This window comes from Nuphar pumila, chromosome 15, assembly GCF_984573655.1.
Source record: "Nuphar pumila chromosome 15, dmNupPumi1.hap1.1, whole genome shotgun sequence".
Taxonomy (NCBI): Eukaryota; Viridiplantae; Streptophyta; class Magnoliopsida; order Nymphaeales; family Nymphaeaceae; genus Nuphar; species Nuphar pumila.
In genome coordinates, this window is record NC_143263.1 from 41,006,249 (window position 1) to 41,150,427 (window position 144,179).

At 38.5% G+C, this 144,179-nt stretch overlaps 4 protein-coding genes and 1 pseudogene across 6 annotated transcripts in view; 4 read left to right on the plus strand and 1 right to left on the minus strand.

Annotated features, from left to right (window-relative positions):
• The first annotated feature begins 4,008 nt into the window (after positions 1 to 4,008).
• Positions 4,009 to 70,022, plus strand: LOC149815228 (protein PHOSPHATE STARVATION RESPONSE 1-like). Its single transcript, XM_089990054.1, has 8 exons — positions 4,009 to 4,160; positions 54,910 to 55,695; positions 55,812 to 56,019; positions 56,098 to 56,174; positions 56,256 to 56,299; positions 56,555 to 56,605; positions 63,994 to 64,063; positions 69,185 to 70,022. Exons 2-8 carry the CDS (start codon positions 55,066 to 55,068, stop codon positions 69,527 to 69,529), a joined length of 1,425 nt encoding a protein of 474 aa, XP_089846180.1. The 5' UTR covers positions 4,009 to 4,160; positions 54,910 to 55,065; the 3' UTR covers positions 69,530 to 70,022.
• Positions 70,023 to 73,209: 3,187 nt separating this feature from the next.
• LOC149815229 (trihelix transcription factor ENAP2-like) lies at positions 73,210 to 88,873 on the minus strand. 2 transcript variants are annotated; one of them, XR_016427989.1, is made up of 2 exons: positions 87,459 to 88,873; positions 73,210 to 73,577 (listed from the first exon to the last, which is right to left on the minus strand). XR_016427989.1 is itself a non-coding variant. In XM_089989604.1 (2 exons), exon 1 carries the CDS (start codon positions 88,711 to 88,713, stop codon positions 87,529 to 87,531), a length of 1,185 nt encoding a protein of 394 aa, XP_089845730.1. In that variant the 5' UTR covers positions 88,714 to 88,873; the 3' UTR covers positions 73,210 to 73,577; positions 87,516 to 87,528. The 2 variants fall into 2 exon arrangements, 1 of the variants encoding a protein (XP_089845730.1); XM_089989604.1 differs by having other exon boundaries at positions 87,516 to 88,873.
• A 20,705-nt stretch (positions 88,874 to 109,578) lies between these two features.
• Positions 109,579 to 122,588, plus strand: LOC149815230 (pentatricopeptide repeat-containing protein At1g11290, chloroplastic pseudogene; annotated as a pseudogene).
• A 718-nt stretch (positions 122,589 to 123,306) lies between these two features.
• Positions 123,307 to 141,292, plus strand: LOC149815231 (uncharacterized). The gene is made up of 6 exons (XM_089990501.1): positions 123,307 to 123,369; positions 124,256 to 124,331; positions 129,052 to 129,821; positions 132,906 to 132,969; positions 140,476 to 140,531; positions 141,076 to 141,292. Exons 1-5 carry the CDS (start codon positions 123,307 to 123,309, stop codon positions 140,508 to 140,510), a joined length of 1,008 nt encoding a protein of 335 aa, XP_089846627.1. The 3' UTR covers positions 140,511 to 140,531; positions 141,076 to 141,292.
• The window catches only part of PYRB (PYRIMIDINE B), a 24,735-nt gene continuing 21,420 nt past the window's right edge, over positions 140,865 to 144,179 (plus strand). For both annotated transcript variants that reach the window (XM_089989222.1, XM_089989221.1), the window contains exon 1: positions 140,865 to 141,398. The gene's annotated coding sequence lies outside the window, so the exon portion shown is untranslated. The remainder of the gene's footprint in view (positions 141,399 to 144,179) is intronic.

Sequence of the window (144,179 nt, forward strand, 5' to 3'; positions counted from 1 at the left end):
TCCTCCAGGGGAGATTTCTTTCTCGGATAATCCTGCAGTGCAGAGACTTGGTCTTAAATAATCATCTTCGGGGCACTTAAGTCTTTACAACCACTCCTTTTCAAGAACCGTCATTTTTTTTTGCACCAATGGAGGAGAGGGTACTTAAGTCTTTGCAATCGCATCAAACTCCAACGCTAATTAATGCTGACAAACATGAGGATACGAGACGCACATGGTTACATACGTGGTGCTCTTTGGGACCCCCGATCATGAGATGTAGCTAACTGCCCTGTTCGGGGGGGGGGGGAACATATAACCTGCTTCACTGCCTAACCCCAGAAAAAAGACCAGGTTTTTATGAATGAAATTGTGTTGAAAAGTTCAGGTGAATGATAATTGTTATTTATTTATTTTTTTGAAAAAAAATGGGGTTAGGCAGACCCTAGCTACTAGATATCTCTTAAGCCCTCCAGGGTCTGGTAACTAGGCAAACCCTAGAGGGATTCGAACCTGAGCCTTCAGCTTGTCACAGGACTCTGCTTACCACATGGGATACCACCTAGGTGATACTTGTCATATTGATGATGACCATAATATCATGAGAAAAATGGTGAGTTCCTTTTTATGAGAAGGAAGTTGCATCAAAATACTCAACCTTTTTTATTAGGGTCAACCATGATTTGTCACCTGACGCAGGACCACAGTTCAAAACCAATGTTGTCAGTATCGGGTAGGGCTGATTCAAAGTTGGATTGTTTTGAATCACTCAATTTTTAACCGCAGAAAGCCACGTGTCAAAATAATATTAAAAAATATTAAAAAAAAACTATTTTTAACTATTTTCAGGCCCCAAAAGATTTGGCGTAGTTGAATGAGACCTGAGCTGCTAATAATGGTGTGAACGGGTCGAGTTTGGTTTGGACTCAGGTATGGATCAGATTTTTGGGTATGGTATAGGGTCCAGACCCGAGTCTAATCAGGTGATACCTGGATTCATGTATTAACCGGACCTTTGAATTCGGACTCAGGTCTTAATCGAATCTTCTTATTTATCACCATACTTGAACCCTATAAGATTTGGTCCAAGTCAGGTCTGGGTAAACCCGACCCGTTGACACGCCTAGGCAGGTTTAACTTTAAACCCTTTTATTAATGATAGCAGTGATTTCAACTCGAACTCAAGATAGGAAAAAACAAGCCAAGTTTAAGTCTTTGATGAGTCAAAATAGCTCAAGATGAGGTGAGCTTGGGCTAATACGAAGTCCAAATAGTACAATTTCAATTCATCCAACTCGTTTATCAGCCTTCTTTTGCCACAAAGGAAGATGGTCAAATGGTCATTTTCAACTTGTTTTAATCAAGAGATTCTCACGTACTTTTCAATGCATAGCAATTTGAAAACAACTTTTTCTTACTCGTGTGATAAAAGCAAGAAGATCTGCTTTCATGCAAACCTTCTCGTATGATTTCGTTTTCAGTTGAAATCACAACCTCATGAAGGAATCATTTTTCATACAGCAAAAGCGGTCCTTTAGTCATGTAACTTTTCTTTAGACTCTCTTTGAGCCATATTTTCCTTTCAATATTTTCACATCACAAGCTAAAGGATAATTCATAGGGATGGCAGTGGACAGGAGTGTGGAGGCCAGGGTCAAGGTCTCCACTCCCACCCCCATCTCAAAATTTTGCTCTCCATCCTTGCCTTTATTCTTGCACGGGTTTTGATTTTAACCTTCATCCCTGTTTTATGTCCTTTATCCCATGTTCAAACTGGGCGAGGCCGGTGGGGCTCTGTTTCTCCTCGATCCACTACCATTCTTAAAGGTATTTTAGTTATTTTACTAAGGGGATCAAAGACAGGATGAGAGAAAGCTTAAGTCCATCCTCATACGGGTTTTGATTTTAATCTTCATCCCCGCCTCCATCTTTGTTTCATGTCCTCCATCCTTGGTCCAAAAGAAGCCAGGCAGGTGGGGTTCCGTTTTCTCCCAGTCCACTGCCATCCCAAATAATTCAAGTCCAATGGGATAGCTGGATGGTTAGGTTGTACTATTATAATTGAGGTTTTTTTTATTTAGAATCTGAAAGTGGTTACCCTGAGCTTGCCTAATAAAAAAGAAAGAAAGGAAGCCTATTGATCTAATCAATCACATATGAAACACCCGCTAAACCATATAAATCACACAGTTTTTTTTTTTTTTTAAAGGCAAGCTGAGTTTAGTCTGACCTCACCAGTTATTCAACATAACACTGGGTTTTGAACCTGCAACGTCCCACCAGAAGAACACTTGCACTGACAGCTCCTACCAACTACGGTTTATAATGTTTGTAGTAGGAAAAGAGGTCCCTTCTATGACATGATTTCAAGGGTGAACAACTGGCCCGGCTGATTCCTTTAGCATCTAACCTAATGGTGGCTCAAAAGTTGCCCCATCGCATCATATGGCATATGATGGACCCTTATAATCAATCGAAACCGTGCCATGTAGCCTCATACCTGAAAATTTTTAATAAGACAAAACCCATTAACTAGGGTGGACACGTGGCACAATTTGAGCTTTGATGCAAACTATTGGGGCTAGTCATCGTCCAAGTGGCAGTGTGGACTAATTCTAGACGTTGATTGAACAGCAAAATATTGGAATGAGAGGAATCCTGAGGGGGTGGGTTGTCTTACTGTCATATGAGGTATGACCTAATCTGTGTTCCATCCTCGATGGGTCTCTTTTATTTTTTTGACTTTACAAAAATCACAATAACACCCTTCATTTCTATCCTAAATACCAAGTTGCCTTTTAATCCACGTGGACACCACCAGTGAAGTGGGACTTCGCAAAAAAAAATTTTTTTAAAGGCAATCTAGGGTTAGGCGAACCCCTACAAGAACAACAGCCGCCTCATGTGGCAGAGGGATTCGATCCTGAGCCTTCAACTTGACATACACAGGACCCCGCTTACCACATGGGATGTGGCACTTTGCAATTTATCACATCTAGCTTTTTCTAGTTCCCCAAGCTCCACTATAATGACTCGGAGCTTATAGGAATCGGTTTTTTTCGGATTCGATATGATATGGGGCTCTGGTCACTTGCTGGGACATGGCTTCCGAGTCTGTCCGGATTCATGAATGGCTCGACTGATCGACTCACCGGTTCTTTGGGCGACTTAGCCATGCTAGGACTTGAGAATTGATAGGCTCGGACCGGGTTCATTGTCTTAGCTGCCATGAAACTGATTCATAATTCCAACAAGACTGAATCGTGATCGAGTCAGTCTTCTTTTGCCTGAGACGCAGTGTGTCTCGCAGCAGCCCCGCTTTTTTCTGATACGTTCGTGCAGTGTCCGGTTCGTCCCTTTGGTGCTTCAAAGAACCATTGTTGGCAATCCTCAAGAATTGGCGGGACCCACTAAATGGGATTCGGGCTAGTATACGAAATTATTGGAAATATACTAAGAAAGAAAATCAAAAGGACCTGCTTCTCCTTGGTAATATCAATTATGACATTCATATCCCCCACAAATTCTAAATGACGTGATCATCCCTAGATGCCGAAAATAACTGCTATGATTGAGGTGACCCGATTGAAGGGACTTGGCAAAATGACCCGGACAGGTTTGAGTTCGAGTTCATTCCCCCCCAACTAGGCTCAAAAACTAACCATAACTTGTCAAGCACAGTAGTTAAGACGACAATAGACAAGGCTAGCTTGGTCTTCACTATTCAAAGCGGCTTTGAACTTCAAAGTTGATCTGGTCTACAATGGCTTATTCTGGTCATAGTTACCTTTGTAGGCTCGGTCCAATCTATCTAGTGCTCATCAAACACGGAACAGGTCCGAGTAGGCTCAAGAGAATCCGGACCCGAGCTGACCCAACGGAGCTTGATCCAACCCAAGAGCCCTAAACCAAAAGCACACTAGGGATGCAAGAGTCATTTGATGAATTGTCAAGGCTAAATATGTCATGGATCAATGGAAGAACCAAAAGAAGCTGAAAATAACAACAAATTTGCGACCATATCAAATTGTCTCTCTTCCGTTCGACGCTGAGATGGAATTCCAAGTAGACCATGGAGGAATATTTTCTCCTTTTTTCTCCAATTTTCTCTTTTCGATCACGAATTTAATCGGTTGAGGAAATTTTGAACGAGGCATCTTCTTCTTCTCATAAAAAACGCGGTATGTCTTTCGATATATTTTTTTCTCTTTTTTTGGTGGTTGATTGTGCGGGAATGATTAGAACGAGTGTTTTTTCTCTTTTTTTTCGGGGTTCTTCTTGATGTATTGATGATTTTTTGTAGTTGGTGTTCGTTAATTTTCTTTTTTGTATGATTGGTGTTTGAGATGTTTTTGGTTTCTGTATATGTTTTATGAGGTGAGAGAACTTACGTCTTTAGCTTGATTTTTTGGGTTTTTTTGTTGGGAGGTTGGAAATCAGGTAGAAGTTTGTTGGTTGTTCTTGTTTTTGATGGAGGGGAATTGTGTTCTTCTGGAGAAGGGGTGCATGCTAGTTTTGTAGGATAGAATTACGTTTACGGGAGATCTAGGGCATGAGATAGACTTATTTCTTCATCATTTTGTGATTTTGGTGCGAAATTTTTCGTTTTCTGCCTACCAATATATTTGCGGTTTGGATCTTTTAGGCTTTTTCAAACTCTTGTAATCTTATGCGTGAGGAGTTGAGAGATTTCAGGGTTTGTAGCTATTTATTCTTTTTTGAATTTTCATGTTCTTTTAGATTTTGGTTATGCTCTTTAACCATGAATGATTGAATTTTTCTGTTCGGTTTGCATGAAGTGTTTTGATTCATTACTGGTTGACATTTTTTTTGTACGTTTAGTTTTGTTAAATTGAACTGTTTGTTTTTCTTAGTCTTATTCTTTGCTAGTATGGCATGCATCCAAACTGGTATTTTTTTGTTTATTGGTACTTTTGTTCTAGAAAGTGGGTTACAAGTCCTGGCTGTCGCGGACATTTGATTGATCGGATAAGTGAACTGGTTGTGGTACTTTACTCTGTGGGACTAAATAAAGTCCACTTTTAGAATTCATTACAGTCTACTTCTCTTTCACACATAATTATTACTGATCTTGTTGATAACAGGCTTATAGTTATGTTACAGACTTTTTTTTTTTTTGATAGAGAAAGGCAAATCAAACTTTTATTCATAGAAACCTTGCTAATAACATGAGCAGGCAGTACAGTGTAAATATTCCAGGCCATAAAGTGGGTGATGAGAGATCACTCGGGGCACACGGCCCAAAAAGCCATGCAGCCTCCTAAATCTGCAATACCCGTGATGAGCTGTTTTGATTAGGTTCAGCTTTGAGCATCTTCCATTCTCTATACTCTCGGCTGACCCTCAGTTGGACTAGCTTTATATTCATGACTGCACCTCAAGGCGAGGGGCTTTATGCCTTGAGGCGCAAGGGTAAAGCGCAAAACCCCCGAGGCGTGCGCCTCATAGGCCTTGAGGCGCACACCTTGAGGCAAGGCGCGCCTCAGGAAGAGGCGTATATGCCTCAATGCATTTGGTCAAATGAGGGTCAAAACCCTCATTTGACCAAAAGTTAGGGCTTAAATAAACCGCCCCGACTCTAATGAGGGTGAAAACCCTCATTTTTTTCTTACGCCTCTTTCTGTCTGGTTTTTTTATTTTTCACAACAGTCACACTCTCTCGGCTCTCACAGCGTTGTCTCTCTTGTGGTGGAGCCCCAAAACAGGTACGCTCTCTCTCATCTCTAGTTTTTTTTCTTTCTCTCTCATTTTTTCTCACACAGCCTCATTTTTTCTTCTCACGCAGCCTTTCTCTCATTTTTTTTCTCACACGCAGTCTCCTTCTCTCTCATTTTTTTAACACGCCTGTGTAACTGTGCATGTGTGTGTGTAACATTTATATCTAAAGTTGTACATAGGAAGGAATGGAGTCTCACTGTTATGCTCGGTTTTAATGCAGATCACTTGTTTAAATGGATTTGTCAGACCTTATAAGTATACAAAAAGAATGTAGCACATCCCAAATTACCTTGTCTACCCCATGCTATAAGTTGCCTTAAGTTTTAAATATTTAAGATGAACACCCCATCTTTTCAAGGGAAAATTTCTCCAGAAACTATGGGTACTATAGACCACGTAAAGTTGATGAGGTCCATAGCTTAATTTGTACTGATAAGTTCGAAAACCAACATCGTGTATTTTTTGGAGCACAGATTGGTTATATCATACTCAAGGATCAGTGAATTCTGGTGTTGAGCTGAATTTGAAACAGCGTACACATACTACCAATGAATTTATAGTGTCCCCATTGACCACTCTGGCATCAACCCAGGAAGAATGAATTTAATCACCAAGTTAGTCTTTATCAGCTGGTAATGGCAAGACGTTCTAATGTGTTTAAGATACAGCTCACCTTAACAAAATTCCTTGCATCGAAAAAGTGAAATCAGAAAGGCCATTTGCAAATGCCCTCAGATACCTGAAAATTTCGTTAATAAAAGTTGATGTACCCTATCCAGGCCAATTGGGTAGACTGTTGTTAAACCTGTTTGCAAACCCAGTGTAGGGAATGCTAGAAACTTACTGGAGGTAATTGCTACAACTTGAGGGGCTTAAGTCCACCCATGCAACACACAAAGCTCCAGTTGAGTGCTACCGGAAGAATTTCAAGGATGACAAAAAACATGAAAGACACATTTGGGTATAATATCTGAGATTAGAGAACTTAGCGACTTTGAAATGATATTCACACAATTGATCACAAATATATTTACACAAACACCACATCTACTTCACTGTCTTGCTCATCTAAGTAATCGAACTTTCTTGAAGTACAACCAACATCAGTTTTGCATCAACAAGAATACACGACCCTGACCCTTTCCCTTTACCCACTCAGGGTCCAAAGAAACAACAAAAATAAAAAGGAAAGAATTAGTAAACTTGGACAAAAAAACAGCAGTTGTTGCTTCATCAATAAAGCATTTCTTATTTATTTATAATTTTAGATAATTTTTATAAGTTGTAATAAAAAAAAATTTGAGGCTTACACTTTGCGCCTCGAGGCTTACGCCTCGCCTCAAATTTTGGTGGAGCGCCTCCGTACGCCTCAACGCTTTTCACAACACTGGTGGCAACCTAGCACCTCCAATCTAAGTTGTTTACCCCTGTAGGGAACAATGAAGGAACAAGTCACGTGGGCTATGAATATACGCATGCAGACAGTGATTCCAAATAGCCTATGCAATTCCCTAACCCACTCACATTCAATGAAGAGATGTGTTATAGTCTCAATAGCATGTTGACACAGTCGATACTTGCTAGCCAAGCAGGTTCCACGCCATTGTAGGTTGGAGTTAGTAGTCACTCTTTCGTGCAACACCACCCATCCTAAAAATGCCGACCTTAGAGGCAGGCCGCCCCCAAAAGACTGTGAGTGAGCAACCAAGTAACCGAGCAAGGTCTCTGCACACGATAACAGGATGCCACCGTGAAGACCCCATCCTTTTTGTGCTCTCACCATAGGTGATCCTCCCTTTCCAACAGTCATACACCCTCTAATTCATCCATAAGCAACTGAAACTATTGTTTGGACCCACTGTTGTGGCGGCGTCCCACATGAAGCTGCCAATGTTGCTCCCTCGACCAGATCTCCCCTATTCCCCTTCCTCCCCCTCCCCCCCCCCCGTGCCTCTACATATTCGAAAAATGTCTGAGTACTTCTGTTGTAAAGGGAACTCAATGAGCCATATATCCATCCTAAAAGAGGTCTTGCACCCATTTCCAACCTTTACCTTAATGTTGGATATAAAGATCTCAAAAACCTTCAGTAGCCCCTTTCAAAAACCCGACCCATTCTTCCATTTCGAATTTTCATCCAAACTCCAAAGTCAATCATGTAGTCTGGAGTTGGCCCTCATAAAACCTCTCACCCCCCTCTTCATTTGCTATCATCACCTACCACCAGTGTTGTGAAAAGCGTTGAGGCGTACCGAGGCGCTCCACCAAAATTTGAGGCGAGGCGTAAGCCTCGAGGCGCAAAGCGTAAGCCTCAAATTTTTTTTTTATTAAAACTTAAAAAAATTTATAAAAATTATCTAAAATTATAAATAAATAAGAAATGCTTTATTGATGAAGCAACAACTGCTGTTTTTTTGTCCAAGTTTACTAATTCTTTCCTTTTTATTTTTGTTGTTTCTTTGGACCCTGAGTGGGTAAAGGGAAAGGGTCAGGGTCGTGTATTCTTGTTGATGCAAAACTGATGTTGGTTGTACTTCAAGAAAGTTCGATTACTTAGATGAGCAAGACAGTGAAGTAGATGTGGTGTTTGTGTAAATATATTTGTGATCAATTGTGTGAATATCATTTCAAAGTCGCTAAGTTCTCTAATCTCAGATATTATACCCAAATGTGTCTTTCATGTTTTTTGTCATCCTTGAAATTCTTCCGGTAGCACTCAACTGGAGCTTTGTGTGTTGCATGGGTGGACTTAAGCCCCTCAAGTTGTAGCAATTACCTCCGGTAAGTTTCTAGCATTCCCTACACTGGGTTTGCAAACAGGTTTAACAACAGTCTACCCAATTGGCCTGGATAGGGTACATCAACTTTTATTAACGGGATTTTCAGGTATCTGAGGACATTTGCAAATGGCCTTTCTGATTTCACTTTTTCGATGCAAGGAATTTTGTTAAGGTGAGCTGTATCTTAAACACATTAGAACGTCTTGCCATTACCAGCTGATAAAGACTAACTTGGTGATTAAATTGATTCTTCCTGGGTTGATGCCAGAGCGGTCAATGGGGACATTGTAAATTCATTGGCAGTATGTGTACGCTGTTTCAAATTCAGCTCAACACCAGAATTCACTGATCCTTGAGTATGATATAACCAATCTGTGCTCAAAAAAATACACGACGTTGGTTTTCGAACTTATCAGTACAAATTAAGCTATGGACCTCATCAACTTTACCTGGTCTATAGTACCCATAGTTTCTGGAGAAATTTGCCCTTGAAAAGATGGGGTGTTCATCTTAAATATTTAAAACTTAAGGCAACTTATAGCATGGGGTAGACAAGGTAATTTGGGATGTGCTACATTCTTTTTGTATACTTATAAGGTCTGACAAATCCATTTAAAAAAGTGATCTGCATTAAAACCGAGCATAACAGTGAGACTCCATTCCTTCCTATGTACAACTTTAGATATAAATGTTACACACACACATGCACAGTTACACAGGCGTGTTAAAAAAATGAGAGAGAAGGAGACTGCGTGTGAGAAAAAAAATGAGAGAAAGGCTGCGTGAGAAGAAAAAACGAGGCTGTGTGAGAAAAAATGAGAGAGAAAGAAAAAAAAACTAGAGATGAGAGAGAGCGTACCTGTTTGGGGGCTCCACCACAAGAGAGACAACGCTGTGAGAGCCGAGAGAGTGTGACTGTTGTGAAAAATAAAAAAACCAGACAGAAAGAGGCGTAAGAAAAAAATGAGGGTTATCACCCTCATTAAAGTCGGGGCGGTTTATTTAAGCCCTAACTTTTGGTCAAATGAGGGTTTTGACCCTCATTTGACCAAATGCATTGAGGCGTATACACCTCTTCCTGAGGCGCGCCTCGCCTCAAGGCGTGCGCCTCAAGGCCTATGAGGCGCACGCCTCGGGGGTTTTGCGCTTTACCCTTGCGCCTCAAGGCATAAAGCCCCTCGCCTTGAGGCGAGGCGCACTTTTTGCGCCTTGAGGCGCGTTTTTAATAACACTGCCTACCACCAACAATACATTATTAAAGTGCCTTAGGTCCCTAATCCCCAAGCCACCTTGCGAGAAAGGTAGTGTGACAACCTCCCAACTTAGGGGTGCCAAGGGCTTATTGTTTCCATGGCCCCCCATAGGAACCTTCTAAGGACCTTGTTGATCTTCTTAAAAACCGCCTTAGGCATAGAAAAGAAAACCCATAAAGTGTTGGGCAATAGAGGTACAGACATACTTAACCAAGATATATCTACTAGCTTTTGATAAAACCCTCGCCTTTTAGGACTCCATCTTAATATGGATTCTTTCTTTTACTGTTGTCCAAAAACTTGCTTTTGTCACCCCTCCATGTAAAGGTATCCCCAAGTATTGTATAGGTAACTCCCTCATCTAACACTGAAAGACCTTTCGAGTTGTGGCCTCCATACTCCTGCCCTCATCATTGAATGGAACGAAACTACTTTTTTCCGAATTCACTGTTAACCCATAAATTCCAAAGAAGAATTTGAAAATAAGACTTAAATATTGCATATTTCCTTCAGAAGCTTCACTAAAGATTAAAACGTCATCTGGGAATAGAATGTGAGAGAAGGATTCCATGTTTGATAAGTTCACCCTTTTGAACTTTCCAAAGGTGTTGGCTTGCTTCAGAAGGTAAATGAGCACCTTCATAGCTATAATGAAGAGAAGAGGAGAGATCATGTCCTCTCGCCTTAGCCCCTTCTTGGGCTTAAAGAAAGGCCCCTACTGGCCATTAATGCAAACTGAAACTGAAGAGGACCCTAATATTGCTCTTATTTGTTAAGATAAGGAAGCTGTATACGACAAGTACAAGATTTTGATGATGAACAATTGAAACAACTGAATTTCAGCTAAGGCAATGAAGAAAGATGAAAAGAATTGAAGAATCTGTGAAGACAAGTGTGCAAATGTAAATCTCTTTAAAAGCATTAGATTCTTGTAAGAGCCTTACTTTGATTGCATATCTTACTTGCATTTAACCTAAAAATACTTAAGAAAAACTTTTCTAAAAGAACCCTTGGCGAAAGTCATTTTAGAAAGCTCTTTACCCACATTTTCAGGTTTATCAGTCGACCAATTTTTTGCGCCAATTTTTCAAAGCAAAACGTCAACTTTCTAATTAGTCGACTAATCGACTCTTAGTCGACCAACCAGAATGTTCGATTTTTGAAAAATTTAGCAGGAGCCGACTGAAAGTTTTTTCAGTCAACTGATTTTTGAACAACAAAAAATGTTTGAAAAATGAAAAGACGTACCTTTTAAAAGTTTCAGAATACGGCTATATTAGTCGACCAAAATAGTTATTAGTTGACTGAAATCAAATATTAGCAGACTGACAGTTAAAGTCAGTCGACTAACTTTTCTTTAGTCGACTAAGTTTCAAAAACCAGATTTTAAATCTGTTCGGCTAGACACGGTAGTCGGCCGACTTTAACTGTCAGTCTGCTAATATTTGATTTTAGTTGACTAATAACTATTCAAGTCAACTAATATAGTCGTATTTTAAAACTTTTAAAAGGTGCGTCTTTTCATTTTTCAAACGTTTTTGACTGTTCAAAAACATCTGTTTGACACCCCTTCATACTACCAACGTCTTGAATTCTTTAACTATAAATAAGAATGAGATCTACACTCAAAATCATCAAGAGAAATATCAAATTCTTTGTTTTCCACTCCTATTTATTTAAGTATTCATTTTCTCAGTCACTGAGTATTTTCACTTTAGTTTTTCACTCTAATTCTTTTTGTGAGTTAGTAAAATCGTGAGTTGAGTGTTTTAGCAGCCTATTTCACTCCATTTGCATTCATAAGAAAGACTCGTAGATTGATTGTAAGTTGGTTATTTTCATTTTTATGTAAAATGACAGTCTCCTTGGTTTAAAGGAAAAGTTTGCTTTCAGCAGGGTTGTTGATGAAAGTGAGACCAGTTTTGGTCTGTTTGATCTTGTGGTGACACAAGTGTGATAGTGAAAATCTCGAGCGTGTTTTGCTTGGGGACTGGATGTAGGTCTGTAAGACCGAACCAGAATAAAATTCTTGTGTTCTTTGTGTGTGATTGCTTTGCAGTATTCAAATTCCTTCAAATTTCAAAGACAAAGATTAAAAGCACTATTCACCCCTCTCTAGTGCTCGTTGCATCGATCCTACAACACTTTCATTTGGTATCAGAGCAAGGTTTGCTATCTTTTGATCTTACCATCATCTAGCATGACAACATCGTCTTCTCAGCATAAAGAAGGATGCTCTTCAGTTCGTCCTCATCTCTTTGACGGAACAAACTATGACTATTGGAAAGTAAGAATGATAATATTCCTACAATCCATGAATCTTGAAATTTGGAGAGTCGTTTCAGAAAAGTATCAAGCACCATCAACTGATTTCAGCCTATTGACCGATGAAGCAAAGAAGACTGCTTCACTCAACGCCAAAGCTATGAATGTGCTATATTGTGTCGTTGACAAAGTAGAGTTCAATTGTATCTCTCAATGTTTTATTGCAAATGAAATTTGACATACTCTTCTCGTGGCTCATGAAGGTACGTCAAAGGTAAATAAATCTAAAATTGCTTCTTTAATTCATAAGTTTGAGTTATTTAAAATGAAGCAAAATGAATCAATTTCTGACATGATAACTAGAATGATCGATATTACTAATACTCTCAAATCCCTTGGAAAAGAATATTCGCAAGTGAATTAAGTTAGAAAAGTCATGAGATGTTTAACTCCTGAATGGGAGAGAAAGACCACAGCAATAGAGGAAGCCAATGATTTAAACACCCTTTCTCTTGAAAATTTAGTTGGTAATTTGATGACATATGAAGTTCAACTTCAAGATAGACAAGAAATAAAGATGAAGATATTGCCCTTATCACTAGGCAATTCAAAAGATTCATAAAAAATGAGAGATTCCAAAGAAAGGTGAAGAAAATTGAACCATTAAATCCTGATGAAGTCAAGTGTTTCAACTGCAAAAAGGCTAGACATATCAAAAGAGATTGTCCCCTTCTCAAAATCAAGCCTAAGGACCAATTCAAGAAGAAAAAAACATTTCAAGCAAGTTGGAATGAAAGTGATTCTTCTTTCGATGAAGAATCAAATGAAGAAGGCACCAACATGTGCTTTGTAGCACAAGAAGACTCGGTAAGTCAATTTGATTATGATGACTTATTAGAAGCTTTTAATGATTTATATGCTAAATTTAAGAAACTAAGTTCTAAAAACAAAGAGTTGAAAACAGAAAATTTGACCCTTGACTCTAAGAACAATTTTAAGTTTACTAAAGGTCAAGAAAATCTAGAAAAACTTTTTGGTTCTCAAAGATGTCTGGTTAACAAAACTGGATTGGGATATAGTTTCTTTGATGTTCAAAATATACCAAACTATGTGGTAAAAAATCAAAGTCAAAATTCTCAATCATTGGTTCAAAGAACTCACTTTTCTAGACATGTATATCATGGTAGAAACGTATCACATCATGATACTTCCAATGCATATAAGCCTAGACATGTTTATCCATCTTTTCATGCTTCCTTCTATAATTCTAGAAATGCTAAAACATTTTATGTTAGAAAGAGTGATTATTTTCAAAGGAAACCAATATCCAAATGGATTTGGGTTCCTAAGACTAACTCTCATGAACCCGAAAATAAAAAAGAGTCAAATGCTTTGTCTTCCAATTTTGTTGTAGGTACACCAAATAAGGAACAAGTGGATCTTGGACAACGGTTGTTCCAAACATATGACTGGAAGGCCGAAGTTATTTTCCGCCCTTCAAAGTAAGGATGGAGGAACCGTCACCTTTGGTGACAATAGTAAGGGAAAGATAATCGGTATTGGTAATCCAAAATTTCCCTTGATAGAAAATGTTCTTTTAGTAGATGGATTAATGCATAATTTGTTATCTATTAGTCAATTATATGATAAAGGTTTTCTCGTTTCTTTTGAACTTGATTTTTGCTTAATTTCTGATTCTTGTTCGAAAAAGATCATCTTTAAAGAAAAAAGAAAGAATAATGTATATGAACTTTATCTTAATGAGTTACCCACCTTCAATGAAAAATGTCTTATTGCTTCAAATGAAATTCAATGGTTATGGCACAAGAGACTTGGACATGTTAACTTCAAATTAATTTTTAAGTTATCCAAGAATGATCTTGTTAGAGGCCTACCTAGAATATCATATAAAAAGAAACATTTATGTGATGCTTGCCAAATGGGCAAACAAATCAAGAATTTTTTCAAAGCAAAAGATATAGTTTCAACAAATCGTCCTCTCAAACTTTTACATTTAGATCTATTTGGACCATCTAGAATTCAAAGTTTGAATGGTAGTAAATATGCTTTTGTTATAGTAGATGATTATTCTCGTTTTACTTGGGTGTTTTTCTGAAAAGCAAAAATGATGCTTTTTCTGAATTTCCTAAACTCTGTAGAAGAATTACAAATGAAAAATTTACCTCTATTATTACTATTCATAGTGATCATGGAGGAGAATTTTAAAATGAATCTTTTCTAAAGTTCTGTGATTTACATGGAATATCTCAAAACTTTTATTTTCCTAGAGCAGCTCCCCAAAATGGAGTTGTTGAAAGAAAGAATAGAACATTGCAAGAATGTGCTAGAACCATGCTTCAAGATAAAAATTTACCAAAATACTTTTGGGTGAAACAGTAAATACATGTTATGTTTTAAACCACGTTCTTGTAAAAGTTGTAATAAAATGGTGGTCTTCCACGAACGCCCTTGGAATGATCGAACGAAGTGTCTAAAAGACACTTTAAGCAAAGCCCTTAAAAAGGGTAAAATAGGAACAACACACACATAAATAAATAATTTTATTTATGTAAAAAGGATGCTTGAAAGGCATTACAAGAAGTGAAGTTTACAAGGGGGCTGCACCCCTATTTATACAAGAGCTAATGGGAGAGCTCTCCCTTCTAGCTGTTGGACTAGTTCAACGGCTAGAAATCTAGCTGTTGGACTAGTTCTAACAGCTAGTATTTGGTTAAGTTTTAAGTGGAACTTAACCAAACTAGATATTATCTAGTTCGATACGAACTAGATAATATTTATTATACAATAAATTAAAAGAAAATAATAAATATATAATAATAATATATTATTATATATATTTATATTACGTTTTAACACTCCCCCTCAAACTTACGGTACAATGAGCGAAACTTTGTCTAAGAGGAAGTGAAATTTGGGAGCCGCAAGAGGTTTGGTGAAGAAATCTGCTAGTTGGTACTCAGATGTAACATATGGCAGATCAATGGTGCCATGTAGGTACTCCTCTCGAACATAGTGACAATCCATCTCTATGTGTTTGGTGCGTTCATGAAAGGTCCGGTTGCTTGCGATGTAGATTGTACTCTTATTGTTATAGCACATGTGCGGGGCCTGTGTTGTTTCAGCTCCCATGTCAGCTAACAGTCTTCTGAGCCAAACAACTTTCATTGTGGTGGTTGCCATGGCTCTATATTCGACTTCAGTGGAAGAAAGAGAGACCTTCTGCTGCTTCTTGCACCTCCACGATATGAGAGATTCACCTAAGAACACATAAAAACCAGTGGTTGAGTGCCTATCGTTAGGATCACCTCCCCAGTCAGCATTAGTATAAGCAATTAAATCTAAAGAACATGTGCAGACAAGAAAAGTCCTCGTGAAAGAGAACTCTTCAAATATCTAATAATGCGTAAGATTGCTCCCATGTGAACAGAGGTGCGAGCATGTTGAAATTGACTAGCTGTGTGGACAGCATGTGCAATGTCTGGCCGAGTGATAGAAAGGTAGGAAAGAGCTCCAACAAGTTGTGTAAATGGAATAGGATCTTCAAGTCGTTCTCCATCATCAATTTTCATCTTAACATTAACTACTTCTGGAGTATCTACTTTCTTTTCATCTAAGATGTCAGACCTGCAGACAATGTCAAAAGCAAATTTAGTTTGAGAAATCAAATACCCTCTAGGGGAATAAGTAACTTCTATGCCGAAGAAATATCATAATAGTCCTAGGTCAGACATCTCAAAATGAGTTTTAAGAGGAGTTTTGATATTAGCAAGTCCCTGTTTGTCACCTCCAGTGATGTTCATATCATTCACATAAAAAAGAAGGATAATGATAACTGCATCAAAGATCTTTGATTTTCTCTTCTTCTGATAGAGGAACCTCTTTATCTCCCTCTTTTTTGGTAAGAGATAGTTTAGGTTCCGAATCGGAACCATCCACAATCCCCCATAAACCTTTTCCCCATATATGGTGCTTCATGATAGAAGCCCATGTTACATAATTCGTATCACTTAAATGATGGTGATTTTATCATTGTCATCCATCGATTACAAGGGAAGAGAAAGAATAGGGATAGAAGAGAAGAACAATAAAAGAATGAAAAAGGAAAGGGATACAAGATGTGGGAGCTCTTCAAATGAAGTGATAAAACACTTCCCTTCAAACGGCGAAACACTTTTGTAAAGGGCACGGAAACCAAGGCAGCTTTTCTCCAAGATCTAATATTCTCGTAGCTCTGATACCATGTAAAAGTTGTAATGAAATGGTGGTCTTCCACGAATGCCCTTGGAATGATCGAACGAAGTGTCTAAAAGACACTTTAAGCAAAGCCCTTAAAAAGGGTAAAATAGGAACAACACACACATAAATAAATAATTTTATTTATGTAAAAAGGATGTTTGAAAGGCATTATAAGAAGTGAAGTTTACAAGGGGGCTGCACCCCTGTTTATACAAGAGCTAATGAGCTCTCCCTTCTAGCTGTTAGACTAGTCCAACGGCTAGAAATCTAGCTGTTGGACTAGTTCCAACAGCTAGTAAGTGGAACTTAACCAAACTAGATATTATCTAGTTCGATACGAACTAGATAATATTTATTGTACAATAAATTAAAAGAAAATAAAAAATAAAAAATAAATATATATAATAATAATATATTATTATTATTATATATATCTATATTACATTTTAACAGTTCTTATTCGACCATTTTTACATAAAACATGTTTTGAATTGTATTATGATCGTATACTAAAGATTTCATATTTCAAAAATTTTGGTAGTAAATGCTTTTTGTTAAATACCAAAGATAATTTTGATTCAAAATCAGACGAAGCAATTTTTCTTGGATATTCTTCTAGAAGCAAAACTTGTCGTGTTTTTAATAAAAGAACTTCTTGTATTGAAGAGTCTTTACATATTGTATTTGATGAGAATTGTGAGCAGGTTATACCTCTAAGCGAAGGAGAAAAAATCATATCTCAAGGAGAACCTTTAATAGAAAGCGCTTCACAAGAAAACATTTCTCAAAATCTTCCACCAGTTTGGAAAGAACTTCGTAATTATCCACATGAACAAATTATTGGAGAAATAAAGAGTGGTGTCCAAACTAGAAGGCAATTGGAAGAATATATCAAGGTTTTAAAACCCGTGACTCGGGATTCGACTCGTTCTTTATTGACTCGTGACTCGGACCAGGTTTTGTTAACTTTTGATTTTAAAAGAAAAACAATTTATAATTTGTCTCAAACCATGTTTTTCAGTAAACAAGAGATCCTTGGGTTGTGTTAAGGCATGTAATCACTTTAGGTTGTTTTTGAACTGATAACAATTGGCATCAACTAAATTAGCTTGGTTTTTGCTTGTATTACTTCCTGGGTTTGTCATTTTCTAGTTAAACCATTCATAGAGAGTAGTAGCATTGAAAAATGCATAGGCTGATCTCTGCCAGACTATCTCACAGGAATATTCCCAACTTACCAGTTACCCTTGTGTCATGCCCCCTTATACAATATTCTTAATGAAAAATTGAACAACAATGGCATGCCATGTGTCTTTTTTGTTGTCCATGTGACCATATATAAATGTAGATCCTTGACAAATGAACAAAGGTCATTAAAAGCAACTAATGCTGTAGCAAAAAACTCTAGGATAGCCTGCTAAATAGCCTTCAAATTTCTTTTTTAGACAAGGGACTATGGAGTAAGTTGAAGAATAACTATGGTGTAAGTTGAAAAATATGAAATTAAGTGGCATGACAAAAATTCTCGAAAGAGATGCAGCATATAAAATCCTGGTTGTTCACTCCCAAACAGAGCTAAAACTCTTTTCCCTATGAACACTGGCTCCTAATGTTGTTTCTTATGAATTATCGGGTTTTTTGTATTTTGATGGTTTTGTGCATTGTCAAGCAATCAAGAACTTATGTGAAGCTCTGTTGACATTTGTCTTATTGGTAGAAATTTATGGAAACGTTATGAATCCTCTTTTGAGTGACTTCTATCTACTGGCTACCACAAGGCCAATTACCAATTTCCAACATATACTTAGTTCCTTAATTTTATGCTTCTGATAATACATGATGAATATTATAGTTGATTATGCTATGATAGTGATACCTAGTACCTGTTACGAAGTTAACACACACACAGGGAAGATCCAAGATCACACATACCACACATACCATCAGTCCACCAAATCAGCCAACACAAGGACCACTAAGGACACACTCACAAGAGACCCTAAGGGTCTGTCTGATTGCTTGTCCAAGATTGGACAAACCCTTTGAACATAACAGACAAAACATATGTTCTGTCTGTAACAATCGTACTTCGTCCCATGTTTGTTTCAACTCAAATAAAAAATCAAATTTCAAACATCCCAGAACTCGCCCGAGTCTGGCTTGAGTCTTGGCAAGCCGAGTTTGCCTTGCCGAGTTGATTCGTTGGAGGGCCGAGCCGAGTCAACAAGTTGACTCGGCGAGTTTTAAACCATAGAATATATTGCAAATTTTGCTTTCATATCAAAAATAGAACCAAAGAATATCAATGAAGCTTGTGATGATGAATTTCACTCTCAACTACTGAAGCAGAATATATAGCGGCTAGTTTAGCATGTTCACAAGTACTATGGATGAAGCAAACCTTAAGAGATTTTGGTTTGAATTACTCCAGAACAATAATTTATTGTGATAACACTAGTGCTATAAATCTTTCGAAAAATCCTATTCAACACTCAAGAACTAAGCATATTGAAGTGAAACATCATTTTTTACGAGATCATGTTTTGAAATGTGATATTTCTTTAAATTTTATACCTACAAATGCACAACATGCCTACATCTTTACTAAACCGCTCAAAAACAAAGATTTTACGAGAATTAGAAGAGAACTAGGCATTTGCTCATTATTAGACTTATAATTTGTTTTTGAAATCTTTGTTTTACTTGAAAATTTTAAAAACTAAACTTTTTAGTCGACTGACATTTGACGATTAGTCGACCGATAGTTGGTTATTTTTAAAAAGGGAGGGACCCGATAACTTATATGTTTAAAAAAAAAGGGAGTCGTTGACTTATGTTCCCAGAAACCCGCCCGTGTGTTTCTTTCTCCTCTGCAGCAGCCGAACCCTCTTTCCCTTTTCTCTACCGCCTCTTCCCCTCTTCTAAAAACCATCGGTGAATCGGTGCCTCTTTTCTCTTTCACTCGTCGGGCGACGACAACCTCTGTAGCGCCTGACAATCCCTCTTCCACTTGCTAGACATCGTTACTGCATCGTCGGACGCCGACATCCATTCCGTTCCTCACAACGTCCCGTCACTCCCTGCGACAACACCATCTTCGACAGGTTCCAGTTTCTTTGCCCGTTTCTTGACGACGATGCCTCGTCAGAAAACCGCCTTCGGACATGCTTCCCCTTCCTCATCCACACCCAGAGCCAAGGCTCAACATGGATTCTCTCTTAGCCTTCTTCGAAATCCTCTTTTGTATGATAGATTTGGATCTATATCTGTCCTTCTGATTTTACCCGGTCGAAACGTTCTTTTTTATGTCTATGAAAGATATGATCTCGAAGCATTGTTTACAGGGATTTCACATTTTTTTATGCTTTTTCCGATCGTGATTATTATTCTTTATTGATCCATTTGTTTTACACAAATTTGCAAATAGATCACGATACTGGTTTTCTTTCCTCTCTCATTAGAGATGTTGAAATCGAATTTGATTACAAACTTCTTGGAAAGATTCTTAATGTTTCATCTTTTGGCACTCATTTTAATTCCATTGAACTTGAGGATGAAAAGATTTTCAACCAAATACTACTTCCAGGCACTCCTCATTGTCCTCCTTTTCAAAATACTAATCTTCAACCTCACGCACGAATTACAGGAAGAATTCTTGCTCACAATGTTCTTCCAAAGACAGGATCTTTTGATTATTTTTTCACTGATCTTTCTACTGCTCTATATGTCTTTGGAAATATATATGCAAACTGGTCACATGTCTTCTTTACTACTTTATGGAAGCAAAAACCTTTTCTTCCATATGGCTTAATCCTTGAATCTTTAAATATTTCAAAGTGTTTCTGGATACTGAAAAGTCTGTAACTCAAAAAGAAATATTTGATGAAACTGTTCTTAAACGCATGAAACTTTTCTATCTAGTACCTTCATCCTCTGGATCTCCTATTATCTCCTGAACCATCACCAATCTCCTATATCGCCTCCATCTCAAGGCAAAGGGAAGAAATTCTCTACTAGAAAAGATGATGAAATTTTGAAACGCATTGAAGCTTTGGAACTTCAACAACATACATTTCGTGAGGATGTTACTCAACAACTTTCATCTATCCAGTCTGATATAGCTGAAATCAAGGAGATGCTCAAGCTACACTTTTCTTGAACTTTAAAATATTACAACCCAAACAAAATGTTATCAAAACAATATCAGTAAATAAACTTGTATCTGTATTTTTTTTATACTCTGACTCTACCTACTCCTTTTGATCATGACAAAGGAGGAGAAGAAAAAGAAAACCAATATGCATGAGAAGAAAAACAATATGTGTTAACAATGTTGATATTATGCTAACTTCTTATGTTTTGACAACATATTGATAGGGGGAGTAAGTTTTCTATTTGTTTATCTATGCTCTATTGTCATCATCAAAAAATGGGGAGATTGTTAAGACAAGGAAGCTGTATACGACAATTCAAGTACAAGATTTTGATGATGAACAACTGGAACAACTGAATTTCAGTTAAGGCAATAAAGAAAGATGAAAAGAATTGAAGAATTCGTTGAAAAATCTATGAAGACAAGTGTGCAAATGTAAATCTCTTTAAAAGTCTTAGATTCTTGTAAGAGCCTTACTTTGATTGCATATATTACTTGCATTTCACCTAAAAATACTTAAGAAAAACTTTTTTAAAAGAACCCTTGGCGAAAATCATTTTAGAAAGCTCTTTACCCACATTTTCAGGTTTATCAGTCGACCAATAGACTCATCAGTTGACCAATTTTTTGCGCCAGTTTTTCAAAGCAAAACGTCAACTTTCTGATTAGTCGACTAATCGACTCTTAGTCGACCGACCAAAATGTTCGATTTCTGGAAAATTTAGCAGGAGTCGACTGAAAGTTTTTTCAGTCTACTGATGATTTTCATCAATCGACTAACTTTTCTTGAGTCGACTAAGTTTCAAAAACCAGAATTTAAATTTGTTTAGTTAGACACAGTAGTCGACTGACTTTAACTGTCAGTCTGCTAATATTTGATTTCAGTCAACTAATAACAATTCTGGTCAACTAATATAGTTGTTTTCTGAAACTTTTAAAAGGTGTGTATTTTCATTTTTCAAACATTTTTTACTGTTCAAAAACCTCTCTGACACCCCTTCGTACCACCAATGTCTTAATTCTTTAACTATAAATAAGAATGAGATCTACACTCAAAATCATCAAGAGAAATATCAAATTCTTTGTTTTTCACTCTTATTCATTCAAGTATTCATTTTCTCACTCACTGAATATTTTCACTTTAGTTTTTCACTCCAATTCTTTTTATGAGTTAGTGAAATCGTGAGTTTAGTATTTCAGCAGCCTTAGAAGTCTATTTCACTCCATTTGTATTCATAAGAAAGGCTCGTAGGTTGATTGTAAGTTGGTTATTTCAATTTTTCTGTAAAAGGATAGAGTCTCCTTGGTTTAAAGGAGAAGTTTGTTTTTAGCAGGGTTGTTGCTGAAAGTGAGACTGGTTTTGGTCTGTTTGATCTTGTGATGACACAAGTGTGATAATGGAAATCTCAAGCGGGTTTCGTTTGGGGACTGAATGTAGGTCTGGAAGACTGAACCATGATAAAATTCTTGTGTTCTTTGTGTGTGATTGCTTTGCAGTATCCAAATTCCTTTAAATTTCAAAGACGAAGATTAAAAACACTATTCACCCCACCCCCTTCTAGTGCTCGTTGCATCGATCCTACAACACTTTCATTATTCACCTCACCCATCTATCTTTCACCCCCATTTTATGCAAAACTTTGAGAAAAAAGTCCCAACTTAACGAGTTAAATGCCTTTTGGAGATCCAACTTTAGCAAAAAAAAATTATTTTTTTAATTGTGCATAGATTGCAGCACTTTATGAGCTAGAAGACACCCTTCATGAATTCTTCAACCTGGCACTGAAGCACATTGTGATGGTCTCACTACTTGATGAACTACTTGTTTTAGGATCATGGCAAATACCCATGTAATCACCTTTAAAGGTGTCCCTAACAATGAAATGGGTTTGAATTTTGTTAAAATATATATATATATATATACTTATATATATATACATCCGTATATATATATAAGTATATATATACATATATGTATATATATACTATTTCTCATTTAGATAAATACCCGATAGGGGTATTCTTGTAAAACCACATATGTATCTTTTTTCTTTTTTTATTTTTCTTTTTTCCCCTTTTTTCCTTTTTCTTTTTTCTTTATTTTTCCTTTTTGTAATGACCACAAGGGGGCCCCACACTTGTAGTCGTTGGGGCTCCAACGGTCAGATTTCTGACCGTTGGGGCTCCCAACGACTACAAGGGAGCCCCCCTTGTGGTTCCTTTTAGTGCTTCCCTCCTCTATAAATAGAGGAGGTCTTCCCCTCTTGCAAGTATGGGTTTTTACACCCTTCTCTTCTTTTCTTCAATAAATCCAACTTATGACTTTTAGTCATTTTCTATATTTGAGAGTTTTGTGTGTGCACATTCGGTGTTTGTGTTCTTGGCTCTAGTAGTCACTCTTAAAGAGTGACCCTTTTGCTCTATTGGTGCTTCCGCCTCTTTTCATTACATGGTATCAAAGCTCGGTTGGTGATTGGGCTATTCTTTTGTCATCTTGGAAAGCGTGCCTCTCAAAGTTTTGAAGAAAAGAAGAATATTTGGTGCCGATGGAACGTGACTCTAAAGTGGAGCTTTCTTTCAAGCTAAATGGGTCCAATTATCTCATGTGGGCCTCCGCTATGGAAAATCATCTAAGAGGTAAGAAACTTTGGGGTTTTGTTATGGGAACTACTCCTGAACCCTCTCTTGTTCTTACCAAAATTGAAAATGAAGTTGAAAAGGCTTTAGATGGCGATGAGCGCATCAAAGCCATTAATGAACATCAATCCAAAATCGAGGATTGGGAAAGTAACCATGCCAAAATTTTGGCATGGTTTATGAACAATGTAGATCTCAAAAATTGTGCTAATATTGCCAAGTTTAGAAGGGCCAACGAGGCTTGGTTTTTTCTTAAGGGTATGTATACCCAAAAGGATCTTGCTCGACAATTCTTTTGTCAAGAAAAAATTCGTTCCACTAAACAAATGGATATGAGTGTTCGAGACTATTTTAGCTCTCTAACCCCTCTTTGGGATGAGCTTGCCCTTCTTGAGCCCAAATGGGTTGCTCCACAAGATATTGAACTAAGAAGGGAACAAATTGAAAATGAGCACTTTTTTCAATTCCTTCATGGACTTTGCCCGGAATTTGAACAAGTTAGGGCATCTCTTCTCCATAGAAGCAAAGCCCTACCTATTGAAGATGCTCTTGCCGAAGTATGTCAAGAAGAAACTCGACTTGGCTTGAGCATTAGGAATGATGAGGTTTTGGCCGTTAATAGGCCCGGATCAAATGTTAAAGCATATAGACCTCCCCACTTTAACAAAAATATCAATGGGCCTAGAAGGGGAATAATATGTCATTATTGTAATGAACCGGGTCACATTAGACCGGCTTGTCCAAAACTCAAAGGAAAAGTTGCCGTGGTTGGGGAAACTTCTCCAAAGAAGGAAGAAAGTACCAAAGAAGGAGATATCAAAGAAACTCTAAATCACATCTCTAAAGTTCTCCAACATCTTCTCAAGACTTCTCCTTCAACATCCGAGGCCGCCATTGCCTACTCTTCATCTCCTCCAGGTATGTGGATACTAGACTCCGGTGCTTCTTTTCATATGACATCTCATAAAAATTCTCTTTCAAATATTTTTTCCGAACCTATATCTTGTGTTTCAACGGCCGATGGTACATCACTAAAAATTGAAAGTATTGGATCTCTTGATTTCAAAAACTTCTTTGTTCCTAAAGTAAGAATCGTTCCTAAAATAAATTGAAATCTTTTTTCCGTATCTCAAATCACCGATCATGGATGCCAAGTCTCTTTCTCACCTAAGGATTGCACCGTGCAGGATCTCCAGTTAGGGAAGCTGATTGGGCAAGGCCATAGAAGGGGTGACCTCTACTTTATGGATTTTTTGACTCTCCCATCTAAGGCATCATGCAATCTTGTAAAAGACAAAAGTATTGGAATATGGCATGAGAGACTTGGCCATCCAAATTTTGTAAAAATGTCTCTTTTTTCGTTTTTGAGCAATACTTGTAAAGACAATCACATGACTTGTAAAGATTGCATTTTTGGGAAATCTAAAGCTATTCCATTTCCACAAAGAAGTTACTTTACCACTCGGCCATTTGAACTTATTCATTCCGATGTGTGGGGACCTTCCCCTATTTTGTCTAAAGGAGGTTTTTCGTATTATGTGGTATTTATTGATGATTTTACTCGATTCACGTGGATTTACTTCCTAAGTCGCAAATCCGAAGTTTTCTCCTTCTTTAAAGAATTTCATGCAATGGTCAAAAACCAATTTTTGGGAAATTTATCTATTCTTAGATCCGATTCGGGAGGCGAATATATGTCCAATGATTTTCAAAACTATTTGAAAGAAAATAGAATTTTCCACCAACGTTCTTGTCCCAACACTCCGCAACAAAATGGACTTGCGGAAAGAAAGCATAGGCACATAATAGAGACTACAAGAACGTTATTAATCTCAAGAAACATTCCAAAATCCTTTTGGGCCGAAGCGGTTCTAACCTCTACATATCTTATCAATAGAACCCCTTCGTCCTCTTTGAAAAATCTTTCTCCATTTGAAAAACTTTACAATATGTCTCCCGATTACAAAAGACTAAGAATTTTTTGATGTAAATGTTTTGTTTTAACTCACAAGAATGATAAACTTTCCCCTAGGGCTATTGAATGTATTTTTTTGGGATATGGCGAAAAACAAAAAGGGTATCGATGTTTTGACATACTTAAAACAAGCTTTATATCTCTAAAGATGTCACATTCCTTGAAGAGGAAAGTGGTTTTTCGCACCAACCGAATGAAAATATTGATTATTCATTCTTATTTGATTTATTGCCTAAAGAAAACATCATAGATGATCATATTGATCCTAATGAATCTCTTAGTGAAGATCTTGTTGAACATCCAAACGATGATCAAAACTTAGAAGAAAATGTTTCAAGACAAATTCAAGTCTACTCTAGAAGGAATGAAAGGAATCCTCCTTGTGCCCTTGAAAAATTTTCCCAAAATGAGTTCACCGAAGAGACTTCTCAAAGAAGATCAAATCGGATTTCCAAAATACCAAATAGATTTGTTTCTTATTGTAAGAACCACAAATTTCACACTAAACTTAAAGAATAATGTGGATTTGGGCCTGGGATCCGTTATTGGATCCAAAAAGAAAATGTGCATATTTGAGTATTTTAGTAATACTATATAAATAAATAAGTAATAATAATAATTTAAAAAAAAAAAACCATTGTTGGACTCAAGTGGATCCACTGCTATTCACGTGACCCGGATCCAAACTGCAATCGGATCCGGCATCGCAGGTCGTGGGTCGGACCCGGATACGACCCACACCCTGTTAAGTTAAAAGAGGGGCTAATAGGGGGGGGGGCAACCCGATATGGGTTGCCCGATAAAAAAAAAAAATTTGTGAGAGGAAAACCCTCTCCCCTGTGATAGCGGGTGTTAGGGTTCAGCCGAACCCTAACACATAAGGAGATGGGAGGTGGGGGAGCACACCGCAGCCGCCGGGAGGAGGAGGAGCTCCTTCCTTTTCGGGAGACCACCCACCTACAAAGGAGGGACCCTCAAATGCGCCATCAGACGGAGTTAGCCGCAGCCATAAGTGAAAGGCATAATACGAACACAATCACCTATGAGAAGTTCTTGAAGTTGAACCCGCCTACCTTCTCAGGCAAGGCTGATCCTGAATTAGCTGAGAGTTGGATTGCCGAGACAGAACGAGCTTTTCGGGTTCTGTCTGTTCCTGATGATAAGCAAACGGACTTCGGCACCTACCGCTTGACGGAAGATGCACAGAAATGGTGGGACACAACCCGAACCATCCACTTTGCTGTAGTGGATACTATTCCATGGGAAGATTTTAAACGAACATTTCTCGAGACATATTTCCCCCAGTACGCTCGTGATCAGAAGCATCAGGAGTTCTTGGAGCTTACTCAAGGAAATATGAATTTGGTGGAATACACTACCAAATTTCGGACCTTGGAGCGTTATAGCCCAAATTTGTTTGCTAATGATAAAGCCAGAGCAACTAGGTATGTCCGCGGACTCAAGGACGGATTGCGACCACGAGTGATGATAAATCTACCGTCCACCCTCGCACAAGCCATTGAAGTGGCTACTATGCTGAATGAAGAATGTGAGCGATCAAGGAAGAGTCAAAAGGACACACTGGGAAAACGGGGAGCCGGTCCGCCGCAGCACCACGGAGGCAAGAAGTACCAGTCACCTTACAAGAAGCAAAAGTACAATGGTGGAAATCGTTCTCTGCAACAACAAGGACAAAATCGGGTGTGCCAGAAGTGCAACCGCTCCCACTATGGACAACCTTGCCCTAGAGACACAGGAGCATGTCTTTACTGTGGAAAGATGGGTCACTATGCCCGTCAGTGCCACAAGAAGATGGCGGATATGCAGAAACGTAATGCCGGGGGAGGACAGCAACACCAACCATCTCAGCCGCAGCAAACACCGCAGCAAAATGCACAGAAGAGGGTGCCAGGACGAGTATATGCCACCACTGCGGAAGAATTGGAGAAAGGAAATCTGGTACAAGGTACTGTATTTGTCAATGGCTGTGTTGCACTTGTTCTATTTGACTGTGGTGCCACACATTCGTTCATATTCGTAGAATTTGCAAAATTACTTGGTGCACACACTGAATATCTGAAACATGAATTATATGTGTACAATCCGATAAGATATAATTCGATATGTGTAAACTACATCCCTGATGTCATAATTGTACTTGAAGGACAGAACTTACCTGCTGACCTAATCTTGCTCGATATGACTGAATATGATGTCATTTTGGGGATGGATTGGTTATATGAACATTATGCCAACGTTCTCTGTCGACAAGGGAAAGTGGTTTCGTCCCGACCAGGATTGCCAAAGGTTGAGTTTCGACTCTCTAGACCTACAGTGAAGGGCCGAATTGTATCGATATTAAAGGTTCAGAAGTATGTGCGACAGGGGTGCCGAGCATTCCTAGTAAATGTATTCTCCTGCGAGTCGAAAGTCACACCATTAGAAGAACTTGAAGTGGTTCGTGAATTCCCGGAAGTGTTTCCGGATGAGTTGCCTGGACTACCTCCACCGCGTGAGGTGGATTTTCATATCGAGTTGGTGCCTGGGACGACACCGATCTCGAAAGCGCCTTATCGTATGGCCCCAGTAGAGTTGGAGGAGCTGAAGAAACAACTCCAGGAGTTGATGGAGCAAGGTTTCATTAGACCGAGCGTATCACCATGGGGAGCACCAGTTCTTTTTGTAAAAAAGAAAGATGGTTCTATGAGGCTGTGTATAGACTATCGGATGTTGAATCAAGCAACAGTCAAAAATAAGTATCCCCTACCTCGTATTGAAGACTTGTTCGACCAATTGCAAAAGGCTAAAGTGTTTTCAAAAATCGATCTTAGATCTGGTTATCACCAACTTCGGATCAAGGACGATGATATTCCTAAGACAGCCTTTAGAACAAGGTACGGTCACTACGAGTTCGTAGTTATGCCATTCGGACTGACAAATGCTCCCGCAGCATTCATGGACTTGATGAATCGAGTATTCAGAGCATACTTGGATACGTTTGTAATTGTCTTTATTGATGATATACTCATATACTCAGAAAGCATAGAGCAACATCGTGAACATTTGAGGATCGTATTGGGGACTCTCAAGGAACACCAGTTGTTCGCCAAATTCTCCAAGTGCGAATTCTGGCTCGAGAAGGTCATGTTCTTGGGTCATGTCATATCGCGAGACAGAGTCGCTGTAGACCCGGCTAAGGTTGAAGCTGTATTAAATTGGGGTCAACCGAAGAATATCAGTGATATCAGGAGTTTTCTGGGATTAGCAGGCTATTATAGAAGATTCATTCAGGACTTTTCACGGATTGCTATGCCCATGACCAAGCTCCTGAGGGAGGAATCAAGTTCGAATGGACGGATAAGTGTGAGGAGAGTTTCCAAATCTTAAAGAAGAAGCTTACCACCGCACCAGTGTTGGCTTTACCTTCAGGTCATGGTGGTTTTGTGGTCTACTCCGACGCATCAGGTACTGGGTTGGGATGTGTTTTAATGCAAAATGGTAAGATAATAGCTTATGCCTCTCGCCAATTAAAGACTCATGAACGAAACTACCCAACTCATGATCTCGAATTGGCAGCCGTGGTGTTCGCGTTGAAAATATGGCGACATTACCTGTATGGGGAACAATTCGAGGTATTTACTGATCACAAAAGTCTCAAGTACCTGTTTTCCCAAAAAGAGTTGAACATGCGACAACGACGATGGTTGGAGTTTATAAAGGATTACGATTTTACCATTTCCTATCACCCAGGAAAGGCAAATGTGGTAGCTGACTCTCTCAGTCACAAAGCTGGTTGCAGTTTGTCCAGTCTATTGACAAAAGGGTGGAATTTGGTGGAGGAATTCATGGATTGGAAACCGTTTTCAGATGTCGTGGGGAGTATCAAGTTATCTAATTTATCTGCTCATCCGGAGATCCTTACAAAGATTATTGAAGGTCAGAAAGAGGATCCCCAATATGAGAAATTGAAGTCACTAGCCCAACAAGAGAAGTCACATTTCTCACTCAAGGAAGATGGCAGTATTTGGATGAAAAAGCGACTTTGGGTCCCTAGTGATCCCAAGTTGAAGGAAGAACTATTGGGGGAAGCACATAGGTCCAAATACACCATACACCCAGGAGGCACGAAAATGTTTAAAGATTTACAACGTGGGTATTGGTGGAATGGAATGAAGCGTGAGGTCGCAAGTTATGTCTCGAAGTGTTTGACTTGTCAGCAAGTCAAGGTAGAACATCAGAAACCTGGTGGAATGATGCAGCAAATGAAGATTCCACAGTGGAAATGGGAAGAAATCACCATGGACTTCGTGGTGGGTTTGCCCAAAACACGGAAACAACATGACGCTATATGGGTAATAGTGGATCGACTAACCAAATCGGCTCACTTTCTACCCATACGAATAAATCAATCCCTCGAGAGCTTAGCAGACTTATACATCAGAGAGGTTGTTCGACTGCATGGAGTACCAGTTTCTATTATCTCAGATCGAGATCCTCGATTTACTTCGCGATTTTGGGGTCAGTTGCAACAGGCCTTAGGTACAAAACTGAAGCTGAGTACTGCTTTTCATCCCCAGACTGACGGACAATCAGAGAGGACTATCCAGACACTAGAAGATATGCTGCGAGCATGTATGCTGGATTGGAAGGGGGAGTGGGACAAGCATGTTATTTTAGCCGAATATGCTTACAATAACAGTTACCATGCGAGTATCGGCATGGCTCCTTTCGAAGCTCTGTATGGAAGACCATGTAGATCACCTGTGTATTGGGATGAAATTGGTGAACGGTCGGTAGAATCACCAATCGTGTTACAACATTATACCCAACAGATCAAAATGATAAGAGATAGACTGCTCACAGCCCAGAGTCGACAAAAGAGTTATGCAGATCAAAGGCGCAGGGAGCTCACTTTTGATGTGGGGGATCGAGTCTTTGTAAAGGTATCACCCACCAAAAGTGTGTTTCGTTTTGGTAAGAAAGGAAAATTGAGTCCCAGATATGTCGGACCTTTTGAGATTTTGGAACGGATTGGAGAAACAGCCTATCGTATAGCCCTACCTCCTCGGTATGCTCAGATACATAACGTATTCCATGTATCTATGTTAAGAAAATATCTTCAAGATCCGTCACATGTCATCCAGTATGAGGACGTAGATATAAGGGAAGACCTAACAATGGAAGAAAAACCAGTGGAGATATTGGAACGAAGTGAGCGAATCTTGAGATCAAAGACCATTCCTCTCGTCAAGGTGAGATGGCAACACCATGGCATCGATGAAAGCACGTGGGAACCAGAGGCTAATATGAGAGAAAAATACCCCGAGCTGTTCGAGTAAACACCGACAGGTAAATTTCGAGGACGACATTTTTTTTAGGAGGAAAGGATGTAAGAACCACAAATTTCACACTAAACTTAAAGAATAATGTGGATTTGGGCCTGGGATCCGTTATTGGATCCAAAAAGAAAATGTGCATATTTGAGTATTTTAGTAATACTATATAAATAAATAAGTAATAATAATAATTTAAAAAAAAAAAAAAACCATTGTTGGACTCAAGTGGATCCACTGCTATTCACGCGACCCGGATCCAAACTGCAATCGGATCCGGCATCGCAGGTCGTGGGTCGGACCCGGATCCGACCCACACCCTGTTAAGTTAAAAGAGGGGCTAATAGGGGGGGGGGGCAACCCGATATGGGTTGCCCGATAAAAAAAAAAATTTGTGAGAGGAAAACCCTCTCCCCTGTGATAGCGGGTGTTAGGGTTCAGCCGAACCCTAACACATAAGGAGATGGGAGGTGGGAGAGCACACCGCAGCCGCCGGGAGGAGGAGGAGCTCCTTCCTTTTCGGGAGACCACCCACCTACAAAGGAGGGACCCCGAACCCTCTTTCCTCTTCTCTCGCTATCCCCTTTCTCTCTTTTCTCTCTCTTCTCTCTCTTTGTTCCATTCTCTCTCTCACTCTTTTCTACCTTTCTAAACCTCGAAGCTCCCTCCAATCCCAAGCCGCAGCTCGAGGCCTTGCAGTGCGGAGCCAACCTCGCCGGTGGTGGTGCTGTCCAGACCGACCGACCCCTCTCGTGGATGCCGCAACAACCTCGCCGGATAATGGTAGGTTACTGTTTTTTTTCTGTAGGTAACTCGCGTGTTGGGGATGTGAATGAGTGGGAAGGGGGAATCGAAAATCCCCAAATCACGAGGGGTGTTGTGACAGTTGGGGATTTCGGTAAATCCCACGCCAGAAAACCCCCAAACCCTAACCCTAAAGTCTCAAATCCACATCGATTTGGGTGGGTTCAACTCTTGGTTGTATACTGTAATACATCTTATGAGTTTTAGTTATACGAGTTGCCATTATGATGCACAAGTTGTTAAAATATGAAATGGTTCCTAAATAATAGAAACTCTTTTATAATAGAAATTTACTTATAACAGGTTAGCCGATCTCTTGAGTCTGGTTCATTTAAGATTACATAACAATGGTTATCAAATTCCTGTGATGCATAACTGAATCTGTGTAAATGAGTAAGGTCTAACCTGTTATCAGATTTTCTTTCCGGTCATTTTCTCTATTAATATGTTGTTATCAAATGCTATTAAGACTGAATACCTATGTTTTAACTACCTGTACCCATACTTTATTCATTTTTATCAGAATTGAATTCCTCTGATTTCAAGTGTACAGTGATGACATTTATGTATCATTAAAGTAGGTATACTTTAGGAATTTCCTGGTAATCATACATATAGTCAGGGTTGAACTCTTAGGGTGTTCGATAGAAAATGGATTTGGGTTTTCCTGAATAAATTGTATTAGGAACTGTGATAGAATCACTGTGGGATGATTCATGTTCCATTCTTGTATATGCATGATTCATGATTATATTGATCGGAATGGGTGACATGTTTAAACAGTAAATTGTGAGTTTGCATGATTGACATATTAAAATAGTAAATCAGGAATGTGTGTTGTGTTAAAATAACCAATCTCTAAGTGTATGACAGTATAGAGATGTTATGCTATTTTGATGGTTGTAATACTAGAGCAATACGTTAATTTGGGGTTTTCTATTAAGTCTGTAGTTTTCTATTAGTTTGTTAGATGTGATCAGATCTGAGTACTTGAAACCATGTATAAGAGTGTATAATTGTATGCATGAGGTTGGGTGAAATTCTATATGTCACAGTCTCATAGTTAAAGTATGCTGGATGTGATTTGTTTAAGTGGAATTCATTGTTTCCTCAGAATAAATTGGATTAAATCATGTGCTTCTTAGTGACGTTCGAGATACTTTATTTGGTATGTCTTGTTCGGTCGATGTTGCAATATGCTGTTAATATTGTCATTTGATGTGCTATAACCAATAAAAGATAGTTTCACTTTGTAGGGTATTACATTGGAAAACTTTGCCTAATGGACAAAATGGGTTGAATACCCGATATGGGTATTGGAACTATTAGCTTGTAGGCTATGACAATGAAACTGATGAAAAAAAAAACTTATTATAAATGATTGAATGTCTAACTGGTTTAAAGACACTGGGCATTGTGCTTGGTTGGTTTAAAGGCACCGGAGCACTGTGGGTGGGTTATGCAATTAAAATGACAAATGACAGACTGTTCTATACACCTGGGTAGAATGACTAAGGTTGAGAATCCTACTACTTTGATAGTAGAATGAAGTTGGGAAAATGCCCCATACTTCGGGAAATTAACTAAATGAAAAGATTAACCCACTCAGTTTCGGGCTTACCTTGGAGAGGGTAAGTGGTACAAAACTCTGGGGACATGTGTTGGTTTCGAGCGTAAAGCGACTCGTTGGTCCCAGTCCTCAGAGTCGGGGGACCCGGACTACCAATTGTGTCCTAGGCGGTAGTTCCATGTTCTTCTGCAGAAGTTAGGGATGCATCCTGTTTTGGTTTTGGCCTTTGGGAGTTTCTCTCGGTCACTGGCCGCTCCCTTGGGATTTCAGTCACAGTTAGAATGTTCGGGTAAATAATACAACCCTGAATAATATACCCCCGGACATTCTCTTCTGTGATGGTTGCCTTGGCCCGTGTGTACCCGCGGGATAAGAAAAGATAAACATTAATTAGAACAGTTAGGTATCACTGTGTTGGAGTCATTAAAGAGACAACTGTTTACTTTTTCATCATGCTGTATATTCGGTGCTTATGATAAAACAACATCCTAAACTGTGCATATATTAGTTAATTGAATTCATATTATGGATGTTATATAGATGTTATTCATGTTAGTGTAAGTTCTGCTTTAATTGCTTAATACCTTGTTTAATTGTTGTAGTTGAGTAAAATGCTTTTTGTGCTTAAGTATAAACTGTTACATAATCTACCTTTCTATTCAGATATATGTCTATTATTGCTATTGCATCGAATTCCCTATGTGTTTATGTTTAGACTGAAATTCCAACACAACACCCACATCACACCTGACACATGATCTACTTGCAACAATAATTACAGTTTTCCTACTTAGACGTGGTAGTCTAATTCCTATAATTTCTATTATTTTCAGGAGAAGAGTAGTTCTATGAGCGATGCGGGATGAGGCGCTGACCGAGACTTGATCCATTTGTTCCCTGACGGTTCTGCTTACTTTCAGATTGAGATTTTTGTTTTGAGACTAAATCTGAAAACTCTGATGTTGGATTTTATTATTATTGAAGTGGAAATAAATGGTGTGGTTTGCTTTTACCTTCCTGTATCGTTCTGAAATGCTTAACCCGAGAATTATTAGTTGTTTCCGCTTGAAAAAAAAAATCCCTAAAAATTTGGGTTAAATTTCGGGGCGTTACAGTTATGGTATCAGAGCCTGGGAACAATAAATCAAGGATCACGGTCATGCCACATCCTGAGATCGCTCTGTGAGTATATTTTTATCATTCTTACTTTATTAGGCCTGATAATTGCATTGTTTTCTATATAAGTTTAGATATATACTTGTGATGATTTTAGGGACACTACAATTCAAAGATAGTAAAACTGTGTGTATTGAAATGATTATTAGATGTATCGTCGATCCCAAGCTAGTTCGAGCACGGCGAACGAATGGCAGGACCAAAGGGGTTTCGTGATGGAAACTCTCGGTAATCTGGCTCAAACCATGGACACTCAAATGCGCCATCAGGCGGAGTTAGCCGCAGCCATAAGTTAAAGGCATAATACGAACACAATCACCTATGAGAAGTTCTTGAAGTTGAACCTGCCTACCTTCTCAGGCAAGGCTGATCCTGAATTAGCTGAGAGTTGGATTGCCGAGACAGAACGAGCTTTTCGGGTTCTGTCTGTTCCTGATGATAAGCAAACGGACTTCGGCACCTACCGCTTGACGGAAGATGCACAAAAATGGTGGGACACAACCCCAACCATCCACTTTGCTGGAGTTGATACTATTCCATGGGAAGATTTCAAACGAACATTTCTCGAGACATATTTCCCCCAGTACGCTCGTGATCAGAAGCATCAGGAGTTCTTGGAGCTTACTCAAGGAAATATGAATTTGGTGGAATACACTACCAAATTTCGGACCTTGGAGCGTTATTGCCCAAATTTGTTTGCGAATGATAAAGCCAGAGCAACTAGGTATGTCCGCGGACTCAAGGACGGATTGCGACCACGAGTGATGATAAATCTACCGTCCACCCTCGCACAAGCCATTGAAGTGGCTACTATGCTGAATGAAGAATGTGAGCGATCAAGGAAGAGTCAAAAGGACACACTGGGAAAACGGGGAGCCGGTCCGCCGCAGCACCACGGTGGCAAGAAGTACCAGCCACCTTACAAGAAGCAAAAGTACAATGGTGGAAATCGTTCTCCGCAACAACAAGGACAAAATCGGGTGTGCCAGAAGTGCAACCGGTCCCACTATGGACAACCTTGCCCTAGAGACACAGGAGCATGTCTTTACTGTGGAAAGATGGGTCACTATGCCCGTCAGTGCCACAAGAAGATGGCGGATATGCAGAAACGTAATGCCGGGGGAGGACAGCAACACCAACCATCTCAGCCGCAGCAAACACCGCAGCAAAATGCACAGAAGAGGGTGCCAGGACGAGTATATGCCACCACTGCGGAAGAATTGGAGAAAGGAAATCTGGTACAAGGTACTGTATTTGTCAATGGCTGTGTTGCACTTGTTCTATTTGACTGTGGTGCCACACATTCGTTCATATTCGTAGAATTTGCAAAATTACTTGGTGCACACACTGAATCTCTGAAACATGAATTATATGTGTACAATCCGATAAGATATAATTCGATATGTGTAAACTACATCCCTGATGTCATAATTGTACTTGAAGGACAGAACTTACCTGCTGACCTAATCTTGCTCGATATGACTGAATATGATGTCATTTTGGGGATGGATTGGTTATATGAACATTATGCCAACGTTCTCTGTCGACAAGGGAAAGTGGTTTCGTCCCGACCAGGATTGCCAAAGGTTGAGTTTCGACTCTCTAGACCTACAGTGAAGGGCCGAATTGTATCGATATTAAAGGTTCAGAAGTATGTGCGACAGGGGTGCCGAGCATTCCTAGTAAATGTATTCTCCTGCGAGTCGAAAGTCACACCATTAGAAGAACTTGAAGTGGTTCGTGAATTCCCGGAAGTGTTTCCGGATGAGTTGCCTGGACTACCTCCACCGCGTGAGGTGGATTTTCATATCGAGTTGGTGCCTGGGACGACACCGATCTCGAAAGCGCCTTATCGTATGGCCCCAGTAGAGTTGGAGGAGCTGAAGAAACAACTCCAGGAGTTGATGGAGCAAGGTTTCATTAGACCGAGCGTATCACCATGGGGAGCACCAGTTCTTTTTGTAAAAAAGAAAGATGGTTCTATGAGGCTGTGTATAGACTATCGGATGTTGAATCAAGCAACAGTCAAAAATAAGTATCCCCTACCTCGTATTGAAGACTTGTTCGACCAATTGCAAAAGGCTAAAGTGTTTTCAAAAATCGATCTTAGATCTGGTTATCACCAACTTCGGATCAAGGACGATGATATTCCTAAGACAGCCTTTAGAACAAGGTACGGTCACTACGAGTTCGTAGTTATGCCATTCGGACTGACAAATGCTCCCGCAGCATTCATGGACTTGATGAATCGAGTATTCAGAGCATACTTGGATACGTTTGTAATTGTCTTTATTGATGATATACTCATATACTCAGAAAGCATAGAGCAACATCGTGAACATTTGAGGATCGTATTGGGGACTCTCAAGGAACACCAGTTGTTCGCCAAATTCTCCAAGTGCGAATTCTGGCTCGAGAAGGTCATGTTCTTGGGTCATGTCATATCGCGAGACGGAGTCGCTGTAGACCCGGCTAAGGTTGAAGCTGTATTAAATTGGGGTCAACCGAAGAATATCAGTGATATCAGGAGTTTTCTGGGATTAGCAGGCTATTATAGAAGATTCATTCAGGACTTTTCACGGATTGCTATGCCCATGACCAAGCTCCTGAGGGAGGAATCAAGTTCGAATGGACGGATAAGTGTTAGGAGAGTTTCCAAATCTTAAAGAAGAAGCTTACCACCGCACCAGTGTTGGCTTTACCTTCAGGTCATGGTGGTTTTGTGGTCTACTCCGACGCATCAGGTACTGGGTTGGGATGTGTTTTAATGCAAAATGGTAAGATAATAGCTTATGCCTCTCGCCAATTAAAGACTCATGAACGAAACTACCCAACTCATGATCTCGAATTGGCAGCCGTGGTGTTCGCGTTGAAAATATGGCGACATTACCTGTATGGGGAACAATTCGAGGTATTTACTGATCACAAAAGTCTCAAGTACCTGTTTTCCCAAAAAGAGTTGAACATGCGACAACGACGATGGTTGGAGTTTATAAAGGATTACGATTTTACCATTTCCTATCACCCAGGAAAGGCAAATGTGGTAGTTGACTCTCTCAGTCGCAAAGCTGGTTGCAGTTTGTCCAGTCTATTGACAAAAGGGTGGAATTTGGTGGAGGAATTCATGGATTGGAAACCGTTTTCAGATGTCGTGGGGAGCATCAAGTTATCTAATTTATCTGCTCATCCGGAGATCCTTACAAAGATTATTGAAGGTCAGAAAGAGGATCCCCAATATGAGAAATTGAAGTCACTAGCCCAACAAGAGAAGTCACATTTCTCACTCAAGGAAGATGGCAGTATTTGGATGAAAAAGCGACTTTGGGTCCCTAGTGATCCCAAGTTGAAGGAAGAACTATTGGGGGAAGCACATAGGTCCAAATACACCATACACCCAGGAGGCACGAAAATGTTTAAAGATTTACAACGTTGGTATTGGTGGAATGGAATGAAGCGTGAGGTCGCAAGTTATGTCTCGAAGTGTTTGACTTGTCAGCAAGTCAAGGTAGAACATCAGAAACCTGGTGGAATGATGCAGCAAATGGAGATTCCACAGTGGAAATGGGAAGAAATCACCATGGACTTCGTGGTGGGTTTGCCCAAAACACGGAAACAACATGACGCTATATGGGTAATAGTGGATCGACTAACCAAATCGGCTCACTTTCTACCCATACGAATAAATCAATCCCTCGAGAGCTTAGCAGACTTATACATCAGAGAGGTTGTTCGACTGCATGGAGTACCAGTTTCTATTATCTCAGATCGAGGTCCTCGATTTACTTCGCGATTTTGGGGTCAGTTGCAATAGGCCTTAGGTACAAAACTGAAGCTGAGTACTGCTTTTCATCCCCAGACTGACGGACAATCAGAGAGGACTATCCAGACACTAGAAGATATGTTGCGAGCATGTATGCTGGATTGGAAGGGGGAGTGGGCCAAGCATGTTATTTTAGACGAATATGCTTACAATAACAGTTATCATGCGAGTATCGGCATGGCTCCTTTCGAAGCTCTGTATGGAAGACCATGTAGATCACCTGTGTATTGGGATGAAATTGGTGAACGGTCGGTAGAATCACCAATCGTGTTACAACATTATACCCAACAGATCAAAATGATAAGAGATAGACTGCTCACAGCCCAGAGTCGACAAAAGAGTTATGCAGATCAAAGGCGCAGGGAGCTCACTTTTGATGTGGGGGATCGAGTCTTTGTAAAGGTATCACCCACCAAAAGTGTGTTTCGTTTTGGTAAGAAAGGAAAATTGAGTCCCAGATATGTCGGACCTTTTGAGATTTTGGAACGGATTGGAGAAACAGCCTATCGTATAGCCCTACCTCCTCGGTATGCTCAGATACATAACGTATTCCATGTATCTATGTTAAGAAAATATCTTCAAGATCCGTCACATGTCATCCAGTATGAGGACGTAGATATAAGGGAAGACCTAACAATGGAAGAAAAACCAGTGGAGATATTGGAACGAAGTGAGCGAATCTTGAGATCAAAGACCATTCCTCTCGTCAAGGTGAGATGGCAACACCATGGCATCGATGAAAGCACGTGGGAACCAGAGGCTAATATGAGAGAAAAATACCCCGAGCTGTTCGAGTAAACACCGACAGGTAAATTTCGAGGCCGACATTTTTTTTAGGAGGAAAGGATGTAAGAACCACAAATTTCACACTAAACTTAAAGAATAATGTGGATTTGGGCCTGGGATCCGTTATTGGATCCAAAAAGAAAATGTGCATATTTGAGTATTTTAGTAATACTATATAAATAAATAAGTAATAATAATAATTTAAAAAAAAAAAAAACCATTGTTGGACTCAAGTGGATCCACTGCTATTCACGCGACCCGGATCCAAACTGCAATCGGATCCGGCATCGCAGGTCGTGGGTCGGACCCGGATCCGACCCACACCCTGTTAAGTTAAAAGAGGGGCTAATAGGGGGGGGGGGGGGGGCAACCCGATATGGGTTGCCCGATAAAAAAAAAATTTGTGAGAGGAAAACCCTCTCCCCTGTGATAGCGGGTGTTAGGGTTCAGCCGAACCCTAACACATAAGGAGATGGGAGGTGGGAGAGCACACCGCAGCCGCCGGGAGGAGGAGGAGCTCCTTCCTTTTCGGGAGACCACCCACCTACAAAGGAGGGACCCCGAACCCTCTTTCCTCTTCTCTCGCTATCCCCTTTCTCTCTTTTCTCTCTCTTCTCTCTCTCTTTTCCATTCTCTCTCTCACTCTTTTCTACCTTTCTAAACCTCGAAGCTCCCTCCAATCCCAAGCCGCAGCTCGAGGCCTTGCAGTGAGGAGCCAACCTCGCCGGTGGTGGTGCTGTCCAGACCGACCGACCCCTCTCGTGGATGCCGCAACAACCTCGCCGGATAATGGTAGGTTACTTTTTTTTTCTGTAGGTAACTCGCGTGTTGGGGATGTGAATGAGTGGGAAGGGGGAATCGAAAATCCCCAAATCACGAGGGGTGTTGTGACAGTTGGGGATTTCGGTAAATCCCACGCCAGAAAACCCCCAAACCCTAACCCTAAAGTCTCAAATCCACATCGATTTGGGTGGGTTCAACTCTTGGTTGTATACTGTAATACATCTTATGAGTTTTAGTTATACGAGTTGCCATTATGATGCACAAGTTGTTAAAATATGAAATGGTTCCTAAATAATAGAAACTCTTTTATAATAGAAATTTACTTATAACAGGTTAGCCGATCTCTTGAGTCTGGTTCATTTAAGATTACATAACAATGGTTATCAAATTCCTGTGATGCATAACTGAATCTGTGTAAATGAGTAAGGTCTAACCTGTTATCAGATTTTCTTTCCGGTCATTTTCTCTATTAATATGTTGTTATCAAATGCTATTAAGACTGAATACCTATGTTTTAACTACCTGTACCCATACTTTATTCATTTTTATCAGAATTGAATTCCTCTGATTTCAAGTGTACAGTGATGACATTTATGTATCATTAAAGTAGGTATAATTTAGGAATTTCCTGGTAATCATACATATAGTCAGGGTTGAACTCTTAGGGTGTTCGATAGAAAATGGATTTGGGTTTTCCTGAATAAATTGTATTAGGAACTGTGATAGAATCACTGTGGGATGATTCATGTTCCATTCTTGTATATGCATGATTCATGATTATATTGATCGGAATGGGTGACATGTTTAAACAGTAAATTGTGAGTTTGCATGATTGACATATTAAAATAGTAAATCAGGAATGTGTGTTGTGTTAAAATAACCAATCTCTAAGTGTATGACAGTATAGAGATGTTATGCTATTTTGATGGTTGTAATACTAGAGCAATACGTTAATTTGGGGTTTTCTATTAAGTCTGTAGTTTTCTATTAGTTTGTTAGATGTGATCAGATCTGAGTACTTGAAACCATGTATAAGAGTGTATAATTGTATGCATGAGGTTGGGTGAAATTCTATATGTCACAGTCTCATAGTTAAAGTATGCTGGATGTGATTTGTTTAAGTGGAATTCATTGTTTCCTCAGAATAAATTGGATTAAATCATGTGCTTCTTAGTGACGTTCGAGATACTTTATTTGGTATGTCTTGTTCGGTCGATGTTGCAATATGCTGTTAATATTGTCATTTGATGTGCTATAACCAATAAAAGATAGTTTCACTTTGTAGGGTATTACATTGGAAAACTTTGCCTAATGGACAAAATGGGTTGAATACCCGATATGGGTATTGGAACTATTAGCTTGTAGGCTATGACAATGAAACTGATGAAAAAAAAAACTTATTATAAATGATTGAATGTCTAACTGGTTTAAAGACACTGGGTATTGTGCTTGGTTGGTTTAAAGGCACCGGAGCACTGTGGGTGGGTTATGCAATTAAAATGACAAATGACAGACTGTTCTATACACCTGGGTAGAATGACTAAGGTTGAGAATCCTACTACTTTGATAGTAGAATGAAGTTGGGAAAATGCCCCATACTTCGGGAAATTAACTAAATGAAAAGATTAACCCACTCAGTTTCGGGCTTACCTTGGAGAGGGTAAGTGGTACAAAACTCTGGGGACATGTGTTGGTTTCGAGCGTAAAGCGACTCGTTGGTCCCAGTCCTCAGAGTCGGGGGACCCGGACTACCAATTGTGTCCTAGGCGGTAGTTCCATGTTCTTCTGCAGAAGTTAGGGATGCATCCTGTTTTGGTTTTGGCCTTTGGGAGTTTCTCTCGGTCACTGGCCGCTCCCTTGGGATTTCAGTCACAGTTAGAATGTTCGGGTAAATAATACAACCCTGAATAATATACCCCCGGACATTCTCTTCTGTGATGGTTGCCTTGGCCCGTGTGTACCCGCGGGATAAGAAAAGATAAACATTAATTAGAACAGTTAGGTATCACTGTGTTGGAGTCATTAAAGAGACAACTGTTTACTTTTTCATCATGCTGTATATTCGGTGCTTATGATAAAACAACATCCTAAACTGTGCATATATTAGTTAATTGAATTCATATTATGGATGTTATATAGATGTTATTCATGTTAGTGTAAGTTCTGCTTTAATTGCTTAATACCTTGTTTAATTGTTGTAGTTGAGTAAAATGCTTTTTGTGCTTAAGTATAAACTGTTACATAATCTACCTTTCTATTCAGATATATGTCTATTATTGCTATTGCATCGAATTCCCTATGTGTTTATGTTTAGACTGAAATTCCAACACAACACCCACATCACACCTGACACATGATCTACTTGCAACAATAATTACAGTTTTCCTACTTAGACGTGGTAGTCTAATTCCTATAATTTCTATTATTTTCAGGAGAAGAGTAGTTCTATGAGCGATGCGGGATGAGGCGCTGACCGAGACTTGATCCATTTGTTCCCTGACGGTTCTGCTTACTTTCAGATTGAGATTTTTGTTTTGAGACTAAATCTGAAAACTCTGATGTTGGATTTTATTATTATTGAAGTGGAAATAAATGGTGTGGTTTGCTTTTACCTTCCTGTATCGTTCTGAAATGCTTAACCCGAGAATTATTAGTTGTTTCCGCTTGAAAAAAAAAATCCCTAAAAATTTGGGTTAAATTTCGGGGCGTTACAGTTATGGTATCAGAGCCTGGGAACAATAAATCAAGGATCACGGTCATGCCACATCCTGAGATCGCTCTGTGAGTATATTTTTATCATTCTTACTTTATTAGGCCTGATAATTGCATTGTTTTCTATATAAGTTTAGATATATACTTGTGATGATTTTAGGGACACTACAATTCAAAGATAGTAAAACTGTGTGTATTGAAATGATTATTAGATGTATCGTCGATCCCAAGCTAGTTCGAGCACGGCGAACGAATGGCAGGACCAAAGGGGTTTCGTGATGGAAACTCTCGGTAATCTGGCTCAAACCATGGACACTCAAATGCGCCATCAGGCGGAGTTAGCCGCAGCCATAAGTTAAAGGCATAATACGAACACAATCACCTATGAGAAGTTCTTGAAGTTGAACCTGCCTACCTTCTCAGGCAAGGCTGATCCTGAATTAGCTGAGAGTTGGATTGCCGAGACAGAACGAGCTTTTCGGGTTCTGTCTGTTCCTGATGATAAGCAAACGGACTTCGGCACCTACCGCTTGACGGAAGATGCACAAAAATGGTGGGACACAACCCCAACCATCCACTTTGCTGGAGTTGATACTATTCCATGGGAAGATTTCAAACGAACATTTCTCGAGACATATTTCCCCCAGTACGCTCGTGATCAGAAGCATCAGGAGTTCTTGGAGCTTACTCAAGGAAATATGAATTTGGTGGAATACACTACCAAATTTCGGACCTTGGAGCGTTATTGCCCAAATTTGTTTGCGAATGATAAAGCCAGAGCAACTAGGTATGTCCGCGGACTCAAGGACGGATTGCGACCACGAGTGATGATAAATCTACCGTCCACCCTCGCACAAGCCATTGAAGTGGCTACTATGCTGAATGAAGAATGTGAGCGATCAAGGAAGAGTCAAAAGGACACACTGGGAAAACGGGGAGCCGGTCCGCCGCAGCACCACGGTGGCAAGAAGTACCAGCCACCTTACAAGAAGCAAAAGTACAATGGTGGAAATCGTTCTCCGCAACAACAAGGACAAAATCGGGTGTGCCAGAAGTGCAACCGGTCCCACTATGGACAACCTTGCCCTAGAGACACAGGAGCATGTCTTTACTGTGGAAAGATGGGTCACTATGCCCGTCAGTGCCACAAGAAGATGGCGGATATGCAGAAACGTAATGCCGGGGGAGGACAGCAACACCAACCATCTCAGCCGCAGCAAACACCGCAGCAAAATGCACAGAAGAGGGTGCCAGGACGAGTATATGCCACCACTGCGGAAGAATTGGAGAAAGGAAATCTGGTACAAGGTACTGTATTTGTCAATGGCTGTGTTGCACTTGTTCTATTTGACTGTGGTGCCACACATTCGTTCATATTCGTAGAATTTGCAAAATTACTTGGTGCACACACTGAATCTCTGAAACATGAATTATATGTGTACAATCCGATAAGATATAATTCGATATGTGTAAACTACATCCCTGATGTCATAATTGTACTTGAAGGACAGAACTTACCTGCTGACCTAATCTTGCTCGATATGACTGAATATGATGTCATTTTGGGGATGGATTGGTTATATGAACATTATGCCAACGTTCTCTGTCGACAAGGGAAAGTGGTTTCGTCCCGACCAGGATTGCCAAAGGTTGAGTTTCGACTCTCTAGACCTACAGTGAAGGGCCGAATTGTATCGATATTAAAGGTTCAGAAGTATGTGCGACAGGGGTGCCGAGCATTCCTAGTAAATGTATTCTCCTGCGAGTCGAAAGTCACACCATTAGAAGAACTTGAAGTGGTTCGTGAATTCCCGGAAGTGTTTCCGGATGAGTTGCCTGGACTACCTCCACCGCGTGAGGTGGATTTTCATATCGAGTTGGTGCCTGGGACGACACCGATCTCGAAAGCGCCTTATCGTATGGCCCCAGTAGAGTTGGAGGAGCTGAAGAAACAACTCCAGGAGTTGATGGAGCAAGGTTTCATTAGACCGAGCGTATCACCATGGGGAGCACCAGTTCTTTTTGTAAAAAAGAAAGATGGTTCTATGAGGCTGTGTATAGACTATCGGATGTTGAATCAAGCAACAGTCAAAAATAAGTATCCCCTACCTCGTATTGAAGACTTGTTCGACCAATTGCAAAAGGCTAAAGTGTTTTCAAAAATCGATCTTAGATCTGGTTATCACCAACTTCGGATCAAGGACGATGATATTCCTAAGACAGCCTTTAGAACAAGGTACGGTCACTACGAGTTCGTAGTTATGCCATTCGGACTGACAAATGCTCCCGCAGCATTCATGGACTTGATGAATCGAGTATTCAGAGCATACTTGGATACGTTTGTAATTGTCTTTATTGATGATATACTCATATACTCAGAAAGCATAGAGCAACATCGTGAACATTTGAGGATCGTATTGGGGACTCTCAAGGAACACCAGTTGTTCGCCAAATTCTCCAAGTGCGAATTCTGGCTCGAGAAGGTCATGTTCTTGGGTCATGTCATATCGCGAGACGGAGTCGCTGTAGACCCGGCTAAGGTTGAAGCTGTATTAAATTGGGGTCAACCGAAGAATATCAGTGATATCAGGAGTTTTCTGGGATTAGCAGGCTATTATAGAAGATTCATTCAGGACTTTTCACGGATTGCTATGCCCATGACCAAGCTCCTGAGGGAGGAATCAAGTTCGAATGGACGGATAAGTGTTAGGAGAGTTTCCAAATCTTAAAGAAGAAGCTTACCACCGCACCAGTGTTGGCTTTACCTTCAGGTCATGGTGGTTTTGTGGTCTACTCCGACGCATCAGGTACTGGGTTGGGATGTGTTTTAATGCAAAATGGTAAGATAATAGCTTATGCCTCTCGCCAATTAAAGACTCATGAACGAAACTACCCAACTCATGATCTCGAATTGGCAGCCGTGGTGTTCGCGTTGAAAATATGGCGACATTACCTGTATGGGGAACAATTCGAGGTATTTACTGATCACAAAAGTCTCAAGTACCTGTTTTCCCAAAAAGAGTTGAACATGCGACAACGACGATGGTTGGAGTTTATAAAGGATTACGATTTTACCATTTCCTATCACCCAGGAAAGGCAAATGTGGTAGTTGACTCTCTCAGTCGCAAAGCTGGTTGCAGTTTGTCCAGTCTATTGACAAAAGGGTGGAATTTGGTGGAGGAATTCATGGATTGGAAACCGTTTTCAGATGTCGTGGGGAGCATCAAGTTATCTAATTTATCTGCTCATCCGGAGATCCTTACAAAGATTATTGAAGGTCAGAAAGAGGATCCCCAATATGAGAAATTGAAGTCACTAGCCCAACAAGAGAAGTCACATTTCTCACTCAAGGAAGATGGCAGTATTTGGATGAAAAAGCGACTTTGGGTCCCTAGTGATCCCAAGTTGAAGGAAGAACTATTGGGGGAAGCACATAGGTCCAAATACACCATACACCCAGGAGGCACGAAAATGTTTAAAGATTTACAACGTTGGTATTGGTGGAATGGAATGAAGCGTGAGGTCGCAAGTTATGTCTCGAAGTGTTTGACTTGTCAGCAAGTCAAGGTAGAACATCAGAAACCTGGTGGAATGATGCAGCAAATGGAGATTCCACAGTGGAAATGGGAAGAAATCACCATGGACTTCGTGGTGGGTTTGCCCAAAACACGGAAACAACATGACGCTATATGGGTAATAGTGGATCGACTAACCAAATCGGCTCACTTTCTACCCATACGAATAAATCAATCCCTCGAGAGCTTAGCAGACTTATACATCAGAGAGGTTGTTCGACTGCATGGAGTACCAGTTTCTATTATCTCAGATCGAGGTCCTCGATTTACTTCGCGATTTTGGGGTCAGTTGCAATAGGCCTTAGGTACAAAACTGAAGCTGAGTACTGCTTTTCATCCCCAGACTGACGGACAATCAGAGAGGACTATCCAGACACTAGAAGATATGTTGCGAGCATGTATGCTGGATTGGAAGGGGGAGTGGGCCAAGCATGTTATTTTAGACGAATATGCTTACAATAACAGTTATCATGCGAGTATCGGCATGGCTCCTTTCGAAGCTCTGTATGGAAGACCATGTAGATCACCTGTGTATTGGGATGAAATTGGTGAACGGTCGGTAGAATCACCAATCGTGTTACAACATTATACCCAACAGATCAAAATGATAAGAGATAGACTGCTCACAGCCCAGAGTCGACAAAAGAGTTATGCAGATCAAAGGCGCAGGGAGCTCACTTTTGATGTGGGGGATCGAGTCTTTGTAAAGGTATCACCCACCAAAAGTGTGTTTCGTTTTGGTAAGAAAGGAAAATTGAGTCCCAGATATGTCGGACCTTTTGAGATTTTGGAACGGATTGGAGAAACAGCCTATCGTATAGCCCTACCTCCTCGGTATGCTCAGATACATAACGTATTCCATGTATCTATGTTAAGAAAATATCTTCAAGATCCGTCACATGTCATCCAGTATGAGGACGTAGATATAAGGGAAGACCTAACAATGGAAGAAAAACCAGTGGAGATATTGGAACGAAGTGAGCGAATCTTGAGATCAAAGACCATTCCTCTCGTCAAGGTGAGATGGCAACACCATGGCATCGATGAAAGCACGTGGGAACCAGAGGCTAATATGAGAGAAAAATACCCCGAGCTGTTCGAGTAAACACCGACAGGTAAATTTCGAGGCCGACATTTTTTTTAGGAGGAAAGGATGTAAGAACCACAAATTTCACACTAAACTTAAAGAATAATGTGGATTTGGGCCTGGGATCCGTTATTGGATCCAAAAAGAAAATGTGCATATTTGAGTATTTTAGTAATACTATATAAATAAATAAGTAATAATAATAATTTAAAAAAAAAAAAAACCATTGTTGGACTCAAGTGGATCCACTGCTATTCACGCGACCCGGATCCAAACTGCAATCGGATCCGGCATCGCAGGTCGTGGGTCGGACCCGGATCCGACCCACACCCTGTTAAGTTAAAAGAGGGGCTAATAGGGGGGGGGGGGGGCAACCCGATATGGGTTGCCCGATAAAAAAAAAATTTGTGAGAGGAAAACCCTCTCCCCTGTGATAGCGGGTGTTAGGGTTCAGCCGAACCCTAACACATAAGGAGATGGGAGGTGGGAGAGCACACCGCAGCCGCCGGGAGGAGGAGGAGCTCCTTCCTTTTCGGGAGACCACCCACCTACAAAGGAGGGACCCCGAACCCTCTTTCCTCTTCTCTCGCTATCCCCTTTCTCTCTTTTCTCTCTCTTCTCTCTCTCTTTTCCATTCTCTCTCTCACTCTTTTCTACCTTTCTAAACCTCGAAGCTCCCTCCAATCCCAAGCCGCAGCTCGAGGCCTTGCAGTGAGGAGCCAACCTCGCCGGTGGTGGTGCTGTCCAGACCGACCGACCCCTCTCGTGGATGCCGCAACAACCTCGCCGGATAATGGTAGGTTACTTTTTTTTTCTGTAGGTAACTCGCGTGTTGGGGATGTGAATGAGTGGGAAGGGGGAATCGAAAATCCCCAAATCACGAGGGGTGTTGTGACAGTTGGGGATTTCGGTAAATCCCACGCCAGAAAACCCCCAAACCCTAACCCTAAAGTCTCAAATCCACATCGATTTGGGTGGGTTCAACTCTTGGTTGTATACTGTAATACATCTTATGAGTTTTAGTTATACGAGTTGCCATTATGATGCACAAGTTGTTAAAATATGAAATGGTTCCTAAATAATAGAAACTCTTTTATAATAGAAATTTACTTATAACAGGTTAGCCGATCTCTTGAGTCTGGTTCATTTAAGATTACATAACAATGGTTATCAAATTCCTGTGATGCATAACTGAATCTGTGTAAATGAGTAAGGTCTAACCTGTTATCAGATTTTCTTTCCGGTCATTTTCTCTATTAATATGTTGTTATCAAATGCTATTAAGACTGAATACCTATGTTTTAACTACCTGTACCCATACTTTATTCATTTTTATCAGAATTGAATTCCTCTGATTTCAAGTGTACAGTGATGACATTTATGTATCATTAAAGTAGGTATAATTTAGGAATTTCCTGGTAATCATACATATAGTCAGGGTTGAACTCTTAGGGTGTTCGATAGAAAATGGATTTGGGTTTTCCTGAATAAATTGTATTAGGAACTGTGATAGAATCACTGTGGGATGATTCATGTTCCATTCTTGTATATGCATGATTCATGATTATATTGATCGGAATGGGTGACATGTTTAAACAGTAAATTGTGAGTTTGCATGATTGACATATTAAAATAGTAAATCAGGAATGTGTGTTGTGTTAAAATAACCAATCTCTAAGTGTATGACAGTATAGAGATGTTATGCTATTTTGATGGTTGTAATACTAGAGCAATACGTTAATTTGGGGTTTTCTATTAAGTCTGTAGTTTTCTATTAGTTTGTTAGATGTGATCAGATCTGAGTACTTGAAACCATGTATAAGAGTGTATAATTGTATGCATGAGGTTGGGTGAAATTCTATATGTCACAGTCTCATAGTTAAAGTATGCTGGATGTGATTTGTTTAAGTGGAATTCATTGTTTCCTCAGAATAAATTGGATTAAATCATGTGCTTCTTAGTGACGTTCGAGATACTTTATTTGGTATGTCTTGTTCGGTCGATGTTGCAATATGCTGTTAATATTGTCATTTGATGTGCTATAACCAATAAAAGATAGTTTCACTTAGTAGGGTATTACATTGGAAAACTTTGCCTAATGGACAAAATGGGTTGAATACCCGATATGGGTATTGGAACTATTAGCTTGTAGGCTATGACAATGAAACTGATGAAAAAAAAAACTTATTATAAATGATTGAATGTCTAACTGGTTTAAAGACACTGGGCATTGTGCTTGGTTGGTTTAAAGGCACCGGAGCACTGTGGGTGGGTTATGCAATTAAAATGACAAATGACAGACTGTTCTATACACCTGGGTAGAATGACTAAGGTTGAGAATCCTACTACTTTGATAGTAGAATGAAGTTGGGAAAATGCCCCATACTTCGGGAAATTAACTAAATGAAAAGATTAACCCACTCAGTTTCGGGCTTACCTTGGAGAGGGTAAGTGGTACAAAACTCTGGGGACATGTGTTGGTTTCGAGCGTAAAGCGACTCGTTGGTCCCAGTCCTCAGAGTCGGGGGACCCGGACTACCAATTGTGTCCTAGGCGGTAGTTCCATGTTCTTCTGCAGAAGTTAGGGATGCATCCTGTTTTGGTTTTGGCCTTTGGGAGTTTCTCTCGGTCACTGGCCGTTCCCTTGGGATTTCAGTCACAGTTAGAATGTTCGGGTAAATAATACAACCCTGAATAATATACCCCCGGACATTCTCTTCTGTGATGGTTGCCTTGGCCCGTGTGTACCCGCGGGATAAGAAAAGATAAACATTAATTAGAACAGTTAGGTATCACTGTGTTGGAGTCATTAAAGAGACAACTGTTTACTTTTTCATCATGCTGTATATTCGGTGCTTATGATAAAACAACATCCTAAACTGTGCATATATTAGTTAATTGAATTCATATTATGGATGTTATATAGATGTTATTCATGTTAGTGTAAGTTCTGCTTTAATTGCTTAATACCTTGTTTAATTGTTGTAGTTGAGTAAAATGCTTTTTGTGCTTAAGTATAAACTGTTATATAATCTACCTTTCTATTCAGATATATGTCTATTATTGCTATTGCATCGAATTCCCTATGTGTTTATGTTTAGACTGAAATTCCAACACAACACTCACATCACACCTGACACATGATCTACTTGCAACAATAATTACAGTTTTCCTACTTAGACGTGGTAGTCTAATTCCTATAATTTCTATTATTTTCAGGAGAAGAGTAGTTCTATGAGCGATGCGGGATGAGGCGCTGACCGAGACTTGATCCATTTGTTCCCTGGCGGTTCTGCTTACTTTCAGATTGAGATTTTTGTTTTGAGACTAAATGTGAAAACTCTGATGTTGGATTTTATTATTATTGAAGTGGAAATAAATGGTGTGGTTTGCTTTTACCTTCCTGTATCGTTCTGAAATGCTTAACCCGAGAATTATTAGTTGTTTCCGCTTGAAAAAAAAAATCCCTAAAAATTTGGGTTAAATTTCGGGGCGTTACACTTATGATTCTTTTTCGCCTAACTTTCGAGCATGCCTACTTGCTCTTCACTCTTTTCATGAACCATCTCATTACAATGATGCTAAGCAATATGCTCATTTGAATGAAGCTATGCAACTTGAACTTAATGCTCTTAAAAAGGCACAAACTTGAAAAATCATTGATCCTCCCAATGGCAAGAAACCCATCAGATGTAGATGGGTTTTTAAAGTAAAAACTAAGAGTGATGGTTCATTGGAAAGATATAAGGCTAGGTTGGTAGCCAAAGGATATGCCCAAGAGTATGGGGTAGATTATGATGAAACCTTTGCCCCCGTTGCTCGAATGACTAGTGTTCGAGCTCTTATTGTTATAGCCGCAGTTAAAAAATGGCCAATCTTTCAACTTGATGTCAAAAATGTCTTTTTGAATGGTAATTTAAATGAAGAAGTGTATATGAAACCACCTCCAGGTATGGATTTAAATGGAAAAATTTTGAAATTAAAAAAGGCTTTATATGGTCTTAAGCAAGCACCTAAAGCTTGGTATGATAGGTTTAGTAACGTATTAATAAATTTAGGATTTTCTTCTTGTTATACTGACACTGCTCTTTTTGTGAAAAGAACAGGTGACTCCATTATTATGCTTTTGCTGTATGTTGATGATATGATCATCACTGGGAATGACAAAAAGGGAGTAAATGATGTTAAGTCTATGCTAAAAGATACCTTTGATATGTCTGACCTTAGTTATTTGCGATATTTTTTAGGAATTGAAGTGGCTTATTCCGAACGTGGATACATCTTATCTCAGATGAAGTTAGCTGCTGAAATTTGTACCAAATCAGGAATATCTGATGAAAAGAAAGTTGAGACTCCTGAAGTTATCAATGTGAAACTTAGACTTGAAGATGGGGTTCTTCTTGAAGATCCAACTCCCTACCGTCAATTAACTGGATCCCTCACCTATCTATCCATCACCCGTCCTGACATAGCCCATGCGGTTCATGCAGCGAGCCAGTTCCAGCACGCACCTACCACGGTTCATATGGCGGCCGTAATGAGAATTGTGCGATATATCAAAAATACCATCTCAAAGGGACTCTTCTTATCCTCTTCCTCATCTCTTGAATTGACTGCTTTTACTGATGCTGACTGGGGAGGCAATCCCAATGATCGTATCTCAATTACGGGTCTTTGTATTTTTTTAGGTGAATCTCTCATCTCGTGGAGATGCAAGAAGCAGCAAAAGGTCTCCTTATCATCTACTGAAGCTGAGTATCGGGCTATGGCGATGACAACTATGGAAATCGTATGGCTCAGAAGTCTCCTTGCTGACATGGGTGTCCTCATTTCCACTCCTACCAAGCTCTGCTGTGATAACAAAAGTGCGATATACATTGCCAGCAATCACACCTTTCATGAACGGACAAAGCATATCGAGATGGATTGCCATTATGTTCGAGACGAGTATCTCAGAGGGACTATCTCATTACCATATGTTACTTCAGAATATCAGCTAGCTGACTTCTTCACCAAAGCGCTTCCAACTCCACGATTTATGTTCCTCCTTAGCAAACTTTCGGTCTTCTCCCCGTAAAGTTTGAGGGGGCGTGTTAAAATATATATATATATATATATATATATATATATATATATATATATATATACCTATATATATATACATCTGTATATATATATATAAGTATATATATACATATATGTATATATATACTATTTCTCATTTAGATAAATACCCGATAGGGGTATTCTTGTAAAACCACATATGTATGTTTTTTCTTTTTTTATTTTTCTTTTTTCCCCTTTTTTCCTTTTTCTTTATTTTTCCTTTTTGTAATGACCACAAGGGGGCCCCACACTTGTAGTCGTTGGGGCTCCAACGGTCAGATTTCTGACCGTTGGGGCTCCCAACGACTACAAGGGAGCCCCCCTTGTGGTTCCTTTTAGTGCTTCCCTCCTCTATAAATAGAGGAGGTCTTCCCCTCTTGCAAGTATGGGTTTTTACACCCTTCTCTTCTTTTCTTCAATAAATCCAACTTATGACTTTTAGTCATTTTCTATATTTGAGAGTTTTGTGTGTGCACATTCGGTGTTTGTGTTCTTGGCTCTAGTAGTCACTCTTAAAGAGTGACCCTTTTGCTCTATTGGTGCTTCCGCCTCTTTTCATTACAAATTTATCAATCTCATTTGCCCCTTTCTCCTTAAGAACCAAAACTAAGGTAAATTCCCCCCACTTGCCAGGTAAGCTAGCATTCATATGAAACTCATTAAAGATTAGTACAAAGTCATCGTTGCAGGCTGACCAGGCCACCTAGAAAAATTCAATAGGGAACCCATCAATTATTGGGGCCTTGTTGTTAGGAAGCTCTCATATTGCTTATTTTATTTCGTTCGACAAGAATGGCTCAACCAAAGAAAATTGAGCTCTGACATCAAAGGATTCCATACATATCTCACTTAAATTAAAGGATCCTTCAACCAGTGGAGCTATGAATGTCTCTGAAGTTCTCAGTGGCAGCACTCATGATGTCTTCCTTCTCATAAACTCTACCCCTAATCTCGATCGTGTGATGAAAGTTCTATCTTCTTCTAGTTGATGCATACAAATAAAAGCCCCATCAAAAACCATCTCTCCTTTTACTTGTTATCGTTTTTTGGCCCCTCCCAAAAACCTTATCATTGTCATTACTTTCAGCATTGAAGCCCACCTGCCTCCCCCAATCAGACACACCCTCATGATGAGGGGCCTGGACCACAGAACGAGATGGCCCCTCCCCTTCCCCTTGCTGGAAACCGGCGCCCTTGCCGGGAATCTGATTTTTCCGGTGGCTGGCTTCTCTCCCTGCAACCACTTTTTTAGGGCGCCACTGCTGCACCCTCGGCTTGCTTCGGAGCCACCCCAGTCTTCTTGCCACTGGTCATAGAATCGGCATTTCTGGTCCCCTTGATTTCTGCCAAGATGGTCGTAGAATCGGCAAGATGGTCCACTCTAAGTTCGCTACCTTGAAAGTTTTTGGATGCCTTCAGTTCATCAGAGCTCCCTGGAGTTGTAGGCGTTGATCCATCTATGAGAGCAAAGCTGTTTTCTCTGCTAAGCGTGGAATTTCAATACCAAATGAAAAGTTTTGAAATTTTTGTGAACTATAGCTCTCTATGTCACACGGACTCTTCTAACAGGACACCGCACCCGCGTCGCACCGCACCCAGGCGGGTGCGACACTTGGACACAGCTTCCTTTATGTTGGGTGAAGTCAACCACACTGAAGTCCATTTCTATCCAAAAGTAGATTCAGTTAACCCTAATCAAGTCCATTTTTATATATATTATATATATAAATACATAAATGCACACAAATACACAGTGTTAAGTGTTAACTTAAAACTGTTAAAAATTATATGTATATATATCCTTCCTGCACCCCCACACCCAAGTTTTTTTAAAGTGCCGCACCGCCACATCCGCACCCGCACCCGCACCTATGTGACATAGATGGCTCTATTCAGTAATCTCTACATCTGTTGGTTTTAGTCTTTAAGCAAATGACTGGCATTCGTCATTGTACTGATAGCTATTTTTTCTGATACACGGTTTCTCATTGAAATTAAATCTCTGTTTCAGCTTTTGGCTATTTGCAGTACAGTATTTTGTAACAAGACCCTTTCCTGTTTTTCTTTTATTTGGAGTGGGGAGATGCGTTGGTCTATATTCATCACTGGCCATATACAATAAGCATGAACATATTCTATGTGCAATACATAGATTTGGGAATCTATGACCAAATCACGTCTTTAGTTTTTTCCCTCATTACTGTTTTCTAGTAGGAAGAACATCACGCCACACAATTTTACAAAAGATATCTGCTTGTATTCCATAAAAGTGAAGACCTTATAGATGGGACATATTCAGTCGACCAATACGTTTCACTGGCATAGTTCCCGTCCTGTTTGTTGAAAAAATTTACATTTTTTTATTGGTATTTGTATGTTCATTTTGCCTACCATTTCCTTCAAGGCTTCAACCCACTTCTCTCGTTGGACTCCTTCACCCTAAATCTGCTCCACCATTCCTATATCTCTGGTCTCCAACCTCCATTTTTTTAGGTTTTTAGACCCCGTTCTCCCTAAAAATCATCCCACCATTATCATATCTTTCATTTTGGGTTTGGATCCCTTAACCGTTTTTTTATATTCCCATGGAGATTAAGAGGGGAGCCAAGCACCACTAACTTTATAATGCTCGAGTACCAGTCCAAATTAGCCCTTTAAGCCTGTCAAACCCAGTACATATGTCATCTATCAAGACGTGGGACTCAGGGAGGGTTCAATGGGTCTGAATCAGCATTTTACCATGTAGATTGCATTTATATTTCTAAATTTAGAAGAAACATATAACCCTTTGCATTGAAGAAAAATAATTCCCAAGTTTTTAAGGCATTTAGTTCTTCCATGTGTGTGGCATGCATGCTCATGCACATACATATATATACACAAACAAAATGAAATCAGGCTCAACCTTTTCCATGGGTAATCTTGATTCAAAATCTTATTATGTAACTGTGAAATTAATTTCATCATTGCATTAAGAATGTTGAATTATATTCATATTTATTATTAGCTTGGCTAAACATCTTGTTCATGCTGCATGAAGAATGATGTTTGATTTAGTGCAATGCTAGTGCCTCCATGCATATCACTTCGTGCTGAAATCTGGCATTTCCTTTTGCAGATCCTGAGGACAGACGTCAGACTTCTTTTTATATTTGGACACTGTGTTTGAAGTAGAACAAATATGGTGATTATGTTGGAAAACTATGATATATAAGAAGGCACTGTATGACCGAAGAACTTTTACAGAAGATCTTTCCAATTTTTATGGGAAGAAATGGAAGCTCGCCCAATGCAGAGGTCAGAGGGGAAACAGCTCCATAATATGGGTTCATCTGTAGGAAGATCCTCTTCTTTATCGCTTTTGCCTTCACCCCTTGAAGAAAGGTATCCAAAATTGCCAGATTCCCAGCAGGTTTCACTGGAAAGAGAACTTTGGACAAACCCTGTGGCACAACATCGAGCTCCCATAGTGTCGAACAGTGGTATTGTTGGACACATGTTCTCAACGAGTTCAGGATTCACAAACAATCTCCACTATTCAAGTTCTTCACCACAACACCAAAGGCATGCCAGTAGTGCCCCATTTTTTTCTCATGCATCAAATAGTGGAACATCTGTTGTTCAGGCACTTCCTTCTCAACCAGTGTTGTTCCAGACTGCTTCACCTAGAAATTTTAATGGGGAAAATAATGAGGCAACATGGCTGGAAGATTCATTGTTTTTTGACTTTTGTGACACTGATGGTTGCCAGCATAGTCAGATTCAAAGTAACGTTGGCATGGTTTCTCAAGACCAAACTCGGCAAGGTGATCTTCAGGAATGGGCAGACCAAATAATAACTGATGACACTTTAGTAACGACTGGTTGGAATGACCTGCTGGTTGAACCTGATCCTGTGCTAAAGGCAGGAATCTTTTATCTGAGCTATGTGATTTCAGAAGATATAGGTCATGGGTTCTTTTAATGTAAACTTGATGATTTATTCATACAAGACCATTAAAGCACTGTTTTTTGTTCTAGGCTGTTTTCCAGGGCCCTAAACCACCTTCAGATTTCACTGTAACCCAGCCGCAAATTAATCAACAGGTTCCTGGTCTCTCGGGCGATTCAAACCATGTGGCAAGCCCATCAGTTTCTAATGGTACCCAGAACAAGCCTCGCATGCGCTGGACCCCGGAACTCCATGAGTGCTTTGTTGAAGCTGTGAACCGTCTTGGCGGAAGTGAAAGTGGGTAACTCTCCAAAGATGCCTTGTGTCATTTGTTTGAAGTGAGTTTCTTTGTTGACATTAATCGTGTATCCGCAGAAGCAACTCCAAAAGGTGTTCTAAAGCATATGAAAGTAGAAGGCTTGACCATTTACCATGTGAAAAGTCACTTGCAGGTCTGTTGTAATTGATACACTTTTTTTTACGGAAGATTTATATTCATGGTTTTAACTATTTACCTTTTTATGTAACTGCAGAAATACCGAACAGCTAGGTATAGACCAGAAACATCTGAAGGCAAGTTCATTATGCTTTACATTCTTTGAACAATTTGATAGAGCATTTTGACATACTCCTTTTGAAAATCATGAAGTGCTTTTGTTTCTTTACTCATGTTTTCTTCCGACTGTGGCCATCTCAGCTCCTGCTTTAGGCTCACTCTGTTTTTCTTTCCATTAGTGACCTTTTGAACTGTGTTCTCAGTCCTGTCTTCACAACGAAAATCATATGGCAGTTTGTAATCCGGTTTTTGTTACTTTTTGTTCCATGCAGGAAGTGCAGAGAAGAAAACAAGTCTTGAGGAAATATCATCTCTAGACCTGAAAACGTGGGTTCCTTATTTTCTGTACTAGTTGTTAAAGGTCATGCACATAAACAGGCTTCATAGTTAGCACTTCCATTTTCTTCTTCAAAAGAAAAAAAAAGCTTCAGAAAAGAATAGTTGGCACTTTTTCAACTGTATGAACATCAATATTATAGTGTGACTTGCAAAAAGAAGGGAATCTACATATTAACATATATACAAAGTCAAGTAAATAGATATTTTGCATTTTTTTAAATTGTATGCTAGTACATAACTTTGGAAATTAAATTACCAAACCTTTTTTTTTATTTGATTTGGATGAACCTGGGTCTCCAGTCCAACCTTCATCTGTCTTGGGCCTGCACGAATTTATAAGCCTTTTGGTGAATCCCTTGAATAGACTCAAGTAATCCAGGTCAACCTGAATAGGTTATTGGGACCAAAGATCCAGCAAGATCCTTTTCAAATTGGAAGCCAACAGGAAATGCTTGGTGCCAAGTAACTCCACAACTTGTGGATTCCACTAGGAGTGAATGGAGGCAAAACAGTGTTTTATTCCCTTGGTTGACATGTTTTGATAATTAAGTGATTTGGTCAATGTTGGTTGAATCTTAACAACATGATGTTGCCTATTTCATATGTTTATTGTTGTGATTCCTTCTGTTGTTCTTTTGTACTGATTGACAATAACCAGTGAAATTGCATAATGGAGACAAAGTGTGCATCTTGGTTCCTATATCTGACTTGAAGAGTTTGCAACTAGATTTTGGTGGCTTAACCTGTGGTTTTTCTTATTCTTGTTTGCTTCTCTTTTTATCTTCTATTTTTGTTCCTCTTTAAAGCTTCCTGACATACTATTTTATGGTGACATGTTTGTTGTGCGGCTTGTGCCAGTGTATTGCTTTTCTGGATTTTTTTTGTTTGGTTTGAAAAAGGAAATTTTTTGAGCTGTTTGTTTGTGGCACAAATATGGACTGCTATGGTGTGTGAATGTGTTGTCACCATCAAGCATGCATAGAGGAAGAAAATAGATTTCCCAGAGGTATATTATACTTAGCCATTTTACTTGGTAAGATTGTGTTTGTGTTTGGAACTCCTCCTCCTGCGCATGTTAAGTTACATGTATTCTGAGCATGTAGGCACAGGCCTTTTTCTTTTGTTTGACTAAATGAAAATTAGCAAATCTTGACAAAACAAAAGACCCAGTAAAGATCCTCATAAAAAGCATAATAGACCTATATTAGTTGTCAAAGGCGGCGCCTAGGCACCACCTAGGCGACCTAGGTGCAGCCCCACCGCCTGGGTGACCAGGCGCTGCCTAGGCCTTTTTAGGGGCTCACCCTAGCGCCTATGACAACTAAGGACCTATTGAAGTTAGATATAACTTGACCCAACTGTCATTACACCGACTAACCCCAGCTTGACCTGATCCATGCCATATCAGTCTGATGACTCTGATCAAATATCAACCCACAAATCACTGACTTGACTGGATACAACTACAAAACAACTTAGAGTTAAATCAAAGTACTTGTATTTGAAATAATTTCCCCCTTTTTATATAAGATTTTCTTTTAATGGAAGAAAGAGTAACTGCCATTACAAAAAGAAAAGTCTCAGTGATGAGATGTCTGTTAAAATGTATCTCTCTTTATGTAAATATTTACATATATATATAAAGAGAGATACATATACATATATACATCACGTATATATGTATATGTATCTATCTATATATATATATGTAAATATATATGTTTTCTTTTTCTGTAAAACCCGAAAGGGTATTTTAGTCATTTCTCTTCATTTTGCGCATATTCATAATTATGAATATGCTGTAATTCTTTTTCCTTTTTTTACTTTTCTTCTTTTCTTTTTTCCTTTTCCCTTTTTTTTGTCTTTTTTCTTCTTTATTTCTTTGTTGACTCAAAGTCAACCTTGGAGGGCTCAACACTAGCTGTTGAGCCTCTCCAACGGTTAGAATTCTAACCATTGGAGGGGCTCCAACAGCTAGTGGAGCCCCTCCAAGGCTCCTTTTCCCTCTTATAAATAGGGGAGTTCCCCCTTTGTAAATTTCACTTCTTGGAGCTTTTGTTCTCCAAGCCTCTCAATAAAATTCTTTATATTTTGTATGCCTTTGTGCATTTGAGTTTCTTTATTGTACCTTTGTGTACATTTGTTCTTGTGCGTTTGTGCACATTGGTGGTGTTGTGCTCATCGCACTCTTTATCTCATTTTTTGAGATATTTTCACATGGTATCAGAGCTAGGCTTAAAGGAAAAGAAGATCGTGCTCTTATTTTTCTTGGAATACCTCGTAAAGTGTGCCATTGAGTTGTGGTGGTGGAAGTGAAGACTCGGCTCTTCATTCTATATTTTGCAAGCTTCCTACATCAAGAAGGGACTCATTTTGCTTTGTGGTACGCATTTATTCCTCTTTGTATCCTCTCTAATGGGCGAAAAGGATTCGCACTTCTCTCTTGGCTTCAAATTGAATGGAACGAATTATCATGTATGGGCCGGGAATATGGAGGCCCATATAAAAGGAAAGGGACTTTGGGGATATGTTCAAGGAACTATTCCCGAACCCGTACCAAAAATTACTACTCTTGACAAAGGGGAGATCAAGGTTCTTGAGGGAGAAGAAAGAGAAAAGGCTTTTGAAGATTACAATAAGAAGCATGAAGAATGGGAAATGAAAAACTACAAAATTCTCTCATGGTTCTTCTCTTCGGTTGAGACCAAAATTAATGCCAATATTCTAAAGTTCAAAAAGGCATGTCAAGTATGGGAATATCTTGAAAGAATGTATACTTCAAGAGATTTGTCCCATAAGTACTATCTCCAAAAGAAGGCCTTAACCCTTCAACAAGGAGAAATGTCCGTTAGAGAGTATTTCGCCGAGTTATCCACTATTTAGGATGAGCTTGCCCTCCAAGAACCTAAATGGAGCGGTGAGGCTATTGAATTGAGGGCCAAACAACTAGAAGAGGATCATTTCTTTAACTTTTTAAATGGGCTTAGACCCGAGTTTGAACAAACTAGATCCTCTCTCTTATCTTCTTTCTCTTCCCCTCCTTTGGAAGATGTGCTTACCAAATTAAGTGGAGAAGAAACTAGATTGGGAATGAATAAAACCAATCTAAGTGTGTTGCCCGTTCCCTCTAAAGATGAGGATGAGGGTGCTTATGCCGTCTCAAGACCGGGGAATAATGTTAAAACCTATAAACCCCCTCATTTTAACAAAAATCAAGGAGAAAGAGAAAATGGTGGGCATTATGGAAGGAGAGATTATAGTAAGATCATATGCCATTTTTGCAAAGAACCGGGTCACATTAAACCGGTATGCCCTAAATGGAAGAAGATGGTGGCTATGTCTACTACTTTTCAATCAACCAAGGAGGAAGGTCCTTCTACTTCCAATCATGCTACTTTGGCTCTCAATCAAATCATGGAAGCTCTTCAACCACTCCTCAAGGGATCCGTTTCCGGAGCCGCCATGACCACCTTCTCTCCTCCCGGTAAGACTCTTTGGCTCTTAGACTCGGGTGCATCCTTTCATATGACTCCAAATGTTTTGTCACTTTCTAAATACTCAAAAAATTTGTCACCCTCTTTTGTCTCCACCGCGGATGGGGCTTCTCTTGAAATAAAAGGAATTGGTGATTTTGAAAGACAAAGTTTTTTTATTCCAAAAGTTAGATTTATACCAAAACTAAATTTAAATTTGCTTTCCGTCTCTCAACTATCGGATCATGGGTGTGATATCAAATTCTCATCAAATAAATGTTGGATACAGGATCGCCGGTCCGGGAAGTTGATTGGGGAAGGCTCTAGGAAGGGAAATCTTTATCTCATGGAATTTCTTCAAATTCCAAAAACCTCTTTTTGTAATGTTGCCCAACATAAGGATATAAATGTTTGGCATAAACGCCTTGGGCATCCAAATATTGTCAAGCTTTCATATTTACATTTTGCTAAAACCTTATGTAAAGACAATTTCAATTGTAATGATTGCATTCTTGGTAAAATGAGAAGCTTACCTTTTGGACAAAGAACTATGTTTTCAACCAAACCTTTCGAAATTGTGCATTCGGATGTATGGGGACCGGCACCCGTTGTGTCTAAGGGAGGTTTTTCATATTATGTTATTTATGTGGATGATTTTTCAAGGTATAGTTGGATATACTTCCTCAAACATAAACATGAGGTTTTCTCTACTTTCAAGATCTTTCACATGTTAATACAAAATCAATTCAATAGTAAATTACAAATTTTTAGAACCGACTCCGGGGGAGAATATCTCTCAAATGATTTCAAAAGTTATATTGAAAATAATGGGATTGTTCATCAAAGGTCTTGTCCCGAAACTCCCCAACAAAATGGGTTGGCCGAACGAAAACATAGACACATAATTGAAACTACAAGAACTTTGTTAATTTCTCAAAAAATTCCAAAAAGATTTTGGGCCGAAGCGGCTCTTGCATCGGTTTATCTCATCAACCGACTTCCATCCAAAAACTTGAACCAAATATCTCCATATGAAATCTTGTATAAAAAAGAACCCGACTACAATAGGTTAAGAATTTTTGGTTGTAAATGTTTTGTTCTCACCGATAAGAATGATAAATTATCTCCCAAAGCTATTCCTTGTGCTTTTTTAGGATATTCGGAAACCCAAAAAGGTTTTAGGTGTTATGATATTAAAAATGATAAACTATATGTTTCAAGAAATGTAACCTTTTTAGAAAACATAAGTGGTTTTGAAGAACACAAAACTCATGAAGATAATGCCGATTATTCTTTTTTGTTTGAACTATTATCTAGAAATGAAGATTTTAGCGATGATGAATTAAAAGAGAATGAGGATATAAGTGAATGTATTCTTCAAACCATTCATGATGAAGAAGAAATGATAAATGAACCAATTACCTATACTCATAGAGATAAAAGCACTTTTAGAAGTGCAATAGAGAAATATAGTGATCTTAGAGAATCTTCCAACAACTCTCGAAGAACTGAAAGATCTAGGAGAAATCCTTCTAGATTTATATCCTATGAGTCTTTTTCTCCAAAACATAGGGCATGTCTTAGTGCCATTCACTCATACCAAGAACCTAGAAATTTTAAAGAAGCTACGGAAATGATTGAATGGAGGGATGCCATGGACAACGAACTTAGAGCCCTCAACAAAGCCAAAACGTGGGTTTTTCAATGTCTTCCAGAAGGAAAGAAAACAATAGGATGTAGATGGGTTTTTAAAGTCAAAACCAAGAGTGATGGCACTCTTGAAAGATATAAAGCCCGTCTTGTCGCAAAAGGATATAGTCAAGAATACGGCATCGATTACGAAGAAACCTTTGCTCCTGTTGCACGAATGGTTATTGTAAGGTGTTTGATCACCATTGCATCTATTAAAAAATGGAATATTTACCAAATGGATGTTAAAAATGCATTTCTAAATGGGGACCTTAATGAAGAAGTCTACATGGATGCTCCTCCTGGTATGAACATACCAAAGGGGAAAGTCTTTCGTTTGCAAAAAGCGCTTTATGGTTTAAAACAAGCCCCTAAGGCTTGGTATGATCGATTTAATGATGTAATGGTTCAAAATGGTTTTTCCTCATGCTACACTGACACTGCTCTGTTTGTCAAAAAGTCTGATGCAGGAATTGTGATTTTACTGTTATATGTTGATGATATGTTGATAACAGGTAGTGACATAAAAGGCATCAGAAACATTAAAACCACTTTAAAAGAAAGGTTTGAAATGTCAGACCTGGGGTATCTGACTTACTTTCTTGGTATTGAGGTAGCCTACTCTCATAGAGGCTATTTTTTGTCTCAAACTAAACTTGCCTGTGAGATTCTTGACAGATCAGGTATTACTGATGATAAAATTTGTGAGACCCCTGAAATTGTGGGATAAAAAATGAAGATCGATGATGGGAAACCTTTGGAGGATCCTACTCCCTACCGGCAACTTGTGGGATCTCTAATGTATCTTAGCATCACAAGGCCGGACATCTCTCATGCCGTGCATACTGCAAGCCAATTTCAGCATGCTCCTACATCCGTTCATATGAGTGCCGTTCTCCGAGTTGTCAGATACTTAAAGGGAACTTTAAACAAGGGAGTTTTTCTTTCCTCTTCTTCTGATTTGAATTTAATTGCATATACTGACTCTGATTGGGGAGGTGACCCAAATAACCGTCACTCCATTATAGGCTTTTGTATTTTTTTAGGTGAATCCCTGATCTCATGGAGATGTAAGAAGCAACAGAAGGTGTCTCTATCATCCACCGAAGCAGAATATCGAGCCATGGCATCTACAACTATGGAGATTGTCTGGATTCATCAGTTGCTGCAAGACATGGGGATTCCAATTCAAGAACCCACAAAGTTATGTTGTGATAATAAGAGTGCAATCTATATTGCCAAGAACCACACGTTTCATGAGCGGACAAAGCATATTGAGATGGACTGTCATTATGTCCGTGAGACATATCTACAAAAAGTCATCGATCTTCCTTATGTGACGTCAGAATATCAGTTGGTAGATTTCTTCACCAAGGCGCTTTGCTCCCCAAGATTCAACTTTCTCCTTAGCAAACTTTCGGTCATTGTGCCATAAGTTTGAGGGAGGGTGTTAAAATGTATCTCTCTTTATGTAAATATTTACATATATATATAAAGAGAGATACATATACATATATACATCACGTATATATGTATATGTATCTATCTATATATATATATATATGTAAATATATATGTTTTCTTTTTCTGTAAAACCCGAAAGGGTATTTTAGTCATTTCTCTCCATTTTGCGCATATTCATAATTATGAATATGCTGTAATTCTTTTTCCTTTTTTTACTTTTCTTCTTTTCTTTTTTCCTTTTCCCTTTTTTTTGTCTTTTTTCTTCTTTATTTCTTTGTTGACTCAAAGTCAACCTTGGAGGGCTCAACACTAGCTGTTGAGCCTCTCCAACGGTTAGAATTCTAACCGTTGGAGGGGCTCCAACAGCTAGTGGAGCCCCTCCAAGGCTCCTTTTCCCTCTTATAAATAGGGGAGTTCCCCCTTTGTAAATTTCACTTCTTGGAGCTTTTGTTCTCCAAGCCTCTCAATAAAATTCTTTATATTTTGTATGCCTTTGTGCATTTGAGTTTCTTTATTGTACCTTTGTGTACATTTGTTCTAAGTGTTCTTGTGCGTTTGTGCACATTGGTGGTGTTGTGCTCATCGCACTCTTTATCTCATTTTTTGAGATATTTTCACAATGTCGCCATGGAAGGGATACAAGAAGAATAAGAACTTTTTATATAAGAATGTCATAATAATTTTTGACACTTTTGAACCATCTGCAATGCTTGTTGTGGTGTTAATTCTTGTAGCATTTTTGATGATCAGGGGTATTGAAATTACGGAAGCACTGAGACTACAAATGGAGGTCCAGAAGAGACTGCATGAACAATTGGAGGTATGAATATATTATCTTACAAGTTTAATTAGCTGAATTTAGTCAAAGTGAATATAGTTGTCTTCTCGGATGAATTTTCATATGGGAACTTTGTTGCAAAACATCCCAAAAGTATTCAGTGCTATGTGTTGACTTACATAAATTCCTTTTTTATTAAATAATTTTTCCATCAAAACTCTGAAGAGTTTGTTTACTGTTGATATGCTGTTATGTGATGGTGTGTTAGTGAAGAAGAGTTACAAAACAAGTTTGAAGTAGAGACACATACACTTGCAGTCAAGAAGATGTGTAAATTTGATCTCCAAATGACTAAAGTTTTGTTGTTTTCACTTCCAATTATTTAAGAGTGCTTAAGGAATGTTAGGCAACATCATGTGGAAAATCATAATAACCTTCGAGAGAATACAAAAGCACTAACAGACTTAAAAGAAGTCAGAGCTGACTGATGAAATGTTCATAGCATCCAAACGCTAATGCTCACTCCAAGGCCACACTGGTTCATCCTATGTTAGAAGATGTTGAGGCTTTGGAAAGGGGAAATTCTACATGGGTATGAGATACTCCTCAATTAAGTTGGCATTGCTGGTCTGCAATAAATTTTGGTGAGAAATTGTCCAAGGAAAGCCGCTGAAGTCCAATGATGCAGTGTTGAAATATCTTCAGTAATTGGATAGGATCAACAAAACTACAGAAGTGATGATAAGGTGGTCTCAATGGCAGAAGAGTACACTACTAGTTTTCCTGAAACATCCTTTACCAGGAACAATAACAGCATTTTTGGGTATTAAGTTAGAAACCCAGTGTCTGAACTCCCGTATATAAAATCACCAAAATGGTGGTATTAGTCCTCAAGAGTTTGAAGTGGCAGAAATTGGATGGAATAGGAGCAGTCCTTTTTCAAGAGGTCTGTGCTTGTTACTGATGTTGAGCACCAAGACCCAATGAACAACGAAAAAATATCCTTCTGTTGGTTGAATTAGATCCTCTAGGTCTCAGACTTGAACCATCAGGACACTTTGTCAACTGACACTTAGCCTGCATGTCCATTTTTCACACAACATGGATACCAGAGACCCAACATATCATGGACACAATTAAACCTGCCTTGGAGGATATGGCTGATACCATGCTGATAACTTCATTTATATCCTTTTGTGATATTTATCTTTTATTTCATAGTACCTTTTTTTTTTAAATATGTCATTGATTGTGTATGTGTATTGTGGTGTCCCTCTGTCCTATTTTTGCAAACCCCCCTCATTTCATATCAATCATGTCCACGTTGAATCCCTGCCAAGCATCCATGTTTATGTGATGCTGACTTGTATATATCATGATCGTGAATAATTATAAAACTAGGTGAAGACTATGGATTCTTGAGTTCCATTGGAAACTGAAAATCAAATTTTTTTGTCATAATCACTTCAATCTTAGTGATGGTGGTATCTTAAATAGCATACATACAAGCCCCTTTATAAGTTGGTATTTAGTCCCAGGAATTTAAAGGTGTTTCAGAAATCCCTTGGATCTAGTGTTGGCTAAAAGCCTTAGGCTAAATTAACATCTTGTTATTTTTTCCCTTAAAATTATGTTTACTGAACTATACTGCAAGCTATGTCACATAGGTGCGGGTGCGGATACAGGTGCAGATGCGGTGATGCGGCACTTTAAAAAAACTTGGGTGCGGGGGTGCAGGGAGGGTATATATATATTTTAACGGTTTTAAGTTAACACTACTAGTATGCATCTGCATTTACGTATTTATATATATAATATAGATAAAACTGGACTTGGTTAGGGTTAACTGAATCTACTTTTGGACAGAGATGGACCTCAGTGTGGTTGACTTCACCAGACACAAAGGAAGTCGTGTCCAAGTGTCGCACCCACATGGGTGCGGGTGCAGTGCCCTGTTAGAAGAGTCCGTGTTACATAGACTGCAAGCTATTTAATGGGCTGGTTTATCTAACATTGAACCTTTTATGTTAACGTTAGCAGCATTTCATGCTTATTACAGTTGGAGTGTCTATTGGCTTAGGAACAGTAATTAATCTGATCATGTGATGCATATATCAACTGGATGCAGTGCATATATCAACTGGATGAAGCTAATACGTACTGCATATTTTTATCAAATTGCAGCTCTCCGTGCTCTTGCTAGGAAGGGCGTCCTTCATAATTGATCCTTTAATAAAGCGTAATTAGATCTAATCACAGACTCAATTCTATTATGCTTAGAGAACTCATACTGATACCAAATTTCTACAGAACTTTGGATGAAAACATTATTAAGAAAAATAGGACCATGTTAAGGCTTTACAAAAACCTTGAAGTGCATGACAGACCTTTTCATGATCATTAATTAAACAAATCACTGTTAACTTGTTACAAATATATTTGACATGCACAAGATAATAGACTTAAATTCATCAGACTTTGTTATGAGATTTATGCAGGAGCTCATCAACTCTTTCTATAGAGAAATGAGAGTATCAGCAGCTTGCACCAGAATATCTTATGAAAATATGGAACTAGTCCACCAATTGGCAGTTCTTTTGCAATCTAATTGACATAGTTGAGCTAAAGAACAATTTTCTCTATCCTTCTATGTTGTTTCCATGATTTGTGAAATATCTGGTGGAACTTTGGAAATTCTATCAATAAGATGCCTCGGTTGTACGATATACTGAAAGACTGCTCTCTGCAAAGCAAACTAAACAACAAAAAAGCACTTGCAAAGCCTGAATTGCTTTTTCTTTTATGTACAGCCTGTAGCTCCGAAGCGAGTGCATTGGGAATAATCTTACATCATACCTACCTTTCACCGTAATAGAAAAGATAGAAGAGACCGAATGCCATTAACTATTTTTCCAAAAAGCCTAAGGTAGATCAAAGAGATGAATAGTTTCTTGTCCAGTTATGGAGCTTGGTAATCCTTTTCGCCAATTCATTTATGAGCTTAAAGTGTTGTGAATACATCTGGAAGTGCCTGATTTGGAATGATATTCCTCTTCATTCTTTTCTTTATGTGAAAAGTAAAACCTTCCTGGTCGTGAGGGCCCTAATAAGCTACTCCTAATGCTAGGTATTCCAAAGCCCTTGGTTGAGCTCACACTATCTAAGTGCTAGCTCACTCTTTTCATAAATTCCCATAAAGAATGTTGGAGCCACTACCTCCTGGATTTGATAATTAATGGAGTCTAATCATCACGCTTAGTCATCGAGAGTCATAATGCTTTTTCTCTTTTTCAAATGAAACCCTAGCATGTAATGCTTATAGACTATGTAACAGTTGGACTCTCCAACTAGGTGTCGCGCCCGCACCCGCACCCGATGTGGTCAACCTGACCCTGGGTGCAGTCAACGCACCTAGGGTCATTTATGTCCAACTTTTGGACTTTATATATATTATATATAAATTTTTTTATTTTTGCCGTACCCCCGCACCCAAGTTTTTTGAAAGTGCCGCACCCCCGCACCCGCACCCACACCCATGTGACATAGCTTATAGAGTGTTGCCTTCGAGTAAAGTTGATTACGACACCTAACCTAGAAGTGAGTGTAGACTTTGAGACTACTATGTGCTATGCAAGCTGTAACTGCGAGCAGGATACGTCGACGAAGTTGTGCGGAATCCAAGGCACTCAAAACCCAAACCCAAATACCAACATGCAATACATATGAATGAAAAATAAATACAACAAACACAAGACTTTATAAATATATATCTTCATTATTAATGAACCTTGAAATACATAAGCCAAAGAAAAACATTATACAAAATACCTGACTACACAAATACACTCACACTCATGACCCTATACTACCCATCACTCTCTCACCCACAATAGGCACACACACCCCATATATAGAGAGAGAAAAGAGAAGGGATAGAGTAAAGAGAGGAGAGAGAGAAAGTCCTCTCAGCCATTAGACTAGAAATCTAGTTGTTGGGCTGAGTTCCCAACAATGACTGTTGGGCTTAGTTCCCAACAACTACTAGTTACAATGAATATATTATATATATATATATACATATATATGTACGTGTATATATATATATATATATATATATATATATATATATATATAAAATATATTATATACATACAAAAAGGATAGAGTAATCTTAACAGTGCTATGTTGAAAGCTACATAAACAACTAACAAGCAAGCTCTATAGAGTAGACCAAAGGCAACTCAAAGTGTTTACGGTGCAGAAGCTATACATAACACATATAGGCTTTCGTACGAACATGACAGGAAAGAAAGCACTTGTAGGCTTGCTTTGAAGCTAGTAGGCCTTCCCATCGACAGCTGGATTCTAGGGGAAGACTAAAATAGCCTTGGGGAGGAAGAGAGAGGGCCCTCTTGGATAGTTATGGGGTTTTATTTCTTTTCCTTTTCAGGGGTCAAACAAGATAAAACTATAATAAGCGTTGATGGAAAGATAAAGGGTGAAAGAAAATGGGATAATGAGAAATTAACAGAGGAAAACAACAAAACATGACAAAGATCATGGCTTCAAGGGTCCAAACTGATTCTACGTATGCCAATCCAACCTGTTTTATGCAAGGCCAATTTATCCAGGCACAAGTTCAAATCATTGAGTTGTGTAGTTTCTATTTAATTTGAAAAGAACGTATTTGGGCTTCCATGTGTTATTAATACTTTTTCAGTACTTCATTGGTGCAAGTCCATTCATCACTATATTTGTTCTACTTCTGTTTGATGGTAATTGTTCTACTTCTGTTTGATGGTAATGGATCTCTCATGTTCTTTCTTTTAACGTCCTTCAATGTTGCTCACCTTGAAATTCCTTCAACTGGAATTATGTTATGTTTCAATAATGGGAACTGTTGGTTTGAGTTTTTTTTTTCTTTTTTAATTTTTGGATGTTGAATTAAATCTTTGACAAAAAACCAGCTAGGTTGTTGGGCCCATCCTTAATTTTAGCATAATGACCTGATTCAACTTGATAAGAAATTCATGGTTCATGTTGCAGTCAAGGTTTTTGACTGGCTTTTGTTAGATTATCCATGTGTAAACCATTTTGACAGCAGAAACCACTGTTTATAGTCATCTTCTCCCATAAACTAACAATGGTCCAATTCTATTGCAGATTCAGCGAAACCTACAATTGAGAATTGAGGAACAAGGAAGGTATCTCCAGATGATGTTTGAAAAACAATGCAAGACTACTGAGAAGCTTAAACCACCATCTTTGCTTGATGATGTGCCTGCAGCTGCTCCATCCGACATCACCCAATCTTCGACCAAAAATGAACTGGAAAAAGAGCAGGCTGAGAATGAAGCAAATACAGTTGCAGAGAAAACAGAAAATAATGTTCTGCATTCTAGTCAGAAACAGAAAATGCCTGAAGAAGAGGTATCGAATCCCATCTGGGAAACAGATGTTGGGTTAGAGTCACCTCCAGCGAAGCGTGTGAGATCATCCTTGGGTTGATCATGTGGATCTGGACTTCAGTTGTTCCACAGGGGCTGATCAGATAAATTGACAATTTTGCCTGCGGAGAGGGGAATTTTTCTCAACCGAGACAATTGAGTCAAGGAAGTTCAGAGGCCCCCTAATGATGCAAGATCTGATCGTGGTAATCTAATATCTTCTAGAATGCTTTCTCGAAATAAAAAAACAGCAAAGTTTACAGCCATGGAAAAGAGTAACTGGTGACTCTTAACGTGTTGTAAAGGAAGCTTATATCATTTTGCATTTCTTACATACATTGATCTTGCCCTTAAACTTGGTTGATGTCCTACATGTCTTGTTTCTGGTGGTTTATTGTACTGATTAAGATTACATTTTGGTAGTGAACCACTAACAGCTCACACTACTCAGAGTTGCACTCAAGCAGCCACTATGGTTAGTTGTGTTACCTCGTTGTAGTGAAATCCGAACTGCATAAAAATGCTTAATGAATAAGATATGTTCCCTTGTCCAATCTCTCTCTCTCTCTCTCTCTCTCTCTCTCTCTCTCTCTCTCTCTCTCTCTCTCTCTCTCTCTGTGAAAATGTATCTAGTGACTGTTGTTTAAGACTTTCTATCCTTGAAACAAAAAGATCTTGGAGGAAGGTATGCATAAATGATTTTAGGCATGAAGTTGGCTTTCAGTCCAGTGATAAAGATGCCTTGCATTTTGCATGATTTCCATAAACCCACCAATATATATTTCTTTCTTGGGCAAGGTGAATACCAGAGGGGCCTTCTCTTTTACCACGTTAAGGGGGAAAGAACGAAGAAACCGACAGAACTCATTGCACAATGCCAAGTAGAACCCTCCATGGACAACACAGCTCAAATTTTCAAAGTCCTTTTTCAACTCTATCTAGTCTTCCTTTTCTCACCCTTGGCTATCCATGTTTTGTTTTGTTTTGTTTTTTTTTCGTACAATTTTCTAGTTCATCGCCTTTAAACCATGGTGCTCATTTCCACTCACAGTAATACATTACAGTTTTCTTCAGCAAGATATTTAACTCCCTAAAGGGGGTGTATGTTTCAGCCCTCTTTCATATGAAAGAGGCGCTCTTTCCTTCCACTGAAACGAATGCACTGCTGGAAAACCCCACACCCCCGCCCCCACCCACCCCCCCCCCCCCCCCCCCCCCACCCACCCACCCCCCAAAAAAAGGAATTACTGATTTCAAATTCCTTCAGAGTAATCATCTGCTCCCCATCTTTTCTCTCCTAACAAAATCTGCCACCATCAAAGCAGTTGCAAACACTTATGCGAGCACACGAGCAATTTAGTAAGGGAAGAGTGGCTATTTGGTTAAGCTTCTTCAAAGTTCAAACATATTTTAAGGAATTGTTAACTGATTATGGATCCCACAATAAAAGTACCAACATTTTATATAGCAGTAAATATGTATTCTACGACATGAAATTTCTTGTATAGTCATAGGAGTTATTGGAATTACCTATTATATTGGCTTTGCAAAAAACACGATCATGTGTAGCTTAGCAAATGCGTTTACTGCCCTTACAGGTTAACTGCTATGGGTAGCTGTCCTTGGTTAGGGCTAAGCATCTGCAAGAGTGTAGAGGGTAGGAGGCACAGAGCTCCCAGGATGGCCTTGCTCAACAACATGGCCTTTAGGTTGTTGAGGGCATACTTGAGTTTAGAACGTGTAAAGGAATTAGGATACGTAAACTCCCGAGCAGATCCAGTGATCAAGCCTGAGTACTTTACAAAGTACTCGGTCCACACAAAACACAGAAAATCATTAAGTGTTTTCTGTGTATGTAGTGATTTTTTCCATCCCACGCAGAACACAGAAAATCATTGTGTAAAAAATAGATGCACGTGCAGCGATATGGCCCAAGTGCTTTGTAAAGTACTCGGTGCCCGATCAACATGCCTCTCCAAACTCCTGTTAGTTTACTTTTCAGTTCTTGTCTAGGGACCCATGATGAATGCTGCCTTCTATTTTACATCCCCCCGGTTCGCCTGAGTGGCAGTTGGCTTGGGGAGAAGGTGCTGACCCCTTTGTCCCATGTTTGACTTCCACTGGGTGTGTGGGTGCCTTTAACTGGTGGGCTGAGTTAGGGAACTCATGAGAGATGAGGAGAGTAGGAAGGTGCGTGAGATAGAGGAAGGTTAGGGGAGACGTGAAAGGAAGAATGAGGGGGGATATGACAAGGAGGTTTGACGGTTGAAGTGGTGGGACTATCTTGATGGCTCGAGAGCTTTCTTCTTTCAAAGAAGGAGACCTATTCCTACCAAACAAGTAGGCTAAGAAATGTAAAATAAACCTCTGAGAGAAAATTCATTATATAAGAAACAAATGAAGATTACAGAAGCTTTTTATAGAGAGGAAGGCAATTTCTAACTTTAAATGGAAAACCCAAGCTGGCCATCCTTATCCAAAAGACACCCTCTCCTTATTTTCTTTTCATTTTGCCCCTCAAGTGATGCCATCTCAGAAAAGAGATCAAATGACCTCTCTGAATCTCGATAAGCACATATCTGTGCATGTTCTGCCCCTACCTAGCCTTTCAATTGCCACAGCTGACTCTTATTTACAAAGTATTGATTTTTCCCTTATCCTAACCCTTATCCCTATCCATTGTCTAAGAGGGATATTCAAATCCAAGTAAAAGAAAACACTAAATAATGCAACATGAATGCCTTGGGCCAGGCTGCTATCAGTTGGTGACCCCACCCGGGGTTTACCTCGCAGGGGATGGTCGCATTAAGTGACCTGGTTCTCGGTGAGGGTTCATCATAAAAAAAAAGGAAAAATTCTGCCTTCTATTTTACCTGTAAACTGACGAAACCTCACTACCGGAGAAATAATGTCTAATGAGAAATTTGCTCTCTCCCATATACAAGAAAAGACCAACATGTTGAGCTGTCATTGCTATCATCTGTACCTTGTGTATAATGGAAAAAGTCGAAATAATAAGCAGAAACTACTAGCCTACTACACAACCTGACTTCTCATCCATCAAGCAGCCTTTGCAGAAAATAGTGAGAAGTAGGACCATTGCCTTCAAAGTTGTTTGAAACCCTCAAAGGACAGAGCCTTTAAGGGCAAGAATTGAGGTTCTCAGTGTTCTCAGTTAGACATCAATAAAATCAGAGCGTGCCTTAAGGTGCAAGGCCTTCCGCCTCAAGGCACCGGGCTAAGGCATGAAAAGAAAAAGAAGATTTTTTCACAGCTATATAATTTGTTTCTAAGTTATATAATTACTTTCTCAATTATATAATCAGCTCAGTTACTTTTACATGTTAATCTCATATTTTTTAGTATTTATTTGAGATTTTCTATTAAGAAGAAGAAGAAGATTCTTTCACAGTTATATAATTTGTTTCTAAGTTATATAATTACTTTTTCAATTATATAATCAGTTCCTCAGTTACTTTTACACGTTAATCTCATATTTTTTAGTATTTATTTGAGATTTTTTATTTTTTATTGGTTGTTGCTTCATCAATAAAGCATTTTTTATTATTTGTATTTTTAGATATTTTTTTATAGTTTTTTTAAGTTTTCAAAAAAAAAATTGAGGCTTACGCTTTATGCCTCGCCTCAGTTTTTGGTGGAGCGCCTTGCTACGCCTCAACGCTTTTCACAACATTGCCCTAGATCCTCATCATTAAAAAAAAAAAAAGTTCAGAAAACTAATGAAGGGATTATAAAAGCCTTATCTCATGTGTGACACAACACGGCTTCTTGTCCGGATACAAAAGCAGCCCCACATAAACAAGAATGATTCTCTTCAACGTTGGAACTGCAGGCCCAAGGTAAACCAAAAGCAGTAGTTATTAATAAAGGTCTGCTACTCAAGTAACAATTAAGAGAGAAAATTATACACAATTTATGAGTTTTAAAACGTGTGTTGGGGACAACAGTAGAACATCCGCTTCCCACTCTGGGCATGCAAAATTTGATCTGGATGAGCAAATCTCAAGTCATCAATCAACTTCAATTTTCCCATGTTCGCGGCACTTCAACTTCAGGTTGGGAGTTTCTGCCTTTCTTTTCATTAGCCCCTGCAAAACAATATGTTCTCATTTTTCTCACTTTTCTTTTAAAGCCAATAACTATAGTGATTCAATAGATCATGGTCATGGCATGCGTGAGAGAGAGAGAGAGAGATTTTGAAACAAGGGTTCAAAGCAAAAAGAATTGAGCATTTATGTATGTCATGAATTTTATCCATGCCATGAGAATTCCTTGTAAACTTTTGCATTGTGTTCCTTGATCCATGGCTCCAAAGAGCAGTTGAGTTTCAAACTCGTAGGCATCTCACATATCAGTCCCAGATCCTACTCGACGTGACTAGGTCATACAACTCGACAATGTGTCGAACTTAGACCACTGAAAGAAAGCAAATAGTTGACATCACCACAGAACAATGGACCAGGTTAAGATGGAACTTTTATTATTGTATTTCCTATACATACTAAGATCCAATATTCATCTCCATATTCATTGATGACACAAGGTACGAACTACAAGCATTAAGTTAACATGTACACATAAGCGTAAAAGTAGCTTGACCTAGTAGTTTTTTATTTGTTTTTTATGACGAGAAACCCTCACTGAAGAGAGGAAAATCCCGGGTGAGGCCCCGCGACCACCCTGCCTTACGTGGCCCCACCTCTGAAAGCAACCAGCCAGTGGGGTTTGATCCAATGCCTTCATCCCAGCACCCTCACAACCACCCCGTTGACCCCCCGAGTGGTAGCTATTAAGTTGTATATATATATATATATATATATATATATATATATATATACTCATTAGGGGTATTTTAGTTATTTCAGTCTTTGTAATAGAGTGTCTATTAAGAGCACATTAGTACTTTTACTTTATTCTTTTTTTTGTCCTTTTCTGTTTTATAGGAACTATTTGGTTAAATATTAAATAAAGTTGTTGGGTTCTTTTTTTACTAATCAATATAGAGTTGAGTAGTCAATAGAGCTGTTAAAACAATCCACCATTTATATTCAGGTCTCCCTCTCTCTTGTATGTGTATAAATAAGAGATTTTATCCTCCATTTTTTAACGCTTCTTTTAAGCATTCGTGCTCAATAAAATGTATATTTTTTATATTCTTTAATCTTCTTTTAATTCCTTTGTCTTGTATGCACTTAGGGATTGTGAAGTGCCTTAATACTCTTAGATTATCCCTTAGTTGATGTGCAAGTGCACTTTGTGTTTATGATCATCTAAGCCTTTAGATGTCTTTGTTTTGTATTTTTGCATATTTCATTACATAGTATCAAAGCCAAGAAATCTTTCTTGGTATTTTGTTTTTTTTTTTTCTTGGGATTCTTTGGTTCGAGTTAGTGCTTTGTGAAGGATTTGTTATCATTATATAGCTTGGATTTAAGAGAAATCTTGACCCGATATGTATATTAAACCTTTAGTATTATTTGAGTAATTTATCTCATGGATTATACATGAGAAAACACTCATTTTTTCTTCTCTTTGAAAAGTTATTTGTTATTTTTGTTAGAAACTAAAATCTCTAAATGCTTTTCAAATTGTTGTTGGTTTTATTTTTATTAAATGTTTTATAAGGTTTATAATATTTGTTTAATCTTGTGAAATGATATATGTGTATGCTTCCATGAAATCTAGTTTGAATTTTAGATTTTTTTAAACTCGCTTTATTTAAAATGTATGTATATGATCTAGTAATTCTTGAACATGTGTTGTTGGCATTTAGATGCTTTATTCGAACATTTTATGAAGACAAATGTCAAATCATGTTCGTGTAATGAAGTGCCAAATGAAAAGAGCAACGTCTCCAAGTGAAAGCACGGAAGCACGCACATACACAAGATGCCACTAAAGGGCAAAATAAACCACAAAAGTGGTCAAGCACAAAAAGAAGATAAAAAATATATCTCACTTCATAGAATGCTTCAAAAGAAGCTTAAGGAATACATGGGGCTGAGCCCCTTATTTATACACAGCAAGGGACCCAAGGAGGGGCTCCCATAGAGTCGTTGGAGCCCCTCCAACGGTCATATTTATGACCGTTGGAGGGGTCCAACGACTCTATGTGGACCCCTCTCTAATGTAAAAAAGAAAAAGTAAAAAATACAAAAAGGAAAAAGAAAAAAAGGAAAAAGAAAGAAAGGAAAAAGCATATCAAGGATATGCGTGTACAGGTGAAATGACAGAAATACCCCTGTGGGGTTTTACAATATATATATATATATTTATATATATAGATAGACACGTAGACATATATATATATCATATATATGTATATGTGTCGTAATCGATATATATAGATATATATATATAAATATACATCATATTTTAACACCCCCCCTCAAACACACGGTGAAATCACCGAGAGTTTGCTAAGGAGGAAATAGAAGCGAGGCGAAGGCAAGGCTTTGGTGAAGAAGTCCGCCAACTGATATTCGGTAGGAACATATGGGAGTTGAATGGTGCCACGTAGGAACTCATCTCGAACATAATGACAGTCCATCTCAATGTGCTTCGTTCGTTCGTGAAAAGTGTGATTGCTAGCGATATAAATGGAGCTCTTGTTGTCACAGCATAGCTTTGAGGGAGTTGAGAATGAGACACCCATATCTTTAAGTAAGCTTCTTAACCATATAATCTCAGTTGTGGTGGTGGCCATCGCACGATATTCAGCTTCAGTAGATGAGAGAGAAACTTTACGCTGCTTTTTACACCTTCAGGAGATAAGTGACTCCCCAAGAAACACACAATAACCTGTGGTAGAAATACGATCATCGGGGTTACCCCCCCAATCAGAGTCAGTATACGCAAGTAAAGTAAGAGGTGAAGAAGAGGATAAGAATACTCCCTTAGTTATGGAATCTTTTAGATATCTGATAATCCTCATCACTGCTGCCATGTGAGTGGTGGTAGGAGCAGTCTGAAATTGGCTTGCACTATGAACTGCATGGGAAATGTCAGGCCTGGTAATAGATAAATATGTTAATGATCCAATCAATTGACGATAAGGCGTGGGATCTGCTAAAGGAGTGCCATCATTGGCTCTCATCTTGGCATTGATCACTTCTGGAGTCTCCACCCTTTTGTCGTCTGTTAGCCCAGACCTAGCAATAATATCAGAGGCAAGCTTCATCTGAGATAGGACATACCCCTTGGGTGAGTATGCAACTTCAATTCCTAAGAAATACCTCAAAAAACCCAGATCAGACATATCAAAATTTTTCTTAAGAATATTTTTAATAAGATCAATACCTTTCTTATCATTACCTGTGATAATCATATCATCAACATATAATAACAAAATGGTTATGTATTCATTAGAGGATTTAACAAACAAAGCAGTATCAGTGTAACATGAGGAAAAACCATTATCAAGAACTACTTTGCTAAAGAGATCATACCACGCTTTTGGCGCTTGTTTTAACCCATAAAGAGCTTTGTTTAATTTTAGAATATTGCCTTTCCCAATTTCAAGACCCGGCGGAGGATCCATAAGAACTTCTTCACATAAAGTTCCATTTAAGAAAGCATTTTTAACATCAAGTTGGTATATAGGCCATTGTTTGATGGATGCTAAAGCAATTAAGGTTCGTACACTAGTCATTCTGGCCACGGGAGCAAAAGTTTCTTCATAATCAATCCCATATTCTTGGGCATAGCCTTTTGCTACCAAACGAGCTTTGTATCTTTCAAGAGACCCATCACTTTTAGTTTTGACTTTATATACCCATCTACACCCAATTGCCTTCTTCCCTAAAGGTTGAGGAATAATGCTCCAGGTTTGGGCCTTGTTAAGAGCCTCTAATTCGATTTTCATGGCTTCAATCCAATGTGGGTGATCTTTAGCTTCCTTGAAAGATGTAGGTTCGTGATACGAATGTATTAACATAAGACAGGCCCTATAATTTGGAGAAAAAGATTCATAGGACACAAACTTTTGTGGTGGCCTACTGGTACGAGAAGATCTCCTAGGTAGATTGTTGTTAGTAGATTCTTCTAAAGAGAAGTCTTGAGAGTATCTGTCAATAGCAGGTTGATGTTCATTTCCTATCCGTCGGGTATAAACATTTATATCATTAAGGTTTTCATTTTGGGAGGTATTGTCATGTTGTTGTATATTATAATGTGAAATTCCATCACAACTAGTATCACAAGAAATAGCCTCAGGAGACTCAAATCTAGGAGCTAAGTCAAATAGAAAAGAATAATCGATGTCTTCCTTAGATGTGTGGATATCGAAACCATTTTGTTCTTCAATAAAGTTTACATTTCTCGACACATATAATTTATTGTTTCGAATATCAAAACATCTATAGCCTTTTTGATTCTCACCATAGCCAATGAATACACATTCGATAGCTTTAGGTGACAACTTATCTTGTCCTAAACTAAGTACAAAACATTTGCATCCAAAGATTCTTAATCTATTAAAATCGGGAGTAATTTTAAATAATTTTTCAAAGGGCGAAACATTTTTCAAAGAGGAAGAGGGCATACGATTCACAAGATATGTTGCGGTAAGAAGAGCTTCGGCCCAAAAGTTTTTAGGAACACATTTAGACACAAGAAGAGTTCTTGTGGTTTCAATTAAATGCCTATGTTTCCTTTCCGCAAGACCATTTTGTTGCGGAGTTTTAGGACAAGATCTTTGGTGCAAAATTCCATTTGTTTTAAAATAATTTTGGAAGTCTTTAGACATGTATTCTCCTCCTGAGTCGGATCTAAAAATGGCTATATTGTGTTGGAATTGATTTTGAACAAGAGCGTGAAACTCTTTAAAATTAGTGAAGACATCAGATTTATTCTTGATAATATAAACCCATGTGTATCTAGTAAAATCATCAATAAAAGAAACATAATAAGAGAAGCCTCCTTTGGACATAATGGGTGCCGGTCCCCATACATCGGAATGCACAAGTTCAAAAGGCCTTTTTGACACAAAATTGCTATGAGAATATGGAAGAGAGTGAATTTTCCCAAGAATACAATCATTGCATGTAAATGTATTTGTATTACAAAATTTTTCCAAAAATGGAAAAAGGTACAATTTGGAAATACTAGGGTGCCCAAGTCTCTTATGCCAAGTCTCAATATCTTTGGATTGAACATGATTACAAAATGATTTGGATGGCAAAGACAAAAAATCCATATAGTAAAGGTCCCCTCTTCTATGGCCTTGCCCAATCCGCTTCCCGGACCGGAGATCCTGCACATAGCAATGGGTTGGTGAAAAAGAGACATTACACTCAAAATCGGTGATTTGAGAGACGGAGAAAAGGTTTAGATTAAGTTTTGGGATGATTCGGATTTTGGGAACAAAAAATTCTTTGTTTTGGTCATAAATTTTCTCAAGGTTTCCAATACCCTCAACATTTAAAGAAGTTCCATCGGCGGTGGATACATATGATTTAAACTTATTGAGACTTGGTTTTGACAAAAGTGATGCATTTGGAGTCATATGGAAAGAGGCACCCGAATCAAGAATCCAAGAAGACATACCTGGGAATGAAGAGATGGCGGCACCGGAAGTGGAAGGTGAGGATGATGATGTAGAGGCGTTCATCTTCATAAATTGTTGGAGAGTTTCGGTTAGATGAGCGATGGAATCCTTTATGTCACCATCCTTCTTTGAATCTTCATTGATGTTTGAAGGAGTTTCTCCCACAGAAGCTACCTTCTTCTTGAATTTAGGGCAATCGGGACGAATATGGCCCGGTTCATTACAATTATGACAAATGATTTTCCTTCCTCCACCATTGTTCTTCCAAAAATGTGGTGGTTTATATGATCTTACATTGTTGCCGGGTCTAGACACGGCATGTACTTCATCAACATCCCTTTTTAAGGCCAAACGGGTTTCTTCTTGACATAAATCGGCCAAAATATCACTTAGAGGAGTAGAGGCTCTATGGAGTAGAGATCCTCTAAGTTGTTCAAATTCGGCACGAAGCCCATGAATAAATTGAAAGAACCTCTCTTTTTCCATTTGCTCTTGTCTCATAGCAATAGCACTTCCTTCCCATTGAGGTTCGAGAAGGACAAGTTCATCCCATAAAGAGGATAGAGCACTATAGTAGTCTCTAATGCTCATATCACCTTGCTTGGTAGCTCTTACCTTTTCTTGAAGAAAAAAATGCCTAGCAAGGTCTCTTTGAGTGTACATACCTTTCATGAAAAACCATGCTTCATTAGCCTTCTTGAATTTAGCAAGATTTGCACAAATCTTCAATTCGACGTTATTCATGAACCACGCTAAGATTTTAGCATGTTCACTTTCCCAATCTTCCATTTTAGAAGAGTAATCAAGAATAGCCTTTTCTTTTTCTTCTTCATTTAAGGCCTTTTCTTCACCTCCTTCAAATTTAGTTAACTTAAGTTGTGGTTCCGGAATGGTTCCACATACATAACCCCAAAGCCTTTTACCTTTGAGATTATTCTCCATAGCGGCTGCCCACATACGATAATTGGTCCCATCCAATTTGAATGAGAGATCGATTTTTGCATCTTTGTTGGCCATTAGAAGAAAAATTTATAAGACAAGAGAGAGGAGAGGTATTACTTGTCAATGGAGGATCCAATGAAGCCTTCTTAGCCAAGGCTTTGATACCATGTAATGAAGTGCCAAATGAAAAGAGCAACGTCTCCAAGTGAAAGCACGGAAGCACGCACATACACAAGATGCCACTAAAGGGCAAAATAAACCACAAAAGTGGTCAAGCACAAAAAGAAGATAAAAAATATATCTCACTTCATAGAATGCTTCAAAAGAAGCTTAAGGAATACATGGGGCTGAGCCCCTTATTTATACACAGCAAGGGACCCAAGGAGGGGCTCCCATAGAGTCGTTGGAGCCCCTCCAACGGTCATATTTATGACCGTTGGAGGGGTCCAACGACTCTATGTGGACCCCTCTCTAATGTAAAAAAGAAAAAGTAAAAAATACAAAAAGGAAAAAGAAAAAAAGGAAAAAGAAAGAAAGGAAAAAGCATATCAAGGATATGCGTGTACAGGTGAAATGACAGAAATACCCCTGTGGGGTTTTACAATATATATATATATATATTTATATATATAGATAGACACGTAGACATATATATATATCATATATATGTATATGTGTCGTAATCGATATATATAGATATATATATATAAATATACATCATATTTTAACAGTTCGTACTTATTGTTATATTAAACTTTGTTTTGAAAAATTGTTAAATATTTTTAAAATAATTTGAAATATTTATTTTAAAATGGTTTTGTGTGTCATTCACAAGTATGATTTTATGAGATTTTGATTAACTTGTATTTGAAATTTTATTTTTTCTTTTGTCTTTGATATATTTTTATGTGAAACATAAAATATTTTATGAAGTATTAAAAATTATGTGGTTAGGATCTTAGTGATCATGAATAGCTTGTTATTTTTAAATTTTGAATAAATAATTTTTATATTGATATATGATAATTGTGCACTTGTGATTGTCTTACATGATGAATGTGATTATTTGTTCGTGCATAAGGTATTGAGCATGATTTTTTATGGGAATCATTCACTTTTATAAATGCCTTATATATATGTTCCTTTTAAAAAAATATTAAAAATAGTTATGTTATTGTGTGTTTCTCTTGTTGGCCCTTTTGTGGTCCTTGTAATTGTATTATTTTCTTAGTTTCATGGCTCTTTAATGAAAATCATTTTCCATGTTTTGCATAGAATTTAAATATTATATTTTTTGCATACTTAGTTTCAATAAAATATTAATTTGAGAATTATGAGAACCTTCTTTGCATTTGCCCTTTGTGGGTGTTACAAGTGTTTCCCTCGTGGTTCATTTTAATAATTGTTCATTATTGATTGACATGCTTGTTCGTAATTGAAGACTCCCATTATTTATCTTGTCGTATGATTGCATGTTTTTACTAAAACTTATTTGCATCATGATACCTCACATGAGTTTTAAGTGTTATGTTTCTATTGCATACTTATGATATTCAATAAAATATCATTTTTTATATTATTACACTTCTTGTGTAGCCCTTTGTGAGTTTTGTTGAATGTTCCTTAGAGAATATTGTTTTTGTTTATCCACTTAATATTGGTGGATATTTTGGCTCGTAATTGAAGGCTCTATAATTGCATTACTTGAGGAATTCCTTAACTTTAAATTTTTTGTCTTATTAGTTTTTGTTCCTTAGAACGTGTCTTTCAAGGTTTTTATTATTTGGCTTTGTAAGTCCATCTCTCTTCTTTTGATACATCCGTTATTATTTGTTTGCCTTTATCGAGGAGAGTTGTATGTACTATATTGTGGGACCAAAGTTAATAGTTGAGGTGAGTTATGTGTGCACCTTTGTCTTCTTGTCAGTATAGATTGCCAAATGATTTGACTCTGACTTACAGTTTATTTGGTTATATGAGTGTGTGTTGTATCACTCATTTGTTTCTTGTACACCTTGATATTGTGGAGTTAGGGTTAGTTGTTGAATTGAGTTATGTGTGCACCTCATGTCATCTTATCAGTCTAAATTCCTAGGAGTTATGAGTGGCGTGTTATCATTTGCTTTGAGTTTGATTGATGGTTGATTGTCTTCTTAACTCATTTTTGTTGAAAATCTGAATTAGTCATTGGGGTGAATTGTGTGTGCACCTCATATCATCTTGTCAGTATAGGTATGTATCTAACTAGCAACTGATTGACCTCAGTTTTATGAGTGTATTTTATCACTATTTGTTTGTGTGGCTATTGTTACAATATTAGATGCTTGATATTTTGATTTTCCTATAATGATAGTTATGTTTTTAGAACCATGGAGTTTCGAAAGATTGTTAAAATCGTTATTCTTATTTTTTTATGGCATTAGTTTGTTTTTATTACAAGCTCTCTTACCTCTTATGTTTCCTTCTGTTATGCGTCTTATCTAAGTGTCACTATATATAAACAAGAGATGTTTACTCACACTTGTGTGTGTTTGTTTAGCCCATAAGTGGCACTATAATTATACTCTTGTTCTAGTAGTTGATACACTTATTTTGAGTATCAATTATACGTCGACAAGAGATGTTTTCAATGTGGTGAGTTATGTGCACCCATTGGTTATGCTCTTGTTCTAGTTTTAAGTGTCATTTTATGTAGACAAAAGATGGTTATTCACACTTTTTGTGTGTGTTTTAGCTCATTAGTGGAATTATGATTTTACTTTTATTCTAATTGTTTATAGACTTGAATTTTGAGGTTTGAAAGTCTAGTGAGGTGATTGTTTGTGGTGGTCGAACTATTGTTGAGATTTGCAAATATCATTCCTTTTGTTGCGTGGGATTTTTAAAATCTCTTCATAAAATTTATAAACTTTTTCAATTTGTATGAAAAATGTTTATTGATAAAATTTTATGCATCTTATATGCATTTCATTGATAATATATATATTTTAAGATTGATGTTTGGTCATTTGTGCTTAAGCCCATTCTAGGTTATGTGAATGAATCCTAATGGGTTGTGATTTGTGAGATTGCTCTCTTTCGTTATTATGTGTATTAAATATGCTTTAATTGCATGTTGGATATATATATATATATGTGTGTGTGTGTGTGTGTGTGTTTCATATTAATTATCTTGTTCACATTGTTATATGCATGAATTTAATTATCTCCTTTTTTTAAAGCTATTTTGAATTGTTATATTTTATATGCATATTGTCAGTGATGATTTGTTATTTTATTTGAAATGCTTTTCTAAAAATCCTTGGGATATTATTTATGCTTAATTTTTTCTCTCTTCTTTATAATTTATGTCTTTTAGTGATCAAGTTCTCTTATAATCAATATTTATGTTTTTCTTGAAAAAAAATATATTGATTTTGGGTTTATGATTTGATTCCATAAAAATTTATCCTTGAGGTATGCTCTCTTAATGATTATCTAATGTTTCTCTTGTTCAAAAATATATTTGTTTTAAAAACTTTATAACTATTGGGTTAAGATATTTTATTTTGTTTAGTTGGAATCTTTGTTTTGTTTTCTCCGCAGGTTCTTAAAGATATGATGGATTGAGAAAGGAATACCTTTGATGCATCATATCATGAAGATGAAGATAGTCGATGAAGGCGTTTGAAGACGATCACCAATGAAAACATTCGGAGACTTGTATTTGTAAAATTTTCTAATGCGACATAAAGATAGAAACTTCCAATGAAGACACTTGAAGACTTTGATCATTTTTGTTGATTCTTTTTATATTTTCAAACTTTCGGTATATCACATCATAAGTTTGAGGGGGAGTATTAAGTTGTACATGTCCATGTATATGTATTTTCATACATACATATATATATATATATATATATATATATTTCATTTATAATGATGCAATAGATAAATACTCATTAAGGGTATTTTGATCATTTCAGTTCTTGTAATAGGTTGTGACCATTAGAGGTACATTAGTACTTTTACTTATTCTTTTTTTTGTCCTTTTCTAGTTTTATAGGGACTATTTGGTCAAATACCAAATAGAGTTGGAATATTTTTTTACTAGTCAACATAGAGTTGACTAGTCAATAAAGTTGTTGGAACAGTCCATCAACTCTATTGAGGTCTCCCTCTCTTTTGTATGTGTATAAATAGGAGCTTTTATGCCCTTTAATTTTTTAATGCTTCTCTTAAGCATTCATGCTTAATAGAATGTATATTTTTTATATTTTTGTGAACTTTTATGTTGGGCTGCCAAGAGACATCATATTCAAAAAATGAGTGTAGCTGAGATGCGTATGCTGAGATGGATGTGTGAAAATACAATAAAAGATAAGATTCGGAACGAGGAGATACGTAAGAAGGTAGGCGTTGCACCCATTGAAAATAAGATGAGAGACAATCGTTTACGGTGGTTTGGACATATTCGGCGAAGGCCTAATGATGCTCCAGTTAGAAGGATGGAGAAATGGGAAAATATATTAGTTATAAGAGGTCGGGGTAGGCCTAGGAAGACATGGATGGAGGTGATAGGAAAGGATATGAATGCTTTGAACCTCACCGAGGACATGGCATCGGATAGAAATGACTGGAAGAGAAGGATTCATGTGGAAGACCCAAAATGATTTTCTTTTTTGGTTCATATCGCCGACCCCAATTGTTTTGGGATGAAGGCGTAGTTGTTGTTGTTGTTGTTGTTGTTCTTTTATGTCTTGTATGCACTTAGTGCTTGTGTTAGTGCTTTAGTGCTCTTGGATTGTCCCTTAGTTGGACTTGTGTATGTGCATCTACACTTTGTATTTATGATCATGTAAGCCCTTAGAGGCCTTTGTTTTATATTTCTGCATATTTCATTACAGTAGCTTGACTGGAGTAGTTAAAGATCCATTTTAAGATGCTAATATATGCTCAATGATGATATGTAAAAATGATGGATAAAAATGAAAAGTGAGCACAAGTAGTAAGACTACTTTTTATGCACAATTACATGCCTGAACATTAGTCCCTACTTCATTAAGTCAATATACATCTTCAGTTCCTAGACGGCAACCAGCCATTTTGTTGACATTCCAGTCATTGACAATTTGCATACTACAGTGACTGCACAATTCACCATACTTCCCACCTTTTAGGAAAATTCAAACCCTTTTCTATAGTGAAATATGAGAAAATTTTCCTTCAATCATAAGAAGAATAACTGCCAAAGAGCACTAATATGCTGACTGCATAAATATCATGGTTCTGCCATGTATGCAAATTCAGGGAATTCAGGAAATTAGCAAAAAACTGGAGTCTTCAAGAAAGAATCTACCACATATTTACATGTGGCAGCATAAACATGTGGGACCCCTTTTTCTTTTCACTGCACAGTCACACAATTATTTCTTATCTATCAATCACTTTTCTTGTTTTCTAATGGAATATCATGCAATATGCTAGATGTCATAAACAATCGACAGGAACAGGACATCAAATTAAAAATCTTCAACCATAACTTCTTTAACATGACAATGTCATGTGAAAACAACACTTCCATTTTCCCTGACTCGTTGATACACTATATCCTTCAGTTCTCCACCTTCCATTGCGCTCCACCCCTCCCGGTCCTTCTCCTTCAAACTAATCCTCTTCAAAAGTAGATTCTGATGAAAAAAATCTATCAAGGAAGATCCTCCATAAAGTGATGCCAATAATGCCACAAAGTACATACAACATTGACCAGGCATAGCTCAGAAGTTCCCCCAATCATAAGTTGATTAGAAAATCTAATTCTTATTGCAATAGCAAAAAGACTCCGGATTTTCCATGTCCTTACAAACTTGAGCACTTTATACACCCATCAAATCTCAAATCCAGTATGATCAAGCTTGCTAGAATGCCATTTCGGGAAGTCAAAGATATACCCAAGGGGATGAAGAAAATAGCATATACAAGAGTATCTCAAAGGTGTGACCTGGGGACCAAAATAATACTTCTGTGAGTTGTCCCACATAACAAATAGCATTGTAGATCACAGTCACAGGTGGCGGCAATATTCTAGCATGGGTGACTCTCTCTGCATCAAAATACAAAGAAGGGAGTGCTCCTACTAATATCAGATATCCATATTTTATGTGATAATGAAGACCAATACTTCCTGTTCAGTGAGACTAAACAGGCATAAAAGAGACTTGGCAAGGATGGGTTTGACATCAATATCACTTGTTTCTATTATAGTTTGGCATAAATGACTTGTAGAAGAAATACTTCAAAAAGGAATTGGGTAATGATTCCACATTGCATCAAATCACCAAAAAAGAATGCAACAGACATGAAAATAGATACTGTAAAGGCATTTGACAATGTGGACTAAGATTCATGCTCTAGGTGCTTTAGGAAGTGGTAGTGAAGAACCTCAGTAAGACTGAGCTCAAAAATCATATCAGCTACCATCATGGTTGTATGCAATATTATTGAGGCAATTCTTCAACTAAGAAACGGATTTAAGCAAGGCAGCGCAAGGCGCCCATCTTTCACCATTTAGTCAAACCTGAGGCAATATGCTTGTTCTTGGGGGCAAATCACCCCTCATCATGGGCATTCATGACCCAAGAAGTCCACCTAAAACATAACTACAATATGCAAACAAGTGTTGAACTAAGGAAAGGGCTTTAGATTGCAAGCATGGATGATGTAGGAAGTGCTTGAGGAACCTACTGGTCAAAAAATTAAGAAAGCTTTAACCTGGATTGCTTTATATCTTTCCAGCAGCAAGAATTGCTCTTAGAAATTATGTCTTATCCAGAGTAGACGCGCCAAGTGTCCCTCTTGTAAACACCACAGATTATGCAAAACCAATAGAGTGCAAAGTTCATATCATTATCAAGAAAGGTGGCATAAATGGAGAAGGGGACTTACCTTCCCATCAGAAAAGGCACTATTGGCATAACAAAGCTCAATCAAATGATTAAGGCACTTCTCTTTTGATAAGGAAAGCATGTAAAAGTGATCAACATGGTAGAAAGTAGAGCCACTAGCACCTCAATGAAGGATCAGGCTATAGCTGTTTCGCTAATTAGCCTATTTGACACGTTGAGCTCCAATATCCCCATGAAAAGACAAAAATTGCAATTTAAATTCCAAATACATTTTATGCTGCATCTTGCCAAGATGACAAACAAGCAAACTCATCAAACTTTCCTGTACTCTCATAAGTTGCCCTTGCTCTGCTTAAATATATCAACATCGAATCATACCCATACACCACTTGAGAATAATAGTTCCAGTAATAGAGCAAAACCAACAATGTAACATGATGAATGCACTGTATTATTAGTCAAAGTCTCATCAAGAAACTACCAAATCTAATACACCAAAAAGTAGCAACAATTCCGCAATGCTGCTCATCAACAGGTAAAAATGTTTTGCAAAACAAATTCAACAAAGAAAATACCATAAAGATGAACAGCATTACCACCAATAACAGTACCAACGAAGTTCTTTGAATTCAATCACTGCAAGAGAAACATACAATTGGTTTATCTTCATTCGCTTCTGTTCGTGACAGGGGTATCAATATCATTATCCCCTTTCTGTATCCTCGCAATCTCTGCCTGTGCCCTCTCCAGAATCTGCCTCTTCTGCATCTCCAGATCCCTCTGGAACTCCATCCTCATTTTCTCCAACTCGATCATTTGCTGCCTCTTGCTGTTCTCAATCTTCTCGTATATCTCACCAAACTTCTGAATTGACTTCGCAAGCATCCTGAACGATACAGCGTGATCGTCCTCCCCCTCTTCTGCCCCGCCGCTGGTAGAGGGCAGCCTCGCTTTCTTAGGCGGGGGGCAATCCGAATCATCGTCCTCGTCCTCCTCCGCCTCCTCATCATTCTCAGACCCCGACTCCGAGCTATCCCTCATCTCGTCGAGCCCATTTGCCTGGTTCATGTAAACCCTAGAATTTGTGAACACATACTCCCCTGAATCGAGCCCGCAGGCGAGCGGCTGCCGGGATTGCTGCGGAGGGGCCCGGGGCGGCGTCGAGGAGCTCATGAGCGACTCAATCCGCTTGAAGTACACCCACCGGCTTCCACCGCCAGCACCCCCACCAGACTCGGAAAGCTTCGCCTTTTCCCTCTTGTACTTCTTCTTCAACGTGTCGAGACGGTTCCGACACTGCGCATCGGTGAGGTGGATCTTGGCGATCGCCGAGACCTTCTTGGCGACCTCGAGCCACTCGTCGGAGCGGAGGCTCTTCCGGCCGAGCTGCACGAACCGGTCCCCCCAGACATCGAGTAGGACTCCGGTCGCTGCCTCGGTCCAGTCAGCCGTTGCCAGACGCGGGTGGGCGGGAGGTGGTGGGTGCGGCTTTGAGGCTACGGTGGGGGCGGCCCTCGGCGCAAACTCGTAATTCAGCTTCTCTGACCGGCGAGCGTGATCTTCGCTGCCGCTGCGGGAGGCCTCTTCTTCATCATCTTCATCGTCGTGGTCGATCGGGTGAGGGTTCTGCTGGTGTTGGTGGTGGCGGTGCTGCCGCGCGTTGTCTTCGTAGTCCTCTTCTTCCTCTTCTTCTTCTCCTTCTTCGTCGTCGTCTTCGTGGTAACCGGCGCCATTGTTGGTGGGGGTCGCGGCGTTTCGGACGGGGAGCTTGGGGCGGTGCGAGGACGAAGAATGGCTGTGGGGGCCGACCGCGTAAGGAGGGTACCGAGCGTCATCCTCTGTATCATCCATTCTCTCCTCTTCTTATTTCTTCTTCTTCCTTCTTGCTTCTGTTTCTGGTGAAGATGATTGACGACCGGACCTGTTTGGGTGGCTCGGCTTATTTCGTGAAAATGGGAGAACGAATGAGGAATAACTCTCTCTCTCTCTCTCTCTCTCTCTCTTCGGTGGGATTTTGAACTTTTGGGAAGAAGTGAATGGAAGAACAGGGGAATGGAAGAGCAGATAGAAGGGGGATTGGGTCGCACGTGCGAGAGTTTGGATGGATGAGATGGCGTGTCAGGGTGAGGCAGAACACGTGCGGAGAGACACTCGTGCACGTGTGGAGAATCTTTAATTTTTGTTCGACCCTAGAGCTCCAATCCAACCTCCCAGACATGATCCTCGGCGTCCAATTGCGTTGAGTTGGTATGGCATGGGATATAAATTAGGGGCGTGTCGGACGCTCGCTAAAGTGGGTGGTGATACGGGTATCGAATGCGGATTCGGGTTCAAGCGGATTTTCCATAAGAAAAACCATACCCGATAAGAATACATAAACCAGACCTCATCCAAACCTGGTAAAATAATATTTAAATTTTTTTTTTTATAATTACAGGTCAAAACAGACTCACTAAACATCTCAATCTCATAAAGCATACCCTACCCATTTAATAATAGGACCTTATGGGTCTGACCCAGATAATTAATGGGACCTCTTCTTTGTGGCCATACACCAACCCTATTAGATCTCATATGGGTTAGGATACCCAATCCGTTGACACCCCCTAGATGTATTGTTTTCTAAATCATACCTGAGCCCTCGAAATCTTAGGCTTGTGGCACAATGATCGTAGGTATGGACGCAAGCAAGTTTTCATCTTCTTGTATGACTTTTAATGAAAAAACTACACAGAAATTATGTCTTTGTGATATTTTTTGATATGATCTTAGTATCTAGGACACATAACTCGAGGAAAATTAATAAATGTTCAGAAATACTATAATGAAAGGAACATAGGAGTTTGATAAAATATGACGTCAAGTTCTTATAAAACTTATGGCTGAGAGGCCATCCTCTCAATGATCACTCTTTTCCAAAGGTTACAGTTGTTCATACATATAACACTTAAAGATAAAATTAATTTAATTAAATTAACAAGATAATTAATATACATTAAGATACAAATATTAAGAGATGTGCCTAAGAAAATCGCTGGGAGACCATCCTCTCAATGATCACTCTTTCTCACAAGTTACAATTGTTCATGCATATAACACTTAAAGATAAAATATATAGAGAGAGATGAAACAAAATATCGATTGCAGAAAAACCAAAAAATCAGGTACATAAAAAAATTACCTACCCAGGTTTGTTGCTTTCGATGACCAGAGACAGTCCTAAAAAAGGGGAGTAACCATTTCGACGGAGTTCATTGAGCCTGAATTTCCTATAAAAACAATATAGAGAAATCAATGAACTTAGTATAGTCATTGAAACAGTCACCGGACGGCAACCCCGCTTAAGGGGTTATTGGTGGTAGAAACCAACTTTAAGTCGTTGTTGACACTTCATTATCGTTCTCGGTAGGTCAAAGGCGGTCAAACCCTTTGACCGCCTCTACCAGAAAACCAAGATATACATTCGGCAAACCCAATGGGATCAGTGTTTTCCTGCCCCACTATGTGTGCACCGAACCCCTGCTCGCTCGAACACCCAGCCCGTTTCAGGCCGTTCGAAGAGGTGGACACCCTTGCAATGGCATTGCTGGATCCGTGAACCCTTAAATTCCTGGTTGCTGACAGTGATATTACTAGAGATGGTAAGGTGGTCGGTCGAAGGAAGAAAGGAAGGAAATGATGATCAATCAGGGAGAGGAAAGGGACGATAAGGATCAGTTTTTTTTTATCTTTATCGCCATCCTCGAGTTCTACTCGTTGGATCTGTCGACTATCGACAGTAGATCTCCATCGCCAAAGACACTAGAGGTGAAGTAGAGGGCACAAAGACCCTCTGCCCTCGAGGTGGACCTTTGTTGTTAGGGATGGCAATGGACTGGGGAACAACGGGGCCCCACCCCGCCTCGTTTGGACCGGGGATGAAGGGCGTGAAACGGGGATGGAGGTAGGGATGAAGGTTAAAATCTATCCCCGTGCGGGGATGGACTTAGGCTTTTCCTTGCCCTGCCCCACCTCGTCCCCGTCCCAATCCCCGCCTAGTTCCTCCCCGCCTCGTCCCCAATCCTTCAAGGGATGACTATAGACTAAGGAGAAACAAAGCCCCGCCCCGCCTCACCCTCATTTGGACCAGGGATAGAGGACATGAAATGGGGATGGAGGTTCGGATTTTGAAACAGGGCGGGGTGGAGACCTTGTCCCCCCCTAGTCCACTGCCATCCCTATTCGTCGTGAACCTCCGCTGAGCCCAAGAGGCTTTGGACCATTGGGTGAGGCAGTGGTTTGCCTGGAGGTCGGCCTGCAGTGAGGTGCTCAGCCGGTCATGAGATATGGAAACCCACTAGAAGCATCGCCTCGACACTGGTTCATTGGAGATCGCCCACAACTCGGATTGCCCTTCCCTCTCTTCTTTATTTTTTTATAAAAAAACCCTAATTGGGTTCCTCTTTTCATTTTCTTTTTGAGTATTTATATAAAAGAAATTGTTTTAGTTTTGGTGTTGAGATTTTTTGAAAATTTCATAACATACCTCATATATTATCAGCAAAGTGATAATTTTATTGGTTTTTTCTAAAAACAATGTTTTTTGTTTTAAAGAAATTTCAAAATAGTATCTAAAATTTTATGTTTTACCCAAAAATCTTAGAGATTATCTTTAAATGATTTTGTGTTATTTATTTATCAAAAGAGGTTTCTGACTTTTCTATTTTTACAAAAAAGTTTTTGTGTCTTTTCTATTTAACTCAAAAAGATTTTATATTTTTTGTTTAAGGTTTTGATTTGCAAAACATCACTTTGACTTTTCTAAAATTATAGAAAGTGTTTTTGTTTTACAAAAAACCTTTTTAAGTGCTTTACTTTACCAAAATTGCATGAAAATATGTATTTTATGTGTATATATATATACATATAGTGATTCTTGTTTCATGCCTAAACTAAAATAGTGACACAAAACTTTAAATATGTTTTTGAGAAATAAATTGATAGCAACTACTAGTTGATAAATTTTATCTTAATCACTAGTATTTCTCTATTTTAGGCAAATATGGCAAACATGATAGTTATAGTTGAGTTGTTCAAAATTGAAAAGCTCAATGAAACAAATTTTGGAATGTGGAGGAAGATGGAGTATTTATTTGATAAATTTTGGAATGTGTTAACAAAAGTAAAATCTTCACTAACTGATAAATTTAGTGAAAAAGAGAAGAAAGCTTATAATAAGTTTATCGAGGATGATCAACTTGCTCGAGAAATTCTCATCACATTTATGCAAGATGACCTTATATGTGTATTTAAAGATTATAACACTGAAAAAAAATGGAGGCAGTTAATAAGAAGTATGACATGCCTTTAAAAACTCATATTCAGCTTTTCTTCGAGTAGTAAAACTCTTACAAGATAAAGGACTCGGATAATGTAGTCGACCATGTGAATTGTATGTTGGTAATGACTAAAGACATAGCCATAGTTGAAAATAATATTCTCGAAAGTGAAAATTTCCACCATACTGAACAACCTTTATCGTGAAAAATGATGTCAAATGCCATGAGACTAAACAAGAAAAGTCACTCTCTAACTGAGCTCCCTCTGCAACTTGCTTTCGAGCAAGAGAACAAAGACAAGAAAGGAGAAATTATGAACACGCAAGAATCTTTCACAACAACCTCTCATAAGCTCAAGCCTAAGGGCCCATTCTTTAGAAAATTCATGAAGAATAAGTTCAATATGGGGCATTCAGTGCAATCTAAGAACCCTAAAACTGCAACCAAGGGTACACACTTCTCTTATGAAAAAGTTGGGCATTTCAAGAATGTCTGTCTACATAGATCCAAGAAAGGGAATCTTAGAAAATAAGGAACTGAAGAGCATGAAATTGTCTATACAATATCGGAGTCATTGATCATAGATGGTGATCTCCTAGGATGGTGGACTAACTCAGGAGCGATGCGACATGTGGCCAAGACAAAAGAAGGACTTATGGAAATGAGGGAGTTGAAGCCAGAAGACTACTTTCCAATGTGACAAGGTTATTATTAGAAAAGATAAATAAGTGAAGTTCATGGGTTGCTATGATGCTGACCATGGTCTCTTTCGTTTAAATGTAACTCTTTTAATAAGTAATGCAATGAATATTTCAGAATATATTGATTGTGTACTTAATGTGGATACGTATTTATGGCATTTAAGGTTAAGAAATGTAAATGTTAACAAAATGAAAAGAATAATTTGCATGAGATTGTTGCTTTTAATTAAAAATGTAGAATTTGAAAAATTTGAACCATGCATATTAGAAAAAATAACTAGACAATCATTTCTTAAAGGTAGCAAGGCATGTGACTTACTAGTTTTAGTACATACAGATATATGTGAACCCTTAATAGTAGAAACATATGAAAAAAAATCATATTGTCATATTCATAGATGACTATTCGAGGTATGGATACATCTAACTAATCTCAAAAAAAATCCGAAGCTCTATAAAGGTTTAAGACATATAAACATAAAGTTAAGAATTATTAAAAAAAAAATCAAGTTATTAGATTTGATAGAGGATGTGAATATAACTATAATAAGTTTAAGACCTTCTGCAATGATAATAACATAACTCCTTATACAATTATGCCTTATATACCACAACAAAATGGTGTACTAGAAAGAAGAAATATAACCTTAATAAATATGACAAGATTCATTCACATGCAAAACTTTGTAAGAAATTATGTAGATAAGCTATATGTACTGCCATATATATTATAAATAAGGTTTCTTATAAGGTTGTAAAGCTTACTCCTCATGAGTTATGGATTTGCAGAAAGCAAGACTTTAGTCATCTGCAAAAGTAGAGGCCACATGCTCATGTGTTGATTTCTAGTCAAATAAGAAACAAGTTAGATAATAAGACTATCAAATGCATCTTTACAAGGCACCCAAAGGGATCAAAGTAATATCAACTATATAATCCTGATAAAGGATTTATAGAAAGCAGGATAGCGGAATTCCTGAAAACCAAAGAAAATGGTTTTGATCTTGAAGATGATGGTATCTTTTTGGATGAACTTTGTTTTGTTTAACTTTGTTACATGCATTTTCAAAATCCACATGCATTAATATATATTTTCAAAATCCACATGCATATAATTTAAATAACATGAATTCACAAATAAAGCATAATTTCTCTTTCTCAATCATTTATGCATAACATTATGCATTTCGAAAATGATTATCATGAAAGATACAACATTTGTATCTACATAATTCAATGCATCGTTTATGCAATATCCATAATATAACACCCCAAGATTTTTTAACCTTTGAAAAATACGTAAAAATTTAAAAAAATCTTTTTTTTAAATAAACAGCTAAAAGATTTCAACTTTGATCTAAAACCTTGGGTAGGTTACATTCTAGGAACCACATTATAAATCAAGACATGATTTAATTTAAGCATGCATTATATATAAAGTTCTTTACAAAAGTTGGACAATTAAACTTTTAAGATTGAAAAATAAAAATCCTAAAGTTTTCCCGAGATATTGAAAATCTTGATTCTTCGATGATACTCTCATCCAATATCCACTGTCATGTAAGGTGTCTTGTACCTGAACTTGTATTTCTCCATAATATGAGGTCAAACTTGTGACAACCTGGTTAGTAAATATCAATTTCAGATAACTTAAAATATCAAAACATATTCAGGAATCATGATTTAACTTTACTTTGTAATTCAAATTCAAATTCAAATTCAAATTCAAATTATATAAAGTACATAATTTCAACAAATGACAACTCATGTATTCAGTATGATGCAAATAATTACTTATGCATTTAATAATAATGACATTGTCTACCTTTTTGCAAGTAGTTATTCAAATATTAAAGCTTTTGTTTCGATATTTATTAACCATGTGAGTTCTCACATGCCACTAGTCGTCGTACAACCGAGACCATTTGGGGGTTTATTATGCCATATGTATTTTAATTACCCTAAAGGACTAGTGTACGAATCCCAAGAAGAACATTTTGCAATAGGGAGAAATCCCCCAAGGATCACTAAAACGTTGATTCATATGCATCTTAAACTTCTTCAAAAATTGGGGCAGTCATTTATCTCAGTTTTCAAAACCTGTGAGTGACTGAAAACCCATAAAAATCTATTTCTCACAAAAACATTTTCATGTCACTCGAGACTTGTACCACCTATCCTCTCCAAGGTAAGCCAAAATTGTATTATGTCATGTATTTCCATTAGGTTTTTAACTCATTCAATGTTTCTTTGTACATATAGGCATTTTGCCTATGAAGACAAAAAATCACTTTAAGTTTGTGTAATGATACTTTTCAACAATAATCGCGTGCTACACATTCATCAACATGCTCTATGACAACAAATGTTGCTCGAACCTTGGCTATAGACTGACCAAAATAATTCATTTCATAAACAATAATTTCATGCATTTTAATTCAAAGCATGCAAGGTATCATTAAACCTTAATCTTATTATTGAACAACAATCTTTATAACAAGCATTCAAGGGATACTAACCTGAATTGATACATGCAAAAATGATTTAATGTATGTAAACATGGTTCAAAGCATGCGAAAATGGATCAGGGTATGCAATTGTTCATGCTAACATAAATTCACATCTACAATTTTTATGCAAATATCTAAAATATATTTAACATTTTAAATTACAATTTTTTTGGTATAATAACTTTGATTTTTACGTTATAACCGAGGTATCGAGGTAGGACAAAATGATCAGTGTTGGTAGTATTCTAATATGAATTTTGATCATATTAGATTATGTTTTCCTACGATTTTTTTTTGGGGTAGTACTTGTCCTAAAAAAAAATATTTTAAGAATCTTGATTGTATTTATACGAAAAAACTAAAGGCTATTTTAAAATGAACTTATTTGTTATAAATTTTTTTACAGAGTTTCCTCTATAATGATTTGAATATTCGAAAAAGGTCCTAAACTCGATTTCGAGTTGTAAAAATTTTGATGACTTTTCATCATAAAAAATTTAATAAAGTTTTTCTTGAAAAATGATTTGAATGTCTAGAAATTGTTTTGAATTTTTTTAACAAAATTCCCTTTATAGAAATTCAAATTTTATGAAATATTTACAATTTTTTTTAAATAACTATTACTAAAATAATTCAAAAATTTTGAAATGTTTATAAAAATTTTGTCAGAACTCTAGTTATAATAATTTGAAATTTAAAAAAATTTATAATAAATTTGTGAAAACTATTGCTATAATGGTTCTGTTTTTAGAAATTGTTTATAAAATTTTTGCTAGAACTATTGCTATAATAGCTTTGAATGTTTAAAAACATTTATAAAACTTTTAACATAACCTCTTCTGTATAGAGGCAAAATTGGATTAAATTTTGGCAAAATTGCCTTGATTTAAAACCAAAAAGAAACCCTAAGGGTTCATGGAAGGGATAGGAGGTCCTATGAGCACATGTTAGGGTTTAGATGATGAATACGAGCACTTACCTTATTTATACAAATTTGGGTAGTGATTCCATGGTAGAATATTGAAATTTCTGCCAAATTGAGCAGAATTGGACTCCAGAAGATGATTCTGACCCATTAGCACTCTTTCGAGGAAAAGACGACAATTAGATAAAGTCAAGGGGCTCAGGGGGGTTTGATGGAAGAAATCAGAAATTTAATGAATGTTTAATGGAGAGAAGGGGCTAGGGTTAGAGAGGAGGGGATTTCAGAGAGCGAGAGAGCTATAGAGAGAAAATGGGAGAGGAAATAGTGTGGAGAGAGAAAAAGGGTGGGGGGCTATTTATAAATTCTTAAGGAGGTGGTGCTCCCCCTGTGGGGCCCACACTCTCCCTTGTTTGTCATTTTTCTAAAAAGAGAGGGGTGACTCATCCTCTCCCTTGCCAAGTGTCAGCAAGAGAGAGAGGGAGAGTGGCACCCTCTTCCTAAAATTTCACTAGGGCACATGGTTTTGAAAAACCATGTTCTCTCATGGTTTTTAGAAAATCATATTATGTCATTTAAAATAATAATAAATATTAAATCATATTTTAATACCTAAATTGCCATTATTTAGATTCCATATAACCAAATTATTGCTTGGGTAAGGAAAATTACTAATTTACCCTTTAGTGGTTTAAAATTTTACCTAAACATGCCACTGGTGTGGCAAATTATGATTTTACCCTGGATACTTTTATTAATTTTCTAAAAATACCCCTGATATAAAAATTAGCTTATTAGCCCTTTATGATTGGAGAATTTACCTAAATATGTCATCAGAGTGGTAAATTCTCATTTTGCCCTTGATAATTTAATTATTTATGAATGTGTCCCTAAATTGTGGACTTTGAAAAACTCTCTGTTTGGTTTTGTCAAAGGTTCATATATGAGTTCAAATCAGTGTTTGGATCCAATAATTATTCGAATCAGGATTTTAGACTATGAATCATATCTAGACTCGTTCAGGATTCATAAAGACTTGATTTTCAGAATTTATTAAATATTGAAAATTTCTAGATATTACGCATAAAACTTTTCGTGCTTATTCAAAATATGTCAATATGTTGAAATCGCCATAATTAGCATAATTTCACTATACAAAGCATCATTTGTGCTTCATGCTCAATTTTTAAAATAATTTACTCTTTTGGGTCAATACCCAAACAACTTTTCATGCTATTCAAATGCATCAATATGTTGTAATTGCCTGCAATTGAATTTTAACATAAATAACATAAATCCACATTATAAAACATTATTTTATTTCAGAAAATATCTTGCATTACAATATATATTTAAAATCTTTTAGTCATATTTGATTTTCATAAATGATTTTTACGAATGATGCAACATTTATATCTACATAATTTAATGTATCACATTATGCGTTTTCAATAATTCAATCACAAATAGATATCTCAGCAATTCCAAAGTCCTAGGTTAGCGCTCATGGCTTAACCAAATCATGCAATACAAAATTTAATTTTTAAAAATAGAATTTATTTATTTAAATTCAAATTAAGCTCTTTAAGCTTAAACAAGGTAGAATTTCTTATCCGTTCTCATTGTTTATGATTTCAAAAATTTAAGAATAATTCATACAAATCATTCTGAGAATTCTTATCTCTATTTTGAGATTTTCTGAAATGATAAGAGACATCTACCTTATTTTTTGGGATGCCAAACTTTTGAGTTTTTTTTTTAATTTGGTCCAAGCCTATTCTTAATTCAAATTGAATTTTCCAAAAATTTTGGGACAATACTTGCTTTGTTTTTTAGCAATAATGTATATAAATCTTCTAAATTTTAAACCATACATGTCATGTATTAATTTGAAATTCCAATAATCATTTTGACAAAACTTCATATATATATAAATTCAAAATTCTGAGGATCCTTTTTTATATTAATTCTAAAATCCCAAGATCATTTTGACATAACTTCCTCAAATTCAAAACTCTAGAAAATTTCCTCTATAAAAAATTAAAAATTTAAAAATTTAAAGATCCTTATAAATTTTTTAATAAAACTTCATTTGTAACAACTCGAATAACCAAAAGGGGTTTTGAATTTTTTGACAGAACTCCCTCCATAGCAGCTCAAAATTAATGAAATATTTATAAAAATTTTGACAGAACCACCACTATAGTAGTTTTGAAAATACAAAAATATCCCAACTCAAAGTGATGTGCACTAACAAATCCTGCCAGACAAGCGGCAATTTTCATGGAAAAAAAGAGACAAACCCACGACTTTAACAAAAAAAAATATTTTACATATTCAAAATTGGAATGTAGTTATACTGGCATGAACAGAAAAAAAAAGGGGAGGGAAAAAAAGGAGAAGAGGCAAGCCCACGACTCGTACAAAAATAAATTATTTTACACATTAAATTGGAACCTATGTCACAGAAGTGCAGGTGCGGATGCGGGTACAGGTACAGGTACCGATGCAGCCATACGGCACTTTAAAAAAACTTGGGTGCGGGGTGCAGGGAGGATATATATATATATATAAATAGACTTTATTTGGATTCAATGAATCTACTTTTGGATAAAAATGGACCTTAGTGTGGTGGATTTCACCTAACACAAAGAAAGCCGTGTCCAAGTGTCCGGCCTGGGTGCACGTGCGACACTGCGGTGCCCTGTTAGAAGAGTCCGTCTGACATACATTGGAACACATTTATTCTTGCCTGAACAAAGGAAAAAAATGAAAGACGTACCCTTTGGCCTTGATATGTACATTGATTTTACAATATTGCTGGAGAAAATATTTACAAGTTCTGATCAAACCACTGTCTGCACATGTCAACAACTGGAAGAGCATTTGACAGCAAGGCCTGCAAGATTTGGCAGTACAACTTATTAGATCAAATAGTGTGATCATCTGGCAAAGGCACTCATTCTCATACCAGTGACCAAAGTTGAAGAGGTATTTTGATCTGTATGAACTGCCGGACTATTGCAACTTTGGTCTCGGTTTGACACGAGTCAGAATTGTGAGGGCTTCAAGCCTAGTTAGAACTGTACACAGAGCCCAACAAGAGGAAACCTCGGGGCCCTGTATGGGCAAGTTTCGGACAGGTCTGGACCCATATTTCAGTAGTTGGTTGATTGATTCCCCGCCCTTTATAAAGAATCCAGAATATGTGATATGAATGCTCACTGAGGCCATGTTATGAAAATCAATGCGTCCCACATCAGGCAGGATGTCTTTGACAATGCAAGTCACAAATGTATGCTTTTAGGAATGCAACATTGGACAAGGGAATGAGTTCGTTTAGCAGCATGGGCTTATAGTTATTATTGTTTTTTAATTTTTTTAGTATAACTGGTGGGGGTCTCACTAAACCCAGCTTGCCTATTAAAAAAAAAAGAGCAATGGCTTGGTTTCGGACCGAATGGATTTTACAGGACATCAGATAGATGGCAGCATGGCATGCATATGGACTGCAGTGAATGCAATGATTTACGTGGTAAGTTAATTAAGACCACAGAACAATAGGTAGTCCCTACTTTCCATTTTTTCTTTGTAAATGGTAAAAAGGTATCTCTCACTGACATGCTGAAAGAAAAGGAATATGAGAACAAAACATCAAAACTTGGACCTGATGGGCTGCACAATCAACATCTGCTGCACTCTCACTTCGAGATGCAATCTGGAACGCTGTTTTTAGACGACCACAAATAACACAGGCGATCACTTTTCTGCAATAATGTGTGATCCAAGAAAAAAAAAAGATATGAGCCATCCAGAGTCAATTCAACTTGTTAACTGATAATAGTCTGAAGTAGAAAAATTATTAGTCCTGACATGAGTTGTTACCAAAAAAGCCATGAGTAATTCTTATTACGTAGACTTACTGAAACCTTTTGGACCCTTTTCCAAAATTTTGAACCTGTAAATCTTTCAAAATATTTGAAAGAGACTAAAAAATCTTTTACTTTTCAGAGTTTTTGTTTTAATAAATCAGCGCAAACAATTTTTTGAAAAAAAAAAAGAAACAAGTCGACAACCTTAAATGCGTTAGCATAAAAATCTTCATTTCACACTAGATTGAATCCTCGCAAAACGTTCATAAACCATATGCATTAAAAGAAAATAACGAGTTTATACAAAAATGAGATTGCCTGAGAAAATCCTCGTACAAAATGCAAAATTTCAAAATATATCCTGAATGCAAAACGCTATTAGAAACAATAGAATTTCGAAGCCATCTTACAATCATGTTATCGCTCGTCTCGTAAACCTAATCATCATATATACCTATAAAATATGTAAGTTTCATGAAAAACTAGTAGGTGTACAAGTAAAACAATATACAACTAAATTAAGCATATAGATTTCATTCTAACATAATAAGCAATTTTAGCAAGTAATAAGCTATAACTAGCAGGGCATTTGATTCACACAAGCAAATGAGTTATCTTTAGCATGAGCAATTGATTTCACAAGCAAATAATTTAGTTAACTAACACAAGATAAGCAGCTCATTAACACAAGATATGAGCGATTAATTAACACAAGATGCACAATCAATGAGTATTGTGAACATGATAACTTTGTTTTGATATTACTGACATGCGGGTACACATAAGGCACGAAACGTAAAAATAATTGAGACTAATATGAGGGTTTATTATGTCATGTATTTTCAATACTCTGAATAACTAGCAGCAACTTCTGCAGAAGTTCATGGGATGTGCCACCTAGGATAATTTTTCGTACTCCTGTCCCCTAACTCCGATGACTGGGGACACCGAGTCATTTGCCCAAGGAGTGATTGTTAACAACCTGTTCATCAGAATTTTTATACAATCACACCATCTCCCTTGATGAAAAACAATGAGTGAATGAGTGCGTCAGGTTTTATTTAATTGACGACTCATTCTACATGCTTTGGTCTTTCAACCCACTCGAGCATCTTGCCTGTGAAGGCAAATCATTGGCATTTATGTGATTTTCATTTCATCATTGTGCCTTTGCATGTTGCAAGGTTACCATAAACCTCTCATCCAATCATCGTAGTAAAACCATACTATACTTGTCTAAAAGTATGACTACGATAAGAGGGGTACAAGTTTCTCAAAAAGAAACTCTAACTTTAATGTGTTGTGAAAGAAACAATATAATCATTTTAATTTACATTTGACATGCTCTGATCCTTTAAACCAACACGAGCATCGTGCATGTGAAGGCGAAAAATCACTATGTAAATGACATGATGAGAAGGGTATGAGTTTCTAAAAAGAATACCCAACAAAAAGTTTCACAAAGACATGATGTAAATAACTCATTTTGACACATTTAGTTTTTTGAAACAGAAATACAATATACATGATATAAGATCGTCATGGATCTAAAACACTTCTCCCAAATGTACTAACTTGGAAAACGCTAGTTGTAATTTCACAACTCACAATACTCTCAAACTTTGCTTTGCAAAACTACAAACTTGAGAAGCCAGAATTCATGCAAGGAAACCTCTTCTCGAGAGTATAGCACTCGTACACAAATTCATGTCTTTTTAAAAAGAGCAAAAATGGTATGTGTTGTTGCACACCCTGCGAGGCTTGCATTTAAAGAGTCACAAGTATTGAAAATGCAAGGCTGCGGTAAGCGCCATGACAAGGAAAAGACAAAGAACAGTAATGCGAAAGCAACGATCTGTGTACTAAAGCGCAATGGCAAAGCAAATACGAAAATTGTAAATACAAAAGTAAGCCTATGCACTGAAGCATGACGACAAAGTAAAGATAGGAACAATAAAGACAGAAAGTAAAGGCGAAAGCAAAAGTTAGTGCACAAAAAGCATGGCGACAACAGAAAGCAGTAAAGACAGAAAGTAAATGCGAAAGCAACAACCTGTGCACAAAAAGTGTGGCGGAAACAAAAAACATTTAAGATAGAAAGTAAATGCGAAAGTAAAAGCCTGTGCACAAAAAGCGTGACGACAACAAAAAGCAATAAAGACAAAAATAAAAAAGAACAAGGATCGTAAAACCACATCCTTGAGTTAAAGGCATACGCATATAGATTTACGTATGTCTTTGTCCTTTTTTTGTATTTTAGCTTTAGTTGCTTAATTTTAGTTTGTCTATTGTCCTTTTTTCTATTTTATTTTTAGTTGCTTAATTTTACTTCATCCTTTGCCTAACTTTCTCCTAGCTTGAAGAGTCACAGCGTTGTGAACGTCTTTGAGTGTAAATAATGAAAGACTCGAGCCGTGAGGTGCGACCAAGATTTATTGTGCAAGCTGCGAAATGAAAAATGTTAGAATCATACAAGCTAAACTCAAACACTTAGAATTAAAAAAGAGGTCGAGACCCTAGATAGGGAAGGGTTGCGTCCCTACCCGCCGATCAATAGAGAAAAAGGGGCAGAGATACAGCCCCTGCTCGCAAGTCTGACAGAAGAGGAAGGGGCAGCGATGCAGCCACTTACCGCAGTATTGTCTGAAAGAGAGGGAGGGGCAAAGGCGCAGCCCCTGTCCGTCGCCCAGACAGAAGGGACAAGGGTAGTGATGTAGCCCCTACCTGTCTGTTAGCAAAGAGGAGGCGGCAGGGGCATCGCCTCTGCTTGCCGACCGGAAAGAAAGGTGACAGCAGGGGCATCACCTCTGCTTGCTGGTTAGCCAGAAAAAAAGAAAGAGAAGGGAAGGGGGTTGTACCCCTTCCCGCACCCTGATGGTCAACAAGGGACGCAACCCCTTCCCTGTCACAAACACGCAGAGGGAAGGGACACAACCCCTTCCCCGACTTCAGCGAGCAAAAGGTAAGGGGCACAACCCCTTCCCTACTGACTGAGAGTAGAGGGAGCAGAGAGGGGATCGGTCCCTCCCTTGCAAAAAAGGGGAGCAGGGAGGGGCTTGACCCCTCCCCTGCGAAAAAGGAGGTGCAGGGAGGGGTCAAGCCCCTCCCATGCAAAAAAGGGAGTCTAGGGAGGGGTCGAACCTCTTCCCTGTGAAAGGGGGGTTGCAGGGTGGGGTCAAGCCCCGCCCCTGCAAGCCCAACCCAGAGCGAGTGAGGGGGACGACAACGACACCCTCCCCTCTGTTGCAAACAGAGGGAGAAGAAGAAGAAAACGAAGGGGATGAAGAAGATGACAACGAGAGAGGGGTGAGGGTTTCACCCCCTATGTGTTTTAAATAGGCACGGGGGAGGGCGATGGGGGTACCCGGGTATGGATCCGAGTCAGATCCAAATCTGACCCAGGTTTGATTTTTTTTTTCCAAAATCGCAGGCTTTACAGCCAAGGATCAAACTGTTACCTGTGGATGTTTTTTAGCATGTCAATGAGTCTGTCTGGCCTTTCCTGTGCTTATTTTTATAAAACACAATGGCAGCTAGCAACGCCTATTTTAAAATGAACAAAATAATTTACATGTCCTTTCATAGCTGTGATCAATGTCACATAGGTACGGGTGCAAAAATGGCTGCGAATATGGCAATGCGGCACTTTAAAAAATCTTGGGTGCCGGGGTGCAAGAAGGTATATATATTAACAGTTTTAAGTTAACACTACGTGTATGTGTGTATTTATGTATTTATTTATATAATATAGATAAAACCAGACTTGGTTAGGGTTAACTGAATCTACTTTTAGACAAATGGACCTCAGCGTCGTTGACTTCTCCTGACAAAGGTGCCCTGTTAGAAGAGTCCGTGTTACATAGACTGTGATCGATTTTACCATTGAAAAATGGATTTGGTTGATAATACAGAACAATACCAGCCCCAGTATTGAACCCACTTAAGTTCAAAGTTTGGTGATTTACGTTGTTGATGTTACTGTAACCATAGTAATAGATATTCATTGAAAAAAATGTAAAGTCACAGTTACCAACTTGACTTAGGCAATACCACCAAAGAACGAAAAATTTTTATGCCCAGTTACGCTTATGTTGTACTGCCTCACAGACAGGCTTGAATATTAGGCACCTATACAAATACCAAACGCACCTGCCTAGGCAACTTATGACCATCATAACTTCATTGCCTGCTTTGTACCTAGTAACTTGTGATTATTCAGATAAAATATTAAGACTAAATGAAAGAGGCCAGAATCAACATTATTGTTCAATATATCTTTCAAAGCATGGTCATATAATGATGTCTAAATGGTTTTCAGCTTTCGATTAACATAGCCAACTTTACAATAACGGTCAATTAACTAAATCCAAATTTACAAACAATAGTTGAGGGGTTACACCATACCAATCAGACCCATCAACGAAAGCTTAATACCTAGTCCCAGTCACCATCATCAATTGTACCCTTGATATTCTTCAGAAACTCTGTCAACTGATTTCCTTTCTCTCTGAGAGTGATTTTGCTACAACAGCTTAAATACCAACAGCTGCAATGAAGAGCCATTAATAATTTGGCATAGTTCAGAAATGTAAATGAGTAATGCAACAAGAAAACTGTCAATTGACATCACAACTATATAGAAATCAAGTGCTCATAAGATGTAATATCGTGTGTGTTTCGATGGTTTTTAAATTTGAAAACTATAAAATTTTGATGAAGTATTTTAACGAATATGATAAAAATCATGAAAATTATCCTTAAAAATAGGTGATGTCAGCTGGGTTTGGGTGTGGCTCAGAGCCCACTGACAAGACCTAGTTAAGCCAATTAATATTTATAAAAAATTTTGTTTTCAACTTTAAAATCAAGCAAAAATTGAGCAAAATTCAGGTTAAATTCAAGCAAAATTCAGAGAAAAAAATCAGGTAAGCATACTGTTAGATGCATCTTGTAATTCTGAGAACATTGATACCTAGTTTTTCTAAAATCGAGTTACAGTTGACACAAAAATCACGTTTTGCAAAAATGACCCACATTTATTTTTACCTTTTTCTGGATTGGATCAGACTGGATCTGATCTGTTTGATCTAAGTTGATATGGATCCAAACCTAATATCCAAATCAATATCAACTAGGATCTAGTTTAGGTTGGATCCATATGGATTTGGATTTGAATTTAAATCTTGGATCCAAATCTGAATCCGAAATCCATGTATGGCACTTTTAAAGCTACTTTGAATTTGAAGTTTAAAAACAACTTTAAAATAGAACAAGGAGTAGAACTCTATCTCATATGGGCTTTCAGAACCCCCTTAGAATATTCTTTAAGAATATTAATTTAAATAAAAAATAAAATAAAATAAAAGAGATAAAATCTAGATGGATAAGGAAGGTAGAAAGTAGAGTTCTACATATAATAGAGCTCTACTCATATGAGAGGCCTCTAGAGGGGACGTCTCCCCCTCTCTAGAAGACCCAAAAAAACTTATATAAAGGTCTAACTCGTCTCTCTTTAGATTTAGTTTTCTAGATAGAGAAAAAGAGAGAGAGGGAGAAGGAAAAAGGGAAAAGAAAGAGAGAAAAGAAGAAGAAAATGAAGAGAAAGAGATTCACATGGGTTTTTTGGTCTTTTCACATCCAATCTAAGGTACGGGTTTCTCTCTTAATCCGGATGGGAAAGGAGATCATATAAACCGATTTGAGCATAGGTTTAGAGGGAAAGAAGGGAAATATGAATTTAAAGATATACATACATGTATGTTTATTACTGATTTTATTATGCACACACACACACATGGTTACCGATTTTATGAGTTGATGAACATGCTTATGTATTTCAGATAGGTCAAATTTTCATGATCTGAATATATACATATAAATACAAATTTCAGGGTTGTCGAATTACCTTGTTCATGCATCTGAATTTTTATATATATATATATATATATATATATATATATATATATATATATATATATATTAGTTTGGTTGATTTCCTTGCTCGTGCATAATTATTAGTTTTGAATCTGTTGATTTCATATTTATGCATGTGCTTAACTTCAGATCTCTAGATTTCTTTTCCCTTTTTTAGATTTGTGAAGTATTGTTGTACATAAACTGATACGTGGATCAGATCTGTACATGTGATGTGTATGTCTCTATTCACACGATTGGTACATATTTTATGTTGTGTTCAGATTCACCCATGAATCATGTTTCGTTGTGCACATGCTTATACTTAATCATGATGTGTGTAAGCAAATTGCGTGCAAGCACATGAATCTGGATTTAACGTGCATAGTTTTACACATAAGCCTAATTTTGATATGCATAGTCTTGCACATAAAACTGAATTTAATGTGTATTGTTTTGCATATAAGCCTGATTTTGATGTGCACTGATTTGCACATAAAACTGAATTTAATGCGCATTGTCTTGCACATAAGCCTGATTTTGATGTGCACTAATTTGCACATAAGACTGGTTTTGATGTGCACTGTTTTGCACAAGAATCTGATTTTGATATGCGTTGTTTTGCACATGCATCGAATTTTGATGTGTACTGTTTTATATAAGAATCTGATTTTAATGTGCGTAGTTTTACACGTGAATCATATTTTGATTGTGTACAGTTTGACTCAAATTAGATTTTCATAAAACACAGTTTGCACAAAATTTAACACAAATCTGATTATATGATTTTTCAGATGTATACATGAAGCATATTGCATGTTTTACTATGCACAGGGTCATATGCGTATATCAGATTTTATAAAGAGTAGTATGATCAGGTTTACACATGTGGACCAAAGTTTTGTTATCATGTGTTGTGCAATCTAAATAGTTTTGCAGTGTTCAGGCTCACATTCGTATTGGTTGCAGGATTATGCATTTGATTATATATTTTGATTGGTTATGCATGCTTATGCAATTGAATACCATGTCACAAATGTACATATCATACGCGTGAATCTGAGCTTATGTTGATGTTTTTATAAATATAATCATGTGCATGGTTGGGTGTTTATGCATGAAATTGATTATGATAATGCGTGTTGCAAGCATATCTTCGCATGAGTATGCAATTGGCTTTATGTGCATTCATGTCATGTGTTTGGATGTGCATTGTGAAGATGTTTTGAAAATAAGGTGTGTTGCATGTTAACTAAATTTTTGCAAAAAAGATGCATAAATCATCTTGAGAAGCTTTTGTGGTCAGATGTGAACCACAACAGGCTATGTGGGTCAGGAGCATGTATTGCTCAAATGTTGTTGATTTTATTTATGCATTACAAAATTTATTTTTAAAAATTATTGGTTTTTCAAAATTAATTGTACTGTTATATTTTGCAGACCAGGGCCCAAAGGTGGGTTTGCATGTAGATTTGCAAAACGGTTCTTGTATAAATAACTTGAAATTGTTTAAAATGATAAAAAAGACCAAACAATTTAATTAATCTCTTCCTTGATGTCCCTTTTATAATATGAGAATCTTGGATAGCGGTCATGGGAGACCATGAGGATATTAAAACTCCATGTGTAATTGTGCCTCTAAACCCGATATGGTGGTTCACCTCTCGGTCACGATTTTAGGAAGATTTTAGCCGCTTTGCCTAGAGGTGGTGGTATTGACTTAGTTGTAGTTATTGGTATACCAAGAAAGTGACATCAATAATTGAGGATTTCTATTAATGTCCCAGCATTAGGTGATGATTTTAATATTTTGATAGAAGGTGATGATTTATGATATTGATCAAGGAAGAAGTGTAAAACCTATTAATAAAATGCAAATTATGTGTTAAGCTACGACTGAAAACCTAACTTGAACTTCAAAAATGTTGTGCCTATTTTGAGTATCAACGGGTTTAAGGAAAAGTGGAAAATAAAATTGTCTGCATTTAATAGGGACATGTATACAAAAACAATTCTGATAAATAACTTAATAAGTTATTCATGCATATGCATTGAATCATGCATATTTACTGTTTTGTATTAATTCATGCATTCATGCTTATTCTGTTTCGCATGATAATTGTTATTGCATGATACTTGTTTAAATGTTTGAATGGTAAGTTGGTTATGAAAATTGTTATTATGATATTCCTCTAAAATTATGCATGAATTTAGTTTATGTTATTTTCTTTCTTTTTGGTTTTTTAGAGGAATTCGTACAAAGTACTTTAGTACTTACATACTTTCAAAAGTGTTTTACAGGACCAGGAGCGCAGTGATGGAGTGACTTGCTAGCTGGAGACTGCGAGCTTTGCGTGACATGTTCTAGGTTCTTGACATAGTGGCTTATTATAATATAGAAAATTTTATTATTTTTGCCTATATGATATTCATTTAATTGATTAATAAAGTTGATTATATCTTCGTTGATTCAATGCACTATCTCTTGTGGTTTGGTATATATTAAATTTGTGAGACCCCAGATCCTTGGGTTTTGTTTCCGTAATTGTTAAAAAAAATCTACTTTTTACAAGGATAAGTTAGAGTCGTTATAGAGTTGGTATCAGAGTCAAACCCCAAAACTATGCATTGAACTATTTTTTAGATGCCAAACTATCTTGGTATAAGATAGAGTTGGTATTTGAGCCATGTTAGATCTAACAAAACCATTATCAGAAAGTCACAATTCGTACTCAAGAAGCAGTCTACATCACTGATAAGAAGCAGTCTACATCAGAAAGTCACAATTTGTATATTTGTCCTTACTGTTGCGAAATTGTTAAATTTCTATGTTGTTGACTGTAGAGATAATTTTATTTAATTCCATATGTGTGATTTAAATTGTTGTATTTGTATGATCATGGTTTTTTGTTGTGGATCAATCTTAAGGGGGTAGGTTTGATCAGAGTACGAATTTCTAATAAATCTTTATGTGATTAGATGTATACCTGTGCATGTGCTTCGTCTTCTGACGCTCCAACTAATTGGCAGGAGCAGAGAGACTTCCTTACGAATGCCCTCAACACCCTGGCGGCGATGATGACTATGCACGTCTAGGCATAGGCGGTGCAATAGATGACGTGTGTCCATCCCATCGAGGTTACCCTAAACCCCAATGCATTGACCTTCGAGAAGTTTTTGAGGTTGAACCCGCCAACCTTCTCAGAGAAGGTCGATCCAGAAGCTGCTGAGAGCTGGGTCAAAGAGATAGAGAGAGCTTTTCATGTCATGCATGTGCCCGAGGACACACTAACTGATTTTAGCATGTACCGACTAAAGGGTGATGCCAAGAAGTGGTGAGACACTCTGTGATGGGTGAAGTATGCAGGTGTGGAGGAAATTCCCTGTGAGACATTTAGAGTGGAGTTCCTAGATGCATATTTTTCTGCTTATGCACAGGAATGTATGCAACAATAGTTCCTTGAGTTGGTTTAGGAGAACATGAATTTGATGAACTACACCACCAAATTTCAAAGTTTAGAGCGCTATGACCCAAACCTATTCGTTGATGATAAGACAAGGACAGCGAAGTATCTGCATGAACTGAAGGACGATCTTTGGGTTCATGTGATGATGAGTCATCTTATGATGTTCAACAATGTGATTAAGTTTGCGTCCATTATGAACGAGGAATGGGAGCAATTCAAGGATGGATCGCAGAAGGGAGGCAACGAGAGTAGCAACAGCGGTGGTGCGAGGAAGAACCCACATGCGGGCGTCAAAGCACAAGGGGGTAAGGCGAAGAGGTAGAGGACCCAACATGGGTCTTAGTAGGGCCAACCTAAGCCTAGACAACATCATAGGAAGGCTTTGTTTGTTTGCAGTTGTTGCAATAAGCGTCATCTCAATGGTCATTGCATTCTCTTCAAGGGGGTGTGTTACCAGTGCCAGCAGCCAGGACATGTGACACAGTACTGTCTGAACAAGTCGATGGCTCAGAAAGGACAATGACAGCAACAACAGAGACCTCAGTAAGCGTAGCGGAGGATAAATGGAAGAGTGTATGCTGCTACAACCATTGAGCAGGATAATCAGGCTGACCTGATCGAATGCATATTCATAGTCATTGACCATCTTGTATTGGGATTTATAGAAAGTATATTCATAGTCACTGACTTGATCAAAGGTATATTCATAGAATTTCTAGTCGTTGAGAGCAGTCAAACTTAGTTTGACTTCTTCTCATATTACACACACACACACACACACACACACACACACACACATATATATATATATATATATATATATGTGTGTGGGGGGGGGGGGATAATTGAAAGTTTTCCTAAAATGAAGTGAAACCTAGGAGTAGAGAGAGGTTTGGTAAAGAAGACTGCCAACTGGTACTCTAATATGACATAAGGCAGACTGATAGTTTTTTTAAGATATTCCCCTCAAACATAATGACAATCTATCTTGGCGTGCTTCGTTCTTTCGTGAAATATGTTATTGATGGCAATGTAGATAGCACTCTTTTTATCGCAACATATCTTTGAAGCTCCTAGAGTCTTGATTCTCATATCAGCCAACAGTCTTCTCAGACACACAACTTTCATTGTAGTAGTAGTCATAGCCCAGTACTCGACTTCAGTTGAAGGCAGAGACCTTCGGTTGCTTTTTGTATCTCTATGAGATCAACGAGTCACTTAAAAAAACATAAAAACCTGTGGTTGAATGACTATTATTTGGATTACCTCCCTAGTCTGCATCTTTATAGGCAAGTAAATGTAATAAAGAAGCAGAAGACATAAATAGGCCTCTAGAGAGAGAATTTTTAGGTTATGAGAGTGTGTTGAAACTGACTGGTTGTGTGTACAACATGTGCTATATCAGGTCTAGTAATAGTTAGATAACAAATATCTCTCATAAGCTAGCTATAAGAAATTGGATCATCCAGAGGCTCCCCATCATTAGTTCTCATCTTAACATTTGTTACTTCAAGAGTATCAACTTTATTATAATTTAATATTCCAAACTTGTGAATAATATCATAAACAAACTTAGATTGAGATAATAAATAACCTCTAGGAGAATAAGCAACTTCTAGTTGTAGAAAGTAGCATAAAAAACCCAAGTCAGTCATTTCAAAACTAGTTTAAGAAAATTTTTGATATATTGTACTCCCAATTTGTCGCCTCCAGTGATTATCATGTCATCTACATAGAGTAGTAGAATGATAATACCTGCATCAGAATTCTTAATAAACAAAGAAGTGTCAATCAAGCTAAATTTAAAACCAATATCAAACATAATTTTGTTGAATCTATCATATCAGGCCTTGGGTGCCTGTTTTAATCCATATAATGCCTTTTTAGGTGAAGAGTTTTTTTTGAGAAAGACTCATACCAGAAGGTGCCTCCTTATACACTTCTTTCATAAATTTTTTATTTAAAAGGACATTTTTAACATCCATTTGGTATATAAACCAATTTTTAATTGAAGCAACTACAATAAGAGTTCTAACCGTGGTCATACGGGCAACCGGTGCAAAGGTTTTTTCATAGTCAATGCCATGTTCTTGCAAATATTCCTTTGCAACTAACCTAGCTTTATATCACTCCAGGGTTTCATTACTCTTGATTTTTATTTTATATACCCATCTACAACCTATGGGGTTCTTTCCTGGTTGAGGATTTTGAATAGACCAAGTTTGAGCCTTCTCCAAGGCTTCAAGTTTTACCCTTGTAGCTTTAACCCATTCAAGGTGTTCTTTAGCATGAGCGTACGATGAGGGTTCTACATATGAGTGAATCAGGGTTATGCATGCTTGATATTTTAAAGAAAATAAATCATAAGATACAAATTTTGATGGGGGTTTTGATACTTTAGATGATTTCCTAATTTGCAATTCATCTTTACTAAGGTTAGAAAACTTTTCAAGTGCACATGGAGGGTTTTGATTTCCCCACCTAGAATATTGCATACAAGTTTAATCATTGTGGGACAATTCATCAAGAGGTTCAAAGTTGCTAAATTCAATAATGTTCTCCAAATTATGCTCACAATCACAATTGTCAATATCTTGCTTAGAGACAAGGTCAAACAAAAAGAATACTCGATTACTTCCTTCGATTGATTCTTATCAATGAAAAAATCTTTTTTCAAGAAGGTAACATTTTGAAAGATGTATAATTTTCTATTTTTAGAATCATAACACCTATATCTTTTTTGGTTATTGGCATAACCAAAAGAAGGCACAAGGAATAATTCTAGGGGAAAACTTGTTATTCTTATTGCTAAAAATAAAGCATTTGCAATCGAAAAATCATAATATTGAATAATCAGAGAAGAGTTTAAAAAGTTTTTCAATCGGTGAGATATTGTGTAAAAAAGAGGATGGCATTTTGTTTATAAGATAAACAACAGTCAGCACAGCTCCTGCCCAAAAAACCTTAGGCACATAGCTACCAATAAGTAAAGTCCTTGAAGTTTCGATAATGTGCTGATGTTTTCTCACAGTTGGGCCATTTTGTTGTGGTGTGTGTGGACGCGATCTTTGATGCATGATGCCATGTGAGTAGAGATAATTTTTAAATTCTTTTGACAAAAATTCTCCCCCCTAAATCAGTACAAAATATAGAAATATCATTTTCAAATCTATTTTTTACCATCTTATGAAAAATTTGAAAATATTTTAGATTTATATTTAAGGAAGTAAATTCAAGTACATCTAGTAAAGTCATCCACAAAAATAACATAATATGCATATCTACCTTTAGATGCAACTGGTGTTGGACCCCAAACATCTGAATGAACCAACTCAAATTGTCTAGATGAAACAAAAGTTCTATCTTTGAAAGGGAATCTTTTCATTTTTCCTAGAATACTGTCTTTACAAGTGAAATCATTAATATTACAATTTTTTTCCAAACTTAAAAAATTTTGAATTTTAGATACACTAGGATGTCATAGTCTTCTATGCCACAATTTTAAATCCATTTTTTGGACATTATAACAAAAAGCATCTTTTGGTATCTCCAAAAAAATCATATACTAGAGACCTCTCTCTCTAAGGCCTTGCCCAATCAGCTACCCTGACTGGCAATCTTGCACCAAACATTCATTTGAAAAGAATAAGATATTACAACCATAATTAGATATTTGAGATACGGATAGGAAATTCAAGTTTAATTTAGGAATGTATCTAATTTTTGGAATGAAAACTTTTTTGAGTTCGAAATATCTTTTTCAAAACTTCTTATTCCTTTGATTTCAAGAGGTGTTCCATCAACCATAAACACTTTTAACATACTTGAGTGGCTATAGAATTCAGATAAAATATCATTGTTTGGGGTTATGTGAAAAGATGCATCAGAATCAAGAAGCTAAGAAATCTTACATGGGTCTTAATAAGATGATACTACAACTCCAACTGAGGAAGATGACCCTCTAAGAAGATGATGAAGGGATTCAACCAATGAAGTTAGAGACATGCTTTCCCATAGATGATTCTTAGATGATTCTTGAGGTGTGGGAATGTCATTGTCCTTGTCTTTTGATTCTAGAGGAGAACCAACTGAAGCAACTTTCTTTTCAAATGTCTCTTTTAGTTTGTGACATTGAGGCTTAGTGTGTCCTAGTTTATGACAAAAAATAACAAATGATTTTCTTTCTTTCATAGTCATTTTCTTGTCGTCTATAGTGAGATAGCTTATATGCACGAGCATAGTTTTCTGATCGAGAAACGGCTAAGACCGAGTCATCTTCACTTTTGCTTACATGTTTTTTCAATCTATATTCTTTTATACTCAATTCTTCTATAGTGTCTTCAATAGAGGGTAATTTTTTTATGAAGAAGAATAAACTTTGTAGATTCAAATTCCGACCTTAGACCGTTAAAGAATTAATAAAAGTGTTTTGCATCTATTTATCTTTGGTGGAGTTCTATATATTCAGGACAATGCTACTGTGGCTCTAGAAGAGCCAATTCTTCCCAAAGTTCGGATAGGTCATTATAGTATTCTCTAATAGTTTTATCTCTTTGAACCATAGTTTATTGCATATTGCATGCATGTATAATATATTTAAGCGAATACATTCTCTTAAGATAATCTCAAGCTTTCATGCTCAAATTTGACAAGACTTGAACAATTTTTTACACTCACATTACTAATAAGGTAAGACATGATCTTGGTATGTTCCATCCTTCACTCTTTCCACTTCATCTCATAAGAGGTTATAGCTTTAAATTTCTCATTTTCGGTTAGTGGAACCTCTTTCTCTCTCTCTATCTTATTGAGAACTAGCTCGGGTTCCAGATCAGATCCATCTACTAGTCTCTACAATCTCTTTCCCTAAATAAGGTGCTTATGATAGAAGTCCATGTTACATAATTGAAATCATTGAGTTTTATGGGTTCAATGGTGACATTATCATTGTCATCCATTTTTATAAGAGCTAAGAGAGGAAAAAGAGCAAGATAAATAGAGAAGAAAGAAGAGAGGAGAGATAATGAGCATGAACACTCCACCAAAGAATTTTAATGTTTGCATGATCACCAATACTTTTGAGGAGGATATTTCAAATAAGCTTCAACACTTTCAACAACACTTCCAAGCTCTGATACCATGTAATGAAACAAGAAGACTTCAATCACGAACCAAAGGTTCTTCAATCTCCAACGAAAATGTTCTTTCAAGAAACACTTACAACATCCACAAAGATAACCACAAAAAAGTTCCAAAGAATCACTCTCACGAACTCCACAAAGAGGATAAAATTTATTATTTATTCAATAAAAAGAGTGTGTCAAAAAGTATACATAACAAATGAGAGAACACTCCTTTATATACCCAAGGGAGAGAGGTGAGAGATAAAAAGAGAGACTAGAGAGGGAGCAATCAAACTTAGTTTGACTTCTCCTCATATTACATATATATTTGTATGTTTAATATATATATATATATATATATGTATATATATATATACATGTACGTATATATACTACCATATATATATATATATATATGTATGTATGTGTGTACATGTTAACATATCGAGCCTAACCAAGCTGGACTACCTCAGCTCATTTATGTATATCGAGTATAAACCTTTGTTGAAGCTTGACTTATTTAATTTTCAAATGAGTTCAAGCCGAGCTTAAACGGGTCAAGCCCAAGCTAGCTTGACTCGTTGTGCATCCCTAGGTAGCATGCATGAAGAACCATGCTCTAACATACTTGAATTTGAGAGGGGGGATAAAGCTTGGAAGTTTGTCAAGAAAACTTATACCCAAACAGATATTACCCACAAATGGGACTTGAGAGATAGAATTCACAATTATAAACAAGGTGGCAAAACCGTTAGAGAGTACTATAATTCTCTCAAAAGGCTTTGGGATCAAATGGAAAAATTAGAGCCTATTTCAAAAACTTCAAATGATGCCCGTCAAGGAAAGAAGCAAATCCTTGAGGAACAACTTTTTCAATTTTCTTAGACCCAAAATTTGAACAAGTTCGGGTAAATATCATTTATAGAAAAAAATTTGTGTCCCTCACATGATTTGTTACCTGAAGTATATATGGAGGAGACAAGGTTAAAGTATATGTCCAACTCCAAAGAAACAAAAGATAATGTATTTGTTGTATCTAGACCAGGGGCAACCACCAACACTTACAAACCACCCCACTTTTTCATGCCTTATTTTGGAAAACTTTGCAATGATGATGGGAAGAAAAATATCATATGTCACAATTGTAGAGAACTAGAGCACATTAAGTCCTATTACCTAAAATTCAAAGGAAGAGAAGAAAAGAAGGTGGCAGCCGTGAGAACTTCTTAAGATAACAAGATTATAACTGATGGAGACTCCAAACCCATTAGAACATTGACGTTGACTCAACTAGTGGAGGCCCAACAACCACTTCTCAAAAACTCTTCCATTTCGAGAGTGACGGTCTCTACATCAAGGTTGTTAAAGGTGTTGAAACAAGGCAAAGCATTACAACCTCCATAAAGTGAAACATAAGTATCGAGGCGTTAAAGCATAGGTATCACAACTACTACTACCATAAGATAATAAAAACAAAAAAATATAAAAAAAAAAACAAGTCGTTGAACATCTTGCCATAAGTAGCTCGTAAGAACATGCAACTTTAATAACAGAAAAAACCCAAATCAACCAAAAATTTGAATTATGCAATGCAATCTCTTTAAACAATATTGTTTAGAAAGAATCCAATGTGACTGCATTATCTTGAAATCATTTTTTGTCTCTATTTTTAGACCAACTAAATCTCTTGAGAATAGATCTAGTCATATTCAATATCATAAAATGGGCATATTTGGTGATACTGAATAACTACATACATATCCCTCTTTGTAGCCCTCATCTAATGGTGAGGAGACTGAGATTTCATTTCCTAAACTCTTTAACAGATTCATATCCTTGTCATCCCTTAGGTTAAATTCAACATCACATAATCTTATTCGTCTCTTAGGCCCCCACTTATTGGTGAGGGAACACTTACATTTTTTTCTTAAACTCTTAATAGACCCATCTCCTTTCCATCACTTGGGACAGGAAAGAGAGAGACTGGTTGCTCCATATTACATATCACCTATATTTGGTGATATTAACTCTAGCTAGATTTTAACAAGTTTCTTAAGAACTCTTTGGTTTGATAATGATTTTGTATTACTTGGAGATTTTCAACATCCAAAGTTTAAGTCATAATCAGTGATTTTCCAAAGAGGCTCCTAAAACTTCAAGATGAGAGAGAGAGAGAGGCTTGTTGGTAACAACCTTTGGCTAGAGAATCCTAGCAGCACCTAACATAACAAGTTATGTGAACAGCCCACCCACAGTCCCACTAGCCCGTAAGAGCTCCCACTCATCACGGGTAAGAGCTCCCTATCGTTCGCTAGAAGTGATCCTTCAGTTTTCCTTTTTCAGTGTGAAACCTAATGAGATGGAGATCAAAAGAAGTAAAGATGAGAAGGCATCTACCTTTTCCCCTATTTTCTCCCATTTTCACCTCTTACTTTCTATTTTTTAATTATTTTTCTTTCTAACATGGTCAAACAAAGTGGTTGACTCCTTCATGTCACCCTTGCAATTAAGGCACATGCCTCGACATGAGGCACCCACCTCATGGGAGGCGGACGCCTTAGGACCTGAAGTACACGCTTCAGAACCACTTATGCTTCTTTGATGCACCTGGAGGCATGAATGATCGCTTGCACCCTGAGGCATATGCTTCACACCTCAAGGCGTCAGTATTTAATAACATTGCTCTACATCATCACCTACTAGTCAGGTTTTTTCGCTTTTAAATTTTGGAACATCTTTTCATATGACCCCAAATGAGTTTATACACTCTTATTGTGGCACTAATTCAACTAAAACATGTTATGATACATATCTTATTTTGGGCTCATCCGATGCAGGTTATGCTACGCTTTTTAGAAGCTTGGTCTTATGCAGCCCATAGAGACATAAATGCTTCATATGTGATTTTATGGTTGTATTTTATGCAATTCATCATTATTTCATGTATACTTTTTTTAGAATTTTTGCTAATTTTTTTTCTTATTTTTTTTGGAATTTTAAAAAAATATTAAAAATTATAATCTTTTGCGATAAGTTTCTAACTATGAGCACGACTAATATGGGTAACGATGTGCTACTTACAACCTTAGTTGAAACCATAATCACAAATATCGGTATCGGCCATATCTCGGTGAGGTTGTTTCTCGTGATATTATAGGTTTGGTGATAAATCGTAGGGCTTAAAAACATAAAAAATATAAAAATATATAAAAAATAAGTAAAAAATATCATGTTTAGATAATAAATTACATATATAATAAAATAAATAAGTAAAAAAATACAAAATAAAGAAAAAACACATTTAAGATGTATAAAATAAATAAAAATAGTATCAATAATTGATAATATTGTGATATTATCATGAAAATATTGTGATATTATCAAATTGGTAATATTTTACCCAAGGTTGTATCTATCGTATCGTAACCCGCATTGGTCGGGCCTATAGCTACACCATATAGTATTGTATCATAAACATATCATAAATTTTTAATAAAAAAATTCAAAAAAAAAGAGAACAAAAAAATCAGAAAAATTCAGCAAATTTTCTAAAAAAATTATATCACATGAAACAATGGTGAATTGCACAAAATACAACCATAAAATCAATATATAAAGCATTTATGTCTCTATGAGCCGCATAAAACATCATCAAACATCAACTAATATACAATCATAGATAATATTGCATGCATCTCTTATAAAAACAATGCAAAATATTAAATATCTTGCAATTAAGAATGTGACACAAAACTCATACTTTCGTATTACATAAACAAAATCAAAATAACCAAGTTTATGAATAATTAAGTGTTAAATAACCAAGTTTTTTTAAAACATATTACATAAAACCTCAATAATCATAATCATCTTCATCATTATCTTCTTCTTCTTCTCCTCCCTCGATATTCACATTGTCTCAAAAATACATGGGGTCTTCATCATCTACCTCTTGTGTCCTTTCATGTTAATCTATTGAATGTACTCTTCATTCAAAAGAGTCTCTACTTCTTCAATCCATGCATCCAACTCATTAAAATGTTCTAAACTAATGGGATCAAATTGCTCTTTATGCCTCCTTGCTGATAACTTTTTAATTTGCCTAAAATGATGACATGAAAAAATTAAATTAGTTGAGTTTTGAATAAAAATGACATAAACTTTATAATTTTATGTCTTTGCCTCAATCGTAAGTTGTAGAGAAGATGAGGTCATTGAGCATTTTGTACTCCAATCTATTTCTTTTTTTGGTATGGATTTGCTCAAAGACACTCCAGCTTCTTTCGCATCCACTTGCACTGCATGTTTGGCTAAGATTGTGAATGATAAAAGCTCTCAAATTTTGAACATCACTTCTAAACCTAACCCACTACATGTCTAAAAAAACAAGAAAATGAGAAATAAATAAGACAATAACAAATATACAATCATAAAAAACATCATAATTAAATAACAATATGAAATTAAAATTGAAATAAATAAAATAAATTACCTGAACACATTGTGACACAGTTTCACACGGTTGCAAGTCTCCGCATATCATACAATGCATTACCATAAGTTTTTATTTTCTTATGAATTTGATCTTGAATGTTATAATCAGGGTTCAGCCTTCCGATGCAATATAAAAGTTCCTTGTTGACTTTTTTGTCCATTTTAAACATATAGAGTATCTAAATACATGATTTAAACAATATGTTGCAGTATGAAGATATTGATAAAGTTGTTTGGTCTACTTATGATCAATGATGTTTCATATAGGTATGTACAATTTGTTCTTTTCTTTCAAATTATCTCTAATGACCTCTTTTACCTTATCCATAGTCTCATAGAGATAACCTATAGTTGGTTTGTCTTCACTATCAACTAAGCAAAGCACTTTCACCAAATGTATATTTATTCTCAACAACTTCGCACGTAAATCTAAGAATTCACTTCTAAATACAATATTTATAATTTCTATAGGCTTTTTTTGTGTGCATAGAAATATGCATTCCACTTATTTGATGAAAACATTTTTTGTAATATAGCTCTATTCTTTAATAGACTTTGCACTATAAAAAAATTTGTATCAAATCTAATAATTGTATTACGAATCAACTTAGCATCACCAATATATTTTCTCATTAAGCTTAGAACCTAATCATGATTATAAATAAATTTAGAATATTTTTGGCAGCATTCAATTGTCTGGTATACCTCATCTATGCCCTAAAGCATGAGGTCTACCCAATGGGCGATACACAAGGTAGAATTTTCTACCAATTCTTTACCAATTACCCTATAATTTGTTGCATTTTTAGTAATGAATTATATAATGTTTTGAGGTTGAACCACTTTCACAACTTGGTCAAAAACCCTCAACAATACATCTGTTGTCTTGAATGTGTCAGAGTCATAATGCACACCTAGTCAGTCTTCACTCCATTTATATTTTCATTTAAAATCTTTTCTTTTAAAGCATAATATGAAGCATCTTGTATTTAGGACTGACATCTACCATGGCATGAAAATCAAATGAATTTGACGCATTTAAAAGAATGCAGGACTCCCTCCTACTTCTCGTTTTTTATTTTGCCCACAGCACTTCTACGAGCACTAGCCACACATTTTTCTGATCAAAAGTAGAGAGCCTCAAGGGCTCTACGTACCCCCATTTCTACCTCACTCATCTCTTTTCTTGTCTTTTCTCTCTCAAATTCAAACCAAGCTCCTCAGCCTCTTCTCTAGATTCGGAACCATGCACCACGCAGACCTCGTCTTCCGCTGAGCCGACCATACCAAGGACGAGTTATGGCACTCCATGCTCAAGGGTCACTCCAAAAACTCCTCACTAGACGCCGCCTTTGCTCTCTTTTGTAGAATGAGACGCTTCGGGGTGCAACCCGTCGTCTACAACTTCACCTATCTACTGAAAAACTGCTGCAACCGATTGGACCTCAGACGTGGAAAACAGATTCATGGGCAATTGATCTCATGTGGGTTTGAGTCGAATGTGTTGGCCATGACTGCGGTTGTTAATATGTACGCTAAATGCGGTCAGATTTTTTGCACATAAAATGTTTCATAGAATGCCTGAGAGAGATGTTGTCGCTTGGAATGCCCTTATTGCTGGGTACGCGCAAAATGGGTTTCCTTTGAGAGCTTTGGAGATGGTTGGCTTGTTGAAAACTGAAGGAATGGTCCCTGACTCGATCACTATTGTAAGCGTCCTTCCTGCTTGTGCGGACACTGGGTGCTTGAAGCTGGTCAAGTCAATTCATGGGTATGCTTTCAGACTCGGGTTTGAGTATCTCGTCAATGTAGCGACAGCAATTGTCGATGTTTATTCAAAATGTGTACACGTCAAGAAAGCTAGGTTGGTGTTTGATCGGATGCCAGAGAGGAATGTTGTCTCTTGAAACACGATGATTGATGGTTATACTCGTAGCGGTGATTCTGAGGAAGCCTTGAAAATGTTCCAATGGATGCAGGCTGAAGGAGTACAGGTGACAGATGTGACATTTATGGCCGTGCTGCATGCTTGTGCCAGCCTGGGTGATTTGGAACAAGGAAGATATGTTCATGAGTTAATTGTCCAGAATGGGTTTGAGTCAGATGTTTCTGTTAATAACTCATTGATTGCTATGTACTCCAAATGTAAGAGAACAGATCTTGCTGCTGAAATATTTGAGAAGTTGCAAAAGAAGACTCCGGTTTCATGGAATGCTATAATCTCCGGCTATACTCAAAATGAACGTGTGAATGATGCACTAAATCTCTTCTGTGAGATGCAAAAAGAGAATTTGAAACCAGACTCTTTCACATTGGTCAGCATCATCCCTGCAATTGCTAACTTGTCTGTTCTAAGCACAAGCAAATGGGTTCATGGCCTTGCTATTAGACTGTGCCTCCATAGGGATGTATATGTCATGACTGCTTTGGTTGACATGTATGCAAAGTCTGGTGGTATTAAGATTGCACGCAGATTATTTGACATGACAGATGAACGGCACGTGACCAGTTGGAATGCTATGATAGATGGCTATGGTACCCATGGCCTTGGTGAAGATGCAGTTTCCCTGTTCTACCAGATGCAAAAGACCCCTGTTAAGCCTAACGACATCACCTTCCTGTGTGTTCTTTTTGCTTGTGGCCACTCTGGTCTAGTGGATCAAGGGACTCAAATTTTCCCCAGCACTATGGTATACTGCCTCAGATAGATCACTATGCCACAATGGTAGATTTGTTTGGTCGTGCTGGACTTCTTGACAAAGCTTGGGATTTCATCGAAGCAATGCCTATCGAACCAGGAATCAGTGTCTATGGTGCTTTACTTGGTGCATGCAAGATTCACCAGAATGTTGAGCTGGGAGAGAAGGCAGCAATGTGACTTTTTGAATTAGAGCCAGAAGAGGGCGGATATCATGTTTGACTAACATATATGCAACAGCTTCAATGTGGGATGCCGTAGCTAGGGTGAGGAACATGATGGAGAAGAAAGGGCTCCAAAAGTTGCCAGGTTGCACCTTGATCCAGCTTAAGAATGAAGTTCACACATTCTACTCTGGTGGCACATCGCACCCTCAAACTGAAATGATCTACAAAGCGCTGGAAGAGTTGATGATCAAGATAAAAGCTGCAGGTTATGTGCCCGATACAAACTCGGCGCATGATGTAGAAGACTGTCAAAGAACAACTTCTTTATACCCACAGTGAAAAACTGGCCATCACTTTTGGGCTTATCAACACCAGCCCAGGGACCACCATCCATATCCGGAAGAACCTGCGTGTCTGTGGTGACTGCCATAATGCTACTAAGTTCATCTCAAAAGTTACTGGTCGAGAAATTATTGTTAGGGATATGCACCGGTTCCATCATTTCAAGGATGGCTACTGTTCTTGCGGGGATTACTGGTAAACGTGGTTGGGCATGTCATGTTGATTGTTATTTGGTTTGCTTTTAAGATGGGACGGCCATTTTGTTTGAGACCTACTCTTGGCCCTGACATTCTCATCCATCTTGATCTCATTGACCCACCATCTGGAGGAGGAGAAACAAAACATATTCTTGTATGCATATATGCAACCATGTGTGGAGAGAGTATTGAATCAGGCTGTCCTAAATCTACATTCTGTACAGCAAGATGTATAAGTTGGGTTGGTTGGACTGTGGAAGTTAGTAACCCTTTCTCCGGAATTCAACTGTTCTGATTGAACCAGTTAACTTCATGGACTACTTTTCGTTGGAGAATCACACATTGGGCCATTTGCAACAGATTACAAAACTTGAAGTCGTTCACCCAAAAATGCTGCTGCTAGTTGAATTTCTGCGATAGATGGGGCAGAGTAGGAAGTGCATTGTTGAAGAGAACTTATAATTTCATCAACTGCTCTGATTGAACGAGTTAATTTCATGGACTACTTTTCCTTGGAGAATCCCACTTTGGGCCATTTGCAGCAGATTACAAAACTTGAAGTCGTTCACCGAAAAATACTGCTGCTAATTGAATTTCTGCAATAGACGGGGCAGAGTAGGAAGTGCATTGCTGAAGCGGGCTTATAATAATGGGCTTGCTACATAATGCATGCATTCTTGGCAACTACAGATAAGGTTATGAACATTTTACTAAAGTGAAATGGAAGGTACGGCAGCTTGCTTCCGTACGGAAGTTGCAGCAGCGCTGCTGCAACTGATCTTGGTGTGTTGTGGAACAGCTATATACCAGTTTTAACTTAATCTCTGTGGAGGTTGTATGACCAACTATTCTTGGGAATGAATGTCTCTTATATAATAGGAAAGCGAGAGGGGAAAAGGAAAAAAGAGAGGGAAAGGGTGACAACCCGGGAGGTGAACCCGGGTCTAATGCTTGGAAGGCAATTAACCTAACCGTTGGACTACAAACGCAAGTTGTTGGCATTTTATCTCATTTTTTAGTTCTAAATGCAACTAGTAGGATCCTTGTCCCATACGGGCAAGAGAGCGGACTATTTTTTTTTCACCATCCACGGATCTATGCAGTCCAAACAGAGCCGGCTTAAGCCTTACTCCTTATCAGGTACACATGGATCCAGTGGGTCTTGGAGTCTTCAATCCATTGGTTGCCCTTCAGAAGGCTACCCTGATATGCTGCATGCGTTTGGTCATTTTAGGAACACATCTAGCCAGGGTAGCAAGGATTTTGTAGATGGATTTTATAATATTCTTATAGATATGCTATGAGCCTCTTATACAATCTAATGAGCAAATATCTGAGAACGGCCTACTGCTAGGTAGTTCACCAGACCAGAATGGGCTTGGATTTAAATTAATGGAGCCTTTCCAGACTGGCCTAACCTAGGCCTCCTAACATAGGGTCTCATTAGATTATAGCCTGACTTTTGGCCCCAAGCCCAATTAAAGCCTGACTTAAGCAATGACATAGTAATACTTCTCTGTCATGACCTGATTCAAGCAATGACAGTAATACTTCTCTGGCATGACCTGACTCTCATTTTCTGCATGTTTGCTGGTGGTGTCATAGGTGAAGCTTGGGACACAGACCAGTGTCTTTAAGTCATTTATGATGCGTCCTGCTCTGTTTGTAGGCTAACGATGGAATATGGATACCCAATATTGGGTATCCACAACATAGCCAGCTTACAAACTCTCAAGCCCTATTAGGTAAGCATGAGGACCCATTTTTGGAAGCCCTAATTACCAATTCAAAATTTATTTATTAATTATTTAAGAAGCTTCCAAAAATAATCAAATTGATTAGGAAGATTTTTATACTTAATTAACTTCAATTTAAAGCTCCTAACTGAATTTAAAGTTGTAAAAATATAGAGCATGAATTTGGATATGGATCTGAATCTGAATCAGGATCTGAATCTAAATTCAACTCCACAACTCCCATTAAATTTTAGATTAGACCAAATCCAGATTAATATGGGTCTTGGATAGAGTCCAGATCTATATTAATTTGGGTGAAATCCATCGGATTCGATCCGATTCAAATTCGGATCCAGTTTAACAAATTGCTTCCTTTTTTGTAAAAATGTAATTTTCAGGCCAACCAAAACTCGAATTCAGCAAAGTAATATACTGTTGCGCTCAGCATTTCAAGACAAATCCAACGACATATTACACTAATATCAAATTTTGAACTTTACCTGAAAATAACCTGAATTTTGCTTGAATTTAAAGGTCAAATTTAAAACTCTTTCTTACGCTTCTATTGGCTCATCTCGACCTTGTAAATGAGACTTTAGCCAGGCTCAGACTCAAAAACATTGGTCTAAATAATAGGGTCTAACCGATTTTTTTCTCAGACTTAGCCAAATTTTTGAAAAATCATAATTTGGCTAAGTGTGAAAAAACACGATATTGCAGATCAAGGGCTGATATTAACCCAACCCTTGACCTAACCCCAAGACCCTATAAATGCATAGGAGGAGCTCATGACTCCCTATTTTGCCTTTCTTTGAAATTGGTTCCTCTTCCCCCCTTGCTCTCCCTTGTTTCTTCTTTGTTCTCCTCTCTTTTCCTCCCATCCCCTTGTGTTTTCCCTCTTGAATCAACCAAGAGGCGCACTCATGTACGTGTTTGGAGCATGAGGAGTACTTTGATGCAGTCACCGTACATAACGGACTATCGGTTTGCTTGCGGAGTGCATTTTTTGTAACTAAATGAAGTGTTTTTGCAAAAGAGGTAGGGGGTTCGAAACTCGTATATATGAGTTATTCTGGTTTTTAAAAAGAACAAACCCTACACCAAACCTTCCCCATACGTGGGATTGGCATTGAGTTTGTCAAAAAATTTAATACAGAGGGTTTTCAGAATAAAACCCCTCTCAAAATTTGTTTTTATCAAAATTGAGTTTTTGAATTCGATTCAAACTATTGCTAAAAGAAAGAATTCTTGCAAAATCTAAATTTGATTTAAATAAGGAGGGTTGATTCTGATTTCTTCTAGAAGAAATCGATTCCACCCCTAAAGTGGTCGAATTGCTGAAATTAAAATGAACAAAAATAATATATGCATGATATCAATTTTGTCAGAAACAAAAATCATAATTTCTTAGGATTCATGTAATGGTTAATGGCTTCGTGCAAGATGTTTAGTTAGAAATCAAGGTCTAATATTCATGTACATGTATTGTGGTGCTTAGCATATTTTTTGTTATTTTTGTCATGAAAAAATATGCATTATTATGTGTGTTATTGCAAAAACATCGAAACTATTTATGAGAAAATAAGGTTCAGAAAAACGGATCAGTTTTCTAGCTTAATAGCTGTGAAAACAATATTTTTCTATGGTAAATTGTTTAGAAATCACGTGATGTTGGTTTTGAAACTTTATTTGATATGTTAATGTGAATTTTTTTCAAAAATATGAATTCGGGTGGCCCATTTTGGCTCACCCGAGTGCATATTTCTCGTTAATACGTATTTATGGCCTCACACTTGACTGGTAAATTATTTATATTTCTCTCATCCCTCTGTTCTCGACCTGAGCACGAAACCGTGATAGTCTGAACAAAAAAGTGCAGGCATACACTAAACTGGTCGTATCTCTCTCATCTAGAGGAATTTGTACGAATGGTTTGTGACATCAAAAGGCTGATAAAATTATCTATCATTTATAAAAAATTCAGCTTTGTCCGCTGAATGTATAATTTTCTGTGACCTCTACAATAGTCAGACAAAATTGAGTTTTTACAAGTTTTAAACCGATCCGAGACCTGATTCACATGTACTTGCGAATTCTATGTGTTTTCTTGCGTGCTTTTGCGAATGAACATCACATTATATATGAATTGTTAAAGATCAGTTTTCTGTAGAGAATTAAATGCCAAGTGTGAGGCACACATTGAATAAAGTGTTGATGCACTAGCTTGCCTTCGTGGTCTCTCGCTAATGAATGAGATGAAAGAGTTTGCCTTACGAATGAAATGCAAATGTTAATGGTTCATGCATGTTGTTTTATATGAATAACATATACATGATGATGATGTGAATGGTTGGATGCATTTGGTCATTTAAAATCATTGTTTTTTTCTTCATATATGCTCAAGTGTGAAATGAAAGAAAGGCATGTGCAATAAAACTTGAATCATATGTTTAAAATTGTACATCCATGGGCCCTGAAGAGGTCGAATCCCTTAAGTGGTTTTGTAATTGAGTGTTGCATGGAAAGTAATTAATTTAAAAAGTTTAAACATGTGACACTAAATATTGATGCATATAAAGAGAGAAAAAATAATACTTTCGGCTTCGTAAAAAATATTTTTAGCATAGAAGATTGCTTCTCTCCAACCACGAAGATAGGAAAAGCCTCTGCAATAGATTGCAATATAGAGAATAGAAACTCATGAGTGAAAAATTAATGTATCGGGATGATGGTGTTGGGAACGCTCTCTCGATACGCTTATCCCTTACCCACAAGACTAGTGAAAGGTGTCCAGCCAAGTTAAAGACACCCTTGTTTGAAAATACTGCATGCGCTATGGCCTTGATCCATGTTTAAGCCTATGTTAGTATCCACAAGGCTAAGAACTAAAATCTAAAGTAATTACGCATTAGATAGGCATGACATGTATCATATAAGAAAGAAAACCTAATTAAAATTAATAAATAACTCTTGAATACAATCGATTCTTGCAATGGTAAGTGCATGCATTTTTAATTGCTCATGCATAATTAATTGTTTATAGTTATTTTAATGCGTGGTTGAGAGCATTTTGCAAATGTATGTTTGAATGCACTGTTAGAAGTTTATAAATATAATTTTGATGTGTTTAATCTTGTTTGAATGTTTAAAAAATCGAATTAATTTTTGTCTACTCATTTTAATTTATTTGTTTTGAATAACTCTACCCTACTGAGACTTAATTGTCTGACCCTATTGAAATTTAATATTTCCAAGTAGCGAATGAATGCACAAGCGATGACGAGAGGTTGCGACGGGGACCGAGCCAAGCCTTTCGCCCTCTTGCAAGCGTTTTAACTCTGATTTTAATTAAACTTGAAATGGACTGATATTATTTAAATTATGGATATGTAATAGATATTTATTTAATTATGAATAAATTCAATATATGTGTGGAAAAAGATATATAAGTTTTATGTAACACACCAACTTTTTAACCCGTTCGAATTTTTTGCTACAATTTTATAAAACTGTTTATTTTTTTTACATGAGTTTTGTTATACAAAATTTAGGGTATTACAGTATGGTTTGATATGTAAAAAATATAAAATAAAGTTGATTTTTACTATATAGTTTCATGCTTTAATTAGTACCAAATATTTACCCATATATATTTTTACGTAAATTTTAAAGATATATGTTTTATTATTATCTATAATAAAATATAAATTTTTATATATTTATGTATTTTATAATAAATAAAAAACTGTGACTCAACCGAGTCACTAAAGTTAGCGGTGACCGATCGGAACCATGACATATTTGGTAGGGAGGGGAGGGATGAGTAGCCCATCCGAGGTTATGTTAGATGGGGCGAGCATCCAATCAACCCATTGGTACTCCACTGTGACAATGCCGTCAAGCTTTTGACTCTCCGGTCCCCACTCGCTCCTCACGACGCCAAAGGATATTTTCGTCATCAACACTCATTTTTATCCGGGTTTCTGTCTACGGAAACCCTTATTTTAAACTCTCTCTCTCCCCTCTGTGCGTCTGAGGCGTCTCTCTCTCCCTCTCTCGATTGATTTCACAACATCAATTGATTTCACACCATCAATCTAGAAGATGGGAAACGAAAGACTGGAGATTCTCAATTGAGGCCGAAAGAGGTAATTGTCATTTTTTTTCTGGTTTAAAATTTGAGGTATCTTGGTCGATCTGGGGTTTACTTCCCCCATCTTTCCCTACTCCTAATTTGTTTGCTGTCATTTAAGTTCTTCAGCTTTACAACGTTTGCAGAATTAGGTTTTTTCTTAGGGTTTTTTTCATTCAGTAATTACCCCCTGTTATTCTAGGTTTTGTTTGCATCACCCACTTGAAATTTTCACTAAATTTCGAGGATTTTTGAGAGTTTTCTCATCGCTGATGGATGTGTTAACGAATTCACGAACAACTGATCGGGTTGACCCGGGTCTAGAAACCCAGAAAGGTATTCCAGTTGGGCTCCCACATGGGGCGCCCCCTATTTTTGGCCAGGCTTGAGGGGCATGAAACTCTTTTAAAGAGAAGGTTATTATGGTGCTAAGAATGAGAAAAAAGTGGGATTGTAAAGCCCGTCAGAAAAAAAAAAATCGTATCAGTCAGACCCGGACCCGGACCCGAACCCGAGCCCGAGCCGAACCCAGACCCAAGCTCAAGCACGACCCGCGACCCGGCTTCTCGAGAATCCTGTGTCCTTAAAAGGACACAGGTGTCTCGGGCGAGGGGCAAGAACCCTCGCCCCTTCTCTCTCCTCTCCCGTTCTCCTCTCGTCCCTCCCTGCGGACACCGACGCCGGCGACTTGCCGTCGGCCACCGCCTTCGTCCCGTGTGCTGCAGGAAACCGGCGACCGAAGACGTCGGGGGCCTCCGAGTTCTGGCAGCCTCAGCGGCCATCAACAGTATCGCCGGCCCCTCCTTCGCCACCACCACTGCTCTCTTTCCTCTTTGCGGTGTATCTCGGTCATCGCCGACTGTGCTCAACGATCGCCGGCAACCACCCTCAGTCCGGTGGCCTCAGCTGACAACCCGACGATTCACTGTCGCCGTCGACAACCTCGTTTCCCCGGCGGCCACCTGCGACATCGTCGACGATCGAAGCCGTCGACGACCTCCGAGCGTCAGCAACCTTCGAGTGTCGGTGACCCCTGTCCCCGTTGCCCTCTTCTCTGCTGCGATCGACGGCTTTCGAGTTCCGGCAACCCATCGTTTCCTCCCTTCCTCTGCAACCGCCGACGATCGTGCCGCCGACCTCCATCTCCCGTTCGACCGTCGGCCACAACATCAACAACAGTCCCCCCTTTCCCGAGCGCCTCCCCCTTTTTTTCTCGTGTTGGGCTGGCACCACCCAACATCGGAGCTCCCCCTGCTCCTCAGAGGGCGCGCGCCGGCACCCGAGAGCTCCTTTGTCGTTTGCTCCCCTCTCTGCGTGCTCGCCCTGACCCTCGCCGCCTGAGTCCCTCGTCGCCGCGGTCTCCAGAGGTAAACCCTCCTCTCTTCTTCTTCTTCTTCTCCTTTGTGAGGGGTGGTCGACAGGGGGCTGAGCCCCCTGTCGTCACCTCTTGTCGGCAGGGGGTTACCCCCCTGCCTTTTTGCAGTCGGTCGGTCTACTAGGGGGCTGAGCTCCCTGTCGTCGCCTCTCGCCGGCAGGGGGCTCCACCCCCTGTCGCTTTTGTTGTTTTTCGGCAGGGGGTTCTGCCCCCTGCCTACTGTGGTCCTCTGTTAGGGGGCTCCACCCCCTGTCGCTTTTATAGGTCATGGTATATATATAGGATGCCAAAACTGTGTGCGAAGAAGATACTCCTGTCTGATGTTCTTCCAAGTTCATTGTTACCACACATGAGAGAGAGGGAGAGAGAGAGAGAGAGAGAGAGAGAGAGAGAGAGAGAGAGAGAGAGAGAGAGAGAGTAACGCTCCCCCCATCGTGGGGGGGTTACGGAAGGAGAAGGGGGCGACGCCCCTTCCTCTCCCATGAATTAGATCGTGGGAGAGGAAGCGGGCTACCCCCATTTAATTCAGAAGGTGGGAGGGGGTAACCGAGCAACCCCCCATGGCTATAAAAGCCATGGGGGGGCCTCCTCTCATCTCCCCATTCGATCACCAGAGGAGCAGAGAGGGAGCATGTAGGGAGAATCAGGAGGAGGGCTGCAGCCTTCGCCGGTCGCCGTCAGGTGAGTCTCCCTCTCTCGTGTGTTGTCTGAATGCAGGGGGGTCACCGACAACCTCACAAGTTACCGGTGAGTTGCAACACAATAGGGACAGGAGCCTGCCTTGGGATAGAAGAGAACGACAGAGGGGTTTCCCCTCTGTTGTTGCTCTCGTTCGTTGTCTATATACGGGGGTCGCCGGCAACCTCACGGTTGCCGGTGAGATGCAACAAAACAGGGACAGGGAGAACCCTGTCCCAGCCTTGCAATAGAAGAAGGAGAACAACCGAGGGGTTTCCCCTCTGTCGCTGCCTCGTGTTGGTGACAGAAATGGGGAGGAGAGGATCGGCTGTCGCATGGAGGCAGTATGTCCGATCCCCGCCCTCATCACCACATGCACCGACCATTTGCAGAAGATGCAACAGTTCGGCAACAATGGTGTTGCCAGAACTTTTGCAGAATTTATGCAGGGCAGAATCGGTATGCATTTTCTGCAGACTAAGTCAGCCATTTTGCCCGGTTTGAGCATGACCGGATCGAGCCAGATCGACGCAAACCGCGCTAGGGTCTGAGTACTCTGACAGACTGACTCGGTCTTAACGAACCAAGTCGGGTCTATATACCGTGACAGACTGTTTTAGTCTATTCGGATCAAGTCGGGTCCTGACTAGTAAGCAGACGAAATCGGGTTTGTGATGGGGGATAGATTCGGTCCAAACCAAAGGTAGACCCAATATGGGTCAGACCGACTAAGTCTAGACCGAGACAAATCGGATGCGTGTGCGATTGATTTATCGAGTGCGGTGGAAAAATCGAAGTAGCGAAGACTCGATTTTTCCATTACAAATTGGATTTGGGTTTGGATTTTAGTTTGGACCCAAAACTCAAGTTGGATTCAATTAGACGACCTGATTTAGATCCAGACAAACCCTTTTCAAACAGGTTTGGATCAAGAATACTGAATCCATGATACAAATCATAGTTGAGTTGAGGACCTGAGTGGTCAAATGTTATTATGAGTGTGGATCTTAAAGTAACATGGAGTAAAGATGACATAGAGGTTATTGAAAGAGCAAAAAGACCATTTTGCCTTGATATGCCTGAAAAATTTACAAGGCATAGCTAAGTGCCCGAAGTCAGTAATTCTTGAATCCATGGATTCTACTGCTTGGGTAGAATATATTAGTAGGGGATTTGTGAACAAAATAGAGTCAGAGTCTGACAATTAAGTTTAAGGGTGTTTTGGTAATTTTGATGATATGAGGTATTCGTTGTTTTCAGATCAAGGGTTGCAATTGGAATTTAAAGCGTTTCAGGTAAGTGAACATTTGCAAATTCCTCCTTAGTTGATTAAAACACATGCTAATTAGTGTAGGCATCTTTATATATGATTTCATGTGCTTCAAGTATGCTAGTTTTGTTTATTGTAAAGAGACATTGTTTTGCATGACTAGGAATCTATAAAGTTCAAGTATGATGCTTAAACCTGATCATGCATAATTTCTGAGTTATGAAATAAAAGTGGCATGACATGATTGCATGTATGAGATTGATGTGTTACGTGAAAATTGAGGCTAGAGTTCCAAAGTCTCAAGGTAGGTATTACCTTGGGGATATGTCACGCTTATGCCTTGGGAGGGGCATTGTAAGTGTCGTGAATTAATCCGTGGTGGGTTGCCATCCTTAACAGTTCAGACATGTAAACATGTGTTAAAAGTAATTAGTGGATATACATTGAGGATTGTATAACACACTAAATTCAAGATGTGAAGGTTGAGTAAAAGTTGTTATAGGATGACCACCCGGTGTGTGATGAGAACTCTACTAGGAGGCATGGTCTAGGGTAATGTTGATGTGTATACCTCGTGAGCAACCTGGGAATATCTCAGACGTTTGCTAGGTGACCCTTAGGGGTTAAAACATTGCCCACTAGACACATGTAGGACGTAGCATGAACCACAAAACCTTGGGGGCAGGTATAGCTCCTTGAGACACCTTGGGGGCAGGTATAGCCACCCTGGCTCTTCGGCTAGCTACCGTTTGAGTCTTCTTGCTCCCGACTTGCAACCGGAGAGCTGCTGCAGCACCTGTGTCCGTAGTCTGGGCCGGTTTGGACTACGTTGTTTGTGAGTGATTCATAAGTCTGGCCAACATTGTAGACTCTGAGTTGTCTACATGGGTTGCTATGCCCGAGGAGGCTATGTCCGGAATAGCCGATTAGAGTAGAAGAGTTGTTTGAAAATGATAATAGAGATGCGGTAAATGGGGTAAAATTCATAATTAACATGTGTGCATAAGTAGCAAACTAAACTAAGACTAGGAGCTTAGAGCTCACTACAGTTGCAACGGTCGTGTCTATTTGTAAATGAAATCTTACTGGGTTGTAAACTCACCCCCCTTCTTTTGGTTGCAACTGTAGGTCAGGGACTGCTGCCACCACTCTCAGGACTTAGTACGATTCTGCCACATCAGCCACATCAGAAGTATGGTTTTCCTTTACTTTTTATTCTGCTTTTGTCTTTGGATTTTTATGCTATTGTAAATGGATGTATGGACCTTCAAGTATTGAATAAAAGAAAAAAAAAATTTCTGGCACGATTTTGAGCTGTTTTTGAGATTATTGAGAAATTTCCCTCTGGGAACTAACGTCCACGAACCCGGGCTCGAGAGGCCCCGGATCGGGTCGTTACAAGTGGTATCAAAGCCAGGTTTCAATAAGAAAAATTGGATTGTAGAGGAAGATTTTGTTAGAATTTGAATTAAGTTGAAGGTCCTAAAAGAACGATAATTACAACCATCCAAAGGAATATGTGGCAAAAGAGTCATAGGAAGGTCCTGAACTTATGAGTGTCTCTTGTTAGCAGGAATGAATATTAACAACGATAGTGGCAACGAGAGCGACCGTAGAGGCGGTAGGAACTCTGGGAGGCAGAGGCATCCTGAAGTGATCCAAACGGATCAGATGGTTGCCGTTCTTTCGCTCTTCGTGACAACCATGATGGACGTCACCAGGGCAATGAGGAGTATGACACCTCCCGTTCTTTCTCCAGCCCCAGTTTCAGTCATAATCAATAACTGGGGGTACAATGATCGAGAGGAAGAGGTAGCACCACCCCAACCATCCGTTGGAGAATCGCCAGGGTCACGAGGACGTCCTCCATATAGGCACGTCCGAAGAGGTTCACTGGCAAATCGAGGTGGTAGGGGAGCTGCAACATGTTGCTCGGGCTGCGACAGGTCTCGTTTCGGCCAATATAGGGCAGGACCGAGCAATACTACCAGTAGCGGGAGAAGTCAGGAGCAATTCGGTGCATCCGGTCATGAGGGTGTACAAGAGTCGATGGCGCAACAAGGTAGAGGCACTAATATCATGGAGAATGAACAAATAAGAGAATCAGTGCAACCTCTTCGATGAATGACCTTACTGAGGAGAGGCAGGGGTCATATGAATAGGCACACATACTTCCGTGCTCTTAGCAACATAGCAGTGCCAGCACCAGTGTGGGTTCCATCAGACTCCGAGGAAGAAGAAGAACCTACTTACACCCCTCGTACCCCGACACCTTAGTGTTTGTTTTGTTTAAATCGTGTAATAAAGGCCTATGGTTGCCTAGTGATAGTAGTAAGTAACGGGTTGTATTACGGAAGAACCCGTGAAAAGTTGTAAAAACGTTGTTTTTATTAATATATAGTAAGTTCTTACGTCAAATGTGCAAACCTGTGTGGAAGCAAGCATGAATTTTAGTAATCACTTTATTCATATTGCAGTATAAGGACTCGTCAGGGAACATCGTACCAGTCAAGAGGTTCTCAAGTAAGCAAGAGACAGGCATGCCCTTCTCAAGCAAGGCATGTGAGTGAGGGCTCTGTAAGGAGAAGTGTGGCAAACCCCATTGGTCCTGTGTCTCCACAAGCATCAGATAGTCTACCTCCAAGAAGCATGGGAGCAGAAGGTGGAGGTGCCTCACCAGTTTCACCTTGACACGAACGTGCTACAGTTGGTAGTGGTGTGCCTCCCGGTTATACCACAGAAAGAATTTTGTATGAGCCATTACAAAATTCATTACATCAAAGTCAAAACCAAGTAGCATCAGGAAACAATTCTTGGGCTGAGAACTTCAAGAATATGAGAGTGCCCACATTCGACGGAACTTCTGGAGGAGTAGCAGCAGAGAAATGGATGATGCAAGCGGAGAAAGCACTGGATGCGATACAGTGCCCAGAGGACCAGAAAGCATGGGTCGCGGCATCAAACTTAATTGGGGATGCTGAGTACTGGTGGCGATCCATCAGAGATGTCCTGGGAAGTGGAGAGTTTGTTTCCTGGATTACCTTTAGGAACAAGTTCTACAAACAATTCTTTCCAGAGAGGATGGAGAAAGAAGAAGAATTTAGAAAGCTCAAACAGGGAAGTATGAGTGTAGCAGCCTACACCGCAAAGTTCAATTCATTATCCAGATTTGCGAAGGCTTTAGTATCTTCTGAGAAGAAAAAATGCAAGCTATATGAGCGCGGATTAAAACCTGAAGTTCTGAGGATGGTGGGACCTCTGCAAATTCGGAGGTTCGACAGGTTGGTGGAGATGGCATCTCGGTACGAGTTTTGGGATGCTCGAACAACAAAACCGGAGATACCAGAGAAACCAAAGCAAGTACAACAAGGACAAACTAGTTCGTCGTCCCGAAGGTTTTTCAAGAAGAGGCAAGGCAACGACAGATCTTCGAAGCCACATGAGGGAAGTAGTGCATAAAACAACAATAAGCAGCAGGGGAAGAAGCCTGAACAACCTGAAGCAAAGAAACCTCGATACCGAAGAGCGCCTTCCAAGGGCAACAACTGTAGGACTTGCGACTTCAAGCATGAAGGTCGTTGTGATGATAAGAATATTAAATGCTACAATTGCGGTCAAATGGGACACATTGCAAGGAAATGTCCCCAGCCCATACAGGGAGAAGGAACAAAACCCAGGGAGAAACCGGTTGCTCCAGGACGAGTTTATGCAGCAACTCTGCAAGAAGCTTTGACTAGCCCTGACGTGGTGGAAGGTACACTCCAAATTTCTGGTGTTAGTGCACATGTTCTAATTGATTCAGGTGCTACACATAGTTTCGTCACCCCTATTTTTGCTGCACTATTACCTGTTTCACCGGTACCTCTAAAAATAAAATATCAAGTAGAGACACCAGTAGGAAAGTCGGTGTATATAGATGAAGTCATCCAAGGATATATGGTACAAGTCGAAGGACGTCTACTGTCGGTAGACCTTCTAATACTGGACTTTAAGGGAGTGGACGTTATCTTAGGCATAGATTGGTTATCTAACCATCATGCAACGATTAATTGTCGAGGAAAAAGTGTCAGTTTTCAACACCCTGAAATTTCATCTATCACCTTTCAAGGCGTTAGAAAACTTGCAAAACCGACAATCATATCATGTCTTCAAGCCAACCGGTATCTACAAAAGGGCTGGATTGGATACTTGGCTTATATGAAGACTGAGGATGACGATAAACTTTCAGTCACAGAAGTAGAGATTGTACGGGAATTCATGGATGTTTTTCCGGAAGAACTTCCAGGACTTCCACCGGATAGGGAAGTAGAATTCCAGATAGATCTAGCTCCAGGTACAACGCCCATTTCTATTCCTCCATATAGGATGGGACCTGCTGAACTCAAAGAACTCAAGGATCAACTGCAGGAGTTGTTGGATATCGGATTTATCCGACCATCGGTATCACCTTGAGGCGCACCGCTCTTGTTCCTGAAAAAGAAAGATGGGTCATTGCGTATGTGTATCGACTACAGGAAATTAAATGCGGTGACAATAAAGAACAAATATCCTCTGCCAAGGATAGATGATCTATTTGATCAACTTCAAGGTGTAGCCTGTTTTTCTAAGTTGGATCTACGTTCTGGATATCATCAGTTAAAGATTCGGGAAGGAGATGTTGCCAAGACAACGTTTCATTCAAGATATGGTCATTATGAATTCCTAGTCATGCCTTTTGGGCTGACGAATGCACCAGCTGCATTCATGGATTTAATGAACCGATTATTCAAACCATTCTTGGATAAGTTCGTGGTGGTGTTCGTGGATGACATACTCATATATTCGGCCAGTAAGGAACAACACGCAGAACATTTGAGAATCGTTTTGCAAATACTTAGAGATCAGAAGCTATATGCTAAATTCTCTAAGTGTGCATTCTGGCTTGATCAAGTGTCATTTTTGGGACATATTATCAGTAAAGAGGGAGTGATGGTAGACCCAACAAAAGTTGAAGCGGTAACCAACTGGCCTACACCCAAGAATGCCACAGAAATTCGAAGTTTTCTTGGGTTAGCTGGTTACTACCGACGCTTTGTAGAAGGATTTTCTATATTGGCAGCTCCCATGACTAAGCTGACAAAGAAAGAAATGAAGTTCGAGTGGACTGAGAAGTGCGAGAAAAGTTTTCAAGAAATAAAGAAGCGATTGACCACTGCACCAGTGTTAGTTTTGCCTTCTGGCACTGGAGGTTTTTCCGTTTATAGCGATGCATCACATAAAGGATTGGGTTGCGTTCTGATGCAACATGGCAGGGTTATCGCATATGCCTCAAGACAACTAAAGGTGCATGAGATAAATTATCCAACTCATGACCTAGAATTGGCTGCAGTAGTATTCGCACTCAAAATATGGCGACATTACTTATATGGAGAACAATTTGAGGTATTCACTGATCATCAAAGTTTAAAATATTTGTTCTCCCAAAAAGAACGCTCCCCCCATCGTGGGGGGGTTACGGAAGGAGAAGGGGGCGACGCCCCTTCCTCTCCCACGAATCAGATCGTGGGAGAGGAAGCGGGCTACCCCCATTTAATTCAGAAGGTGGGAGGGGGTAACCGAGCAACCCCCCATGGCTATAAAAGCCATGGGGGGGCCTCCTCTCATCTCCCCATTCGATCACCAGAGGAGCAGAGAGGGAGCGTGTAGGGAGAATCAGGAGGAGGGCTGCAGCCTTCGCCGGTCGCCGTCAGGTGAGTCTCCCTCTCTCGTGTGTTGTCTGAATGCAGGGGGGTCACCGGCAACCTCACAAGTTACCGGTGAGTTGCAGCACAATAGGGACATGAGCCTGCCTTGGGATAGAAGAGAACGACAGAGGGGTTTCCCCTCTGTTGTTGCTCTCGTTCGTTGTCTATATACGGGGGTCACCGGCAACCTCACGGTTGCCGGTGAGATGCAACAAAACAGGGACAGGGAGAACCCTGTCCCAGCCTTGCAATAGAAGAAGGAGAACAACAGAGGGGTTTCCCCTCTGTCGCTGCCTCTCGTTGGTGACAGAAATGAGGAGGAGAGGATCGGCTGTCGCATGGAGGCAGTATGTCCGATCGCCGCCCTCATCACCACATGCACCGACCATTTGCAGAAGATGCAACAGTTCGGCAACAATGGTGTTGCCAGAACTTTTGCAGAATTTATGCACGGCAGAATCGGTATGCATTTTCTGCAGACTAAGTCAGCCATTTTGCCCGGTTTGAGCATGACCGGATCGAGCCAGATCGACGCAAACCGAGCTAGGGTCTGAGTACTCTGACAGACTGACTCGGTCTTAACGAACCAAGTCGGGTCTATATACCGTGACAGACTGTTTCAGTCTATTCGGATCAAGTCGGGTCCTGACTAGTAAGCAAACGAAATCGGGTTTGTGATGGGGGATAGATTCGGTCCAAACCAAAGGTAGACCCAATATGGGTCAGACCGACTAAGTCTAGACCGAGACAAATCGGATGCGTGTGCGATTGATTTATCGAGTGCGGTGGAAAAATCGAAGTAGCGAAGACTCGATTTTTCCATTACAAATTGGATTTGGGTTTGGATTTTAGTTTGGACCCAAAATTCAAGTTGGATTCAATTAGACTACCTGATTTAGATCCAGACAAACCCTTTTCAAACAGGTTTGGATCAAGAATACTGAATCCATGATACAAATCATAGTTGAGTTGAGGACCTGAGTGGTCAAATGTTATTATGAGTGTGGATCTTAAAGTAACATGGAGTAAAGATGACATAGAGGTTATTGAAAGAGCAAAAAGACCATTTTGCCTTGATATGCCTGAAAAATTTACAAGGCATAGCTAAGTGCCCGAAGTCAGTAATTCTTGAATCCATGGATTCTACTGCTTGGGTAGAATATATTAGTAGGGGATTTGTGAACAAAATAGAGTCGGAGTCTGACAATTAAGTTTAAGGGTGTTTTGGTAATTTTGATGATATGAGGTATTCGTTGTTTTCAGATCAAGGGTTGCAATTGGAATTTAAAGCGTTTCAGGTAAGTGAACATTTGCAAATTCCTCCTTAGTTGATTAAAACACATGCTAATTAGTGTAGGCATCTTTATATATGATTTTATGTGCTTCAAGTATGCTAGTTTTGTTTATTGTAAAGAGACATTGTTTTGCATGACTAGGAATCTATAAAGTTCAAGTATGATGCTTAAACCTGATCATGCATAATTTCTGAGTTATGAAATAAAAGTGGCATGACATGATTGCATGTATGAGATTAATGTGTTACGTGAAAATTGAGGGTAGAGTTCCAAAGTCTCAAGGTAGGTATTACCTTGGGGATATGTCACGCTTATGCCTTGGGAGGGGCATTGTAAGTATCGTGAATTAATCCGTGGCGGGTTGCCATCCTTAACAGTTCAGACATGTAAACATGTGTTAAAAGTAATTAGTGGATATACATTGAGGATTGTATAACGCACTAAATTCAAGATGTGAAGGTTGAGTAAAAGTTGTTATAGGATGATCACCCGGTGTGTGATGAGAACTCTACTAGGAGGCATGGTCTAGGGTAATGTTGAGGTGTATACCTCGTGAGCAACCTAGGAATATCTCAGACGTTACTAGGTGACCCTTAGGGGTTAAAACATTGCCCACTAGACACATGTAGGACGTAGCATGAACCACAAAACCTTGGGGGCAGGTATAGCTCCTTGAGACACCTTGGGGGCAGGTATAGCCACCCTGACTCTTCGGCTAGCTATCGTTTGAGTCTTCTTGCTCCCGACTTGCAACCGGAGAGCTGCTGCAGCACCTGTGTCCGTAGTCTAGGCCGGTTTGGACTACGTTGTTTGTGAGTGGTTCATAAGTCTGGCCAACATTGTAGACTCTGAGTTGTCTACATGGGTTGCTATGCCCGAGAAGGCTATGTCCGGAATAGCCGATTAGAGTAGAAGAGTTGTTTGAAAATGATAATAGAGATGCGGTAAAGGGGGTAAAATTCATAACTAACATGTGTGCATAAGTAGCAAACCTATGTCACACGGACTCGGCTAAGGACGTGCCGCACCCGAGTCGACACGCCCCGACACGTGTGCGGCTTCGGACTCGGCCCGGACTCTGTCAACGCCGAGCCGGACTCGGTCAACGCCGAGCCGGACTCGGTCAACGCCGAGCCGGACTCGGTCAACGAGTCCAGGCCGAGTCCGTCCACATTTTGGACTCGGTCAACTTTGACCGAGTCCAAAAATGTCCCTAAAAAACTAATTTTTTATATTTTTTATTTAAAAAAATATATATTAAAAAAGGCACAGTGCAGACTGTGACTGTGCTGCGTAACTGTGACTGTGCATAGTCACAGACTGTGCACAGTGCACAGTCTGTGACTGTGCACAGTGCTGTGCCTGTGACTGTGCACAGACACACAGACTGTGCTGTCAGCTGTGGCATTTTAAAAATAAAATATATATATATATATATATAAATATATATATATATATATATATATATATATTTTTGCCGAGTCCCCGTGTCCAAAAATTTTAAAATTGTGTCGCACCCGTGTCGCACCCGCACCCGCACCCGCACCCATGTGACATAGTAGCAAACTAAACTAAGACTAGGAGCTTAGAGCTCACTACAGTTGCAACGGTCGTGTCTATTTGTAAATGAAATCTTACTGGGTTGTATACTCACCCCCCTTCTTTTTGTTGCAACTGTAGGTTCAGGGACTGCTGCCACCACTCTCAGGACTTAGTACGATTCTGCCACATCAGAAGTATGGTTTTCCTTTACTTTTTATTCTGCTTTTGTCTTTGGATGGTTATGCTATTGTAAATGGATGTATGGACATTCTAGTATTGAATAAAAGAAAAAAAAAATTTCTGGCACGATTTTGAGCTGTTTTTGAGATTATTGAGAAATTTCCCTCTGGGAACTAACGTCCACGAACCCGGGCTCGAGAGGCCCCGGATCGTTACAGAGAGAGAGAGAGAGAGAGAGAGAGCATTTAGTTGGATCCTTTTGATTTGTATAAGCAGCCGAATATAAAAAGTTAAGCTATGAGAAAGTGAATCTCATCTACCTTTGCAAATGAGAGTCACTTTCTAATTTGCTTGAGATTCACGAATAATACTCTAAAAGTTAAAAAAGGCTTTTTTTGCGAGTTTTACAAAATATTGCGAGATTATCGTTTGTGACTAAATCTCGTAAAAACATTGCTACCGCCGAATGTTTTGCCTCGTTTATCCATTTTTTACCCTAACTTTGTAAATATTGGGTTTTCGCATATCGCCCCTAACCTAAGCCTTTTCTCTTCTCAGAATCGCAACCTGCAAGGGGGGATAACTTCAGAGAAGGGGTTTCGGCCACCGGCGTCAAGGATTTTGCCACTGCCTTTCTCTCTCTCTCTCTCTCCCTCTTCCTTGCTCCTCTCTTTCGTGAGATTTATGGTGTGGCATTCTCCCTTTCTCCTTTGATCTTCACTGAGCTGCAGGAATCCTTGCTGTTGATGATCGCGTGACTCTGCACGCGGGACGCTGACCCTTGCCGTTGCGCGATGCTGGAGGCCCTCCCAACCCTTGTTGTACATGCTTCGAAAGACGCAGAATGACAGAGGCCCTTCCCAACCCTAAACCGATTTGAGGTGATCTCTCTCTCTCTCTTGCCATTAGGGTTCTGCTGTACCTCATCCCTGAATTATGACCATTAAACATGTCAAAATGAAAAAAGTAGAGAAAGCAACATTTTATAAGGGAAAAGACATATATGGTCTTGGAAATAAATAACACCAAATGCCCACCCAAGGCGTTTTTACATTGAGTACATATTGGCCGTTCAATGGGCTGACATAAATGCCATCCATCTTAAAAGTGAATGGATAACGTATGCATGTGGACCATCCATAGGAAGGATGAACATTTGGAGGGTCTTTGGATCGTCCAACAACCCCTGGACTTGATTATCCAGGCCTACAGATATTTGATGCTTTGTAGTGATGTGTTCGTGATTGGTGGTGGTTGATTAAATTAATTTATTTTGTCACCCCTTGTTATTTTCATCATTTTTTTTTCACTTGCTTTTTAATTTTATGTGAGTTCAACCTCTCTCAAACTACCTAAAAATACGGTAGAAACTACATTATATGGCATGTGGTCATATTTAAATGGCAAATGTGAGTCATGTGATCTGTATGACTGAGTTCAAACAATAAATATATGGTGTAAATATAATTTGTTAAGCATTAAGGAGGACTGAAAGATCACTCCGGTCCCAAGCTCGGATAACGGAGGAGGGTTGCGGTAGGCCAGTGACAGCCAACATAAAAACTTAGTCATACCCTATGAATATGAACCGATATGAGAATTTCGTTGGGGCGTTCTCTACTGAGCGACGCACTGTCTCTATAGGCCCGGAGGCAGTGATAAATGGGCAAGGGTTGCTAGGTCGTCACCCAGAAGCGACGCGTCACACCGACGCCCGGGTGTGGTGTCAAATAGGCAAGGGTTCCCTCACTTTGTTGGACGGGTGGGGGTAAAGAAGTTAGTCCAAGACCATAAAATTAGGTTAGCCACTTGGAACATAGGGTCTTTAACTGGTAAGTTGGTAGAGTTACTAGATGTTATGTGTAGGAGAAAGATTGATATTTTATGTCTACGAGATACCAAATGGGTAGGTGAGAAAACAAAAGTGATAGAACCTTGGGGATATAAGATTTGGTATACAGGAATAAATAGGAATAGGAATGGAGTAGGGATTGTTATGAGTCGTGAGTTTATAGATAATGTAGTTGAGGTCCGTAGGAAGGGTGATATGATTATACTTATTAAATTAGTATTAGGTGCGGATATTATTAATATTATTAGTGTTTATGCACCTCAAGTAGTTTTAGATGATTCCATTAAGCATCAATTTTGAGAAGATTTAGATGGAGCAGTACAAGGGATATCTTATAGAGAAAAACTTTTCATCGACGGTGACCTTAATGGGCATGTAGGCATTAGTAGGGATGAACTTGAGAGTATCCATGGAGGCTATGGTATAGGAGAAATAAACGAAAGTGGAGAAAGGATTTTAGATTTTGGTTTGTCCTATGATATGATCTTAGCAAGCACTTGGTTTATGAAGAGAGAGTCTCACCCATTGTTTTAAAACTCGCTGAGTCAACTCGGCTGACTCAGCTCGGCCCTCCGGCGAGTCAACCCCGCAAGGCAAACTCGGTTTGCCAAGACTCGGCTATGACTCGGCTTGACTCTGCCTGACTCGGCCGAGTCACGAGTCTAGTTGGACTCGGGCGAGTGTTGCTCACTTTCGGTTGACAAAACTCGCTGGAGGGATCGCTTGGACTCGCGCGACTTGGGGCGAGTCACGATTCAAATAGAATCGTGACGGTTCGTTGTAATGACACTTTTGCAAAAAAAAAAACACGATGGTTCTTTACCTTTTAAGTTTTTAACGAAAACACTAAGGTCTTCACTGTTCAACCCTCGATGGAAGAGAGGAGAAGCCGAAAAGGTGCGGTGCGGCTGCAGCTCCAGCCATCCGACGAGAACTCTGACGTGAACAACGATGCCGGAAAGGAGTTTCCGGCGTGAACAGTAACTCTAGTGTGAACAACCATCGTGTTTTTTTTTTGCGTTTTGTATTTCCAGCGCGAACAGTAACTCCGACGAAGGCACATCAACGGTGAACAGCAGCTCCGATGCATCTTCTCCCGCAAAAACAGTGCATCAACAAGTTTTTTCGACGCCACCAGGTATGTTTTTTCAATTTTTTCCCCTTTTGTGTTTCTTTCCGTCGCTGCGAGAATTTCTGGCGAGATTTGTGAAGGTATGTATGTTGTATATTGGTTAAAGAAACATACAGGCCACTGTAACCCCATATTTACCTATCTGTGTGTACCAAACAGGGTAAATATGTGCAAAAGTAGTTTGCAGAGCAGGGGAGGTGGTAGTGCGGGAGGAAGAAGTGGCTGAGGAACTTGCTTCCTCACAAATGCTGTGTTCTTCCTTGCTTCCACTTTTATCACCACCCCTTCGATCTGATGGCAAGGGCCCATCAGGAGATGGATGTTGTGTTTGTTTCTTTGGCTTAGCCGTTAATGTCGGAATCGATGTTGTTGTTGTTACTGATGGTGAAGCAGTTGTTGATGAGGGTGTGTAGATAGCTGCCGGTGCGGCTTGGCTAGAAGTTGCTACTGCAGTGTACTCTGGTGGAACCCAGATACCACCCACCACAACAAACTGTGTTGGTTGAGCATTGCTCATCGGAATAGATGTACTTGGAACACGCTTTGTATGTAAACGATATTTCTGTTGGCACAAATAGCAATCAGTAGAAATTTTGGAACACCAGTTACTTTCGAATCAACCCCTTTTTATTTGGTGCAAGGGTTGATTTGGGCTCCTATGAAATTTGGGAATGCAGC

Excerpts from the sequence above, each read along its gene's own strand:
- LOC149815228 (XM_089990054.1), top strand. The coding sequence starts at position 55,066 with ATGGAAGCTCGCCCAATGCAGAGGTCAGAGGGGAAACAGCTCCATAAT. Across the intron at positions 55,696-55,811 it reads AACCTGATCCTGTGCTAAAG|GCTGTTTTCCAGGGCCCTAA; the intron begins GCAGGAATCTTT and ends TTTTTGTTCTAG. Across the intron at positions 56,020-56,097 it reads CCGTCTTGGCGGAAGTGAAA|AAGCAACTCCAAAAGGTGTT; the intron begins GTGGGTAACTCT and ends GTGTATCCGCAG.
- LOC149815229 (XM_089989604.1), bottom strand. The coding sequence starts at position 88,713 with ATGGATGATACAGAGGATGACGCTCGGTACCCTCCTTACGCGGTCGGC.
- LOC149815231 (XM_089990501.1), top strand. The coding sequence starts at position 123,307 with ATGGAAGGTACGGCAGCTTGCTTCCGTACGGAAGTTGCAGCAGCGCTG. Across the intron at positions 124,332-129,051 it reads AAACTCTCAAGCCCTATTAG|GTGTCTCGGGCGAGGGGCAA; the intron begins GTAAGCATGAGG and ends AAAAGGACACAG. Across the intron at positions 129,822-132,905 it reads CGTCGCCGCGGTCTCCAGAG|GTCAGGGACTGCTGCCACCA; the intron begins GTAAACCCTCCT and ends TTGCAACTGTAG.